General features: G+C 57.7%; 27 protein-coding genes across 27 annotated transcripts; 13 read left to right on the top strand and 14 right to left on the bottom strand.

Annotated features, from left to right (window-relative positions):
* Positions 1-12,011: 12,011 nt before the first annotated feature.
* On the top strand, positions 12,012-15,262 carry B0H18DRAFT_1124455 (uncharacterized protein; the record flags this gene model as incomplete). Its single annotated transcript, XM_048034857.1, has 8 exons — positions 12,012-12,943; positions 12,994-13,072; positions 13,123-13,155; positions 13,206-13,746; positions 13,797-13,992; positions 14,038-14,148; positions 14,197-14,942; positions 14,994-15,262. The coding sequence occupies 8 exons, from the start codon at positions 12,012-12,014 to the stop codon at positions 15,260-15,262; spliced, it is 2,907 nt and encodes a 968-aa protein (XP_047887563.1).
* Positions 15,263-16,525: 1,263 nt separating this feature from the next.
* Positions 16,526-17,535, top strand: B0H18DRAFT_1124454 (uncharacterized protein; the record flags this gene model as incomplete). Its single annotated transcript, XM_048034856.1, has 3 exons — positions 16,526-16,660; positions 16,713-17,177; positions 17,236-17,535. 3 exons carry the CDS (start codon positions 16,526-16,528, stop codon positions 17,533-17,535), a joined length of 900 nt encoding a protein of 299 aa, XP_047887562.1.
* A 2,208-nt stretch (positions 17,536-19,743) lies between these two features.
* B0H18DRAFT_1124452 (uncharacterized protein) lies at positions 19,744-20,379 on the bottom strand (the record flags this gene model as incomplete). Its single annotated transcript, XM_048034855.1, has 1 exon — positions 19,744-20,379. The coding sequence occupies one exon, from the start codon at positions 20,377-20,379 to the stop codon at positions 19,744-19,746; it is 636 nt and encodes a 211-aa protein (XP_047887561.1).
* A 524-nt stretch (positions 20,380-20,903) lies between these two features.
* B0H18DRAFT_1215197 (uncharacterized protein) lies at positions 20,904-21,712 on the bottom strand (the record flags this gene model as incomplete). The annotated part of the gene is made up of 3 exons (XM_048036623.1): positions 20,904-21,082; positions 21,131-21,608; positions 21,658-21,712. 2 exons carry the CDS (start codon positions 21,710-21,712, stop codon positions 21,139-21,141), a joined length of 525 nt encoding a protein of 174 aa, XP_047887560.1. The 3' UTR covers positions 20,904-21,082; positions 21,131-21,138.
* A 1,965-nt stretch (positions 21,713-23,677) lies between these two features.
* B0H18DRAFT_1087388 (uncharacterized protein) lies at positions 23,678-26,974 on the top strand (the record flags this gene model as incomplete). The annotated part of the gene is made up of 5 exons (XM_048032161.1): positions 23,678-23,698; positions 24,990-25,192; positions 25,302-25,631; positions 25,759-26,001; positions 26,353-26,974. The coding sequence occupies 5 exons, from the start codon at positions 23,678-23,680 to the stop codon at positions 26,972-26,974; spliced, it is 1,419 nt and encodes a 472-aa protein (XP_047887559.1).
* Positions 26,975-27,872: 898 nt separating this feature from the next.
* B0H18DRAFT_1139683 (uncharacterized protein) lies at positions 27,873-31,096 on the bottom strand (the record flags this gene model as incomplete). Its single annotated transcript, XM_048035623.1, has 9 exons — positions 27,873-28,095; positions 28,331-28,472; positions 28,614-28,805; positions 29,008-29,365; positions 29,519-29,630; positions 30,177-30,687; positions 30,710-30,782; positions 30,833-30,887; positions 30,994-31,096. The coding sequence occupies 9 exons, from the start codon at positions 31,094-31,096 to the stop codon at positions 27,917-27,919; spliced, it is 1,725 nt and encodes a 574-aa protein (XP_047887558.1). The 3' UTR covers positions 27,873-27,916.
* Positions 31,097-31,902: 806 nt separating this feature from the next.
* B0H18DRAFT_1039108 (uncharacterized protein) lies at positions 31,903-33,821 on the top strand. Its single transcript, XM_048030480.1, is given in 4 exon segments — positions 31,903-32,097; positions 32,108-32,865; positions 32,922-33,286; positions 33,339-33,821. The coding sequence occupies 3 exon segments, from the start codon at positions 32,158-32,160 to the stop codon at positions 33,760-33,762; spliced, it is 1,497 nt and encodes a 498-aa protein (XP_047887557.1). The 5' UTR covers positions 31,903-32,097; positions 32,108-32,157; the 3' UTR covers positions 33,763-33,821.
* Positions 33,822-36,161: 2,340 nt separating this feature from the next.
* On the bottom strand, positions 36,162-38,927 carry B0H18DRAFT_1124446 (uncharacterized protein; the record flags this gene model as incomplete). Its single annotated transcript, XM_048034854.1, has 7 exons — positions 36,162-36,245; positions 36,296-36,415; positions 36,493-37,056; positions 37,901-38,108; positions 38,164-38,261; positions 38,311-38,699; positions 38,753-38,927. The coding sequence occupies 7 exons, from the start codon at positions 38,925-38,927 to the stop codon at positions 36,162-36,164; spliced, it is 1,638 nt and encodes a 545-aa protein (XP_047887556.1).
* Positions 38,928-39,091: 164 nt separating this feature from the next.
* Positions 39,092-39,998, top strand: B0H18DRAFT_1215194 (uncharacterized protein; the record flags this gene model as incomplete). The annotated part of the gene is made up of 2 exons (XM_048036622.1): positions 39,092-39,629; positions 39,809-39,998. The coding sequence occupies exons 1-2, from the start codon at positions 39,115-39,117 to the stop codon at positions 39,996-39,998; spliced, it is 705 nt and encodes a 234-aa protein (XP_047887555.1). The 5' UTR covers positions 39,092-39,114.
* A 255-nt stretch (positions 39,999-40,253) lies between these two features.
* On the bottom strand, positions 40,254-40,515 carry B0H18DRAFT_1124444 (uncharacterized protein; the record flags this gene model as incomplete). Its single annotated transcript, XM_048034853.1, has 2 exons — positions 40,254-40,327; positions 40,377-40,515. The coding sequence occupies 2 exons, from the start codon at positions 40,513-40,515 to the stop codon at positions 40,254-40,256; spliced, it is 213 nt and encodes a 70-aa protein (XP_047887554.1).
* Positions 40,516-45,489: 4,974 nt separating this feature from the next.
* On the top strand, positions 45,490-49,478 carry B0H18DRAFT_958979 (uncharacterized protein; the record flags this gene model as incomplete). The annotated part of the gene is made up of 20 exons (XM_048042764.1): positions 45,490-45,719; positions 45,761-45,864; positions 45,934-46,092; positions 46,274-46,375; positions 46,422-46,502; positions 46,560-46,619; positions 46,674-46,840; positions 46,909-47,130; positions 47,189-47,302; positions 47,365-47,490; positions 47,544-47,684; positions 47,752-47,829; positions 47,892-47,900; positions 47,978-47,992; positions 48,088-48,177; positions 48,232-48,621; positions 48,675-48,848; positions 48,901-49,039; positions 49,134-49,279; positions 49,368-49,478. The coding sequence occupies 20 exons, from the start codon at positions 45,490-45,492 to the stop codon at positions 49,476-49,478; spliced, it is 2,658 nt and encodes an 885-aa protein (XP_047887553.1).
* Positions 49,479-50,613: 1,135 nt separating this feature from the next.
* On the bottom strand, positions 50,614-51,444 carry B0H18DRAFT_1124441 (Fungalysin metallopeptidase-domain-containing protein; the record flags this gene model as incomplete). The annotated part of the gene is made up of 4 exons (XM_048034852.1): positions 50,614-51,017; positions 51,069-51,120; positions 51,210-51,257; positions 51,307-51,444. 4 exons carry the CDS (start codon positions 51,442-51,444, stop codon positions 50,614-50,616), a joined length of 642 nt encoding a protein of 213 aa, XP_047887552.1.
* A 4,249-nt stretch (positions 51,445-55,693) lies between these two features.
* B0H18DRAFT_1039076 (uncharacterized protein) lies at positions 55,694-57,521 on the top strand (the record flags this gene model as incomplete). The annotated part of the gene is made up of 2 exons (XM_048030479.1): positions 55,694-55,714; positions 55,792-57,521. 2 exons carry the CDS (start codon positions 55,694-55,696, stop codon positions 57,238-57,240), a joined length of 1,470 nt encoding a protein of 489 aa, XP_047887551.1. The 3' UTR covers positions 57,241-57,521.
* On the bottom strand, positions 57,505-62,845 carry B0H18DRAFT_1124439 (uncharacterized protein; the record flags this gene model as incomplete). Its single annotated transcript, XM_048034851.1, has 9 exons — positions 57,505-57,555; positions 57,613-57,930; positions 58,008-58,474; positions 60,054-60,279; positions 60,314-60,546; positions 61,582-61,831; positions 61,898-62,257; positions 62,314-62,478; positions 62,531-62,845. The coding sequence occupies 9 exons, from the start codon at positions 62,843-62,845 to the stop codon at positions 57,505-57,507; spliced, it is 2,385 nt and encodes a 794-aa protein (XP_047887550.1).
* An 863-nt stretch (positions 62,846-63,708) lies between these two features.
* Positions 63,709-66,473, bottom strand: B0H18DRAFT_958976 (uncharacterized protein; the record flags this gene model as incomplete). The annotated part of the gene is made up of 11 exons (XM_048042763.1): positions 63,709-64,170; positions 64,428-64,522; positions 64,779-64,916; positions 65,123-65,165; positions 65,216-65,346; positions 65,377-65,662; positions 65,739-65,837; positions 65,883-65,987; positions 66,043-66,189; positions 66,246-66,389; positions 66,441-66,473. 11 exons carry the CDS (start codon positions 66,471-66,473, stop codon positions 63,709-63,711), a joined length of 1,683 nt encoding a protein of 560 aa, XP_047887549.1.
* A 401-nt stretch (positions 66,474-66,874) lies between these two features.
* Positions 66,875-70,562, top strand: B0H18DRAFT_1124437 (uncharacterized protein; the record flags this gene model as incomplete). Its single annotated transcript, XM_048034850.1, has 9 exons — positions 66,875-67,012; positions 67,066-67,089; positions 67,140-67,580; positions 67,655-67,775; positions 67,838-67,956; positions 68,012-68,771; positions 68,820-69,023; positions 69,078-70,102; positions 70,266-70,562. The coding sequence occupies 9 exons, from the start codon at positions 66,875-66,877 to the stop codon at positions 70,560-70,562; spliced, it is 3,129 nt and encodes a 1,042-aa protein (XP_047887548.1).
* Positions 70,563-71,183: 621 nt separating this feature from the next.
* B0H18DRAFT_1124436 (uncharacterized protein) lies at positions 71,184-74,540 on the bottom strand (the record flags this gene model as incomplete). Its single annotated transcript, XM_048034849.1, has 9 exons — positions 71,184-71,753; positions 71,805-72,196; positions 72,250-72,366; positions 72,420-72,554; positions 72,606-73,427; positions 73,479-73,652; positions 73,707-73,840; positions 73,894-74,321; positions 74,370-74,540. The coding sequence occupies 9 exons, from the start codon at positions 74,538-74,540 to the stop codon at positions 71,184-71,186; spliced, it is 2,943 nt and encodes a 980-aa protein (XP_047887547.1).
* Positions 74,541-75,815: 1,275 nt separating this feature from the next.
* B0H18DRAFT_885167 (uncharacterized protein) lies at positions 75,816-79,143 on the top strand (the record flags this gene model as incomplete). The annotated part of the gene is made up of 8 exons (XM_048041060.1): positions 75,816-76,577; positions 76,628-76,809; positions 76,858-77,020; positions 77,073-77,613; positions 77,664-77,855; positions 77,906-78,017; positions 78,069-78,823; positions 78,875-79,143. The coding sequence occupies 8 exons, from the start codon at positions 75,816-75,818 to the stop codon at positions 79,141-79,143; spliced, it is 2,976 nt and encodes a 991-aa protein (XP_047887546.1).
* A 1,499-nt stretch (positions 79,144-80,642) lies between these two features.
* Positions 80,643-81,569, top strand: B0H18DRAFT_1124433 (uncharacterized protein; the record flags this gene model as incomplete). The annotated part of the gene is made up of 3 exons (XM_048034848.1): positions 80,643-80,777; positions 80,832-81,245; positions 81,297-81,569. The coding sequence occupies 3 exons, from the start codon at positions 80,643-80,645 to the stop codon at positions 81,567-81,569; spliced, it is 822 nt and encodes a 273-aa protein (XP_047887545.1).
* Positions 81,570-81,978: 409 nt separating this feature from the next.
* B0H18DRAFT_864660 (uncharacterized protein) lies at positions 81,979-82,826 on the bottom strand (the record flags this gene model as incomplete). The annotated part of the gene is made up of 3 exons (XM_048039751.1): positions 81,979-82,479; positions 82,527-82,700; positions 82,752-82,826. Coding segments are annotated over 3 exons (750 nt in total), but the record flags the coding sequence as incomplete, so codon positions are not given.
* A 2,960-nt stretch (positions 82,827-85,786) lies between these two features.
* Positions 85,787-86,198, bottom strand: B0H18DRAFT_857147 (uncharacterized protein; the record flags this gene model as incomplete). The annotated part of the gene is made up of 2 exons (XM_048039665.1): positions 85,787-86,004; positions 86,051-86,198. Coding segments are annotated over 2 exons (366 nt in total), but the record flags the coding sequence as incomplete, so codon positions are not given.
* An 11,817-nt stretch (positions 86,199-98,015) lies between these two features.
* B0H18DRAFT_860273 (uncharacterized protein) lies at positions 98,016-98,537 on the top strand (the record flags this gene model as incomplete). The annotated part of the gene is made up of 1 exon (XM_048039706.1): positions 98,016-98,537. A coding segment is annotated over one exon (522 nt), but the record flags the coding sequence as incomplete, so codon positions are not given.
* B0H18DRAFT_885162 (uncharacterized protein) lies at positions 98,529-100,346 on the top strand (the record flags this gene model as incomplete). The annotated part of the gene is made up of 2 exons (XM_048041059.1): positions 98,529-99,968; positions 100,056-100,346. Coding segments are annotated over 2 exons (1,731 nt in total), but the record flags the coding sequence as incomplete, so codon positions are not given.
* Positions 100,347-108,071: 7,725 nt separating this feature from the next.
* On the bottom strand, positions 108,072-110,020 carry B0H18DRAFT_958967 (uncharacterized protein; the record flags this gene model as incomplete). Its single annotated transcript, XM_048042762.1, has 6 exons — positions 108,072-108,398; positions 108,459-109,052; positions 109,101-109,416; positions 109,478-109,557; positions 109,615-109,772; positions 109,828-110,020. 6 exons carry the CDS (start codon positions 110,018-110,020, stop codon positions 108,072-108,074), a joined length of 1,668 nt encoding a protein of 555 aa, XP_047887540.1.
* Positions 110,021-118,694: 8,674 nt separating this feature from the next.
* Positions 118,695-120,440, bottom strand: B0H18DRAFT_1124422 (uncharacterized protein; the record flags this gene model as incomplete). The annotated part of the gene is made up of 4 exons (XM_048034847.1): positions 118,695-120,006; positions 120,058-120,156; positions 120,223-120,282; positions 120,337-120,440. The coding sequence occupies 4 exons, from the start codon at positions 120,438-120,440 to the stop codon at positions 118,695-118,697; spliced, it is 1,575 nt and encodes a 524-aa protein (XP_047887539.1).
* An 884-nt stretch (positions 120,441-121,324) lies between these two features.
* Positions 121,325-122,125, bottom strand: B0H18DRAFT_958965 (uncharacterized protein; the record flags this gene model as incomplete). Its single annotated transcript, XM_048042761.1, has 4 exons — positions 121,325-121,651; positions 121,702-121,793; positions 121,845-122,014; positions 122,067-122,125. The coding sequence occupies 4 exons, from the start codon at positions 122,123-122,125 to the stop codon at positions 121,325-121,327; spliced, it is 648 nt and encodes a 215-aa protein (XP_047887538.1).
* Positions 122,126-122,536: 411 nt separating this feature from the next.
* B0H18DRAFT_1124420 (uncharacterized protein) lies at positions 122,537-123,473 on the top strand (the record flags this gene model as incomplete). The annotated part of the gene is made up of 3 exons (XM_048034846.1): positions 122,537-123,059; positions 123,131-123,298; positions 123,364-123,473. 3 exons carry the CDS (start codon positions 122,537-122,539, stop codon positions 123,471-123,473), a joined length of 801 nt encoding a protein of 266 aa, XP_047887537.1.
* Between the last annotated feature and the right edge of the window lie 1,020 nt (positions 123,474-124,493).

Genomic DNA, 124,493 nt, shown 5'->3' with positions numbered 1-124,493 from the left:
GGTGCACGTGACCGTCGGTGTTGGATTTCGCGATCGGTGTGGCTTCGCGTCGCTTGTCTCTTGCTTTCATCACCTTCTGTCTCCCCGCCCCCGTCCTCGCAACTCCGTCTACTCTGCTTTGTGTCTGCTCGCCTGAACCATGTCGACGAAGATGCCACCGCCGCCGCCGCCGCCGCCGAACCCGGCCTACGACCCGAGCCTCCGGTCACGGCAATGAGGCCGGGAGAAATGGCCGCGTACCTACAGGAGACAACCGACCGTCTCCTGAAACTCTTTGGAGGCCGCTTGGTTGAGGTGGACGAAGAGGAGGAGCTGTTGGGAAGGATCGTAAGTATTGACAGCATACTTTGGGCACCGACGGTGGTGTTGACATTCGACTTTGCAGATGGAACCCCTGGTGAACCTCGTGGTAAGTATACATCCATATCACGCATGGTCGAAGCGATGCTGACCATATTCTACAGCGCGAGGTCATGTTCGAGATCGCCTTGGCCTGGTCGCGAACAGGATCCCGAGGACCGTCCGGTGATCCCTTTGGTGCTCCTGTCGGCCATCGTGGAGCTCAACATCGTCGACGCGGAGGGGGTCCCGGTGAGGCTCTCGCTCATTCGTCCGGACGACGACCGCCTGCCGACTGAGTGGTACAACCCACTCGCAGTGACGGGTTTGTATTCCCCGCGTGGCTCGAGGAATGCAACCGCGGGACCATCCCGCCAGGGCCCAGCCGTACGCTTCCAGGAGCTTGCGGGAAACGACTCGGATGGCGAGGAGGAGGTGCCGGTGCGGACGACCGCATGGAGATCGATGACGAGGAACCGACGCAATCCCGGCGGAAGGGGAAGAAGCCCGCAACGAAGAAGCGTCAGCGGTCCACGACCCCGCCGAGATCCGGCAAGGGAAAGCAGCGTGCGCGCCGGCAGGACGACGAATCGCCGGAGGAGGAGGAGCTCGAGCGGGAAGAGGGGGAGGAAGGGGAGGAGGAGGAGGAGGAGGAGGAGGAGGAGGAGGAAGAAGAACAAGTCTCGGCGAAGGCAAAGGGGAAGCGTGAGTGCCCTGCCATCTGTCTGGGTGGCATCGCTGACACGTCGGTATCAGGCAAGCCGGGGCGCAAAGGCATCCTCAAGTTGGACACGCCGGACGCTACGGTAGACGCGAAAAAGGCCAAAGCCATCAAGAAGGACCGGGCGACATTCGTGATGGACTACGAGGCCGAGGGTGAGACCCGGAAGAGGGGGGACAGGGAACTGCGGGTGAGCTGCTGATCATCGTGTGTTCTGACCACTCACCTCGTTGACAGGATCCACCTTGCACTGCGTGCAAGGGATTCCCCTGCTACATCTCGGTCAAAAAGGTGTCAGCATTCGGAAGGACGGCAAGCCGAAGAAGAGAAAGGTCGCCGCGTGCGACTTCTGCCATGTGAAGAAGACCAAGTGCGAAGCCATCGACACCGAAGGCACATTCAAGCCGCAGAAGGCTGGCCGGGGAGGTCGTCGAAGAAGTCGTCGGCGGGAAGTTCCCGCGCAAGCAGCGTCGCCTCCGAGCGCTCCGACAGTGTCGCCGACGGGCCCCCAACCACCAACGGCGATTCGGACACCGAAAGCGAGAACGGCTCGGTCGCGACAACTGGGTCCCGGCGGAGCACCAGACGCAGCAACACCCCGTCGCGCCGCCCGACCCCGGTCACCAAGCAGCCTCCAAACGGAAGGGGAGTGCGCCGCCGTCGAAAGGAAAGGGTAAGAAGGACCGGGGCGAGGGATCGTCAAAGGCGGAGACTGGCCCTGAGCCCCCACGCAAGCGGGCGAAGACTGCAACGGACCCGCCGCCCGATCCGAGTGACATCAGTACGCTGGCTTTCCCTCCGTTGACCATACGCACCACTAATTTTGTAGGGCGTATGTATCCAGTTGGCCCGGGTGGAGTTCGTGGTTCGCTCGGCCGCCCGTGGTGGTCATGCAACGCCCGGCGGAGCTCGCCGGGAACGCGGAGCTGCGTGTCCGCGAGCTCGAGGGTGACGTCCGACAACTCAATGAACGGGTGGCTGCGTTGGAGGCCATGAACAACTCGTTGCTTGAGCATCAGCGATTGCTCGGTGAGTTGTTCTGCTCACATTGACTGTTCGAACTGACATTTCGGTCAGGTCTGGCATTCCTGGGAGAGGGTGACCAAGAGGCCTACATCGAGGCCCTCCGCGATATGATCCAGGGCGCGGCAAGTGGACCGCAGGGACTGACAAACGACATGGGACGGACGTCGATGTCCGGATCACCACCGCCAACGCCGAGACCATGGAGCCGGCGCCGGGAGCGGACATGCATTTGGACGATGGCATGCGTGACCAGCTGGCGGCTACCACGTCAGGTGCTCCGGCAGGGCATCCTGCAGTCTTCGATCAGGCGTCGTCCCGGTGGTGCCCTCAAAGGTGAGTTTACCCATCTGGCTTTCCATTGATCGTCAACTGTCTAACATTCATACCTGACAGTCCCCGGTCGGAGCGACTTCCGAGGCTACCGTGTCCGTGCCGACGGTACAGGCAGCCCCGGCGCCACCGCCACTTCCCCCTCGTCTCGCCTGGGCCAGTCGCGAGTTCGGGACCGGTGCAGGCGGAATTGGGGGCTTCATCCCGAGGCCCCTGTTCAGCCAGGTGCCTCAGCTGCTGGCCGCCGCTGCCATCGCACCGACTATCGCACCCGCCCGATCCCCGCCCTCGAGTATTCAGCCGTTGCCCACCACGTTGGCTGCAGCACCATCGGCGGCTGAGGTTCCCCGTCTCCCGCTCGCTGCACCGGTCAACTCCACAACCGGCATTCCGTCGGTGGCAACCTCCGATACAGTCCGCCTCAACAGGGTACCCCGGTTGTCACATCGGCACCGACAAGCCCGGCCTCTGTCGTCCCACCGGGTTCGGGCAATGGCCCAGCGGCGCCACCTCCTCCGGCTGAAGCACCCCCACCACTTCCGCCGAACTCCCCAAGGAATCCGGGACCGGGCAATCAAACGGGGCCCCAGGTCTGGGGATGTGGAACCGCCGGTAACGGGCTCGGCGAATGAGATGGATGGGGGCAATGCGGTGGAATGAGATAAGCCGGGAATAACCTACCTGTCCTGTAGAATACGTGTAAACCTCAGTGTAACATAGAGTTCGCCAAATGTACAATGTATCTCGTGCGGCCAAGACCGGACTGAAAGCCACAGGAGTGCCGAGTCAAACACACACAAATGCACGGTCCGAGAACGTCACCAGCACTCGGCCGAGACTTCACCAATCATTCGGACCGAGCATACCACCGATTTTGGGCCCAATAGGAACACCGAGTTTCCTGCCACCATGTTTCATCGAATTCTGCACCGGGGAACTGCACTGAATCCTGGCCCGAGCATTGCACCGAAGTCCCGGACCGGGCAACTCACCGAACTCTCGGCCCGAGAATCTCACCGAACTCTCGGCCTGAGAATCTCACCGAACTCTCGGCCCGAGATCTCACCGAACTCTCGGCCCGAGAATCTCACCGAACTCTCGGCCCGAGAATCTCACCGAACTCTCGGCCCGATACTTTCACAGAACTCTCGCCGAGCATTTCACCAAACCCTCGGCCCGAGGAGTTCACACAACACTCGGCCCGAGGACTTCACATACCTCTCGGCCCGAGACTTCGGTGAGAATCTCGGGGAGCGCACTCACACAGGGCTAGCAGGTCAAGACACCGGTGATGCATTATGGGAGGTGGGAATGATAAGGTGGTAGGCACGTTGTTGAAATTGAACGTATACAGTAGCAGGATATCTATGTATATTTTAACGCCGGCGAGTGGACGATCTGGTCGCCTTCGTGCTCTTTGCCGACCGCTTTCCCGGCGCCGGCGATGCAGACACATTGGGCTTGGACCGTTTTGCCCGGGCACCGATGGCGGATGATTTCTGGGGCTCTCCATCCGCCTTCCGCTTCTTCTGCATGCAGTATGCCATGTCCGACCAGAGATCCGCGATCTCGTGCAGTGTTCCCCCAATTCCTCGACAAAGCGGTATGTCAGTTGGGATTTGTGCACGTACTGCGGGATTTCCTCCTCCTCGTCACTCCGGTGCTCGGTTTTCTTCTCGACATCCTTTACAACCATTGCAATGGCCAATGTGACCATGAGGCCGTCTTCCCGGCCCATCTGAGTGTCGGTGAGGCTTGTGCGGATTCTGGTGAGCCAGGAGCGGAACTGCGTGAGGACAGCCTTGTCCGTATGGATATCCGGAGTGCACCTTGCGCGGCGGTACTTCCAACTCGCCCAATCCCACTTCGTCTTCGATTGCCATGCTCCGGTCTCCGGCTGGTCGCTGCTCGTCAACACCACGTAGCCCAGGCCTCAAAGGATGCCCACCAGGTGGTGTAGATTGTCTACGAGCTTCGTAACGCCGTCGTCCACGGTTAGCTGCCTGATCCACTGCCGCCTTTCGTCCCAAGTCTTGCCGGCGATGGCTGGGCTATCTTCGTGTGGCTGTGGTCCAGGACGACCGGTGCGTACTGCCGGCACGTCCTTTGTCTTCTTCGGCTTGACTAAAAAATGAAAGGATGTTAGATGTGGCACATGCGACACTGACCGTTACCTACCCGGCGTCGGCAGAATGACCACCTCGCTGTCGGCGTCGGCTTCGGATTCGGCCGGAGCCTTTCTCTTCCGACTGCATCAGGAAACCACCCCTGCGCGAATGTGGCGCAAATCGGCGTCAAATCACCGCGGCGCGCCGTCGCTCCGAATGGCTTGTAAATCGGTGCAAACGCCTTCCGAACAGGCAGAAACACATTTCATATACACCCACGTCAAAAAATGATGTACATCGGATGCCTCGATTGGCTGTGATTACAATACACAACAGTAAATGTACACACAGCTCATCTCGTCCAGCTTCGCTCCATCATCTCTCCTCCTGCCCTGTCGTGCTTGTTGTATACTGAATTCGCTAGGACGAAGGAGCCAGTGGTCGCGTCGTGCGAAGACCCATGTCGAAATCTCTCCGTCACCGTGGGTGCGCTGCGTGCCTGTCAACTCGGAGACAGCCGTGCATCTGGTCGACGCAGTCGCGGATGTGGGACGTACCACGTGTTGAATGGTACGCATATCCCGACTACTTGTTGCGCTATGTGTGAGCTGTTCGCGGTCAGGCCAAGGGTCCGCGGGTCCACGGGCAGGCAGCGGGTCTGTTGGCAAGTGGGCGCACGGACGAGCGAGCGATCACGTGGGCAATCGCGTGGACGAGTGGGTGGTCAGCCGACCGAGCAGAGGAGAGCGCGGGCGAGGGGGTGCATGCGAGGCTGCATGCGAGAGCGCACGAGCAACAGGGCGCGGGCAAGACGACACGCGGGCGAGGCGACAGACAAGACAGCGCGCGGACGAGGCGACGGGTGAGCGAGACGACGGGTGAGCAAGACGACGGACAGACAAGACGTTGGGCAAGCGAGACAGCGGCTAGACGGCAGGAGACCGAGATGAAGAGCGAGCGAGCCCGTGGGCGAGACGGACAGCGGGCGGGGAAGCGGGCGGGGAAGCGAGATGGCGGGCCTATGTGGCGGGGCCGTGCGACGGGGATAGGGTGATGCGGGGAAGCGAGACGGCGGGCCAGAAGAACAATGGCCGAGCGAGACAGCAGGCAAACTGACGGGCAAGTCAGTGGGCGAGTAGGTGGGCGAGTAGGTGGGCGAGTAGGTGGGCGAGTGGGTGGGCGAGTGGGTGGCGAATGGGCAAGCATCTCGTCGTTGTCTTCGTTCTGACAGAGTAGCCAGCAGGACATGCTGGATGGGGCGTGTCTGCATTCCTGCGCTCTGTTGTGCGAGTGGGTGAACGTAGCGCGCTCGATGGTACACGTCGCACGTTCACTGAGCTCGAAGCCATGGGCTTGTACGTGCGTCCCGTCGCCTGATAGAGCAGTCAGTAGCTCGTGCAAGACGGGTGGTGTCGCATCCATCATGCCTCACCTGTCCATTGACCACACCTCAATACCATCCGATCCCCAGCCTACTTCGGGACTCACTAGAGCACGCGCAGCTCGTTCGCACAGTGGCCGAACTCGGAGTGCACCGTCGTGAAGACCTTTTTGCTCGTGGGCGGGTTGCGTGGCGGTGTGGCAATGCATCGTCGAAGTCGGTACCAGGGGTCGTCCAAAGCTCTATCGGAGCTGCTTGTCGTAACGGAGTTCGACAGGGAGAGGGCGGGAATCGAGTGGGCGAGCCTCTGAGGACGATCAGCGAGTAAAATTTGAAGTGCAAGCGCCCACCTCGGAGTTTACCGATGTGGGCGTGCTGAGCTGGCGGCTGGCAGTCTAACTCTTCCTCCCGTTTCTTCGCCGCGAAGTCCTGTGCCCTATGAAACCAAAGCCCTGCGAAGCGTCGGCTTCCGCGTGGCTCTCCTGAGACGCAACGTATCGGCTGACTTCGAACTTACTCCCTGAAAACAAGGCCGCAGGATCGCGACGAGGGCAAGACGACTCGAGAGGAAGGGGCAGTCGATTCCAAAGAGAACTCCAGACTTGTAGGTGAGTTTGTGTGCCTGCTTACCTGACTACCCTTTTACAGTTTAGTGGGACGTGACCTTTACAAGACCACCGCCCGCGATACGGTGAACGAGCTCGACCAAGTCTATCTCTCAGCGACCGGTCAGAGCCTCATCAACGACGTTGGACTCTTTGCAGACACTTCCATCAACAGCGCACACTCGGTGCTATCTGGCCATCACCATCACTCTTCCTCGCTCACTGTGCTCCAGCTAGCCCTGGTCGACACGTTGCTGCTCTTAGGGTTCGTTCCGACGTCTTGCTCGGCCATTCCACCGGTGAGGTTGTCCTTCTTTATGCCAGTGGTGCGGGACCGAGGGCTCTCGCTCTTGAGCTCGCCATTGCCCGTGGCAAGGCTATATCTCTGCTCGAGAAGGAGGACGACACGATGGCTGCCCTGGCTTGCTCACCGGAGCAGGCGGAGCCAATCATCGCAGAAGTGCTCGCAGAGCTCGGTCGGGTGTGCTCGAGATCGGGTGCTACAACTCTCCCGACGCAGTTACGCTTTCTGGTGCAACTGGTCATAGCGACAGGGCGGTCGAGAAAGCTAAGAAGGCTGGCATGTTTGCCACGAGACTTCGCACGCGCATCCCGTTCACTCGGGAATGATGGACCTCTGCGAGGAGGACTACAAGCGCCGCGTGGGAGAGATCTTCCCGAAGTACGAAGTGACGTTGCCTACCGTCGAGACGTACTCCACGTTGAACGGCCAGTAGTAGACCGACGCTTGCTAGCTATATCTCTGCGATGGCGGATGCCTGCGTTCTCACCCGTGCGTGCGCCCGCCGAGCCGTCTGTCACCTCTGGCACTGCCAGCTCTATGGCACATCCGCTCACTCGCTCTCTCGCGCCGGACTTGCCCCCTCGCATATCTAGGTACTGGCCGTCCGTATGCTCGACCGCTCGTCCACCTGCTCATCCGCCCACTCGTCCACCTGCTCATCCGCCCACTCGTCCGTCACCCGGACTGCTTTTTCGTCCGCTCGACCACCCATCCACTTGCACTGTTGCGACGGCGGGCGCGGACAACGAGCGGGGACAACGAGCGGATGTTGGGTGCGGAAGACGAGCGGGGACGACGAGCAGATGACGATCGGACGACAGGGAAGGTGTGGCGGGCGAGGGCGAGAGTCCAGCGGTGAGTGCAGACGCACGCGAGCGAGCCCACTAACGTAGACACGGAACACAGCAACGTGCAGCGCGACGACCGCGAGCACTCAGGGCCAATGCCCTAGGTGCAGGCATGGCCGATGGACAGACGGCGGGCGGACGAGTGGACGAGGGAGCGGGAGAGTGAGCGGGCGGGCGGGAAGTCAAACGGGTGAGTGGGTGAGTAAGTGGGTGAGCGGGTCAATGGGTTGACGGTGCACTAACGGGCGTGTGGCTGGGTGGACGAGTGCGCACTGGCAGGCGGGTGGACAAATGGCAGATGGCAGCATACGCCCCCCGCGACCGTGATTGCCCAGCACACACGCACGGCCAACGAACGCACACGCACGCGAATGACCAGGCCAACGAATGGGTACCGGGCAAGCAGACAAGCGGGCTGGAAGACGGGCAGACCGGCGGGCGATAGGGTGCGTGAGCGGAATGAGTAGGTGAGCAGGAAGACGGGTGGGTGCGCGAGCGGGCGGGCGAGAGGGCGAGAGGGCGAGAAGGCGAGAGGGCGAGAGGGCGAGAGTGCGAGAGGGCGAGAGGCGAGAGGCGAGGGCGAGCACACGGACACAGGGGCGCGGTCACCACCACGCGCACGGTGACCGAGAGCGCGCTGGGCAAATGCGCAGCTCGCAGACACGGCCGACGAACACGCGCCCGAGTGGGCATGCAGACGGATGGATGACGGGTGGGCGACGGGCAGACGAGCGGACAGATGGGCAAGCAAGCAACCAGACGAGCGGACGAGGGGGCAGGCACGGCAACAGCGAGCGCTCTGGGCGAATGCCAGCTGTAGGTACGAATTGAGTAGGGTGGATGTAGTGGCTATGCGTGTAAATACATGCAAAACAATGTGAATTGAAGTACCCAGATTGTATGGCCGAGCTAGTATTTCCTTGCAATTCACAGCCATTGAACGTGGATTCACGCAAATTCGAGCGAGGGAATCAGGGGGGTCAAGTAAATGGGGTCTCCAGGAGATTTGTGCGAATTTGTGCAGATTTCCACAAATTCGTGTGGGGTAGGTTTCCTGATGTGGTGCCAGCTTCCGGATTTGCGTCAGGCCGCTTAGCAACCTCCTGGGTTGCTGGGTCAGTGGTGGTACGATACCTCGGCCTGGGCCTGATTTGCTTCCGGCTTCCAGAGGGCTCGGGGGCAGGCTCCGGCCGGTCGCTGGTGGGCTTGACACCAGGCTTTGCCGGCCGGGCCTTGCTCGGCGCCGGCTTTGAGGTCGTGTTGCCCGCTTCGTCAACAACTTCGCTTCCCGCTGTAACTGCGGCAGGCCCCTTCAGCTTGCCAGATTTACCTGCTGCGCCCGAGCTGTCATTTCCGGATGCCCGCCGAGTGGGCTCGGGCTTCGAAGGCGCAGTACGTGGTGCGATACCCTTCCCTTTGTCCTTCCGGGGCGGCGGTGCCTCATCGCCATCCGTTGAGTCGGGGACCACTTCCTTCTTCTTCCCCTTCACTCTGGGTGTAGGGGACGGGGCCGGCGGCGCCTCGTCCTCGTCGGTGCTATCGTCGCCCTTAAACAGATAGCTGTAGCTCTCCTGCTCATCACTCTCGACCGCGGACTCCTCATCGGAGGTGACGTCGGCCTTCGATTTGCGGCGACGTGGGCGGGACGGTCCGGGCGTGGCCTGCCGGGCCTGTTGCCTCGGTCGCTTCACGGGAGGTCTACGCTTCTGAACATCCGGCACTACGATCTCCATCTTGGAGTTCTTCCAGGCCTTGAACCGAAACACTGGGCCCTGCGGGTGTTCGTCCTGCCTCTCCCGCCAATGCCTCAAGATCGCGTCCAGGTCCCCGGTGCGCATCTTGCTCGGGTCACTTAGAACGCTGCCGGCGGGGAGGTATTCCGGATCAATGAAGGAGTCCGATGACTCGGAGAGTGATTGCCAGGGCACCTTAGCCGGTAAACGTTCGGTGAATTGAACTGTGGGTGAAGTGTCAGGCACGCTGATTGTCGCAAAGTCGGTGTGACGCACCATACGTCTTGCGGACGAACGTCCCCAACAATACGCGCTTGAACTTCGTCTTCTTGAAGCAATCGTGATCCGCTGGAGGCAACAACGGGTACCCGTCTCGTCCTCGTCCCAGTCCATGTCTTCAATCAGTGCTGCCGGGCCCCGGGCTTCTTCGACCCCGAATCCATTCGCATCTGGTGACGCTTCATTCAGCTGTCGGACACACTGCGGAATCTTCCCACATACCAAAGGCTTCCTCGACGTATGTCTTCCACAGATCATACATGATTCCCGTTTTCCACTCGGGCTGACTCCCGGTGAACTTCGGAACCCTCGGGGCGCCTTCCTCCAGAAACATCTCGTCGTTAAAGTCGAACCTGCCAATGCGTTCAGGACACCGAAGCAATGTATTACCAGTAATGCACATACTCCAACACACCGGTCTTCCCGTCAGCCATCGGTACCCCGCCGAGCAAAAACACCCTCATCCCGCATTTCCTCCACATGATCTTCATGAAATCGCGGATCATGTTGGCGCCGTGTTTTTCCAGCTGCTTGCGTTGAAGGTCGGCTGGCCACACCTGGGTATTCCAATCCTTTGCGACCTGCATGTAGTCGGCCTGGTCCTCCGGCGACAGATTGTCGCAGAGTTCCTTCAGGGCGGTTTGGTAGATGCCCGGAATGTCGTGCCGGGTCACTGGCTTCCCTTCCTTCTCCTCCTTCTCCTCCCCCTCCCCCTCCTCATCGTCTTCCTCCTCATCCGACCCGTCCTTGCCCCTCTCCCGACCAATTCTTGTCATGATCTCCCCGAGCTCATCCTCCCGGTCCCGGGCGGCCACCGTCCTCCACGTTATATCCCTGCCGAGCTTGAACATCTCCTTCTTGACCTGTTCCTTCGACCCTCGGCGGTTCGAGTACCATTTGCCGACACGCTACCGGACATCATTCCTCACTGACCCATCAAACTGTTGGACTACGTACCTTTCGTAACACGGCATCGAACTTGTATTGCTTCCGGGCCTCGAGCCGTTGAATGCTGTTGTCAACAAGCTCTTGGCGGCCCTCGGGATCATCGGAAGCCTCCTGCCAGGCCTTCAGATTGCTTTCGAGAATGACGAGGTCTGGTGCCTCCCAGGGAACCTTTCCCATGGCGAGCGTGGCTGACGGAGTGAGGATGCAGGGTGAGCAGGCTGTAATGTGTCGACGAATGTAGTCGTAACAAGGGGTGGGTATATTCGGCGCTACGGAGACAGTGATCCCGAAGGCCTGTTCGTGACAATCAGTCGACTGTGACCTTGCACGGATGTACCCGACCGCAACAACTGTGTTGGGCTAAGCATTACATGATGCACAATTTGTTCTGTACATTTCACCCTTTAGCCGCATCCGGCCGCCCTGATGGGAAGAATTCCGGCCGGCTCGTCACAAAAGGACGGAAAGACAATTGGTTTTGTCAAAAAAGTGTGACTCCGTTGCCCTCGCTCTCGAGGATCCCGTGCAATCCAGATTCTACATCACTCGGGCACCGGTCGAGGACTCCGGTTACCCCGTTTCAACGAGGTCCATCACCGGCCGCACCGACTAGGCGATCGCTGAATCTCAATCTCAGGGGTCAATCTGATGTTTCGGCCCAAATGCAACCCATAATTTTCTTCTAGCACCTCGTCTGCCCGGATGAAACCCATTGCACCCGACACGTGACCCGGCAGGCCGGCCGGACCGGTGTGATCGATACCTTGCCGGCCGCATCATTGTATATGCAAATGGGGAGCAACCGCCGGGCCCATTACGCGGCCGCTTCTCATGAGAACCATGAATTTCATCGGAAATAGCTGTCTGATTTGGGCGGCAACGATCGGTTTGCGACTCAGATCGGTTTCTCTGGGCCCGGCCCCACTGTCTTCGGTGCACGTGCGGCCGGCCCGCTCCAAAGTGGGGGTAGGTGACTATGGCAGGGAAGACGCAAACTGTGTGTTGACCGACGGCGAGACCACGCTGCACGTATTCCTTGTTCAACTGGCGGTGGGGTGATTGCGCCCCTCAAACGATGGGTCGACTGCGGCCAATAGCAACCTCGCCCGGAGTGGTTGAGCTCACACTCAAGAAACGAACTACAGCAAGGGGTGTGCGGTCACGACTTGTCGAGATACAGAACAGCGGGTTACAGACTCCACCGGCTACACCCCGTCGAACAGCTCGGTCAGCGACGAGACAGTTAAGCTGGACACCACCAACCGATGATGTTGCCAACACAACATTCTGTGATTTCAGTTCAGTTCGTCAGACTGCCCCACAGGTGCACAGAATTCCCAAGTGTTGTTGTGGACCGAGCCTTACCCACACCATCAGACCCAACCTGCGATGCTGAGAGAATGGATCCCCCTCCAGCACAACTACCTCCGATCCCTGTACGCCCACTACACACCCCCGCCGCTCAACGCGGAGGGCAGCTACATGTGCGCCGGGTGCAACAACGGTGGCGGTGTGTGGAAGTGCATGTCCTGCATCGGATATCCGATCTTCTGCCCGACGTGCTGTCTCGCCGAGCACCGGCGAACACCATTCCACCGGGTTGAGCAGTGGAATGTTGGGGGATACTGGGAACCTGCATGGCTCCGTCAGGTTGGAGTATCAATCAACCTCGGGCACCGAGGAGGGGAGTGCTCCCAGCCGGCGGCTGTCTTGGACGATGACGAGGACGGAGAAGCCAATAGGCCGGCCAATGCTGCCGGCGACGACGAAGCCGAGATACCTGCAGACCCTCTGCATCACGCCGACTCGCCACCACGGCCTCCACCAGCCATGATGACTATTGTTGACACGTCCGGGGTGCACTTCCTCCCGGTGACGCCGTGCGGATGTCCCTGGGCCGGTGACCACACGTCGCAGTTGCTTGATGCCGGGCTGTATCCGGCGAGTCAGCGGAAGGCTCGCACGTGCTTCACCTTTGCGGTCTTAGACGCGTTTCTTCTGGACAATTTGGAGTGCAAGACTACGGCTATGAACTTCTACCAGCGGATACGCCGGGCGACAAACCCGGCTTTTCCTCATGAGGTACCCGTGAGTCAGTTGCCGGAACGCCTGCTTGCCCAGATGATCACCATTGCACAGGATCGATATCTCGAGTTGCTCCGGGTAAGCCGGGAATGGGCGTTGCTGCAGGCGAAGAAACAGTTCGGGTACGGGCCACAGTGGCGGGGGGCTCCGGGAAACGGTGACCTCGCTCACTTTTGCCCGGCGTGTCCGCAGCCCGGAGTGAACATACCCGCGGACTGGGAGGTGGATGATAGGAAGTAAGTAGTTACCCTGTTCACCGGTATACGCCAGCTGAACTGTTTTGGAGGTACCTATATGCCCGAGGATATGTCATGGATGGGAACTTCCACGCCGAGCAAATGAAAATGCGCAAGCCCGAGAACGACGTACCGTTGATGCCGGGGAAAATGTTCATGGTTCATCCGGCCCATACGAGGAGCACCTGAAAGTAGCGAAGGACGTGAAGATGGTGAGGGTGGTTACATCGGCCATGAGAACGTCTGGCTAACACGCCCACAGCACTCAAGCTGCAACGACCACAAGGCGGTCTCCCAGGCCAACGCCGACCGGCATAAGCTGGCTGTCACCGGGATCGGCGCAACATCTTGTTTGAGGCACGGGTGCTTCCTTCCGCACTCGGTAGTGAACTATCAGAAGGGTGAACGTCAGATGAACATGGACTACTCCCTTTCCAACGCCCTGGGCTATCGGTCAAGGGGGATTGGGCACGTTTACCTCTCGTACGACATAATGTGCCAGTACCATGTCCATCTCGACGACCGGTTTGACCAGAATCCCCACCTGGAGATGCCCGGTGGCCTTGTGTTATACAAGTGCATCGGGCTCTTTCACATTCATGGTCATAAGGCCGAATGCGAACTCCGGCACTCTCTCACATTCACCGAGGGTGCCGGGCAAGCTGACGGCGAGATCATCGAAACCCAATGGTCGGGGATCAATCCCGTGTCGGGTAGTACACGCACAATGTCAACATCCCATCGGCAAGAAACACTCGACCGGCACATGAACAACTGGAATTGGAAGAAAATGATCACTATGGGTAGGCCTCTCACTGATCTTCGGAGAGAACACCGGGCTGACAATTGATAGTGGCATCGCTGAGAAGGAAAATCAAAGCGAACCGCCCACTGCTGGCGGAGATGAAGGCCGACCTGACCGCGAAGGAGGCCAGTGTCGATGCCGAAGTTCTGGGAGCGTGGAGGAGGGAACTGAGGATAGTACAACGGAAAAGGCTTCGGGATGTCAAGGTAATGGATAGATACCAAGCCAAGAAACAAATCAGTGGGTCCACTGGCCACCCAGGCTGATTTAGGTTCTGATATGATCACAGTGCCATCCCGGCTCGAGCTTCAAATAAAGCTGGCGGAAGAGGAGGGAGAGGGCGAGGATCCGTCGGGACAGCGGACTGGATCGCAGATGGCCTCAAGCTTGAGGAGCAACAGTAAGTGTTCCACACCCATTGTCCGGTGTGTTTCTGACGTAAGTCCAGACTCGGAATCCAGAAGGACGTGAAGAAAATGGGGGCCATCGTTACTCGGCCGCAGGAGCTGAAACTGGCGAAACGGAGGAAGACTCTTGAGATCCAAATCCGGCGTTTCCACAGGCGAGCGGCTGCCATTCACCGAAGGCATAACTGGGGCATCGCAGAGCAGGATGCAGTGGAAGACGATTCGGGGGATGAATGGGAGGAGGACCGCAACGACGACAGCCCATGGCGCCTCTTTTCAAGTCTACCACCAGCTCCGTACCCGTCAAAGGCGTCCGAGCATACCAAACTCGGCCTACCGTCCAATTTATCCCGGAATGCACTTGCTGCAAATGGGTTGCAACGATTGGCGGCACATGAGCTGACCCTGCGCCGTGGACAGGCAAATGATGCGTTGCAGCAGCTGAGGATTCTCATTGGCAAGAAATCATTCGAGTTCCAGACCACCATTCGGCACGGGAGGAGGGAAGGCCACACAAAGCGCACCCGATCCTTCACGAAGTTGGGGAAACTCGACCGAGCTGTGCAGCTTCAAGCTGCCATTTATCGCCGGGCCCGAGCCGCCATGCAAGTACTTGGCGTCTCGGGAGAAGAGCAGGCAAAGTACAAGCCACTTACAACGGATGATCTCAACACAGTGACTGCAATCGCCGAGCCTAATAAGCCGGGACAAAGGCATAAATCGTCCTCGTGGATATGGAATGTCGACGTCGGTGGCGACATGCGGAGCGATGACGAACTGGGAATCAGTAGGAAACATGCGCGTACAACATTGGAGTCTTTGCTGACATTGAGTACAGTTCACCGGGTACAGTGGTTCCACGCCCGGTCAAAGGTTGACAGATTGGAGGAGGAAGCTGCGATCTTGCGCCGGGAGCTTGACTCCGTGTGTCGATACTTTGCCAACGAAGCATCCCGGTGGCGGCAGCTGGCAACGAGAAACACGGAGGCCGAGTACCCCGGGTTCTCACAACACTGCCGGGCACAGGCTGCACTGTTTGATCGGCTGCATCAAGATGCGATGGTGGCATGGCGGGATTTGTACATTGAACCGAATGTTATGACATAGCTGTACCGACTGTCCATTGATACAGAAAATGTCTCTCCGGGAGAATACCATCATTCCGACGACATAGCTCCCAGGGTCCGAGCAATAGGCCCAAGCCATACATCGCGCACAGCTCCTCCGTGAACCCAACTCCGAGCCCGAGTGCATCCCCGAACTCTCGGCCCGAGCACTGTCCCGAACTCTCGGCCCGAGCACTGTCCCGAACTCTCGGCCCGAGCACTGTCCCAACCGCGCGGCCCGAGCACTGTCCCAACCGCGCGGCCCGAGTGCTGTCCCAACCTCTCGGCCCGAGCACTTTGGAAAACCTCGGCCCGTGCACTTTCTGAACCTCTTGGCCCGGCCTCGGTGCAGGGAGTGTCCGTTAGAATGCAGCACACCTCTATACATAACATTGGCATCCCAATAACCTGTCGGTCGTTGGATCTTAGAGGGACTGGCAGTGCGTTTAGAGGGACACACCGAATGCGTGATAAATGTGACCGGGCAAGGATTGTTATATTCCATGCCAGGTCTCGGGTAATTAGTGAAGGGCCTTTGGCATTCAAAACTCTAATGCAAAGCACGATAGCAGGAGAAAAGCGCCACTACAGTTATGACGAGGTGGTCAACCCTCTAACATTCCATCCCGTGCCTCAACAACATCAAAAAGCAACATGATTCTTTCCAGGCGATCATCGGTGTCGGGCACACACATGGATACTTGGCTTCTTTCGTATGTGACCGACAAAATAACCTGCCCGAACAGATATCGGGTGATTGAATATGTATTCGGCCGCCCGGCGACAATCTCGGCATGCCTAAGTAATAATGTTACCAGGGCGCTCTCCAATGAACCGTGGGAAGCACTCACGGGGTGGACAATGCAAATGCAAGGAGCTCCCATCTGAAAAACGGAAATGTTTCCGGAATGTATGACTGCCCATCTCGGTTAATGCACGAGATGGGATTGGTGGGAGCGACGGGAACACACCATATCCATATTGGAAGAGAAAACAAGTGTGAGCTGAATGTAGAAGGACGGTGTGATGGGGGTGATTAAGCACAAATACTGTCACACCACCTGAATTGCGAGAAGTCATGTCTCGGCAATGTGACACACGTGCCGAGCATCCCATACCAAAGAAGGCAACCCTCCCAGAGTCGAATCACGTGCTCTAGATTGGAGATCAGTTACCGATAAGACCTCCATCGCACTGTGTCCACATCAACTACCATTGCGATTACACAGCCCCCGCACTCTTCACCGAGAACCTCATAGTCAACATGAATGCAATCCTCACCAAAGTGTTGGAAGACATCAAAACCAATCTCATGATTCCCAAGACTCTCCAAACACTTGCCGAAGCGAAAGGGAATCCCGCCGCGCCCGGGGCACTTGACAACTTCGTTGTCGGCCTGGTGAGTGTGCCAGGTACTGCTTACGTAGACTCACAGCAAACGAACAACTTAGTCGGTTTCTGCCCTCATGATTGGCCTTCAGGAGCTCCTGAAGGCCGACGTCGCCGAAGCCTACGGTCTCACCGACGCCATGTCCGCCTACTGTGAGATTGTGGCCCCCCCGGGTGCCGAAGAGGTGGACATTGTTACGAATGTAATCAAGGGAACCACAATGGTTGGCGATGGTCAAAATTCAACGCCGGAATATCTCCCGAGAATGCCAGTCTCGGGCGGAGAGCACATAGGTAATGTTCGGGCCGATGCGCGCATCCCCGGTGATACTAAATCCGTGGCATGGGAAGGCGCGGTAAATCAAACCGTGAACGACCTACCCGCTGGAATTACTACCCCGGAAGCAATGCTGGAGGAATTGAGAGCAAACCAGGCTTGTATGGACGACATCATCAAAGACCAGCTCCAAGCATCCAAGGATCAGCTTCGGCGTGTCTCGCAGCATCTCGAGTTGGAGAAATTGCGGGTACGTCGAACGGATGACCTATCACCCTGCTAAACGGTCATGCTAATGCATGTCTTAGGACAAAGTCACTGTTCGCGCCGAGCAAATTAATCGCGTACACCTGCCCAGATTTCCGCTCCCGGCGAAACTCTGCCCGGATGAAATGCCGGCCAGTATGCCAAACAACATGATGAAATGGTTGCAGCAATTGGGGAAGGCGATGAAAACCATGGACATTTACATACAGGCAGAGCTGAACTTTTGGCATGCTGCCGCCCGGGCCAATGCGGCCGAGCTGGAAGCCTGGCAGCGCGGGGAGACTCCAACGGCCCCGGCAGCAGTGTCGTACTTCCGGGTGATTGATTCCGCATTCAAGTAATGTTCACCGTGGTATTGTATCAGACTCCAAAGTAGTGCACAATGAGATGTCGATGTTACTGAGATGTGCCTGTGTTTCCCCGGTCAAACCTACATAATGTCCCGGTGTGCGTTATGCGCATCAGAGCATATTGTGATCAACAAAGAACATGGATTGTTATGGACCCCGAAACGTACAGCTACGGAGTGCCAAATGTATAGCCATTTCCCTTCGCTAACCACTCTCCCCGCCTCCCGGTCCTCCTCATTCTCCAGTGCTGCGCCAACCGGCAGAAGGCACATTTGCCCAGCGATGTACATTCCGTCGCATAAAATACGCTACACACAACCGCTCCGCAGATGAAAGCGGAACCTCATGGGGGAGGCGAGTGCCCGAAAACGCTGTCACTGTACCACTGTGATAGGGAAGCCTGAGATGCAATGTCGGGAACCGGATGACCTGCTCGTGATCGCCCCCGATGGTCATCAAAATGTCATAGACATTCAGAGGAGTCATCTTGTCGCGATGAACCGGGCTTGCGCGGTTTGTCACCACCGAGAGCGCATTGAATGGGTTTTGCCACGTATCCACAACGCTGGCCCGGTCTGGATCGCTTCGCAAGGCTTCAACCGAGGCAATACCGGCGTCATATAAATCCGGGTGCATAATGTGCAGCACACCGGAGATGATGATATGCGGATAGATCATCTCGGCCAACCACGCCCGGCCGGCGACGGCAGTGTTCGGATCGGCGAGCAGTCGAGAGACACTTGGCACATCGTCCGCGCCCTGCTCGTTGTGAGAGAAATAATGTCGAAAACGTATTGGAATACGTACGTCGTGTCCGAGCTGGAACCATCCCGGTGAAAACGACACACATGCCGGGACGAGCTCGTCCCCCTCCTGCGGCTGCCGGAAGTTCGCGATATTTTCCCTCCAGCCCGCGCTAGCCTTCGGGCGGTTCCGGGCCAAGAGTGGGTTGAGGTCCATCGTCGCATCCCATATTACACCCTTGTATTTATGTATTGTTTTAGAGACAGTCGGCAAAAGCCCTCTGGATTCCGGCGTACCTCAAAGGGCTCTATGATCACGCCGGGAAGATGCCACAACAGCATCCGGCCCTTACTGTCTTCGATGGTGAGCGGGTCTGAGCAATCATCGTATTGCACCGTGGCCAATTCATCGTCGTCCGGGACGGCACATGGATGAGTTGTTGCATCCCACGGCAAAGTAACTGCTCATGAATGAGTAAATGACCATGGAAGCTGACAACTTATGGGCACGTACGTCGATTATTGAACGCCTTTGCAAGCATCTCAGCTGCACGCCGGGCCTGGCGGACGAGATACACATCGAGGAGTAGTCCGGGGAGTGGAGCACGCGGGGCGCGCGATTCCGGTGCCGAGAGGAAGCGAAGATACATTGCGTCCAAATACGACAAGTACTGGACGCGCACCTGCTCCGGTGTGATCATCGTATGAACAAGGCAGAGGCAGGGGAATGAGCAGTGTCGCAAGGGTTCAAGGCAACGCAGAGATATATCAGACAGACATCCCCGCACCAAACCGGCCTCGTGGGTACCTTCCGTTCGCCATGAGGCTACCTCATGCCCTGGATAAGATCACGAGTCGATGCCTCCACCCGAAGCATAGATCCATAGTGATCCATATTGATGTGAAATCACAATATGATGTCCCATCACCGAAATTAGCGTAGCCCCTTGGACAATGTATCACCCGAGTGGCCGATGTAATCTCGGGGCGCCGGTTTTGCTGACAGGCAAGGCCGGGCGCAGCATTGAGCAGTGAGGGGTGGGCTGGGACGCGCTCCGGCCGGAGCGTTGACACGCTCGGTAAAGGTGGCCGGGTGGAGCGTTGAGGAGTGAGGGGTGGGCTGGGACACGCTCCGGCCGGAGCGTTGACACGCTCGGTAAAGGTGGCCGGGTGGAGCGTTGAGGAGTGAGGGGTGGGCTGGGACACGCTCCGGCCGGAGCGTTGGAACGCTCAGGGAATAGAGGCCAGGTGAAGCGTTCAGGATGGGATTTGAGGAGGGGAGGGCCGGCCGCAACGTTGGCGACGAGGCCGAACCGGCCGGCATGCTCTCCGGCCGGTCCACTGGCAACGATCACGTCTGCAACGTGGACCCGGACCCCTCCGGCCGGCGCCGGCCGCCACGTTCGAGACGGGCGAATCTCACTCCGGCTTTAACGTTCCGAACGTTAAATCTTACTCAGTAGGCTCGTAGCTGAGGCGGCCAGTGTGTCGGATCCACATCCAGACGCGGATGATACAGGTATAGGAAATTCAACGAAGAGATTTGCGGAAAAGCAGAGATCAGAAGCATTGTGTCAAAGGGTGATCCGAACGAGATTGACTTGAGGGCCAGCAAACGCAGCTTCGGTAAGGTGAACAACGATCGAAGCGGCCTATCTGGGTATCCCTCCTCTAGCCTGGCATCGCCGTCGGTCTGACTCTCCGGCCCGCATTTGACATCCACGTCGTACAATTGTAGACTGTCCACGTTGGGCAGCCTCGAGAGTGTCTCCTCCAGGAGTGGTATATCGGACGCCTCCGCGTCCTCGGGGACGTCGAGACGCAGGCGGACCACGCTGAGTGTGACGTCGGATACCCACTGCGCCACACCCGTACCGACCGACGAAGATGAAATGAGGATGTCTCGAAAGCGTTCACAGCGCTCGGTGCCCCTCAGCTCGATCGCCTTGAAAAGGCGCCGCCGGGTCGAAGCGACCCATGCACGCTGTGTTAGGCTGAATGCCCGGAGGGCTGAGCGGTCAGACGACAGTTCGTCGACGATGGGGTCCCATAGTTCGGGTGGCAGCGCGATATGCAGTGTTTGTGGTTCCATCAGGCAGGATGTGTCGCCTCCTATGGGGTCAACTTGTCATCACATCGCAGAGACAATACTTCAAGGTGTTCTCACAAAGGGATCTGAGACTTGCAGGTACACTTCGTTCACAAGTACGACACGCTAACTGTTGCGTTCAACGACTGAGGTTGCCGTACGCAATGAGGCGGGCTTGCAGCCTGTACAGACTACAACACAAGTATAGAAGCTCAGTGGGCCGCTACCATCAACATAAGTCACTGCACTGACCTTAGAACACGCTGAGACAATACAGCACGAAGGTCGCAGTATGAATGATAGACCGATGAGTGTCTGATAAGACGCCGTACTGGATCGGCAGTGTATATGCCACATGACTGAGACAACGCCGCGACAAACTTGACGGGCAATACCCACGAGGAAGCTTGGCTTCAACATGAAGCGCACATATCCGTCTTACGAGCGTCGGTCGCTATATTGCGCTGCCATGAGCAGCATTGACTGACCTCGGAGCGTGCGGATTGCTATAAATCCAAGAATGAGAGGCACGAGAATGTGGGCATGAATAAGCGACACGAGTCAATGTTCCGCGCACACTACGATTCGAGCGATGATCTGAGAGAGCACACTGAGCCGTACGAGCCGAACTACTATGCTTTTGAAGTTGATCGTCGCTCTGGTGTACGAATTGCATTAGAACCCCAGCTACTCTGTAATGCGCGTACTGCCGTCACGTCAGACTCCACCGCTAATCGCCAAGACTATAGCTCACCGTGCAAATTATACCAATGAGCGAGGCGTAACGGAGAGCCAGCATGTCTTCACGGTGTCATCAGAATGACGACGCTTGGAGGGACCATGCCTCGCCACCACTTTGATTTTCAAGCCCATAAGCAGGCTTTTACGCAGTTGGCTCGCCAAAGGTCCGAAGGTATCGGGAGAAGCGGCTCCGCCGAGGAGAGTTAAGGAAAGGTCAAACGTAACCCGGAGAGCGGGTCGATTCTTCGCGAGGACAGCTAGAGAGCTATCGAGGGCCGACCAGTCGAAGAACTCCCAGCACATGGAGCCCGCAGGGCGGACGGGGAGCTCGACGCAGACGACGAGCTCGCGCATACACCCAACGTTGAGACGAGACAGGAACGTTTGAAGGGCAATGCACGGCTTGTCACCCGGAATGAAATAGCTGAAGAGGAATCCAAGAACAAGGGTGTTCAACCTCGTGTGCTTCGTCAAATCGCCCTCTCGCAGGACTAGACAAAGTGAATACAACGCTTTGAGCCGCGCCACAGTTACACTCACATGAGTCATTCCAAAACGTTAGGTGTAGATATTCGAGAGACTGCTCTGATGACATGATGACATCGAACATGCGAGGGTCGCCTCCAGCGCAGATACAGTCTACCTGTCGTAGACGAAGCTCGAATAGATACCGTGATAAACCACATAGGATGATCGCCGTGTTTTGAGCACCGGAAACTACAACGAGAGATTTGATGGTCGTAAGAGCAGGCATGCTTGCTGTGTCATTTGGCTTGACCTCTAGTACTGGGTGCTCCGGCTGTAGTGGTTGGTCAAATTCCATGTCCCCAAGTTCTAGTCTCGTAAGGCACGGGAAACATGTACAGAGCGTCCAGAAGTCTTCCCAAGATTTGAAAGACACCCAGGAAATGCTGAGGCTCGAAATCTTGGATGAAGAGAACAGAGAACCTATAGACCGCGAGGCAGCATTGATGTCCACCTGTTCGTCGCAGGAAGCCCAGGCGACGAGTTCGTTGTAGTTGCAAAAGGTCAAATGCAATGATACGATGTTCGGCAGGTGACGAAACGCCCATCGAGCAGCGTCGCGCCATTTAGGCCGGGCGTATCCATAAGAGCTGAAACTGACAGTCCGGACATAGTCTCGTATGTTGGTGCCTGCCGATACCGACGACTTCAGGATGGCAACGAAGGAGAGACAGTGATCGACCTTTGTAAGCTTGACGGCCTCGAAGAGACGACGGCGAGCCCATTTCTCCCACGCACGGCAAGTCAAGCTGCACGCCGAGAGAGAACGACGGTCGTAGCAGAGGTCCAGTATGTTCTGGCAAAGTTCCGGTGGGAAGACTGGCACCAACATGACGCTCTGCGGACGAAGAACCGCATATATGCGTGACATGCCTTGAGTTCTGGGAGAGGACAGCACATACAACGACTCACCGGTGCCAGAGTCCGACGTAAATCTCCTATACTTAACGATCCTCCGACGACTCGACCGTTTAGAGAGCACAAACTCCCAACACTCCGCGACACAAATCTAAGGCCACGAAGTCTGGTGGTGGGACTAGTATAGGATAGACAACTTGAACTACAGTTCCGTGCACGCGTGCACTACGATGCGGTAGTCGTTGAGAGACAAGGCGGCTTTGCGGAGTGGCGAGCAGTGCAGGTGGCAAGCAGACTGCAGTCGCAAGCGTGCGCGGCTTTAGACACCGGAGGCATGGGCCAGGATGAGGTCATCTCAAATTTGGCCCAAACGCATGCCTATATCGAGCCAATGGGACGTGATTTTGTATGGCCGGAAACCCGAACATAAATTCAAGATTTGTGTTTCAATATGGGCTTGTCTTATTATCAATGGCCCAAATGAAGCTTATGCGCCGGTCTGAAATTGGTCAACTGAATTGACTTTCCGCTTTAGGGCTATCAAAGATCCTGAATTTGGGGCAAAAACTTTCGGCCGTCCCGAGAGCGCATCGTATATGTATGCCGGCGACCTCAAACTACATCCCATTGGCTCGATGTAGGAATGAGTTTGAGGCGAATTTAGGGCGACCTCGATCTGGCCCGTGTCTCCGGTGAGATTCAGATCGGGGCGGAGGAGGTACTATGATATTATGCCAGTGTCTCCGCTACTTATGATATTTATGATACTACTTAGCAACGTCGAGGGCGAGGCTCAGGTAGACCGAGGTTCGTGGTCGAGGTAAACCGACAGAGGGTACTACAAGGGTACTACTAGTACGGATCGCTTGACGAGACATTGCAGCGAGTTCCATAACGCAAGGCCCCAGGGTCAAAAATCGCGCACAGGCAGGCTGCGAATTCCCTGACTTACCTGCACGAAATTGAAGGAAAATGAAACCGAGGCAAAATATGAATGTATTCCCCACATGCAGACTAAAGCTAGCACCGTCATTGTACCGTACACTACTGCAGTCTCCCTATCATATGGAATACAATGCACCCTGAGCACCAGCTTTATTCGAGGCTACACGAATATTGGCTGAGCTTATGTATGAAAACAGTGACTAGGCTGTGACGAAGAGCTCACAGCGAAGACATGCACCGGCCAAAGTTGCGTGTGGGCTGCGCATGGACGAGACGTGGACGAGATAGTTACATACTGAACAGCTCACACACCCTTCTTTTCATTCGCAATGCATAAATACATGACGTGACGGGCACGCAGGCGACCGGCCGAGTGGCCAGGAAAAGCAACGAGCGAACAAGTGAGCGTGCATGCGCGACGGCGAGTGAGAAAACTGGTAAATGAGGGGACGGTTGAGCAAGCGATCGAACGGGCGGGTGTTCGGGAGGCCGGTGGATGAGTCAGTGAGCGGACAAGTAGGCGGAAGGTTGATAGCGCTACGTCTGTGTGCTCTGAGGTGAGCGGATGTGTTCGTTCGTCGTGTTAGCTCGCGTGAGCAAGTACTGGCAACGAAGGCGAGCATCAGTCGGACAACTATGAGTGGCGTTTTCGTGAAAAATTACTTACTAGGTAGGTCGTACTCTTGTGTACTTAGTTATAGTGATGCGACTTACATTCGCGCGCGATGTGCGTCGCTGCTGGTCGCACTTTGCGTGTTCCACTGTACTCGTACACTGTGACGACTTACTCGTGCACATACCGACTTACTCGTGCACTGCGCCAACTTACTCGTGCGCTACACCGACTTACTCGTGCACTACACCAACTTACTCGTACGCTACGCCGACTTACTCGTGCACTACACCAACTTACTCGTACGCTACGCCGACTTACTCGTGCATTACACCGACTTACTTGTGCATTACACCGACTTACTCATGCAGTATACCGACTTACTCGTGCATTACACCGACTTACTCATGCACTATGTTGACTTACTTGTACACTACGCCGCCTTACTCGTACAGTATATACCCAGTTAACTCACTTTACCCGGCGTAGTCTGTACTCGGTAGCTGACTTACTCGTAGTGAGACTTACTCGTAGCAATCATACACTTACTGTAGCTGGCTTACTCGAGCCGCGGCGATCATACACTTAGCACTACTGACTTACTCCGAGTTGATACACTTACACCTTGCTGAATTACGCATTCATCGTACCTGATCGTACACTTACAGTCAGTTGACTTACTCGTTCAAGCTATCCGTGCAATCAGCTGGCTTGCTCGCAGTACATTCGTGGCCGGCGACTTGCCAGCGGCTGCATCATAGGGTGCGTCCGACAGGTGCTTGCCCACTGTTAATCCGATCTCTGATGGTGCCGCAGCTTTCACTGGCAGACAACGAACCCCAGCATCCTCCGAGTCCTTCAGGCTTGCCCTTCCGTTTTGCCGACCAGTATGGATCGCAACACCCGCGGAATCGATTCTTCTCGGGACCAGCAGCTCTTGAACGAGTTTCGTCTGCGGTATCATCAGTATGTGCGGAATGTTGAAGATATCACGGTGACCTCGTCCGACCCTACTGTCATTGCTCGTCTCGGAGATGACATTATGCAATTCAGCCAGCTTGTTGAACAGGTAAGCCTTCTTATACCTAACATACTGCAAGCTGACGATTACCTTGATCTTTCTCCAGAATGCCAGTGTATTCGATGCTTCGGAGCTTACGATCATGCGGGATAGTCTTGGACTCCTTCGTCATGATGTCCACCTCCTCCACAGTGACAGCCTCGATCAATCTCATCATGGCAGGCCTGTCATCCTCACCCAGGTCCATGGTGGTGGGCGTGGCCGACCAAGGCTTGTCATCGACCCGACGTGGCTCCGCTGGGCATATGGCCACAAGTCTATCGCGGATATAGCGCGTTTTTTAAACATACACCGATCTACTGTACGAGCTGCTCTCATTGAGTATGGCATCAGCGAGTGTCGGTCTGATCCATTTGCTGGACGCGAAGGTGAACCGAGCTACGACGATGGCAGGAGCAGTATGGAAGAGGTGGAGAACAACCCAGGCGATGGCACACATGATGGATATGCTTCCGAATCTTCGGATGAGCATAACCAGGACTCCGAGACCAGGTATGCAAGTCTTTGCCGAGAGATACAGAGGAATCATGACTTCTTTCAGGGTTTCCGAGGCAGACAATCTGGCTGCAGATACTAGCTCCCGGGTCACCTCCTATACCCGACCTCTCACCGACATCAGTGACGACGACCTTGACACCGCTGTCCGGGAGCTCCGGGTACATTACCGCCGCGCCGGGGCTACCATGATGGTTGGCTTTTTGCGGGGGACTCTGGGCATCCATGTCTCGAAAGCGCGGGTGAGGCAATCCCTGCTTCGAATCGACCCTGTGCGGCGCGTGTTCGATCGCATCCGCATTGAACGCCGCAAGTACCAGGTAGCTGGTCCGAACGCTCTCTGGCACCATGACGGCCAACATGGTATGTCTGTTTCGGTGTAGGTCGCAGTGATTGCCTTCTGACGTCCGCGGTGCAGGTCTTATTCGCTGGCGCATCGTCATACATGGATTCATTGATGGCTACTCAAGGCTTATTGTGGGTCTGCGCGCGAGCAACAACAACCGAGGCTCGACCGTTCTTGATGTCTTTCTCAACGCCTGCCGAGTTTTTGGAGTACCATCTCGTCTTCGTGGAGACCATGGCACGGAAAACATCGAGACAGCATGCTGGATGGACGATCATGTAGGGGCTGGAAGAGGCTCGTATATTTGGGGGCGGTGGGCCTATTCATGTGCCTCTACTATACACTGTACTGATTCTCGTCACTTGCATACAGGAGCATCCACAATGTTCGAATCGAGCGCCTATGGGTCGATGCCACAGCGCAAGTAACATCAAAATGGGCTGACTTCTTCACAGACCTCGAGCTCCGCCATGGGCTGAACATCAACAACATCGACCACATTCACCTCCTGCACTATCTCTTCCTACCCCTGATCAACACAGAACTGCTGTATTTTGTCTCAGGCTGGAACCACCACACTATTTCTGGTGTAAATCGTACACCTTCCGATATGTTCGGTTGGGACATGTATGTCCACGGTATCCGTGGTGGCCAACTTCCTCCACATCAGCAGCTGTTGACAGACGAAGAACTCGAGTATTATGGGGTCGACTTCGAGGGTCTCGGAGAGGATGCCCTATTGGGCTCTCGCGAGGCGAACAACCCAGAAGACGAAGGTGTCTCATCATTTCTAGGCCGCATACCACCTGCCGAGCGCCTTAACACCATCGCAGTTGAGACTGGCGACACGAATTGGCCAGAGGAGCTGATTCAGGGTTTGCAGGGCCTGAAGTATGCAGTGCAAGGCCGTGCAGACGACGAGTCCCTGACTGGATTATGGACAGCTTCTCTCGTACTCATGTGTACTTACTTTGGTGATGTTATGACGAATTGAAAACAACTACCATACAGAATGCAGGCTAAGAGGCCAATGGAAAGGCAAAACCATGCCACTACGAAGACGAGACAAGTACGATGCTAACATAGACTGGTGCACGCAAACACGCACCCTGTCCCTGTATCTCCCTCCTTCACACTCTCGCCCTCATCCGCGTCATGGCACACCCGACTTGCATCTCCTCTGTGATCTATCATGCCGTGTTCAAGTTCGCGGCACTCTACCTGCTGCCTAACTTCACCTTTGCTGGTCCTCCGACACGCGCCTTCGCTCTCACCGAAACATGCCGTGCACCCGGCAGCGCCCATTCTGTCTACCACTGCCCATTCTCCCTTTCCTCTGCGCACAGCCGAAATTCTGCATCTGCACGCCCGCCCGGTCTCGTCTTCTCCACGCGTGCCCTCTCGCACACCGCACCCGCTCTACTTCACTCGCTCTGAGCATGCGCACTTGGCCTTGTGCGGGACCCGCCGCGCCGGCGCCCGCCTGCCTCTCGTTCACCTCGCTAACGCATCCTGCACCGCCAAACCCGCCGACTGCCGCCTCTCCGACCTCACGCAGCGTCGCATGTTTCGCACTCTTGTCCAGCGCCCCGGCCCCCGAACCGCCCTCCTGTGTGCGTATAGCCACCCTGGCCCCGCGCTCGTCCGCCCCGCACTCACCTGCCCTGCGCGAGCCTACGCGCCGCCATGGATTCTACCATCTGCCTCCCGCGGGCCGGCCACGCATCTGGCATCGTTAATATCTCGTCCTTCGACGCCCGCGCAGTCTCCCTCGCCCTGTTCACCCTCGCCCTCACCTTCTCCTGCACCAACTCGAACGACCATCCACCCATCTGCCTCAGTTCCATCGCCCGCGCACGAGCACGTCTTGCGCGACCGCACGCGCCACGACGGTGTATCCGAGGCCGAGAATCTCCGCGAGCGAGCCCGCGCCGCATCAGGCGCTCAGCGCAAACATCGTGCCGCCTCCGCACGCAGCAGCCTTGCCCTTCCCGCCGCCCGCAGCGTAACGCGCATGCGAGGAGACCATCGCCAGACTAGACTTGCCGTTGTCGTGTGCAGCTGACGTCGCGGGCGCCGAACGGAGCATCAAGTCTGCGGTACCCTTGGACTTGCCTGGCCAGGTGATCAATTCGCAGCCGCAGGCGCATTCGGACGGCGCATCTACGGAGGTGACGGGGTCCGCCTGGTGGGAAGATGGCGTGGCCGCCGGCTGACTGCTCGAGGTGGAAGCAACAAGTGGCGCAGGGAGCACGGCCACGGCGAAATCCTTCAGAGACGACCGAACGAGTCCCGATGCCGCCGGGTTCAGACTCAGTTGTGGGGTTGAATGGTTGATGGACACGCTGACCGGCGGAAAGCCGAATGTGGGCGTCGCGTGTTGAGGCTGCGAGGATGCGACTGTTGGAAGGGGTGAAGGAGCCCTTGATCGCGTAGCCGAGGACGGCGGACAGAATCGCGAGACTGTCAATGAGTGTGAGCACCGGCGTCAGCTGGAAGAGTATTTTCCATGACGTGCATCGTGAAAGCATGCTTCGAAGCGATCCGTTGCGTGAAGCGGGGAGATTGCTGCACCTCTCCTGCAAACAGCGGGCGCAAGGCGCGAGCAAGCTGCTCGGGTGCGACGCGTTTACATTGACGACAGAGGACGAGCAACGAGACACTGGCACAACCTTGCACTGTGGGATGTTGAATGTATCCCATTGCTGCTCGGCGTCGAGGAGTACCGGGGTGAACGACGATGGCTGGTTGTCCCGAGCGAAGCTGATGGATGGAGACCGCACGCCGCTTGTTGGTAGTCGGGTACGGGTCGTATCGATCATCCGCTGAACGTAACACCAGTTATGAATGATAGAGCAAACTCTTAGGCGCAGCGCACTCTTCCGCTTGCTCGTCCTAATGGCACTTGGCGTTGGAGGTGGAGTATACCGCCGTGAGGATGCAGCGGGAGAGCCGACCGCAGACGATGGCTGTCTCACTCCAGTGTCAGTCCAAGGATCAGGGAGGCAACAAAGTGATGGAACATACGGCATCGACATCCATCGCTGGACTATCCAGCATGCTCATGTCCCCCCCCTCCCCATTCACACTCGCAGCGGGTGTAACGGACTTCGGGATAGCAATCGGATCCACGAACAAGGACGGCGCTGCTTCCTCTAGCTCACTGTCGCCGCTCGGCGTATCCGGCCTGCGAGGTTCCTCGGTGCCTGCCTCCTCGGGATACCTGCCCTGATCTGGCGGCGGACGCTGCACTCGGTGTGGCGAAGGTAGCTCGCAGAATGATGCAACGAGCCGCTGGAACTGCGCTTCCGATCGCATTTCGTCTTCTGGACGCGACTCAGAGGGGAGTGAACGTGGGCGCGGTGGCTTCAACTGGGAGACGGAGCTAGGGTCGGCGTATAGTCAACAGACGAGCAACGATGCTTCTGCTCACTCTTTGCGAGAACCACCGACTATGGGCACGCGCGAAGGTAGGCGACCCGGACTGGCTGCCAGCAACGGTGCCCGGTAGCTTCCTGCTCGGCGGCGGGGTACGTACTTTTGCTCCTGCCGCGCCGCCCACCCCGCCGCCCAGCTCTCCAACCCGAATCGCCATTCGACGATGGACTGTGCTGCGGGGTGTGCGGTGGCACCGGTCAGTAGCGCGAGGTCTGGATGGTGCGCGGCGCAGCTTGTGCTTGCGATCGAAGCTCAGCAAGGTGGGCAGTACACGAGGCGGACCATGCGGAGGACGACCTCCTCATAGGCCATGTCAGCGATGCCCGCGACGACGCTGCCGCCCTTCTTCCACCTGAACCGCGGCTTCGCGAAGTCCTTGTTCAGCTTCGCAATGATCTCTGCGCGCCTCTCGCTGATCCGCGCATCGCTCTTCTCCTTTGGCATCTTGAAGGCAGTCTCGTCGAACTCCATCCACAGCTTGGCAGCGTGTGCAGCAGCGACCTTGCGGATGGGCGTGCCGAGCTCGGGTTTGACGGCCACGATGCCGCCGGTCTCCTTGGCGTAGGTGCTTTCCCGTTGCACGCCATCAATACCCTTCGCCGCTACGATGAGATCCTTGAGTGAAGAACTCGTGTGCGCCTCCTTGGTGACCGTGACGCGAGGCGCGAAGAGGAACCCGTCGAGTGGCATGGGCTGCATCCCGAACTTCTTGGCGGACCAGTCACCAGGAAGATGCGGCCAGGCGCCGTTCGCGCTACCGAACCCAGAGCCAGCGAAGAGCGAGATATTGCTGTGCCGGCGGATCGAATGATACGTCGAGAGAATCGGCTGGTGGAAGTCCTCGCACGAGTGGTGGCCACCCGCACGGCCACCCGTCCACTGCAGGATGATAGGGAAGTCTGGGTTAGCCGCGGCGATGTTGACGACCTGGCGGATGCCGCCGACGGATCCAGGCTTGAACGAAATGCGCCGGGTGCCCACCGCCTCGAGGCCACCGTTGATCTTGGCTGCATTCTCCGTGCTGGGGATACCTGCGGCGGCGCAGAAGCCCTCGAGGGGCAGGCCCTCGCGGCACATTTCCTGCCACAGGGGGAACCGGAAGCCGAACTGGCGCGGGTTGATGTAGAGCGAGTTGAGAGTAATACCGACACCAGCGGGGATCTTGCCCTGGATCTCGGCGACCTTCGTGCGGAGGGCAGCAGCGTTGTAGTGACCACCCGCCAGCAAGCTCGACGTGATGCCCAGACGCCAGGGCGGCGCTGACGAAACCTGCCTTGGCGGTGGCATGCACCATACGAGCCACCAAGTTTGGCGGCTTGCCCAGGAGGCGGGAGAACGGCGTGTCGAAGTGAGTTTTGCCATCGCTGCAGAAAGGTCAGCAACGCACAATGAGCGAATGCTGTAGGGAACGTACCGCCCCTTCACGAGACTGGGCATGAACTTCTTGCTCCACCATTCCTCCCTCTTCACTACCTGCGCGTCGTGCAACTCAGCGGCGCTCCTCGACTTGTCTCCCGCGACGCTGACGCGGGCGCCGCGGCCATTGAGGTTACGCGCCGCTGAGGCCACGCGGACCGAAGTCAATAGCGTGTGCCGCGGTCTCGGGGAAGTTCGTAGCCTTCGCCCAGTACAGTGGAGAGGTGAAAATTTGGTCACCCAGGGAGTGCGGCAGGGACATCGTAAGCTCGCGGAGATCGTTACCTGGCACCGCACGATCAGTCCGAGGAGCCTTTACATCAAAGCATGCGATGCTCACCGGTCTTGGCATGATAGACCGCCGCACCCAGGTCCTCCTTCGCCCAATGTTCCTCGCCACCCAAATCCTCCTCGAGCAGCTTCTCTGCCATCCCTTGAGGTACTTGCTGTGGTAGGGCACACCGGCCACCAAGAAGCGCACAGAAAACGCAGGCTTCCGCTGCGAGAAGAACGGAATCTTGCTCTGGTCGAGGCCGTTCGGGTCGTGGACCTTCGGTTGCGCAGGTAGGTGGTGAGGCCGCGCAGGGCCCGCGACGATGAACACCTTCAGCGCGTTGCGGAGCGGCGCGCGCAGCTGCGAGTGCGCCGGGAGATGCCTGATTGTGCTCTGGACGCACTTCTCGAGATCCTTGAACGCGAGCCCTGCGACGAGCAACATGGCGCTCGGCACGCCCTCGCCGCCCTCGATTGCGCCCTCCACGATGCTCGGCTCGAGCGCGAGCACGAGGAACGCCTGCTGGCCTGGGCCAGCAAGTGGCCGAATAGCGAACTTAACACTACTTGGGAGCGGGGTCGCCGAGGCGGCTGCGAGGCAGGCGGGCGCTGCACGCGGAGGACCCAACCATTGCTGAAAGTGGAAGCAGGCTGTGAGATAGCTCATTCGTTAGCATCGCGCAGCACAATTTCCCCGAGCAAGAACATACCTCGGCCTTTGACCGTTTGAACCTGCAGCTCCCGCGGCTTTGCTGCGAGTTGGGCAAGAGCAACCAAAATCTTGTGAAGCCGAGCCTTCCTTTGACGATCATGCGGATGCGACCACCCGGGCCTTACCCCAACGCGAACATCAACGCATGACCGCCGCCAAAAGATCTGCAGCTCGGGATGCGTGGTCGTTTGCGACAATGCGGGAGGAAAACGAGGAGCCGCCCAGCGGCGAGTGTGGCACCGCCAATTCGGTCATGTGACCATGTAGGCCGCGCGGCGTGTCCAGACTCCACTGACTCCGCCCACGCAGAGCTCATTCATCTGCATTCAGGGCTCACAATGCCTTCGCGGAAAGAAAAGAAAGAGGCCCGGAAAGCAGCATACTCCGCTCTCATCGAAGACATCAGTGGCGATGCGGCTGCTCTCGAGTTACTTGCTCGCTCGAGCGATCCCTATCCCCGCCTACAACTCACAGCTTTGCTGCACCTTCGACTCGCCTCCCTTGGCATTCCTTCCCCCGCAGGCGACCTCTTTGCTGGTTTCTTGGGATGGTGTGCTCACACCCGGGCCCGGCAACTTCCGGACCAACTCGAGAACGCCCTTGTCCTGCGTAAGCAGAACACCCAAGTGCGGGAGGAGATGTGCAGGGAACTCGCTGCGCGCCTGCGCCTGCGGAGGCTAGATGAGGCCGGCAAGGCAGCCTGGCTCAACGAGAACACGACGGAGGTTTTTGTTGACCCACTCACCAAGCCATACCCCGACTACCATTGGTGGGTTGCTGAGTCGCCCGAGACAGCCGAGCAGTGGAGACCTCGAATCGAGGAGGGCAAGCAGGCGGACAGGCGCCACACGCGGCACCCTATTGCCGTGGAGGACCCCTCGAAGCTCGCACACATTGTGCACGAGGAGGAGAGTGTAGTTTTTCGGGACAGGAAAACAGGCAAGGTCGTCATGATCATAATCCGGGACTTCTGTAAGGACAAGAAGGTTCTGGCATACGCAAATGGCGAGACAGAGCAGTCGGCTGATATGAGAAGATCAGTCAGGGTGAGCAGGCAATATTTGAGTCTCATTTGTGCTCGTTATTGACACTTGTGCACCAGCTCGAGGACCCGGGGAAGCTTGTGCTTCTCGGCTACACTGCTGGTTCTCGCAGCCACCCTCTGTACGACTGGGCTCGGAACCTCCGCTCCTCCAAACACACCGCAGAATTCATACGGGAGCACGACTTCCGTGTATCATCAGTATTTGCTCTCTTCTGGAATCTGATCCAGTCGCACCTTCCTGAGGAGGTCCTCGCTCCGTTCGAGTCGTACCTTTCCGAGAATTCGATGGGTCGCATGGACGCCAATTCGAAGTCGCGGGAGTCGAAAGGCATCTATATGGTGGAGTGCGGAGACGAGTACGTCGAGTTCAATGATGCCGAACTCGCACCACCTGCAGGTGTGGCTGGTTGTAACTATGCGCGGTAAGTGCTCTTACAGCATTTCCTTAAATCGGTCCTGATGCATATCTTGTAGTGCCATTCATCGAGAGAAACAGCCCCAGAAATGGGCGTTCTCTTGGACGACTTCTCGCCGCAAGGGTATGACAGGAGGGAGTTTCTACGAGGCAGTCTATGGCATCAAGGTATGCCAGGCTCCCAACACGATGATCGCGTGGATGCCTGAGCACGACCATGGCACGAGTCTGCTCGATTACAGCTCGGATCGGAAGTGCGATGTTCCGCCTTTCGCGCAGGCTGGCATCGCCTTCGTTACGAGTACCCGCCTTGCCTCCACCTGGCAGAAGTATGTTGAGGGCGAGGATTTTGCGACTGTGGAGAAGGAATGGGTGGAGAGTATGGAGGATGACGTCGAGAGCAGCTGTGGCGATGAACTATGCACCCTCTGCCTCGATGACGATTACATTTGCAGTGTCAATCCCTGCCCAATTTGCATTTAGTTGTAACTCATCACTCGTCTTCATAGCTAGCAATGTTCTCAATTTACACAGAGTAGACATTACTGCAGCTTCAGCAAAACCCAAGATGCTCGTGCCGACAACAAGGATAGGGTAAGTAGCTAGGGACTACCTGCCTCGCACTCTCGATCTTCGCAGCAATCATGCCCTCCACATGCCACTGACCCCTGTGCTCCTCAAGTGGTTCGGCTTCAAGGACGCAGGCATCATTGCCTCCCTGAACACCTCACTGAGGTCGGGTACGCGTGGCGCGTCCTCGCGACGTCCTCCGCGCTCGCGCCGCACTCGAGCACGAGCCCCAGGATGCAGTCAGTCCTCCTTCTCCGCGAGGAACTCGCCCGCCCGCCCGCGCCCGCGCCCGCGCCCGCCTTCGCGCGCGAGTTCGCCTGGAACGGCAACCTACCGACGGTGTACTGCACCGCCGCCTTCTTCAACTCCTGCTCTGTCTTCCCTACCCACGCCGCCTCCGGGTGCACGTACACGACACCCGGGATCACGCGGTAGTTCATGTGCCCGTGCCCCGCCTTGATGCACTCTGCCGCCGCGATGCTCTCCTTGGCCTTGTGCGCGAGCATGGGCCCGAAGGTCACGTCGCCCATGCACCTCACGGCAGAGATGGAAGTGGTGTACTCGTCGTCGATCACGATGCGGCCGCGGGGGTCCACCTCCACGCCAGTCTTGGTTCCGACTTGGGCTGCCCCGAACAGCCTGCGCGCGCAACACTCGCGCGCCCGTCAGGGCGCGTGGCCTGGACGCGCAGATCGGACCGCTTACCGGATGGTTTACTGGTCATTCACCCTCAACGATCGCTGCACTACCGACGCTCGCGTCATATCCGCCTACCCCCGGTCGACTCAGCGCTCATGCGCGGATACACATTCGTCGCAGTATCCGGTCTGGTCACCGACGTCAGCGGTATATCCACGCCGGTCAGTCAACGACGAGACGCACTCGGGTGTCCAGCCATCTCTCATAGGGTATGTTTGTCCGTTTCCGATCCGGTTCCGAGCAGAAAAGCTAGCAGTCTTGGTTAGCAGATGTCGAGCGCGGGTGTCCCGGCCAACCAGTGCCAAGTACTCGCGCCGCCGACTCGCAGCGTGCCGTGCTACGTACGAACCATAAACCTGTACGATGCCTCCTGGAAGATATGTCAAGTTACGATCTGCCCCGGTCAAGCTGCACGCGCGACCGCAACGCGTCGGGCGCACTTGCTGCCGTTCACCATTTCCTTCCTCGACGATCGCTGCGCGGCACGAGCTCGCGGCGCGTCTGCCTTCGCCCGGTCGAATCTCCAGCCCATTTGCCCCGGTCAGAGGGCACCAAACGGGATGCTCACGGGCTGGTATTCGCCCGCCGCGATCCCGGTCTGCCCACCGACGTTAGCGGCGCCTCCACATGCACTGGTCAGCGTCGACACTCACTCCCGTTCTCTCCTCGATCTGTTCACGGCCTTCGCCTCGCACATTGTATGCGTTCCCTACCGAGCAGTCTTGCGTGGCCGCTCATCGTGCCCCTTGCCGACTTCCTGGCTCTCTTCGTGCCCACCCTCAACTCTGCGCGTCTTCTGCGTGTGAGTCGGTGTCTCCGCGCAAGGTTGATGAGCTCCGACTCAGTCGGACATTTGTATTTGGCCCCGGTCGAGCGCAGCGAACATCCTCCCGGTTGGGCGAGGTGACACGTACTGCACATAGGTCAGTGACCAAACCAAGCGCGGCACAGAGGTCGCGTACCGCTGAACCGTCCCCGCACGTCATTGTTCCGACACTGGCATGCCGAAAAGCACCCGGTCCGGCACTCGGCCGTTTGGAGACTGCACGCGCCCGGCAGGCGCGTTGGCCCGGAAATGCAGACTTCACTGCTCATCTGGCCACTCACCGGTCAGCCACCATGTACGGCACGTCCGCACACCCACGTTCGCGCCATCTGTGCCCTCGCCTAGTCAGCCCGTATGGGACGGTCAGAGCGAGTATCACAGCGCCAAACGGAGAGGCTTACGCGGAGTTTCGCTCGCCGCGGCGTGTCTCTGCCTCGGCACCCCCTGTCTCGTCCGCTTCCCTTCGCTTTAGTCACGGCATCGCGCTCGATGTGCCAGTTCCTGCCCGCCGGTACCTGCTCACTGGGCTGCTGCTTGTCGGACGAGTCGTCATAGGCGGCGAGTCTGCACCGGCCGGGACCGTGCCGCTTGCGAGGCATTTGCTGAGTGAGCTCATGAGCATGTCAGCGGATTGTCGACGAAGATGAATGGCTAGCAGCGACCACCGCAGACGACGTCGGCAGGCGATGGAGATGACGAAATGACGGAGATGACCTCGCAGGCGCACCGAGAGTCGGGAGCCAGTGGTTATCGCGGAAGTTGAAGTCCGATGTGAAACTCATTTGGTTTAAGGCGAGGGCCGGGGAAGTCGCGACCAGGCGAAGCGCAGGAGCAGTGTGGACGCATCGAGTGCGGCGAGCCTGGGGTCCGCCTTGTCAACAGTATCAAGAACGAGCGAGCCGCAGAGAAGAGGAAACTGACGAACCGAGTTACAATGGATGCTTGCGGGCTGAATTTTGCTGCCGAGCTCTGCAGGGATGCGGCTGGAGTGGCAGGCGAGCGGTACAACCTGTGCGGTTGTTGCTCACTCAGCTTGGGGTCCTGCGTGAACCTCAGTAGCTGATCGTGGCCGCCCCCGTCCACATCGAACGCAATCGCATGCGCCCAACACGGCGCACTCGGGGAGACAGGGACGGACTACTGGGCGCGCCGGCGCGATCATGTTGGTGGGTCGCCGACTGGGTGAGACACTGCGAGGTCACAGGCGCGCCGAGCGGAGAGTCCTGCGTCCGGCGCGTGCTGAACGGGCAGATGCGAGTCGGACGAGGACGGGGGCGCGTAGCTCGAGGTTGGCGTGCAGAGTACGGACGTGAACAGATGGCGGACGTGGAGGCGGGTCGAGTGAGGAAGGATATGCGGAACGCCGGCGCAGAGGAGAGGGAGGTTGAGGGCGAGTGACTTCGGTACTCATGGGAGTCGTTCCAGTTCTCCTCCGTCTGCGCCAGTCGTCCCTTCGCGGCCATCCACCCAAGCGTCGGTTCGTCCTCTGGGTGCTTGGCTAAGTGCGCAGGCGTGCTCTGCGCGATGGGTTTGACGTCGCGCGGTCGCTCGACCTCGAACTCGTAGGCAGTGGGGGCGGTACTAGTAAGGTTACCGAGCGCGCGGCGATTCCGCGTGACCAGGGCGTGAGGAGGGCGGCGGGAGCGTAGGTGGTTGGAGTGGCGACTGGACAGAGAGGCCGCCTACTGCGAGCAAAGACGATCGGGGTGCGGACGGAGACTTGGCGAGTGGGCATGACTTGAAATTAGAGGGGCGCAGGCGCGTTGAACGCGGCTCCTGCGCCCGGTGCGCATGCTGAGCGGGCTGATGGCCAAGCGAGCGGATGGGTGGCGAGGCGGTGGGCGCGCTGAACGAGAACAGGGCGCGTCAAGTTCGGGGCGCGCGTAACTCGGAGGCCAGGGTGAGGGGGGTGGTGGGTGATGGTCCGTAATGCTCACCGGAGTCGTGTAGACTCTCCTCTCCTCTCTGCAGATCTCCCTACTCCTCGCCCTACTCCTCGCTATGTACCGTCCTTGTGCTAGTCGGGGTCCCTTGAAGCACGCGTCGGCGTGTCCCGCGACTCGGCGAACCCGTCCCATCAGGAAACCCCCCTGCGCGAATGTGGCGCGAATCGGCGCCAAATCGGTCCGGCGCGACCTCCCGTGTAAACGGCTTCCAAATCGGTGCAAACAGCTCGTAAACGCCTTCTGAAAAGGCTGGCGGCGCAAATTTACTAAAATCACTGAGCGACTTACTAGTACCTGGCTTTACACACTTAATGCTGCAAGCCATAGCTGACACTGACTCGCACCAGGCCATGTAACTAGCACTACATCAGTTTCCTGTCTCAGGAGGATCATGTAATGTAATCAAACTACTACTTTCATCGAAACAGATGTGAACATGAGCCAGTGAGGATCGCCTCCTCGCGCGTCCGACATGATGCTCTTTGCCTTGTGCACCGCGAACTTGGGAGAGTGTCTCTGCTCCATCGCACGGGATCAGCAAACCCAGCATACTCCTACAAACCAAGCTCGAAACACACACCGACTTGCGCTCTTTGTGTCCTGGAGACGCCCGGTCCTTGTCGCGCACCCGGTGCTCCTTCTCCTTCGGCTCGTCCACCCGCTGCACTTGGGTGATGTGCGCCCGCGCTCCTCGGCCTCGGGCGCCCTCGACTTCAGTTGCAGCTTCAACCACTTTCGCAGCCGCGAGAGCCTCCTTGACCTCCATCGGCTGCTCCTCCTCCTCCTTCCTGAGGTCGCTATCTTGTTCCGGCAGGCTTGGCGCCACACCCCGTCTCCGCGAACCCAGCGCAGGTATGGAAAATATCGATGTTCGTCATCGTCCACGCGAACCCAGGCTCGTACAGCTCCGCGAAGCTCAGCGCGTGCGTATCCTCCGCCGCCTGCGCGTGGTGCTGCACGACGCGCGCGTCCGGCCGGGCGTGTGCGGACATGTTGTTCCTGCGTGCGTTCCCTGATGAGGCCCGCGATCCGGTCGTCCTTGTGCTTCTCGCGGTCCTTGTGCTTCTCGCGGTCCTTGTGCTTCTCGCGGTCCTTGTCCTCCGTGGGGATCTTGGGCTTCGTCAATCGCGCGTTCCGTGCAGCGTTGCTCGACAGCTCGGGCGAGTCATGCCTGCTCGAGTGCGCACTGGCGACCCTCGACGAGTCTGGCGTCCGGCTGCTCAGCGAGGACGGTGTCCGCGGAAACCGATATTCGGCGAGCATCTCGGACGCGTCGGGCTCGCGGGCCTTGCCCTTCTCCATTGCACGCCGTGCCTCGGGGGAGGAGGTGGCGCTCGTGGTCGATAGCGACATCGACCTGGACGGCACGATGGATGGGGCTGTGGATATCGCTGTCGAAGCGGACGAGCCAAGACTTGGTGGGGAGAGCGACGATCAGCTTGTGGAGGGAACGCCGAGTCCCGCTGCCGTGCTGATGCTTGTTGGGACGTTCGGGTGGGTGGCGAGGGTATCTCGCCGTGCAGCCACTTCTGGTACCCCCGTATGCTGAGTTTCTGGACAGCACTGGGGTGCAGGAAGACGATCGGCGGGAAGGGCGGCGGGGCCATGGGCGTGAGCAGAGCGATGCGCAACAGAGCGGCAGCATACATACACCTGCACGGAATCAGCACTCATGTAGTTGCTCGGGCCGATAATATCCTGCCATTCCGGAGAGCAGTGGCAGGGCTCGGCGCCGTGCTTCTGCCGTTGAGAGGGCTGAAGCACGCCACGAGGTGGACGAAGCTGGCCTCATCGATGCCCGGACGGTCGAACGTGCTGGCGATCGCGTCCGCGAGCACGCAGTACCTCGCGCGGCTGGCAACGCTCTCGGAGGAGCACCACTTGGCGGTCGTCCTGCTGCACCACGGGGGGCTCCACCACGTGCGCACGGAGATGCGGCACGGCGACTACGGCAGGTGGGCGACTGCCAACGTCGATCTGCTCATGCGGCTGATCGAGGGGCACGAGCCCGAGCGCGAAGCGGCACAGTGGCGATGCGAGCTGGGGCGTGACGCGAGGCAAGGAGGACGCGATGTGGGATGTACGGAGCTGCGCAGTGGGTTGGGCAGTGGATTGAAGGTCTTGTCGGCGTGCAAAAAGGTCGAACCGCGGATGACTACCGTGTGCAGTACGCTGGCCGCCGGCAGCATCGCGGGTGTTGACCCGGAGGTGTGGGAGAGGCGGTCGAGGCGGCCCAGAGGGAGCCTAGCCGCGTTTTGGGCGCTCGTGCTGAGGCGGCTCGTCCTGCGCTCGCGGCGGCTACGGAATCGGTACGTGGAGGGGCAAGACGGGAGGCGGGCGACAGGTCGGCGAGGGCGACAGGATGAGCGGGATAGATGACCCCGCGTCTGCGCATCTCACGAGGCGAGGATATGGAGATATGAACTATAAAGTTCAACGAAATGAGTGTTATATATTTAACGAGGATGAAAAAGAACATCGGGGATAGACTGAACTGGGGCCGCCCGCTCACGACGTGCGAAGAGACTGGCCTGCAGACCGCGGATGCGTCACCCGGGCCGATCCCCAACGCGTACATCAACGCGAGTCTGCAGGGGCCAATTATCCGTGGGCACTTGCGAGCGGGCGACGTAGGCGAGGTCAGAGAATGGGGGTATATGGCGTGGCCAGCATACTAGGTGATGGGCGCGAGCTTTCAGAACTCGAGTGTTACCTACTTACCGTGCCTGGTTTCGCCTCCCACATCGTCTTCTCGGCCGCAAACGACTGTCCTGTGTGGGTGGCGGAGATAGCAGTGCCAGTGTCCTCGTGGCAGGACACAGCCTCCCTTGGCGAGCTGCAAACGCGGTCACCCGGCATAGCCGAAGCATGCGTCTCGCACCAGGCCAGAGGAGGTTGGGTCGCCGGGACGAGGACACCGGCATGGCTATCGACTAAGTAATCGTCGTCGAGGACACACGGGGCAGTGGAGATGGCTGAGGAGGGGCTCGTCCATGCGAACCGAAGTCTGAGTGGATGCTCAGTATGGATTAGCAGGATACAACCAAACCACGCACCAAAATCCTTCTCTCGAGGTTCTGCGAGCGAGCTGAGCTCGATGCCCTCTCGCCCTTCTGATGGCGACTTCCAGTCTCGCCCTTGGCTATCTGCGATTTCCACTCGCATGATGTCGCGCGGCTTGAAGTGCATCGCCATTCGTGCGGCACAAGTCCTCGGGCAGTGCACGTCTTGGCTAGGGACACCGAGGGCTGATCCGTGTCGTTGGTGAGGTGGCGACGTGAGGGCAGTATATGAGCATGAATTTGGGCAGATCAAAGCCGAGCGAAGAGGGAATATGTTGGTGTAGCAGCGAGATGAGATAGTGGGATGGTGGTGGTGCCGCACCAAGGCGCGTTCTGCCCACAAGTCGAAGTAAGCGCCGACGCGTGCGCCCGGGCCAGGGAGCCTCTGGAGCTTCAAGAATGAGTCCGAAGTACGATTTTTTGTTGTGTCTAATGGATTTTGGGTGGAAGCATTCAAGCAGTTTGTGTCTGACCCTTTTATTCCAAATGGGACGAGCGCAACGACTTGTTATTCAGGCCCGCGAGGCCGGCACTTATGGACATCGCAAGGGACGGAGTGTATTCGACTACACTACAGTGATGTACGTATTCCTATCAGTGAATGAGTTCACGTAGAAGTTGTCACACAGATCGAGGACGTTGTCACTCGTCCACTCGGGTGGCTTGACAGGGCCGAACTTCGGTACCAGATGAATGCTCCGTTGGAGGTCCTCCAAGGGGACGATGGCTGCGACGCGGTCCCCTTCTTGCGTTCTGTGGCGTTTGATGCTGTAGAACAGGTGGTTGGCCTCTGGACGGGGCTTGAATCGGGTGAACCATTCAAGGTATACAAAATGCGACGGCACGGTGGGATCGCCATGGAAGACATTCTCGTGGGCCTTTTTGGTCAGTGAGAATATGGCGCGAACTTGGCCCACACGATAGCCTATTCGCTCGTAAGTTTCTGAGAATGTTTACTGAGGAGAGGTTTGCGTACCATCCACCCCTACGTGCCCACCATCTCTCTCGTTGACGAGCGCGGTGTCGAATCTTCCTGGGACGAGTCGGGCTTGGGTGTCTCGATAGTTTGGTCGGGCATGGATCACATCGAGGGTCTCAGGTGCATTCCTGCGCCTGAAAAAATCCTGGTTCCAGAACTTGACCTTGTGCCAGATGGACACGGCGCGGAAAGGAAGGTCGTACACGGAGAGATGTTCGGCGAGCTCGCGGCCGGTCAACTCGGGGTGCTTGTGACGCACAATGAAATCCTTGAGGGCGTGCTCGAAGTTGAAGGCACCGTAACGTGATTCGACCGCCGAAAAGGGCACAGACTTGCAAGTCGGGTGGCGCGTGAGATGGTGGTGGAGCTTATGGGGGATTTGAGAGGGGGCGGATGCGATGCGTGGGCGGCCGTCGAGGCGCCATTGGATGTAAAGCATGTGAGCGTGAATTTGTTCAAGGCGAATTACGGTGGAGGTCATCTGCGGGTACTCATCCTTGCGGTTGGACTTGCGCCACGGATCCTTCGCCAGTGAGATGTGGAGATGTTCGGATGCCGACGTGTTTGTACCGTCGGCAGTCCCAAAGAGCTTAATCCCAGCGGCGTAGTGTTGGAGCGAATGGAGCTTCGGGAAGTTGAAGTGGCTGCGAATGCCGAGGTCTTCAAAGACCGCTTTGTTCGCATGAAATCGAGCAAGAGCGTCGTCCAGCTGTCCAAGGGTCGTCGAGGTGTGCGCGGGCAGCTGTGCGAGATAAACAAAGTCCAGGAGAGCACGCACAGCGCGGATGAGGCGAGTGGGGTTGTGGCCGCCAGGTAAGCGGAGGTCGACAATGGTCCCGAGTAGAACACGGCAGATGTCTTCGTGTTCGGTGCCAGAGACGCGCGACAAGTGGGAGATGCCCTTGGAAAAATGGCGGAGGTTATGATTGGGAGGGAGGGCTTGGAAACGTTCGTCGATGACACGAGCACCATATGCGGCCTTGGTCCATGCGACAACATGTTTGACCATCCCTTGGTAGAGCTGATGCAGGATATCGGGGGGCAAAGACGCGTAGATGTTGACGTAGGGGAGATCTTGCCAAAATGGGTCCGTGAGGGGTTTGATGCCTGCTGCCTGGCAAGCGTTGACATGGGCGACTGCTGAACCCGTCCGCTCGAGAGTGACAAGGGCGTCCAAGATTGCATTAAGGTCTCGCTGGGTACAAGGCACAGGCTCGCCCAAGGAGTCAGGGTCCACGACGCCTGCGGGGCATTCACCGTTCTTCACACCCGTGACGAGGACGATCTCCGGATAGTCGCCGACATAGGCGGCGAAGATGGGGTGGCAGCGTTTGGCGATACCACGGCCAGTGGTCATCACAGTGCCGTGTCGACCGGCCTTCCGAGTCGGCGCGAGGGCCATGCGAAGGCATGCATGGAAAAGGTTGCTGGACGCCCGACGGCGGGTTTCGTCACTCTTGATGTGTGAGAGTCGAGTAACTGGAAGATACCCTATGAGCAGTTGGGCCTGTCTGCTCGATTTCCGACGAATCTCCTTGGGGATATTGCCTATGGTGAGATAGAGTGGGTAACATGATCGGTTGCGAAACTGCGTCAACTGGGTCTTATCTGACGAAATGATGAGGGGTATGATCGTCGCACCGGCTTGCTTCTTTTCGAGTTTGCGCTGCGATAATTGAGTTAAGACTTGTGTTTTGCGAGCAACCAGGGAACGCAAGCATACCTGCAGGCGCCACCACCAATCGCCAGTGTGCATGTCGCCATAAACTCGCGTCGTCTTCGTGGGATCAACGTAATGTTTCTCGGGCGCCAGGATGATGCTGGTGGCCCAATCGGAGGATCCGAAGAGCACGCGTATGCACTCCATAGCATCGCGGAGCCAAAAGTCATACTTCTCCCCATCCACCTCGAGGACGTGACGAACAAAACTCGGGCGAGGAGGGAGCAACGAATCAATGATCTTGTTGAGTTCCTTGGTGTTCTTGAATGAGATATCCAGGCCATCAAGAACCTGGGTAATCGGCCGAGTTCAGGGTTGTGTGAGCCACGGAGGTACATGGAAGAGCGAGCTGTCGTACCCCGTCAATTGCCAGCAATTCATTGAACGCACTTGCCGACGGACCTCGCGTCTTGGCCCATTGTGCGATGCGCCATTCCATCCGCGAGGCGAAGGGGGCGAAGACATTCGTGTCCGGTGTGTCTTCTAAGGCCGCTTCGTAGAGAGCAAAGGGATTCTCGGACGCAGCCGCATTGGCCTCGCCGACTGCTGCCCTGGCGAATGGGACTACAAACGGATCGTGAAATAAGTACTCCTCATCGCTTGGCTGAATGCCTGGCACGTCGCGATCAACGTCCATATCGTCCTGGGTTCCGTCAGGGCGGCCTTGATTATTCTCGTGGTCGTGATCATCAGGACCGAGTGGTCGATCGGATCCTGCAGAGGGTGATCTCAATGCCCTTGCCTGAGGGGATGGGCTGCGGTTCAAGGGCCTTGGCGGTGCGTCCTCGTAGTCCCGCTCATCTTCGTCATCGGATGACGAGTCTGACGTGAAAGGTAACTTGTCGACTGCATCGTCTAGTAGGGGCTCGCTCAGCGCATCTTGCCCATCGAGGTCAACTTGAATGTTGTCGTCTGGGTCTAGGTACTCAAGGGGACCGTCGAGCTCTGGTGCAGAAACCCGGTTGGTTACTGCGCGACATGCCCGCTATTAAGTACAATGCTCACCTTCGTCCACTGGCTGGTTCGCATGTGCCGCCGTAAGCCCTGGTTCTAATCGATCTGGTGCACTCCCAGGCTGGTCAAGTCGTCCAATGAGATGATTAGAAGGTCCTGCGGCAGGTTCGGGCGACCCACGAGCGAGCGCGAGTCGAGCGCGCGCATGCAGGCGTGCTGCTTCCATTGCTTGTGTGACGCTGGCCTGGCATCGAGGATCACCTGAGCGTACGACATGACGTGATAGTGCGTCAATATCGAATCCCGAGGCGCCGCAGCCAATGCACCGATGCGAGGCGCTTTCGAGCGGGCTGGCACGGTGCGTACCACCTGTGAAATCACATTCCGAATTCGCAGGGTCAGACATTGGTCTAGTAAGTACGAGGGAGTGAAAGCACACCTGGGAGGCCCACATTCATGCAGAGATGGGCGAGAGGGCCAGCTCCAATGTCACTGATGCGTTGGGTGTCCTTCAAGACGTGAAACGGCTTATTCGACACTGCCAGACCAATTGACCGGGCAAGCGATGAAGGGACGCCTTTGGCGACAAGCAGTCGCCTGATATCTGCGATTGTGGTACTGTCAGATACGACTGGGCGGACATAAGCAGATGTTGAGTGAAATTCAATGAGCAATCATTAATCGAAAACTGACCGATTGGTATACTTCGCCCAGCGCACGGGCGCACAAATATTGTGTATGTCGACTCCGCAGTTATTCGCCTTCGATGGTCCAGCCGAACATGGGTGAAGTGACCTCGACGATGGCGTGTCCTGACCATGCAAGTTATGAGAAGCCTCGTGATAGGGAGCCAATCAGCTTGACAGAGACTGGCTGTTGAGGGTCGGATGTCAGTGGAACTCGTAACTGGTTATCACACAAGTGGACACTGCACTTGAACTCACCAGATGCTACCGCCCAGAGAACAAGGTAGGCATACACCGAGACCCATTGTAATGCCACCCATTCGACTTCTGATTGCCCTGCAAAAAATCCAGTCGATCCATCTTCGGGTCGTCCTCCGTGTCGCTGGAAAGCACTGCTGTACTGTTCTCGGGTTCGCGGCCCTGCAGGGGAGTCGGGGCGGCTCGCGACGCCTGGCAATGTTGAAAGGTGCAAGAGCAAAAGGCTGGTAATCGCCGGCAGAAGGAGGAGGAGGACCATATTGAACATGTAGCGGGATGTGTGCATGATGATTGAGGCCTGGTTCGGTGAACACAAGCTCGCCAGAGCTCGATTTCGCCATCCTTGTTTGGCAGAACGCCCGCCTGCGTGCTGCGTCGGCATGGCGGGCGTGTACTGTAAGGTAACAAACACCTTAAGTGTGTGAGCGATGTCGACTCAGTGACCGTACTAATACCCTTGCACCAGGGTCCGAGTTAAGCAACACACGCAGCCGCCGCCCACATGCCGCAATGCCCAACGGTCCATCGCAGGCCGCTAACTCTTGCCCAGAGGCAGGGCTCGGGCCGCAGAGCACAGGCAGAAATGCAGACCCGGGGCAGGGCTTGATAACCCGCAGTGGCATGGCCCGCCACGGCACCCTAAATCAACGGCCAAATTTGTGCCTGGAGATTCCCCCGGGCCCGCTGGCACCTCCAAGCCCTTGCCTCTCTCCTCGCGCCCACGACCTCCCTCCGAGCCCGTGTGGTGGAACCCTGTTGTCCTGCCCCTCAGTTGCCGCAGCTCACCAGTCATGCCACCAGCGCCCACCAGCAAGAAACGACGCGGCAGGAAGACAAAGGCGGACCAGATTGAAGACCCTGCAGAAACCGAAGGTGGCAACGCAGGTAAGTGTGAACACGGTACAACACGCGAGCTGAATGTGAGTGCTTACCGAATATTGCGTGAACTTGAAGGACTAGACACTGGTGTCAAGTCCAAGTCCCGTGTGTCTCGGTCATCCCAAGAAGTCGATCCTGACCTGCAAGAGCTCGCAAAGGAGATCAAGAACCAAAAGCGAGCTGAACAGACCGCATTTGAAGCCGCCCGCGAGAATGAGATAGCCAATCCTACGAGTGAGTCTGAGCATCTTTCATAGCTTGTTGTAAGTACATATATTGACCGTCGCAACGCGCACTGGCACCCCAGTCACCCAACCGCGCTCAGCCAAAGCGCAGGCGTACAAAGACAGAGGTATCAAAGACATGCCTTGTCCACTTTCTCCACATGTCATGCTGATATTCGACGTTCGTACAGTTTGGCTGCCCAGCGGTAAGAAGCGTGAGCGCAAAGCCTCTGAAGTCGGTCCCTCCCCTACAGCGAGTACCGTCAAGCGAGGGCGTGTGATGAGCACGGAATGTAGGGACTTACCTCCCATATCCCTTTGGCCTCCTTTTATGCCTAGCTTTTGCAGCGTCGCCGCCCCACAAGCCCGCCACCGACTCGGATAGTATCAGCAAGGCACTGGATACAATCCAAGCTGAAGGTACGTAACTGAATCTGTTCACGGCAAGTGGTCGTTCAATGCAGTCCTGCTCTGCAGGCCAAGAAGTCGGTGACACAGACCAGGATGTCGAGATGGCACATACCAATGCAGCTGAGAGTACGCCCTGTCCATCCCGATGTGATGGTCATACGATGACTTTGACTCGTCCAGAGAAACCTGCAGGAAGTGTCAGCGCATCCGAGCAGGAGCAAGACTCCGAAGATGATCTGATCCAGTCAGATGCTGGCCGTGAGCAAGATGAAGACTTCGGCGTTGAGTACGAACCTGCCATTTCTCAACGGAAGGCAGAGAAGATCGCCCAGCAACTCAAACAAGGCGTGAGTACAATAGTGGCGTTCCTCGAGCGCCATGTTTCCCACGCGCACTCACTGCACAATCTTCCCAGACCGCAACTCTTGTCTCGAAAGCTGAGACCCGCCGCGACCACAAGTCGCGCAATGATCTGACGGACCACGATGCCTCCACTGGCACCGACTCCGAGTACAAGGCCGACTTCCTCGACGACGACGACAGCTCTGCATGCTCTCAAGACCATGAAAGCGGTGACTCGGACCCAGTTGAAAGCGCCGAGGCCAGTGATGAGCGCGTCCCCGATCCTGCATGGCAAGTACGTCTTGACCGTTGTTTCCACCACTTAACCAGCCTCACTAACTCATCCGATGCAGGCAATGATTGTCAATCGTGCCAAGCGTCGTGCCACTGGCAAAGCAGTCACTGTCACGGTGGGCCAGGCGGAGACCCACGACAAGGGACCTCAAAACAGCCATGATAACTCCAAGGTGACGTACATGGTGCTCACCTCAGCTAGTGCCTTGTGCTGATACCGAGGTTGAATGCACAGAATGATACCAGCGGCCGATCCACTACGACGCCTAGCCCGGCTGGCGACCTCGTGGAAGCCAACAGAACCAAGCCGAAGCCGAAGCCCAATGAGCAAGAAGGCATCCGAGATGATGTTCCGGACCATGTAAGTCCTCGCATTTCATAGAAAATGTGCATCCACTCACATGCTTCGATGAGGACACCCCGGCTCCTGCGCTCACTGCGGAGGACATGGAGTACTTCGTTGATGAGCGCTTTGTTGTCACAGGTCGCAAGTCGCGCCGCGGTGCTAAGGGCAAGGTCAAGGCTGCACCCATTGCCAATGATACGGCCACGACGGTATTGTTTCATGAGCCTTATACCTTTCAAACGTCACTCACGACTCAACCCCTGTGCAATCATGCAGCTTAAGTCGCAGCCAGGCAAGGAATTGGGTGCAGCGCTCAAGGCGCCAAGATCTGTGTCGACGCCTGCCAGGAAAGTGGTGTGTAGTCCACGCCGGCGCTGTTGCGATTGCCGCTGACATGTACATCTTCATCGTCACAGCACAAACGGGTAAGTGTGAGGCTTACCAATGATGTACCTCACATGTTCATGGATATCACGGCCTGCGTCGCTCTCACATGGTGCAGCGAGCATCCCCAGAGGTGCGCATAATCTCGTCAATGAAATGCATGGGGAGCATGCACTCGCGGTTTCCCAGTGCTTGCCTGTTAAGTCTAATCTCGTTTCCACTGTACAGTACTTTGGGACGGCGAGTGAAGACGACGAGTCAATCGAGCTTGTGGCAACACTTCAGCCGAAGGCACCGCGTGGAAAGCCTTCCAAAACGGTATGACGACAATACCGACGTGCCTTGATCACCGCTAACTGCCAAATATTATAGGCAGGTGTGCCGGATCGGGTGGAGGCGCCGTTGGCTCAGGACTCGGACGACGACAGTGCATCTTCCGGTGATGATGCCAGTGTTCGCAAGGCTCCCACGAAGCCACCTGTCAAGTGGGCGGTGGTCACGGCCCTCTCATACAACGAGGATGGTAAGACGGCCGCGGGTATCATGTCCCAGCGATCTGGAAAGGTTAAGTCACTCCTTTCGGAGACGATTGCGCACGAGTTACCACGTGCGCTCCTTCGAGTGAACGCCTTCCCAAACAAATACGCGCGTCCACCTATGTTTCTCGACATGCTTGTCGATGCATCTGTGCGACTAAACTACACAGACATAACCGAGCGGCTTCTCAGTGACACGAAGTACAGCACTGATATGACGAAGATCGTGAGGTTAACTACCCTTCTGCAATCTCGTTGCCTGCTCATGGATTGGTTCAGCCGATTGACAGGATGTCGAGTGTGCGGGGTCCACTGTACAAGGCTGCTCGTGACATCGCGTGGGAAGCATATGGTCTCAAGGACCTCGAGGATGACCCATCGGCGATCAAGAAGGCCACCCGCCTCCTTACTGTCGACAACCGCTATATAAGCCCAGGGACCCTCAACATGAAGGTGAGTATGCTGTCTATCTACATGCTCTCGGAACTGCTCACATCTCTCCTAGAAGGGCAAATACGGCGACTTCCAGCCGAACTTACCCTTCTGTGCCCAGCCTATCATCAAGATGATCAACACTCTTTTCTTCGGGACGAATGCCTTCTTCCCACTCGACGACGGCTTCTTCGTGTCGTCGATCAAGACTGGTGTCGAGGCACTCAACTCGAAATACCTATAGTCATGGCTTCCTTCATGGCCACAATGGTCTACATCCCTACGTCTTCTGATCAACTATCAAAGTACTGACTATCGTCTTGAAGGCTGGTGCTGCTATTCGAGAGGGGCTCGATGGAGTTCGCCGCCCTCTGAGGACTGGGCAGGGATTCAATGCGACGATGCACGAAGCCCATTACACTGGTCATGTGGCCACTCTCACGGGGATCAATGTGAGTGGGCGACACAAGCTATTGGCATATATGTACAAGGCAGCAAAGTGAGTCGTGTTCTGAGATTGGTACATTGCACGAACTAAAGGATGTGCAGGACATATCATCTCAAAGGGAAATCGGAGTCAATCAACCTGGCACAAGCAAGTTCGTCAACAACGAGACTGCGGGCAACGACATCGACGACGCGATGTTATAGTTTTTTTTGTTCTTGGGTTCTCTACATGACTGAAACCTTTGTGTCATTGGACAGCCACGACGAGTAGTTACTACGAGTTGGTGATCCATGATGCTTCTATACCTGGTCCATGTAGTGCAATGGCTCATCTAGGGGTATTTGTGTTCCGAAAAAATGGGAATTCATGTTCCAAAAAAGCAAATTCATGTTCAAAAAGATGCGAATTCATGTGAATCAAGAGGGTACAGAGGTCTCATTTGGGTGGGGTAAATTCGTGCGAGATTTGCCAGAATTCGAGCAAATTTCGTAGAGGTCAGCTAAATGGGTCCTAACCAAATTTCGGGGAAATTCACGTGAATTAGCCCAAATTGAATGGGGGGGATTTCCTGATGCCCTGGAGTCCATGCATTCGAGCCCATCGACGCTCTTCGCGATGGGGTTGTGTCTGGTTGCCGAGACCGCCGATGGCATGATTGACACCCGGTAGCTTGTGCTCGCCATTGCTGAACTCGAAGGACTCGCCTGAGAGGTTTCGAGGGACTCGCGCGAGAGGTTCTGTGACTGAACCAAGCTTCCACACCCTGCTCAAGCCACGCCTGCCCGCTGCGGACGCAACTAAGCCGTGGCAGGCCTGAGCGACGCCTTTTTAACAGCGTTTTGGTGTGTCTACGCGGGGCTTGTGGGGGGCAGCGGCGACGGGTGGCCACAGACTCGGAGGGGACTCATGGACAGCGGGGACACTCATCCTCTGGCCCGCAGCGCCCTCCAAGCGGCGCTGCGGAACGGTAGCACCGTGGACAACAGCGGATGCCGGCGGCTTGGGTGACGGGCGACCTGTACGACCGCCGGCGGACTGGACAGCGGGGAATGCGGTGGTGGCGGTGTGGGTCGCGTGCGCGACGGGTCGGAGGCGCTGAATATGGCCGGATATGGTCACGTCCAGATATGGACGTGGCGGGCGGGCACGCTCGTCCCTCGCGTGCAGGGATATATGGTCGGGGAGGGTGGTGCGGCACGCTCATCCCTCGTGGGCGCCGCGCCGCGCCGCGGCGACTCGGTGGACGTGGTTGCACGCGGAAGTGAACGGCGCACTGTATGCTCGCATGCACACTATTGGCGACCACCGTTCACGCCGACGACCCGAGTACTTAGCTAATTATGGCGGAAGACATCGAACGCGACCGCGTACGCCCAACGCGGCGCACTCGTCCATTTCTTTCGTGATCGCCTCTGCTGGCAGGCTCTGCAGACTCGGCGAACCCGTCCTCGAGTCCGTGCATTCGCACCTCCCACTCCTCGCACGCGCGCGGTGCAAAATGCACTCAAGCGCATTGGTGGTGGCGAGGAAGTCTCCCCAGCCCTCACCCATGCCGCCGGATTCACCCCAGCCAAGGCAGCCGGAGGTGGCAGGACCACCCGCCAGACGCGTGCTGAGACCGCGCGAGAGCTCGTGGATCGCAATGCCAGCCTCAAGATCACCGCCGTGGTGCGGGTTCGCAGTGTTCCAGAGGTACATCCTGCAACGACCGTTCTGACCACCAGGATGGGCCATGAAGTTGGCTGCAACAAGGATGAGTTCTAAGTTCTCCACTAAGCTACCTATTGACTCACCGTTCTTGTACCCGCTGCCGTCCTGAGCTTTGGCAATGACGCCATCGTTCTCCTAGCAACCGCGACCGAGTCACCGAAGTTGCGCTGCTGGAAGTTACCCGAGACCTCGTCGAAGCCATACCGTTAGTACAGATCATGCACGAGGTTGCTGGTGTAGAACAACTGGGTGCCTGCTGCGTTGGCGTACTTCTGCGCCTCATCAAGCGCATCCTCCCTCTCCGTCTTCTTCGGGACGTACGTGAAGTTGAATACCAGCAACTCGCCTGCGCGGGATGGGAGCAACCGACATCGGCGAGTCTGATGCCCAGCCGACGGCGGAAATAAGGCGATGCGGCTGGCAGGCGCTCGCGGCGGCCTCGTAACAGTTGCCCTGCATCTCGACCTCGAACGGTGGCCGGTCGCCAGGAATTGGACCGTGCCACGCCACGGAAACCCAGCTTCCAAACGAGCTCGAGGGACATCGAGTCGCCGTTGGGCACTTGGATGAACGCAGCCTTCGCCTTGGCGGGGTTGGCGGCGTCCGGGACTGTAACGGATATTCCCGTTACGGTATATTTTACATTACATATTTGTCCTTGTTTGCTCCAGGACTCGTATGGCGCGCCGGCGCACCTACGAGCCCTCAGCTTTACCTCGTCACCGCCTTTGTATGCAATCTGTAGACAGTACCTCTTGAATAGAGACTGGGTGCAGCGCATACGAGGCACGACGAGTAAGGCGCCTTACACTTTTTTGCGCTCCAGAAAAGCTTCTATCTCTCTGGGACTATCTACTCTAGGCAACAAACTCTCGAACCTCGAAATTCGACATCAACAAACTCTATGCTACTTTGATCATCCTCTGGCCAACTCGACAACTCGACAAGATGTCCGAGTCGACCAACACCCCGTCCGCACCTTCGCGAGGCACCCGCGGGTCCCACAGTGGAACCCGCAGCAAGCTGAAGGCGTTGCGTGCGGAAGTCCGAGCAAAGCTCGCCGCAAGTCAAGAGCGGATCAACAAAGCCCTCGAGGAATCCAAGCAACTCGAGGCCGAACTGCTGGCAACGGTCGACGCCGCTCTGTCCGAGGCCAGCAGCCGCAGTCGGTCTTCTCGCACGAAGACCACCCGGACTGAGTCTTCTCACCGCGAGGACTCAGCCGGAGCCCTCACAGAGCAGGCGCCGTCCGACCGTGAGGTCGAACAGGCACCGCGCACTGAGCGGCTCGAGCCCAATGTCGAGCCCGCTCAAAACCGCCCGGAGACCGACTCTCCACCTGCTTCGACCCAGCCGATGAAGCTCGGCACCACTCTGAGGAGTGGTGAGCGCGCCGAGCTCGACAACGTAGCCGTAGTCGAGCTCGTGCCTGGATTGAACGAGCAGCGCCAGGAGCTGACTCGTATCAGCACCCGGGAGGGCATAGGCACACAGTACTACAGTAGTACTGTGTGCAGTGGGAACGAGCCCACGCGTGTAGATACGCTCGTCGCGTGTTCAGAGATGAGCCGCGACACAAAATATATATATTCGTTGTCGAACGCCGTGCGCGCCACGACGAGCAGCCTGCTCGACGCGACGCGCGACGCGCTCAACGCTACAGGCGTCGAGCGCCACGAGTCTGTGGTGAGCGCCCCGAGTTCTAGCGCCCACCGCACTACGCTCGACCGCCACCACCGACCCCTCGTCCTCGCCTCCTCCCACTCTCTGGGCAGCCACCTCGAGCGCCCGTCTGGCGAACCAGACGCGCGCGCCGCCCCGACGCGAGTGCGAACTCGCGTTCGCGAATGGCTGGCTGACTTACCGCCAGTCCAGTCAGGGGCGACCGACGACCTGGTACCTCCCGGTACCAGATCACCAATTCCTCACTCACCGGCTCCTCAACTCTCCCTTCTGGTCCCGCGCCTCGACTTGGGAGGTCCCCTCTTCGAGTCCGATGACTCTGGCGACCGTCACAGCGGCTCTGGCGACACGCAACCCAGCCGCATGACCCAGGACTTGAACGACGCGCGTTCAAGTCCAACGCCGAGCCGCAAGACTGAGCGGACCATGGACAACGCGGAGCAAGGAGAGTGGAAGGAGGACAGGGGGCAGAGGAGTAGCGAGGTTGAGGAAGGAACACAGGGACAGAGGGAGGAAGGGTGCGGGGCGAGCAGGATGCACGAGCACGAAGGCTCGACAACCACAGGCACGTACTCACCGTACGTCCCTGCATCGCCGCCTCCGCTTCCAGTGCCCGCGCCAGCACGCGTAACGACGGACGAGAGGTTCGTCGTGCGTCCTATTGACCACGAAGACGGCACTTCCGCCTCCAGGTACGACTGCGAAGTCGTACCGGATGTTTCGCGGGATAGCACGTCTGTGCTACGGGACGACCTCGCGGTCGTACCCTCCAATCTCCGAGGCAGTACGCCCAGGATACGGGACGACCTCGTGGTCGTACCGTCCATCTCGCAAAGCGACACGGCGGACGCGCAGCAGTGCACGTCCGACGTGTCCCATTCATCCATCACCGACCGATGGATAGCGAGTACGCCGAGATTGATGCTCGACGTACACGCTACCGACCAGCATAAAGGGTCGAGAACTGAAGGTACGCCCCTGATGGACGTACCCACCTCGACACCTCCTACCTTGCCCGCATCCGCACCAACAAGCGTAGCGACCAACGTTCAGTTCTTCGTACGCGTTGTTGGTCATGAAGACGGTGCGTCTGCGCTACGGGACGACCCAACGGTCGTGCCTCCCATTCTGCAAGGCAGAGCGCATGCGGTAGGAGACGACCTTGCGGTTGTACCTCCTAATTCGCGAGGCAGCACGACGGACCTGCAGCGATGCATGTCCGAAGTGCTCTACTCAGCTTCGACCGTCCATTGTGCAGCGCGTACGCCTAGCCTACTGCTAGACGTACCCGGTGGCTATGACCACTGCGCGTCGACCGTCCCTGACCCGTCGTCTGGCAGGCCCATCGCTCGACCAACTGCGACGCCACACGGCCTGCACGTCCTCACGGAAGTGCAGGCCCCCAGCTGCTCCGATGTAGCTGAACCTCCTGAGGTTCAGCTGGCCAGGTCGTGGGACGACCTCGACGACATCTCCAGCAGCCCTCAATCGCGCGCAGCCGACCTCCGAGAAGACTTGCACTCCCAACCGGAAGTACAAGCCCCCGGTAGTTCCAAGACAGCTGAACATCTCGCGGTTCAGCTGACAGGTCCACGATACAACCCCGACCGACTCGACGAAGCGGCGGACCTCGGCCTCGACTTCGACCTCGACCTCTCCAGCAACAGCATCCACCGCTCTCTCCGCGATCTTGGTGCCCCGATGAGCGCGCTGCCCGACGATCGCGTATTCCCGAGCAACGCGCGAGCTCGAGATCGCGACCCGACTACTGCACTACCAACAGTGCAGCGGCCAGCGCTTACGGATCCCGATCGACCAGAACGGTTGCTCGACCGTCAACCCGGCGAGAACTTTACAGTTCTCGCCGATGGTTCGCTCCTAGGGACCCCTCGCCAACATCCTGTCGACATCTCCGCGCCTCCCAACACTGCTGGAGACTACGACGAGTGCGACGAGCCCCAGGACGATCGCGCACCCGGAAGCTCGCACGAAGGGTGGAAGGATGGGCAGGACAGGGACGGAGAAGAAGTGGACGAGGGAGTGGAAGCAGGAGATTCCGATGGGGACGGTCAGGCAGAAGGAGGAGAGGGGGAAGGGTGCAGTGTACGCGAAGAAGACGAGCAGACGTGCTCGAAAGATGAAGGTACGCCCCTGTTGGACGTATCTCCCTCGCCTCTACAACCATCTCCTATACCGCCACCACCACTCGTAACGACCACGACAACCAATGCGGTTGTCGTGGCAGTCACCACGTGCGTCGGCGGTACAGACGACCCACGGGGCGACCTACAGGTCGCGACTGGCACGGTCACGCAACGCGGTACGATCGACGAGCGAGCGAGCTCATCCAAGGAGCTCGGCGGCGACCAGGACAGCGAGTACCTTGCGGTAATCGCCCCGCCATCACCACCTACGGTACCACTATCCGCGTCGATCGCGACCACCCGGAAGGTCGTCGCAATCGACAGTGGCCCGTCTACATCACAGAGCGACAGTGTAGTCGCATCAGCAGCCACGCACGGCGGCGCGTCCGGAGCGCATACACGCACTACCGACTCGCCCCACCTCGCCACGACGGGTGCGGCACCGCCATCGAGCTCTATGCTCAGTGTAGGTGCTGCCGAACATCCTTCTAAGGAGGAGTGCGAGTACCCCAGGGTACTCGCACACCCACTGGATCCGCACGCAGAGGGTACGGCATACGGACATGATCGTCCGACTGCCAAGGGCGAGTACCGTGAGGTACTCGCCAACTCATCTTCTTGGTTCGCAGTGCCACCGCCGTGTCGCACTGGGATGAACCATTCCACCGTCGTAAACGAATGTCAGGATGGAATAGTGGCCGGGCCCCATTCGGTAGATTGCGAGCAGTCGACCAAGACGCCTACCACGGTAGACGTGCGATGGGCTGCACCCGAGAAGCAATGGCAACTGTCGGGACGCTACGTGCTACCGGCACGTCGCGTTCAGCAAGACCGACGCGAGTTGGTTGTGTCTTTCGACGGCGAGCACCAGCCCAAGTACCATGGGGTATTTGGCACGCCCAGCGAACGAGACCGGGAGCTACCGCCGCCAAGCACATCCACGATGGATCTGTCGCTGCTTCCTCCGGACCTGGCCCAGTCGAACGATTCGACGCGGATTGATAATCCTACGTCAGGAGCAAGAACATCTGGCGAGAACGAATCTTCGTTCTCGCGGGTGCGCAGCACGGCAGGCACTTCGAGTGAAGTGTCCGCGTCGACTTGCACGACGAGGAGGTCGTCGCGCGCCCAAACAAGGTCGCGTTCCCGGGAGCTAGTTGGAAGTTTTCCGATGCAGCTGGATGAACTGGACGCCCCATCGGCACGAAGGCAAGAACCTTCGGACACAGGTGAACAGCAATGTTCACCTACTATTGGAGGTACCGAGACCGAACCAGTGCGGGTGCATGAGGGGGCTACCGTCCTCATGAGAGGGGGCACTCTCCAAAAAGGGGAAGGGAGCGGGGCGTCGAGCGGCCACCGCTTGCGTCACACCACCACCAGTACATCTCGTGAAGATGTACTGGTCTCGAATCCTGCAGCTACATGGACGCCAAGCCGTGAGCTTGACGTACAGGTTATCCATGGGGACTCGACGCGAAGGTCAGCTACTCGCACATTGAGCCAGGGACTCAATGTGCAGTACACCTCACGAGTGGCCAGTACATCACATAGTGGTGTACTGGGATCGGACGCAGTCACGGGCTGTACATCCAGCGTTGAGCTCGACGTACGAGCTTCACGTCGAACATCGAGACAGGTACCACCGGTACCACGCGTGTCGAGCGATCGACTCGACGTACAGAATACAGGTGACCGTCTCGGCCACGACCTTACTCGGGAAGATGGTACTTCGCGCCGTGAAGTACCAGTCTTGAACCAAGCATGCACACCGGATCGTCCAGTAACCGTCGATGTGAGTCAATGGCCCACGGACGAGGTGTTGCGCGAGTTGTGTTTCAGCCTCCTCGCGGACCAGCTCGACCACGATTTCGACGAGGCTGAATGCGCGGCGAGTGATGGCGAGTGGGCCATTTGGGCTCACTGCAAGAGATCTGCACTCAGCTGCGGACAGGCCATCGAGGAGATGTCCCCACGACTGGGGACATATTCTCGTGCTGCTCGACGAGCATGGGACCACTTCCAGAGGGAATTGGAAGTGGTTCCTCTCGAGTTTGATCCTCTGCTGGTTGCACCATTACCTATGGAGATGGTGCGATATTGGGCCTACAACAAGCTGGGATGGCTTGTTGTACCACCTCGCAGTCAACCTCAGGATGACTCCGACTGGTACAACTCCTCTGATGAGGAGCCTCATACCACAACTCGTGAGGATTACTCTGACCATGTTGAGTCAGAGTCTCTCTCCGAGTCTGAGCATCATAGCTCGTGGGATTCTTCGAATCCAGGTTCTGAGGGGGCAAACGCAGTAGTAGTCTCTGACTACTACGAGCAGTCCGAGATGGAGGATACCTACAGTTCTTCTGCACTACCTGCTGAAGACGAGGGTAACTCCGAAGATGCAGACTATTACTCGGAGTCCGAGTAGTAGTCTACATGCTGGTTGCACAACTCTGTCGAGTTGTGTATGACAATGGTGAACGGTCGTGTCGGCTCACTGACGTGAAGTAGTTTGTCACTGTCTACAGTTCAACATCATCTTTGTCTTGCCAATTGCTACCACCGTTGGGTGGTTGCATGTACTATTCCTTTCTTTCCTTTTTCTCTCTGTTTCTCTGGTTATCGCTGGGACCCGTGGTCGTGTCCAGTGGGGGAGAGTGTAACGGATATTCCCGTTACGGTATATTTTACATTACATATTTGTCCTTGTTTGCTCCAGGACTCGTATGGCGCGCCGGCGCACCTACGAGCCCTCAGCTTTACCTCGTCACCGCCTTTGTATGCAATCTGTAGACAGTACCTCTTGAATAGAGACTGGGTGCAGCGCATACGAGGCACGACGAGTAAGGCGCCTTACAGGGACGTTGCTCACAAGCCCGGAGATCGTGCCACGACCACTGACGAAGCGCGGCTCCCAGGTTGACTGCATCTTCTCAAGGTGCGCAGCACGGTTCTCCGTGAGGTCCTCCGCGAGCGTCTGGTTCGGCAGCGTCTGGTTCGGCGTCGCCGCGATCATGAATTGGAGCAGCGCACGCGCCGGGTCGCCCAGCGCATCCTCCTGGTTCGCGAACGCATGGTGGTTCACCATGAAGAACGGCGCGCTGGCGTGCTCGCAGATCTACTGAGCAACGGGAGATCCCCGAGAGCCTGCTCAATGAGCGCGTCTGGCTTGCTGTTGCCGGGCGTCACGGTGACCTGCTCGCTCTGCATTCCCAGAGCCCCATGCGCCTCCATGAGCTGCTCGAGATGTTCCGCGCGCGACTCAAGCTCCCCGAAGAAGTCGGCACAGTGCTCCGAATGCGCATCCGGAAGGCCGCGCACGAGACCACGCATCGTAAAGAAGGAAGCTGGGTTAGAGGAGCGGGCAGTCGTGTGCTGTGGACCCCCCACTAGAAGAGCTGGAGGGAGTGGTGGTGGTTGGGGAGAGCCGGGCTGAGCTGCGTACACGGCATCCTTACGATGATCGAAGAGTTGTCTATGTGAATCGGGTGCCACTCTGGACTGGTAAGCAGCCTGGCGCGGCCCATCTGGCGCGGGGCCCCGCGGAGCATACGGGCTCGGCGCGGCGTCCGACATGGCTTCTGGCTCGGCGGTGAGAATGACTCGTCGGGGGTTGGCGGCATTGGGGTTGTAGAGCTTGCTTGGACTGCCGGCAGATGGGCCTGCCTGATGACGGGATGAAGGACGGGGAGAGCGGCAGCGGTAATCTTGAGGCGGCGTGAAAAGCCATCAGCTTCGGCTGCCATCGCGGATGGCGAGGTCTAATTGGCGGCAGTGTTGGGTGATAGTGGAGGAGCGTGCATCCGACGAGGAGCAGGCGCGCGCGGTGGTCAGGGAGTGGAAGAAGAGCCTGAGGGAGAGGGCGTTCGGTCGGCTCGTTTTGCTACACTGCGAGTGCAGTCGCGGCGGGTCAGTCTCCATGCGAAAACCCGACTACGGAGCTACGTACGCGGCATGCCTGCATTAGAACGCGACAAATTTGTCTGCAGGATTTGTGTGTTACACCAGCCTGTGGGGCGCGGCCGCGGGGGATGGCTGCGGCGACTCGGACCCGGTGGTGAGGGCAATGGCGAGTGGCCTCCCGGCGACGAAGACAGGCGGAGGAGAGGAGAATGAGGCGCCTGTCTGTAGCTTGCGAGTGTTCGTCAGGAGCACGTACGTCGAGCGGTAGGCTCGGCGTACCCAATGCGCGATGCTCGGCGGCGAAGAGAGGGGCGGCAGTGACTGGGTGGGCACGTCCAGTGAAGGCGTACCGTCGATTTTGGAGCAAGCTTCCTGCCCGCTTTCCCTGCTCCCCGCACCCGTGCCCCTACTATCCTACCCTCCTCACATCATCCCCGCTCTGCACTCGTCGCGTTCTGGACAGTCTTGTCGCTCGAGGTTGGACTTGCGCGCGCGTTGCGCGAGACCTGGTTCGCGTGGCTAGGTTGCCTGTCACGCAGAACCACGCGATGTCGAGTGGAGGTTCCCAGATTCGAACCGCTGGGTCAGGAGCGCGAGCGGGAGAGCGGGAGAGGGAGACCGGAGAGGGTAGAGGGCGATCTTAAAGCTTGAAAGCTTGATGGTTCACGTTCGGCTAGTCAGGTGTCAGTTCGAGCTCGCCTGACCGCCGGCGCGTTCCGACCCTCCTCCAGCGGTCGTCTCCTCCAGCGGTCGTGGTGGCTGCCCGAGTCAGCGCGCCGGGCGCTAAACAACCCGCTCACCGTTCAAACGTCGTTCACGCGGACTCGCCGCGCGCGTCGCGCACGACCTCATCAGTGCGTCTAGCAGACTCTAGCTTAGCGACGGTGCCATCATGACCCTCGCTGTGTCCTGCCCTCGAACAGCCCGGACAAATGGGACTTGGCCGAGACTTTCTCGTATGCCGTCGCCTTTGGTATCCACCTCACTGTCCACGATCGCCCTCGTCGCTCTTTATCTGCATCAAGACGAATTTTTTACAACAGATTCTGCGTAACGTTGGAGAAAGGGCTCACGCAGGCGACGACCCGCAACGACCGTGCCCTTCACTCGATTGTCTACTTCCACGTCACCATCATCTCGCAGGCTCTCAACTTCGCGGCGCGCTGGCATGGGTTCGTTCGCGCGCTGTTCGCGGCGTGCCGCGTCGTACAGCTCGTGTCGACGATCGTCGCTGTGTACGCGGTTCGCTCCCATCCGCGGCATCCCACTTGGGGTGGGCGTTGCCTGGGTCTGGGTACGCCTTCGATTATCTTGTTGTGACCCTCGGCATTCTCTTACCTGCGCACCTGCCGGGCGTCATCTCGTTCGTCCCTCTCGACTGGATCAGGTTTGCGATGAAGGCCGCCATCATCCAGAGGCTTTCTGGCTGCTGCAACGCCGCAATGGCGCAGGCTTCCGCCGCCCAGTACCCGCGCTTGGTCCCGCGCGGCACGCCGGCAGAGCCGGGCTGCGCCCCCACTCGCGAGGTTGCCGGGGGCCGCAACGCGCGCACCGAGGACGCCTCCTGAAGGCCGCGGTCAGGCAGCAACGGCGCGCACCCCGGGCTCAACCATCGCGGCGCGTTTGCGGTTCTTGAGGTACTGGCTAAAGCTCAGCCGCAGCTCTTCCGGCGGCGATCCTGCATCGATGTTCGCGTTGGGGTAGGGCCCGGGTGGTTGCATCTGCAGGGTCGCCAAAGGAGGACTCGGCGGCAGTCTCCAGTCTCCTCGCCGCGCCGGGCAGTGGAGGGAGGTCGCGGCTGCGCCTTGGCGCTTTTGCAGTTCTGGAGGTACTGGCTAAAGCTCAGCTGCAGCTCTTCCGGCGGTGATCCTGCATCGATGTTCGCGTTGGGGTAGGGCCCGGGTGGTCGCATCTGCAGGGTCGCCAAAGGGGGACTCGGCGGCAGTCTCCAGTCTCCTCGCCGCGCCGGGCAGCAGAGGGAGGTCGCGGCTGCGCCTCTAGTTCCTGCAGGCTCCAGCCTGGCCGCGCCCGCGCGAGCAGCAACCGGCTAGCCTGCGCCTACTGGCTAGCCACCACTGCGCGGCACCCAGGTTGGCGGCCGCTGCCTCCCGCGCGCCGCGGCGCTGAAGCCGCCCAGCTTGCAAGTTGCGGGAGGCTGGGGCGCTGCCTTTTCTGCTGGTCCCAGCGTGCTCCCCGGCCGCTCCGCGCCGCCCCCACTCGCCTGCAGAAGAATCCCGCAGGTTGCGGCTTTCTGCCCGGCCGCTACCCGGCCAAGGTCAAGGCGCTCCCGGTGGGCAGCTCGATGCGGCGAAGGAGTTGGATCGCCGCCTCGGGGAGGAGCTTGGTCCCTCCGCTCCGCCCTTGTCCGTGCCGTTCGCGGCCCCGCGCAACATTTTCCGGCGCGCACGCAACTGCCGCCTGCGCCCTCGTGCGCTTCGCGATCCTGGGCGCCGCGCTCAATTGTGACTTCGTGCCCCCTCCGCCGCCACCTCCAGGCAGGCTGACGAGGACTGGCGAGGACTGGTGGAGTGCTGGTGTATGCGAACTGCAGAGCGAGAATCAGCACGATAGTTCAGAGCCAACATTGTTTTCATAGATGTTCTGTTCCTAAGCCATAACGGTCCAGTGCAGCCCGAAAACTGCCAGGGGTGAATCTGTACGACTACGAGTGCATACTGCGAGCGAGCGGCGAGGAGATAGAACATACGACGAGTATTATATGAGTGAATGAAGTGCGAATGGTAAGCAAGGTAGAATAGCGCGAAGACCATGCGGAAAAGGCAGGGAGGACTCAGGCGTCGCTACGATCGTAAAGCAGGCCCGAGTCGCCTCAACCTGTGAACTGAATGAGAACATCAAAGGATACCACCGTGGGGACTGGCGATTGCAGAAAGCAATTCCTCAAGAAGCCAGCTGTCGATTGCATTGAGGAGGGACGTCGGCTTGTCCACCGAATCCGGATCGTATACCTCGTGGACGAGCTGTGCGAGGTAGGCAGTCGGAACGACACCTTCCTTGAAGCAGGTCTGCCAGCTGACGATGCCTTCCTTTTCGCAGAATGCGCGGCTCGCGACAGGGCAGGCATAGGCCTCGTCACTATTGCCAACAAAAGTGATCTGGAAATTGAACCGACTCAGGATCCAGATACATACTAACGATGCAGACCTGCTGCGAGTACGAACCTTGATTTTCTCGCTACCCACAATCGAGTCGGAGCCAGTGGCAGCGATGGCGAGCATGCGAGGGCGGAAGCTCGGAGAGTCGATCTCTTCAAGTGAGACGAGGTCAGAGGTGAACGTCCCGGCAGCTCGCTTCCTCTCGAACGACGCAGCGCAGGGAATGCCTGTGCGCTGGAGGAAGCCCCTGACCACATCCCCTAGACTGGCACGCCCATCGTCGAAGGCGATCGTCTTCAGGGGAAGAGGGACTGTGTGCTTGACGATAATATCGAGGTAAGGCTTGAGGCTTTCGTAGCTGCCAATTCGCGTCGAACAGGCCGCCATCACGAGTGCAGCTGGTCCACCGGCGAATGCTTGAGCAGCCTGAAGAAGACTGTAAGAAAGGTAGTCCCTCGGCTGATAGTGCTGCATTAACGAACCTTCGACAACGTGAACCCGTTGTGACACGGCAACTCGAAGCCTGCGCGGAAAGCACGAGTATCGGTATGCTCTGCAACAGTGTCGTCGCCTAGCAGAGCCTTGTACAGGAGCATTGGGGCAAAAGCAGCATGGGTTTCTTCGTCACGAATCGTGTATAATGCAGTCTGCAAAATCTCGTCTCGTCATCTACAAAGCAGATCATGTGTGGCGACTTACATGCTTCCCAAGGTAAATGACAAAGTCTTCTTCAAATGGTGTGAGATCGCCAGTCGGCCCAATGCTGTCGAGCTGGATGATCTCCGCTGCGAGACGAGGATGGAAGGCCTGTGTGACCTCGCGCGTGATCGCCTCAAAGTTGCAGCCATTGAGAAGATAGATCAACCATTCTCCTGTGATCTTCGGGATTGCCATACCATTCACCAAGCAGAGGCCGACGATGGCACCGAGGGCCCCAAGCTCTTCCTTCTGTGCAGGACTCAAGGCTCGTGGAGGGCAAGCAAGGACGTTGGAGTTCTCGCCAAGCCTCGTCATGAAGTACGATGGTAAGCAGCGAGAGAATTCTGCGAGCAGTACCATCATTGTCTGCCGTTCAAGCACATTATTCAGTGATACCTATCCGATACTAACGGTACACCCGGGGTGCATTTCGCCCGTTGCAAACGGTGGGCCGGAGGCCGCCCGGAGGAACACGCCGCACGCTGCAGGCGTAATGGCCGCAGACCAGACCAGATGTTAATAGCATTGGGGCCGGTGGGTAGGCACGAAGGTCTGCAACGACACAGCCGGAGTAGTGTTTTACTCAATGATATGCAATACGGGACGGCCGAGATACCTTGCGTGCCGTATACAACGGCACGGCCCGTAGCATGCATAACACTGCTATGGCGGTGCGGCCGAATGACTGTCAAATAATTGTGACGTCACGGTCGGGTTTCAAGTTCATCGCCCACAACGTGCCGGCCACCGCCTCCGGCATATCGCCTAGGGCGTTTCTAGCGACATGGCCGGTTGCCTTTGTATACCACACCTAGCGTGCCGGCCGGTCTACAAACCGAACAAAGTCGGCAGCGGACTAGGTTCTGTCCCCCTCCTATAAAGAACGTTGTAAGCGGTCCGGGCGGAAGCGTTCCCGTGTGACTTCAACCAAGGGCTGTACAGTGGGCCGCATATCACACAGAGCAATAACCGCTGGTAACGGTCCGGCCGGTCACATGAAGTCAGTGTAACGCCCTCGCGTCAAGGGCAGGGATAGCGACGACATATTTAATGTGAACGTTTCGATCGGTCCGGCCGGACATTATGAGATGAATATAATGGCGGGGGAAGAGTTTGGGCATGCAGATATTGGGGGTGCTGGTAGAGCACACCAACGGTCCCACCGGAGAACAGGAGGCTCAGATTGTCCACTGCAGGAACAATGCAGCAGTGTAGAGACCATGGGGATGCAGTCGGACAATGTGAATGGTCGTGGTGGCATACACATGGATTGCCCTACTGCCTGCAAGCGATGGAGGCTCCGCGTGTCTGAGTCGCTGGCCGACGCTCCATACAGTCCGGCCGGCGAACGCATATCTGCTGTCATAGCTGCCGGGGATGTGATCAAACCCAGCAAAGTCGAAATGTTCCGTCAGCTGGTATACCTGTGCAGTTGCGTTCACAATTAACAATAGCCTGGTCACTCTCCGCACTCCGGACACATGGATTTCCCTACTGCCTGCAAGCGATGGAGGCTCCGCGTTTCTGAGTCGCTGGCCGACGCTCCATACAGTCCGGCCGGCGAACGCATATCTGCTGTCATAGCTGCCGGGGATGTGATCAAACCCAGCAAAGTCGAAATGTTCCGTCAGCTGGTATATCTGTGCAGTTGCGTTCACAATTAACAATAGCCTGGTCACTCTCCGCACTCCGCAGGTCAAACTCACCGGCCGAAGATACAGAGCGTCTGGCCGGCGGGCGCAAGTTTCCTTTCATACCCTGTCGGGGATGTGATCAAACCCAGCACGGTCAACATGTTTCGTCAGTCCGTATAATAGTGCAGTTGGTGCTGTAACAAATGATGGCCGGCTCAGTACCGTGGCTGCGCACGTCCTAGTCGCCGGCCGAAGATACGCACCAGTCGGCCGGCGCACGCGGATCTGCCTTCAAACCCTGCGGGCGATGTTAGAATCTGCACATCCGTGTACCCCGCAAAGACTCCAGGTCTCCTGGCTAATTAACACTTTTTCACTCTCATCGCCTGCAGGCAAAGGTAGACCGTGCACCCTGACTGGCCGGCCGAAGGAGCTCACTGTCCGGCCGGTGTACACCTGTATGCTGTCATCGTCTTCCGGCAATCTCAGGTCACTTTCCCTGCCACCTCACGCGGTATTTCGCTGGAACATTATGCGGCACTAAAGATACATTGAGAAAATCTAACTCTCTCATTCCACACGCTCCGTCTGGGAACGCAAGCGGTACCACCCACGAATCCAATCGACAGCCTCCATGTTGTTGACGTTCGCATTTTGAAGCGCTCCGAGGGCTTCCAGACGGGCGAGTATAATTCCACGCTCAGCTGTCAACTCCAAAACCCTCGTCGCAGTTGCCGCTGTGAGCGCCGGTCCTGCAACCAGTGTGTCAGCATCTGATTGTCACGGTACCCCGAGCACGCAGTACAGTTGTCCGCCCAGTCCAGTGACTCGGCCGACGGTGTACTGTCCGGCTCCCATATGTGGTGCGCGGGATCGTACGTGTCAGTGACAGAGACAGAATACATGAATATTCGGTTGTCTTCCTGCCACGGACTCTTTGAACATCAGGAATACTGACCGTTCTCCCTAGTGTCCGGAGGAGCGTAAGTAATCTTCTCCGGCTGTAAGGCACTAATTAGTCCGTAACCGGTCGCATCGTAGACGAACATACCTGTTCCATTAGGGTTCGATCGTGCCCATCGTCAGGGACCCTCGGCAAGTCGGATATCGTTGAAGAAGACGATTGCGCTTGTTTCATACTCAGTTCGGGCATGCCTACATCACCCGCCGGCTGTCCTCCGCCTGATGTGCGCGAGAATCGAGGAGACGCACCAGGCAACTGTGAAGCCCCCGTAGTGGTCATTCCTTTTGGTCGTGCAGACCTTTGAGTTGTGGGAGGTTCCACAGGGAGGCGTGGACTTGGCCGGGGCGGCATTTGAACCCGCGGTGTGGCTGCCGGTGGTGACCTTTTCCGGGGAATCGACTCCCGGGCGTTCGCCATCCCATCCTGGGCCCCGGACTCCGAATTTCCACTTACAGGCAAGGCGGCAGGTGGTTTGTGCACGTTGTCGGGCACCGCGGTGCTGCCACTGTGGGCCGCCAGCAATCCAGACGTTTCCTGGTCAACGTCACATTCATTCTATGAAGACCGTCAGCAACCCACGCGTTTTCGAAGTACTGTCAGGAACACTTACGGCCTCTGCCTCGTCCATCGGGATCGCAATTCTACCGCGCGCCATGGTCCCTGCCCGCCTCTGAGGTTCGGAGTTCTCTTGCCTTGTGTGCCCCTGCCGCTGTGTGAGGTTTGATCGCAGCCACACTTCACACTGCTGGCTTACCTCGTCGTTGTCATCCATTGGGATCTTGAATCGGAAGGGATGATGCGCCCCTGATCCTAACTCGGACGTGGCACGGGCAGACCTTTTATTCTTGGCTGTGCGGGTCTTGGAACTTCAATCAGCGGCATATATGGCACGAGTACGGTGGAGCGATACGTACTGGTGCTGGCAATGGCAAGGGCGTCTCGTCCTCCATCGGGATGTGGAAGCGTCCGGAGGGTGTCTCGTCCTCCATCGGGATCTTGAAGCGTCCGGAGGGTGTCTCGTCGTCCATCGGGATCTTGAAGCGTCCACCAGAGCGCACATTCTGCGTAATGTATTAGTTTCGATCCTCAGCTAATACGAGAAGTAAACAATACACACCGATGACGTTTCTGGCACCGGTTCGTCTTCCTCCATGGGAATGGCAAAACGTCCGCGAACAACGCTTTTGGGCTGCCGCCCGGTACGCTCGCCAGCTGACGTGGCAAGGTCAACGCCATCGCGACTCGGCAATTGACGACCGGCCTGTAACAGTTAACCAGCCGAAAGTAATGCATGCATTGCGACGCTGCATACCTGAGCATCGGCGGAATCTTCGGCAAAATCCATGGTCTTACCGGGGGGGACACCGGTATTTGGCGTGCTGCGCCTCACCAGGCGCGCCGACTGGGCTCGCCCACGCGTGGATTTTCGTGCACCTGCCAGGCGCGGCGTCAGTGACTTACAAAAGATGTCTCATGGCCACGTACCTCTTCCGGACATTGTGATGTGGAAGTGAGCAGAGTGGCGGTCGATCTGTGGCTGCACAAACCAAATGTGGCTTCCGATCGGCGAAGTTCGCTTTCGGCTAACGCGCCCGCGGCCGCGCCGGGACCACGTGACACGTGTGGCTTTGAACTTTGTGATCGCCGGGCTTCGCTCTCGCGTCCATCATCGCGTCGCTCACCACTCGCCTGTCCCCTCTACTCCAACACTGTGCTTTGCATCTCGTCTCGCCGCTTGTTTTAACAATGCCCCGCAACACGGCCCCAATCATCACGCAGCCGGACCTCGACATGTACCTGGCGCGCGTCAATGGCCACCTGCTGACACTTATGGGCGGCGGTCTTGTGGAGAAGAAGGAAAAGGAGCTGTTGTCCGCGAAGCAGGTAGGCGTGGAATACCATTCCCGCTATGTAGGTTACCTAACACACCATCCCAGCGCGAGAAGTTTGAAAAGCTCATTGTAAGTCGCTTGCTCCCAATGTCGCGGGCGCCGTTAACATCGCATCACAGGACCCCGCTGTCTACCAAGTCTTCGGCGCGTGGTCTCAGGACATGAGCCCAGAGGCACGCCCGAAGGCACCCAGGCTCCTGCTCTCCGCCATGCTCGAGCTAAGCTACTCGACGAAGGAGGCTCCCGTGCTCTTTTCCAACATCCGGCCCGACGACCCCCGAGTAGCAAAGTGCCGTTGGCTCAATCCGCTCGCTCCCAGCGGTCTGCCGCCGCCCGTCCCCACGAAAGCCCCGGAGCCCGGCCCATCTCGAGAGCCGCAGACTGTTCGTTTCCAGCACCTGGCGGCCGACGAGGAGGACGATGAGGGAATGGATGGAGTGGTAGATAGTGGGCAGATGGATGTTGGAGAAGACGGTGAGGAGGAGATGCCGGTCGAGGAGGACATGGAAGAGGTGGTCGTGGACAAGAAAGGGAAAGGCAAGGCCGTTCCGGCCGCGTCGGTAAGTAAACGGAAGGTGTCAGCCGGCCAAAAGCGCAAGCGAGCGGCCACCCCCCTCCGCCTACGAAAGAAAAGCGGCGATTGGGCTCGAAGGCTGCCGTGGTTGACGAGGAAGTGGACGAAGAGGACGCCGAACAGAGCGAGCTGGAGGATGAGGAGGTTGGGCAGCAGGAAGCCCGCCGCCCGGCGAAGAAAGGTGAGCATTAGCGCGACAGAATGTTGACTTCGCCCTGAGCTAACATTCACTCCCCGGTTTAGCAAAGCCATCCAAAGGCATTTTGAAGGCGACGGCCGAGGAGATGAACGAAGAGCGTGCCAAGTTCAAAATCGACTACAGCAAAGAGAAGACGCGAAGGCTCGAGTACGTGCGGCCCATGGTAAGTGAACCGACACGTTCTGCAAAGTTCCATGTTAACAGGATATTTCCTACAGCCGTACACATGCATCTGGTGCAGGGGCTTCCCTTGCCAGATCTCGGCACCCAGGGGATCCGAATTCAAAGTCGACGGCACTCTCCGAAAGTTGCCCCCCGCCTGCGACTTCTGCCACGTCAAGAAGATAAAGTGTGAGCCCATCGACACCGACGGCACGTTCCAGCCAGCGCGTGGGCCCCGACGGCGGTCTTCATCACGGGCCAGCAGCGTGGCCAGCGACGCGGAAGTAAGCGATGCCGAGGCCCCTCCAACGACGGCCGACGGGTCCGACGACGACAGCGACGCCGGCTCGGTCGCGACAACGGCCAGCCGCAGGACTACGCGCAGAAGCGCTACGCCTTCCCGCCTTCCCACCACCGTGACTGCAAAGCCACCCAGCAAGGTCAGTACGGGTCCCAAGGCCGCCCCGGCGCGAAAGGCCCTGGCGAAGAAGGCTCCGGCGAAGAAGGCCCAGGCGGAGGAGGTCCAGGCGGAGAAAGCACCGGCGAAGGAGGTCCCGGTAAAGAAGGCCCCGGCGAAGACCGCCCCGGCGAAGACGGCCCCAGCGAAGGCGGCCCCAGCGAAGACGGCCCCGTCAAAGACGGCCCCATCAAAGACGGCCCCGTCAAAGACGGCCCCGGCAGAGACGGCCCCGGCAGAGACGGCCCCGGCAGAGACGGCCCCACAGAACGCAGAGGCTGGCCCGAGCACTGTCGCTGCGCCGAAGCGCAGAAGGGCGAACAAAGCTCAGGGGCCCGAGCTCGACCCCGCTGATATAAGTAGGTTTTCGGTCGCTGTCCTGTCGGTCACTGATGTAAACTACGCAGAACGCGTATACCCAGTGATGCCAAACAGCAAGGTCCGCCCGGCGCTTGGCCTACCAATCTCGGTCGTCCATGCAGAAGACATGCGGCCCGATATCATGGCCCTCCGAATCCAGGAGCTGCAAGACCAGGTCGGGAGTATGAGCGAGCGCATCGTGGCGCTTGAGGTTGCCAACAGGGCATTGCGGGAGGACCAACGCCTTATCAGTAAGCATTAAATTCAGCCTGTCGTTGTCCACTTCACGGCTCATCAGTCGCAAGGTCGCGCGTGGCTCGCCGGTGACGGAAATCCAACCTACGTCACCGTCATCCGGGAGATGGTCAACAGGATGCAGATGAACATGGGGTGGGAGGATACGGGTTCTTACAGTGAAGGGGGATCGCCCCCCGTTCGATGGAGTCCCTTGGCCGACGAGGAGGGCGTCGAGGAGGAGATGATGGACCGCATGTCCGTCACGCCCAGCCCCGATCGTCCCTGGCCACGCCGCAGCCCCTCCCCGAGGCCTCAACCGGAGAAGTCCCGGCCCCTTGAAGACGACGCGTCACAACCTGCGCCCAACGTCGAGCGTCCGTCTGAAGTGACGACGAGGGTCTCTCCGCCGAGTACGTCAGTGGATCATCCGCCGCCCGTGCCACAGCCAACTGGATTGCCGCCGTCTGCAATCACCACAGCAAGCGCACGCCCGGCCAATCTCACCCCGATTGGCCGGACGATAAGTCAGGTTCCCGTTCCAACGTCGTCCACACTCAGAACGCGTGGACGTACGCCGCCGGCTGAGGCCTCCATGTCCGACCTGCGACTGGCCTTTCAGAGGGCTTGGATTCCGCCCGACCTGTTCAAGAATCTTCCTCTCCGTCAAGCACAGTCATCAAGCACTCTGCCAATTGCCGCCGTCAATCCCGGGGCATCTTCGACAGCTGCCCAACTCGAGCAAGCCAAGGCCGTGGAGGGTGGTGCACTAACCGACGCCGAACCCACCGTGAAGGCCGCCGGCACCGTACACGGTGAAGAGACGGTACGGGCAGCAGCACCGGAGGGCAGTGGTACCGCCGTCAGTGCCGTGTCGGACACCGGTCCCGAGGCTAAGCTCGGGGTGGACGCCAGCACGGAACATGCGAGCGCCGTCGTCTGTCCACCCGCCACTCAGGCAACGTTCACCGCCGAGCCTGAAGCCACTGCCGAGCCTTCTCCAACCACCACCGCTGCGCTGACCGGCGAGGTTCCCACCACCACCGCTGCGCTGACCGGCGAGGTTCCCACCACCACCGCTGCGCTGACCGGCGGGGTTCCCACCACCACCGCTGCGCTGACCGCGGCCCCCCCCCCCCCCCCCCCCCCCCCCCCCCCCCCCCCCCCCCCCCCACCGCTGCGCTGACCGGCGGGTTCCCACCACCACCGCTGCGCTGACCGGCGGGGTTCCCACCACCACCGCTGCGCTGACCGCCGAGGGTGCGTTGACCACCGCTGCGCTGACCGCCGAGGTTGCGTTGACCACCGCCGTGCCTGCTTCAGCCCCAGGGGACGCCCCGATTACCGAGGCGCACTCCACCACCTCCGAAGGTGTGTCTTCAGTCGGGGCGGCACCTAGGTCAGAAGCGGTGCCCACTGCCAACGGACCGCCGATGCCAGCACCGGCGGGCAATGCTCCGCAGATGGATGGGGAACAGATAGGAGGCACTGCAGATGACGAAGAACGACCGGAGACAGGTGAGCCCACCACTGCTGCAATGGACACCACGGAATGAAGGGAGAAATGTATGTCTCATTCAAATGTACAATGTAATAATACCTCGCAACTTGGAGCTGTCGTAATGAATGTGTGACTCGCTCGGCTTGATCAAAGTGTCAGTGGGCTGAAGCGGCGCGCGTATACCGTGATTGCCAATTGCAGGTCCCATATATAAGCATTTCCGCCGAGCCAAAGACATTCGCCGAAGGCTCACTGTCACTCGCCGGCCGCTTACTGTGTGGTCGCGGGCCGAAGCCAATGGTGCATCACCCGGCCGGCGAATGTATCCTCAGGCGGCCGCCGTGATTCCAAATGGCTATGGTCAGCCCAGGTATATTGCTTTCAGAGTGAGATAAGCAACACTTCATGGTGTTTGGGTTGTTGCTTTTGTTTCCCGACAGAGGTTTCTCGGTCGACGGGTGATGGCTATATGAGTGCCGGCCAATACAAAGGATACATCAGCCGGCCGGCCCCAGCGAGCAAATTCTCGGCCGGTAGACCTGTGCAATCCGCCGGCCGTGACATCAAGTCAAACCCCCTCGGGAATCTGCGACATTGTCTCTACCATTGACGTACACGTACGCAGTGCATACAAATGACAGAACGGCGCATCGTGCGAGAACATGTGGAACGCAGGCTACTTACGTCGGGCCTTGGCTGGTGGTTTTGATGGACCGGCCTTGCTACTGCCCTTGGCTGGCGGTTTGGATGGACCGGCCTTGCTACTCGCCGTAGCCTTTGCAGGCTTTGTAGGCTTCGCCGGCGAGGCTGAGTCGTCTCCGCGATGACGCTTGACGCGCGCTCCAATCGCGGAGATGTCGTCTGGGCCGGCTTTTCTCTTCCTCTGTGCGTACGCCGCAATATTGACAAAGAGCTGAGCGAGGGCTTCGCAATGCTTCACGAGCTCCGCGACAACTTTCTCGCCCATCTGGGATTCAAGGACGTATTGCGGTATCTCGTCTTCGCTTCGGTGATCAACCTTGGTCTCGATGTCACGGATAACCGACAGGATCGCGAGGGCGACGAGCAAGGCATCGTCCTGCCCGATGGTATTCTCGGCCAAGGAACCTTCCATCAGCGTTAGCCACCGGCGGAATTGCGAGAGAACGTTCGGCTTGGTATGAATGACGTGGGAGCACGTCTCCCGGGGATAGTCCCATCGTGCCCATTCCCACCGAGTGCTCGAGCTCCATCCACCCTTCTCCGGCTGGCGAGGGCTTGTCAGCTCAACGCCAAACTCTGCATGATCTGATCTTACCAGATGTTCGGTTGCCTCAACCATCCCCCTTGTGCCATCCTCTGATGTCATAGACAGCAGGTATGTTCGACGGGCCAGCCGGGTGTTCTCGACGGTCACCGGGCTGTCGTAGTCGGGGTCTGACGGCGACCGGACGGGTACCACCTTCTTTGTGTGGCCCACGATCTGCACTTCGTCGTCGTCGGCGTCGGACTCAGCTGGTACCAACGCACGGCGACTGCTGCCCGCCTGTTTGGATGACGCGGCCGCTGGCTTGGCGCTTTTCGGCGCAGTCTCCTTCGTCGCCGGTTGCTTCGGCTTGCCCTTGGGTGGGACGGCCTTCGATTCATTCGCCGGCGCACTGTCAGCTCCATCTGCGTCGGCCGAGGGTTCAGCAACCTTCAGTCGGGGAACTGTACTTATGGTGAGTGGATTGTCTAGTCCGCCGAGGACACTTTCCGCTTACCTGGCTTGGGCCTTGCAGGCTTCCCCCCACGTGCCGGAGCGGCCTTCGATTCATTTACCGGCGCCCCTTCTGCTCCATCTGCGTCGGCCGCGGGCTTAGGGACCTTGTGTCGGGGAACTGTGCTTATGGTAAGTGTATTGTCCGGTACGCTGAGGACATTGTCCGCTCACCAGGCTTGGGCTTTGCTGGCCTTGCTCCAGCGGTTTGATCCTCGTCGCTTCGCCGTGCCTTCCGCCGTTCATCTGGAGGCGCCTCTGCAGCATCCTCCGTGGGATCGGGCTCGGCGGCCGGCTGCCGTCGCGGACCTGTGTTCAATGTGAGCACGTCAATGGGTCGAAGACCGATGAATATCGCACGTGGTTTGGGCCTAGCAGTCGCCTTCTGCACGGCGGCGGGCTCAGCACTCGGACCCGTGGTGTTGGGATTGCTGGCCGATCTGTCCTTCGTGCCCTTGTTCTCCCCTTTCGTCTTTGAGCCGCGGCCGGGACCAGTGCCCGGGGGAAACGCCGGCCTGAACGTCGTCTTCTTAGCGGTAGCAGATGTCGGCTTCTGGCTGACATCTTTGGCAGGCTTCGCCGGACGGTCCGCTTGGTTGGTGGTGGCGTTGGACGGACCGCGCAGAAAAGATGCCGGGCGAGATGGGCTCGCCGCATTGGCCCGGGCCTTGCCCTTGTCCGCTTTCGTGAGCCGCGGCGGAGACGGTTCTTGGTCATCATCATCGCTGCCGGCGGGGTCTTCAAACAACGAGTTGTAGCTCTTGTCGATGTCCCCGCCCTGGAAAAACTCTGCCTCAGCGTCGCTACTGTCTGGCGTTGGCGATCGCTTTTGTCGCCGGGCCGGGGCAGGCGGCCGGCCGGCCGGCGCCCGTTTTGGCGGAGGCTCTTCGTCGCTCGACGAGCTCTCGTCGTCTGAGTAGCGCTCCTCGTTGCTCTCGTCGATCACCACCACCTCGCGATTCGAGTTCCTCCAGGCCTTGAATCTGAAGACCAGCAGATTACCTTGGTCATCCTGCCGCTCGCGCCAATGCTTCAGGATGGCATCCAGGTCACCAACCCGCATCTTGTTTGGATCACTGAGAACATGCCCGGCGGGAAGAAAGGCCTCGTCAATGAACGTGTCCGACTCCTCCGACAAGGATTGCCAGGGTACCTTGGCCTTTGGCCGGCCGGTGTACCGTCCTGGCCGGCGGGTCGTAAGCACGTAGTAATGCTGTAGGAGGTGGCACGCACTGTATGTCATACGAACGAACGTTCCGAGGACGGCTCGCTTCGTGTCAGTCTTGGCAAAACACTCGTGATCGGCGTCAGGTAGCAGAGGATACCTGTCTTCGTCGAGCTCCCAGTCGAGATTCGCGATGAGCTGCGCCGCGCCGAGTTGCCCGTCGGCGGGAAAGCCATCGCCATCTTGTACCATTGGTATTAGTGCCTTTCCCATGACGCTGCATCCCGGCCACTCACCCATCACGTCTTCCGCATACTTCTTCCACATCTCGTACGTATGGCCCCGCTTGAAGTCCGGGTAGGCGTCGACGAACTTCGGCGGTTCCCTGCCTTCTTCTCCGTTGATGGGTAATTGATCATTGAAGTCGAATCTGGGGTGCCGTTAGTTTGGGGAGTTAATAGGCACACCGAGGCACATACGTACTGCACAATTCCCGGCCGGCCATTGTCAGCCTTCACGAAGCCCAGGATGAACGTCCTCAGCCCGGTCTTCCTGTACATAATCCTCTGGAAGTCCAGGACCATGTCGGTCCCGTGTCTCAGGAGCGTCTTTTGCTGCAGGTCGGGCGGCCACTCTGTCCGGTTCCATAGGTCCGCCGTGGCACGGTAGTCCTCCTCTTCCTTCTTTGAGATGCCCTTGCACAGCTTGGAGCGGGCAGTCTGGTAAAGGGATAAGTATACTTTTGGATCCTTCTCCCTGCCCTGACCCAGATCAGCGATGATATCCGCAAGGTCGCCCTCCCTCTCCCTCGCTGCGACCGTCTGCCAGCTGACATCCTTCCCTAGCTTGAACATCTCCTTCCTCAGCTTCTCGCGTTCCTCCCTTTGGTCCGTATACCACTTTGCCACGAGCTGTGAACAGTGAGCAAGGTGTGTCTCGTGTCATGTCCCCCTGCGTACCTCTCGAGTCTCTCTGTCGAACTGATAATCTCGGAGATCCTGGAGCCTTTCTATGGTATTTTTGACCAGCTCCTCCTGACGTTCATCATCTCCCTCAGCATCCTTCCAGTCCTGAAGGTTGTCGGCGAGGATTACGATGTCGCGTTTTTGCCAGAAGCTGGTCGGGGCCATCACGGATGTGGAGTGGGCTGCACGAAGCGATTGAATGCAGTAAAGGTTGAGGACTTGCGTGCTGGGTTGCTCAGGAAGCCTCGGCGTCTATTAAAGTCTGGGAGATACGCGCAGGGTGATTGAGCCAGTAATGGTCAACAGGCCTTCATCCCGTCTTGCCCAGGATTTCAGTACGACGCAGCGCACGTAGAGCTTTCAAATGATACCCATAGCTCGTATAATTTGTCAGTATCCTCGTCTACAGTGAACATGGTTCTCGCAGGTCACTCCCCGGCCGGCTCGTTGCAAACATGGCCGGCCGCCACGTCGGCCGATTAAGACGGGTGCGTGGACTTGAGAATCACATCGCTGTGACTCCCCCAATATTTTCATCTGATTGGTGCCCCGAGAATTGGCACTCTACTTGCCCCGGTCAACCGTGCCCAACATAATGGCCGGTCCGGCCCGGTCGCCAACGAGCGGCCGGGGGGGCGGGTGTCAGATTGTCTTACCGCGCTAACTTGCGCTTCTCGACTGCACTGATCGAGGCCGAGGAGCTACTCATGCAAATCGCTTTGCAGATCTGCCTTAGTCCGAGGCATCCGGCGACAGCGTCGGTTGGGCCGGACACGTGACCTGGCTGAATGGTCGGGCCGACACTAAAGCCGGCCGCATGACTGTATACGCCCGGAACTGAGCTGCGGCCGGTAGGATATGATCTCCGATAGTCGCTAGAGTCTGATTGCGATCCCAATCTCAGGCCCAAGATCCACGGGGATACTGTGGATCGCTGTTCAGATCGTCCCCCAGATATGATTGTCGATACCCGGTCCCGTTGAACTCGGGAAGTGACCGGCCGCACCATTGCGTGACCTGCTGCATTTCGTTGAGTGTCGTGACAGGGAAAAATATCGGACTCTGTGAGCATTTGTTGACTGTTGCCCCTCATTTGTCTGCTGCCGCCCCGCGACTCAGAGTCCTCCGGCCGGACCGTGAATCACATTGCCTCAGCTCAGTGACCTTCCTGACATATTCTCTCTATGGTGAGGCTCAAGCCCAGAGCGAGCTCACCTAGCGTGGTAGAGCTTGCATTTAGTAGGACCCGTACCACTCGAGGTGTGAAAACGCGGCTGGTGCAAGTGCGGAATGAAGGTTTGCAAACCCCTCCGCCAACGCCGCATCGGAGCACTCGAACATCAACCCAAGACACAAGCTCTCTTCGTCATGATAGCCCACCCGTTGGACACAACATATTCGATTTTTTGGACGTTCGAAAGGCAGCCCCACAGGTACTTGATGTCATATTTGGGGGGCAGCGCGGACTCTGATTCAATTCGCCAGACCCAACCCGACATGCTCCGGGAGTGGATTCCCCTCCAACACGACTATTTGAAAGCCGTCTATGCCCAGTGCGAACACCCAACCACTGGTGCTGACGGGGGCTTCATCTGCTCTGGTTGTAACACCGGCGGAGGAGTCTGGAAGTGCCTATCTTGTATCGGATGGCCCATCTACTGCGCGTCTTGCTGCTTGGCCTCACATCGCCGGACACCTTTTCATCGTGTCGAGCGGTGGAAACTGGATGGGTACTGGGCCCCGGCATGGCTGCGCGACGTCGGCGTAGTCATCAATCTAGGCCATCGGGGTGGCGAGTGCCCCCTCGCCCAGGAGGCCGTGGGCCAGCAGGATGGGGGTGGAACAGATGCTGAGGATGAGACGGAGGAAGATGAGGAGAACCTAGAAGACACCGAGGACGACCCGCTTCGCGATGCCGATCCACCTCCTCGTCCCCCGGCCGCCATGATGACGATCGTTGACACCTCCGGGGTCCACTATTTACCTGTGCGATGGTGCGGCTGTCTGGGCGCGAAGAGTCATACGTTACAGATGCTCGATTGTGGCCTCTATCCCGCCAGTCAGCGTGAGGCGAGGACCTGCTTCACGTTCCAGGTATTGGATGACTTCCTGCTGGATAATCTGGAGTGTAAAACCACCGCCATGAATTATTATCGCCGAATACGCCGGCTGACAGACCCACTATTCCCGCATGAGGTCCCTGTGAGCCTATTACAATAGAAAACACGCGATGATGCTAAATTAAACACTAGGATCGCTACCGAGAGCTTGCGAGGGTCAGCCGGCAGTGGACACTGCTGCAGGCGAAGAAGGAGTTTGGATATGGCCCGGCCTGGCGTGGACCGCCGGGCGACGGGGACTTGGCGCATTTCTGTGCGGCCTGTCCGCAGCCTGGTATTAACATACCTGATGACTGGCAGGTCGACGACAGAGAGTAGGTGGCTTGCAACCACCGGCCGGCGAACGCTAACTCAATGTCAAGGTACTTGTACGCGCGTGGATATGCGATGGACGGCAATTTCCACGCTGAGCAAATGAAGATGCGTGTGCCGGGGAATGATGTGCCACTCATGCCAGGCAAGATGTTCATGGTCAATCCTACCCCGTACGCCGAGCATCTCAAAGTGGCCAAAGAGGTCGTCGTGGTGAGTAAAGGTCAATATGGCGGAGGAAATACGCTAAGTGCGCGTGTCATAGAAATCTACATGTAACGATCATAAGGCTGTATCCCAAGCCAATGCCGACAGGCACAAGCTCGCCGTGACGGGGATAGGTGCGACGGCCTGTTCCAGGCATGGGTGCTTTGTACCACATTCAGTGGTGAACTTCCAGAAGGGAGAGCGCCAGATGAACATGGACTATTCTCTGTCAAACGCGCTGAAATACCGATCGCGAGGGTGTACCCGGGTCATCGTACTTTACGACATCATGTGTCAGTGGGGTGTGCACATGAACGCCCGATTTGAGCACAGCCCGTACCTTTCAATACCACCCCGTCTTGTCCTCTACAAGTGTATAGGCCTCTTTCATGTCCACGGCCACAAACCAGAGTGCGAGTATCGCTTCTCGCCGACGTACATGATCGGGGCCGGCGAGGTTGATGGCGAGATCGTTGAGACGCAGTGGTCATGCATGAATCGCATATCAGGTAGTACAAGAACCATGTCCACTTCTCACAGGCAAGAAACACTCGATCGGCACATGAACGACTGGAACTGGAAGAAGATGATCACGATGGGTTCGTCTCTGTCCCATTCACCGGCCGGCGCATGCTAACATCCGGGGCAGTTACATCCCTTCGCCGGAAAATCAAAGCTAATCGGCCGGTGCTTGCCGACATGAAGCGCGACCTCTCGGCGAAGGAAGCAGGTGTCAGCCCACTGCGGCTGCAGGCTTGGAAGGCAGAGCTTGATACGGCGCAGAGGCAACGCCTCCGAAACGTAAAGGTTATGGACCGATACCAACCTCCAAAACAGATCGGTGAGTAGTGTATGAACAGCCGGCCGACGGCCTTCTCATGTGGACCATAGCCCCATCCCAGGCTGCACTTCAACTGGAATTGACAGAGCAGGAAGGCGATGACGATGCCACGATTGGCACTGCGGCCTGGATTGCAGAAGGCCTAAAGCTGGAGGAAATACAGTTGCGTGTGTCCTCCTCATAAATGACGATTTAAATCTCAACTCCAGGCAGGATTAAAGTGAAGAAACACGCAAATCAAATTGGGGACAAGGCCACCGGGGCGCAGCTCCTAAAGCTGGGGAAGGAGAGGAAGAACCTGGAGACTAGAATTCGCCGCTTCCACAGTCGAGCGCATGAAATTGCCCGGCGCAACCACTTCGTAGTAGGAGAGGGCTCGGATAACGAGGATGATGAAGATAACGAGTGGGAGGATGAAGGCCCTGTTGTTCCTCGACAGCCAAACAGCCCGTGGGCAGTGTTCAGCAGCCGGCCACCCCCTCCTTACAGCCGGGCTATATCTGAAGAGACGGCCCTCGGCCTACCATCCAACCTCCCAATGGACGTGCGCGAGGAGCATGGCATCGCGCTTCTTGCCAGTCGGGAAATCGTGCTTCGGCGGGGCCAGGCTAATGATTCCCTTCAACAACTGCGGGTGCTACTTGGGCAGAAGTCCTTCCAGTTTCGTACCAGTGTCCGCCATGGCAAAGGGAACACCAAGCGTACCCGAGCATGGACTTCAATGACAAAGCTCGATCGTGCTGTCCAGATCCAGGCCGCAGTGTATCGTAGGGCTCGGGCGGCCATGCTGGTTCTGGGCATGACCGAGGCCGATCGCCGAAAATATCAGCCACTACAGCCGGATGACCTAAAGGTAAGTACCGCCATAGCAGAGCCCAATAAACGCGGCCAGCGTCATAAATCACCGTCTTGGGTCTGGAACGTTGATGTCGAAGGCGACATCATAGGAGATAATGGCCTAGCAGTCAGTCAGTACTCCGACCTTCTCCGGCCCGCAGCCCCACTGACCAATTGGGCAGTCCATCGCGTACATTGGTTTCAGGCACGCTCAAAGGTGGACCGGCTGCAAGAGGAAGCAGGTCTCCTCAAACGTGAACTGGATTCGGTCCGACGATACTTCACTCATGAAAGTAAGAGATGGCGGGACATGGCCGGCGTGGAGGATAACGAGACCTATCCCGGGTTCCGACCCTACTGCCGAAGGCGAGCTGCAATGTTTGAACGCCTGCACAGGGATGCACAGCAGACGTTTATGGATATGTACATAGATTCCAATGCTGCGGTGTGAATAAGGAGCATTCGGCCGGCCGAACGCGGCGCTATACCCGCATGCGCCGGCCGGCCGGTACATGTGATCCATCGGCCAGCTGTTTGTAGGGGCCGAAGATACCACTATATAAACGGCAGACCAAAAGTCCACTTATCATAACTTCTACCAGCATTCCACGCCGGGAGTTGCTGCGGTCCCTTGGCAGACTGATGTAGACTGTGCATCCGCCGGCCGAGACTTTGTGCAACACGCCCGGCCGGCTGTGATCAGTTTCCAGACCAGCATGAGGATGATCGGCGGACCACAGATATATAGCATTAGTAGGCCAACAAGTTTTAGCACGGAATTGGTTTGTGGTGGGAAGTGGGACACCTGTAAACAGGGCATCTGCAGGCCGGGCGTTTCGGAGGAACACTCGGCCGGCAATGCGGTGCGTGCGAGGAAGCAAGGGTTTGGTCTACAAGTAAGAGGCTAACTCATGCAAATAGATCTTCGAAGGAGGAAGCCATTATGGGCACTTACTCACAGCATGAGCACTTACCCATAACGTGAGGTGGGCCCGGCCTATGTACACATGGCATTGAGAACACCGGCCGAGTCTGCACGCCCACCGACTGTGATCACACGTTCTTCGCCTGTTTCCTAGCTACCGGTACCGTCCCCGCGGGGGATTCTCAGCTCTGGTCGCCATTCCATGCCGCTGTACCAACCAATGATACATTTCAGAGTGGCTCGGCGGTCAAAGACTGCCCAGTGTCTCATGCATCCATGCAATGTCACCGGCCGTCACAGGAGGATGCACACAGCTTCTCCATATGCCCATAAACCATTAATGTAAAAGCAGGGCAGCATTTGACAGGTGGCTGGCGTAAACGATTCAGTTACAGAGCCTCGATGATGCCGTCCCGCCTCTCAACCCAGTCGAATAGCAGCATGATGCCGGCCAGCCGGCTATCCGGCTGGTAAATTACATCGCTGGTCCACCTTTCCTCGTATGTAACAGACAACACGATCCGCCCTGCGATGTGCCTGATTACGACATATCTATTTGGCCGGGACGTCACAACCGCCACATGTCTGCCCCGGGAAGATCAGTTGAAAGTTGAACATCATATCGTGGGAAACACTCACGCCACCGAATTGGCGTAAATCTGCAAAGTCTCCGGGAGCGGAGGGGCTACACGGGATGCGTTGATCTGCGATTAGATCGTCGTCAGGTGAAAGTCAATGGGTCCCCGTAGCAAATCGTACCACGGCCATTGACCAGGCCCACGCTATGTGACGTGGAGGGATAGAAACGATGGGGGCTTGTGTGGGCATTGTGCGGAATGTTGGCTGTCTCGGCAATCTATTCCACGTGTCTCGGTAAGTGCTTCTGACACCAGGCCCATGGAGCAATGACGGCATCATCATGTGACGTCCGTGAGATTGTGGCAGGATCACGATTCGATCAGTTGGCAGCCACATCTCCAACATACTTCCGGCCACTACAGTCACCAACCCGTTCGCCATTCATAATGGAAGCTGCTATCACCGAACTCCTCGACACCGCGCAGAGGTACATCTTTGCGCCAAAGGCCGGCGAAGCTATGCATGGTCTCGCGCGGGACGCAAACTCCGCCGAAGATCTGACAAAGCTGGTACACGCAATTGTACGTTCTCATTGCAAGTATATCACGATTCCAAGCCCATGATTCCCCGCACAGTCTCTCACTGCCTTGATGGCCGGCCTGAAGGAGCTCGCGAGGCCTGCAGTGGCTTCGGAGTACGGTGTTGCGCATGCCTTAACTAAATACTGGGAGGTCATGGCGCCCCCCGGCCGGGAGCATGAGGAGGTCTTGGTGGCAGTGGTTGCGGGTGCTGAAATGCAACCGCCGATCCCTGCAGCCACCAGGCCGGCGAATGAACCACCGATCCCTGCAGCCACCAGGCCGGCGAATGAACCACCGGCGGTCGCACAAAACCATCTCAGTTCCCAAGACGCTCTCAGCCCGGAAACCGTCCTTGACGGAATCTACACACGCCAGATAGAGATGGGTCCGATCATCGCTGACCAGATGAGGGTGTCGGCTCAGCAACTACGGCAAGTGGAAGAGAGGCTGCAAGTGGCAACACTGCGGGTGAGTTCGGCTACATCATGACACACTCGCCTGTCCTAAGAGAGTCAATAGGACAAGGCGACTTACCATGCTCAGCAAATCAATCTTGCTGTCTTACCGGAGCTCCTCGAACCGGGCCTTCTTGGTAGGAAGCACATGCCGAACGACATGATGGCGGAGGGGCTCGCGTGGCTTGAGCGGCTTAGCGACTGCATGTACACGATGAACACGTACATCATGGCGGAGATAGAGTTCTGGAATGCAGCCTTAGATGCAAACGAGGCCGAGTTGTCTCTATGCCGCCGCGCTCTCGCCACCCAGCAACCCGCCGCGGTCGGCACATAGCTGAAGGAATTCGGTGGCTCGCCGGTGGATTGCACATCCACCAATCATTGATACACGAGCAGACAGGGGACGAGGCAATTTATAATATGTTGTATGCAATGTAGATTTATGGTGTACACACTGGCGTGCAAATGAAAAGGCAGTTCACTGGCCCTCTCCCCCGCCTGAGGCCAGGGCAACTATGGAAAGTGCGGATTCACAGTGCGGATACACGAAGTTTGCCGGCCGGCGGAGCTTTCTGACCGGCCGGCGAATTAAGTGGCCGGCATATACGGTTGTCTCGCCGGCAAGACTCCTAGCATCAGAATCACAGATGAATGTGATGTGGTCATAGAAAGCCACCGTTCATTGATGCAGCTGAACGCGCTCAAGAGTGGCACCATCATCTACACTAATCCCATAGATAACGCCAACCAGCCATGGCCACACGTGCCCATGCGTGAATATTCGGCCGCATGTAGTATGCTACACAGACCCGCTCGGCCTGCGACTCCGGGACCTCATGAGGAAGGCGTGCCCCCGAGAACGTCGCAATTGTACCGCTTTTGTATGGTAGTACAAGGGGAATTGTGGGAAATCGAATAACCAGGTGGGGATCCCCGCCAACGGAGAGCAACATGTCGTACCACTCTTTTGACGACATCTGGTCCTGATGTAAGCGGCTGCGCCGGTTCAGCATGATCGACAAGGCATTGAACGGATTGCTCCAAATGTCAAGCACAACCCTTCGGGATGGGTCGCCTCGCAATGCCTGCAGGGATGCAATGCCGCAGGAATACAGCTGTGGATGCATGACGTGGAGCATGCCGGAGATAATGATGTGCGGCTCGACCATTGCCTCAAGCCACTCACGGCCGACGGAGTCAGCCTTCCGGAGAAGCACAGACACTGCGGGCCGCGAATTACTCTCCTGAGAGTCATAAGTTATGAGCGGATACGGTTTTATTAAAGACATACATTATGAGCTTGGGGGAACCACCCGGGGGAGAATGCCACAGAGCCCGGTGTGAACTCATCGCCGGGCCGTGGTGTTCTAAAATATTGGGCTTGCTGCCGCCACGAGCCATCGTCGGTCGGGGGATTGGCTTCTACCATTGGGCTTAGGATCGCTGCGGCTTGCAATATGACCGTCTGTGGGATTGTCAGCTGAAGGCATCGCAGAGGCCGATCACCTCAACGTACCCGGTAGTGCTCGGTCAAAACGCCGGGCAAATACCATAGAAGTATTCGGTTCTCGGGGTCGATCACCGTGGCGGGTTCATTGGGATGAGTGAAAATGAGGTCTGGCTGCAGGGGAGGGGTGGCCACTGATGCATCCCATTTTACTGCAACTGAATGAAGAGGTTGGTCGCTGCCGAGAGGTTTCTGTGTAGACTGAATTAAGTACTCACTGCGGTTACAGTAGGCCTTAGCAAGCTGCTCTCCCGCACACCTGGCCTGGCGCACAAGTGCAACATCCAAGAGTAGTCCAGGAAGGGGACAAGCGAGAGAGCTCGCAAGGGAATTGCCCGCTGGATTCCCAGCCAGATGGTGCTCGTACATAGCAGTGAGAAAGGTACAATACTCCTGCGTGATTTCCGCCGTGGTCATGGCACACCGCAGTTTCGGGAGACTTGTGGAGGGTTGACATTATGAGCGAGTTTATCATCCGGTTGAAGTTACCACCTCATGGTCTCCTCACCGCATACACGTGTTAGCCTCATGTGTACAGCGCTATCCGTGAGGCAGACCGCCCTATTAGATAAAGCCATCAATGCTATGACTACACATGTTTCCATTGAACAACGTGGCACAGCGAGATTTGCCATGCCGTGGGCCCGAAGTTACTGTTGGGGACACACATGGCGAGGCTACAAACGTGTTTTGCCAGCGCCTGGATGTGGCTCAGTGGTCGGCGGACGTGGCTCAGAGCCCGACGCATGTCGTTCACCGGCCAGGATACATCGTTCACCGGCCGGCACATGTCGCTCACCTCCCGGCGCATGTCTCTGACTGGCAGGCGCACGCTTTTCACCGTCCGGCCTGAGTCACTGCGCGGCCGACACATGACATTTACGGGCCGGCTGTGTCGCCCAACGGCCGGTGCATGTCGCCCACCGGCCGGTGCACGTCGCCCACCGGCCGGTGCATGTCGCCCACCGGCCGGCGCATGTCGCCCACCGGCCGGCGCACCTTGTAACCCGGGCGTCGAAGTTGAAAGGCTAGCATAAAACATAGAACCAATGGTAGTGATCGCCGGCGTGAGGTACCCACATACTTATAGAACAGACAGTTCTCACAGGTACCCTAGCTGACGAATTGCACACCGCGGAACTCATGCATTTGGAGTGTCAAACACTGCATGAGCAATGTAGTCTGGTATGGTGTTCGCCTAATGACGTAGATAATTGGATTAGCACTTCAAGTAGGCGATCAGGAGTGACCAAACATTACTGAACTAGCCGAGCTCTGGCCCGTTCGTGGGCAACGAGTGGCAACCTGCGGTCATGCCGTGCCATTGTTGGTTCGTTGACTCCGGCCGCACTGTGTGTGGCAGGAGTGTGTTCCGGCCGGCACGTCCAATGTTATGAGACACAGCTCCGGCCGCACCGTCAACTGATGAAAATCATGACCTCCGGCCGGGCCGAAAATAACGTCTCGAGTGCGGCCTATGCGTTGCTTATCCTGGATACAGCAGCCGGCCGCAACGCTTAAAAGGTAGCGTGCAGGGGCCGGCCGGACCGTTACAAGCAAGTGACGCTCGGCCGGAGAGCTGGCTGATAACAGGTGACATGCGGCCGCATCGTTCGTGGCAATAGGCATGTCACTCCGGCCGGAACGCTGAGAACATAGGGACCCCGGCCGACCGGTGGGCATAATATGCTGGATGTTTGCGGCCGCTGTGTTGGGAGCGTGAGGGGGAGGCGCTCTCCCGAGCCGATGCAACCGGGTGCCGGGGGGCCGCGCCGCTACCCACGGCAAATAATTATAACCGCCCGCCCCGATGAAAACATGCTGAGTGGATGGCCGGCCGCCATGCTAGGCTCGGGTGGGCACCAACCGCCCCGTTAGGCTAGCGTCGACGAGATTTCCAGCAGCCCCCCCCCAATTCCGACACCCGGGCCGTTACAAGCAGACTCATGCCGCACTAACCGCTCCGTTTGCTTGCGAGGCGGATAATGTGCGGCCGCCCCGTTGTCGACGTATCGGCCCCGGCCCACCAGTTTCAATGATGATTTTCCGTCGTCCGGCCGCTCCGTTGCAACTGCGAGGTTTCTGACACCGGCCGCCGTGTCGACAACTGGAGGTCGTCCGGCCGCCAGGCTTGCAGCGTTGTACATAAGGACCGGCCGTAATGCTTCCAGCAAGGCGCAAGGTGGGCGGCCCTTTGGTTTGTGTCCTCCGACGCGTCACCACACTCCGGCCGCCCCGCTACTGACGGAGGGACAGGGTGTGCTGTCTGGCCGGCCCGTCCGTTGGCCCCGGCAGTGGTTGCGAACGGTAAAGCCGGAGGGCTCCGGCCGGAGGCGGGTCTACCGTTGGCAACGGCCGGAATGCACTCCGGCTGTACCGTTAACAGCGAGTTTTTCCACTGAATGGCTCTTCGGCTACAATCAACGGCAAGCACGCGAAGTCCGGCACAAGCTTCTTACTGGAGATGCAGGAAACCAACGCGCTCATCGGTGGGATTCTCAACATCATGCACAACGACCAGTGTATGCGCGGTCTCAGACTCAAACGTGCGCTGTCCAGAAAGGCCCATCTCACCGACTCCTTGCGCCTCTGGCCCTCCCCCTTCACGGGAGTCACAATCATCAATAACCGACAGAGTCCTTGCCACAGGGACCCTGGCTCTGCCTATTCGGTATTGGACATAATCGCGACAGTGGGCGACTTTACGGGAGGATGCATTCAAATACCTGACCTGAAGTTGGAGCTGGAGCAGCGACCTGGCACGGTCGTTAGCATTCTAGGCCACGTCTTGGAGCATCAGACGGCGCAATGGGATGGAGATCGTGTGTCGTACATATGGTTCACACATGATAAGGTCGCGAAGTCGGTTAGTCAGCCGCATCCCCAGTGGTGCTATTTCAAACATTACAGATCTCACCTCCACCTTGGGCACACTGTTCCGTTCGAGTAACTCCGTCTACCAGGCTGTACAATGTATCCCAGTTCAACTCGCAGTAACTATGTTCATGAGACGTCTACGTATCCCCGAGTTCGGTCAACGCGGTGAACGCGGTTCTGGCCCTATTGGCTAAGCCAGACCACACTGCCTCTTGTTTTCTCGCATAGCACTGGGCTCCAAAGCTGCTCCCTGACCTTAGGGACCATTCGTCCGCCTTGAACTCGAACGATCGAATGGTCTGCTTCATCTCCTCCACAACGAGCGTTAATTGCTCCCGCCAGCGGTCATGTCTGGCCTTCGCACGCAACCAGTTCACGCGGTGTACTATCTCTTGTCAGAACGCAGATCAATGAGGGGTGCAGGGACTCACTCTCTTTTAGCCACTCTGAGTTTGCTAAATCACCGCTCACATCGACTTGCCAGATCCAGGAAAGCTGTTTATTCCTTGTGTTTCGCTCTTCGTTATCCATCAGATGTGTCACGGCCTTCAGGTCCTCCTGCTCTAGAGGGCGGTAACGTCGGATTAATGGGGGAACCGTGAGGACAAATTTAGCAAATTCCGCCTCGAGCTTGTCCATCGCGTTCAATGGGAGGATGGAACTGCTTGGTACATTCGCTCCAGCCCGACCCCCGACCTTCGCTGCCGTCTTGGCTGCCGTCTTGGCTGCCACCTTGACCGCCTTGGCTGCCGCCTTGTCCGTCTTAGCCTGAGCCATCTTCCTCTGGTGAAAATGACGGTACTTCAGTCGTTGCGAGGCGGCTTCGCTAGGGGTGAGCAGCAGCCGCTCGATTGCCAGTCGTGCTTGAGTGTAAATCCTAGCCTGCTCCGCGATCGACTTTTCCAAGGTGTGCACCTCGTTCCACACTCGCTTGGACAGACGGACTCCCTTCGCCTGGCGCAGCTTGGACTGAAGCGTCACCGACTTCATCCCAACTGACATTCGCAGCCTATGTAGCGCGTCGTTCGCCTGTCCTTCTCTCAAGCGAAGCTCCTCGCCCAAAAGGTCCGCTTTGCCCAAGCGGGTAACCTTCGCCAGCCCAAGAACTGAGGGCAATTGAAGGGTCACTGCCTCGGGCATTGTCTCGTCTTCCGGCTCCTCGTCTACGTCAAAGGTAGCCTCCGTCACATCCTGGTCCTCGACGGGATCAGGCCAATCCTCCCCAGTGTAGGTTGGCGGTAAGTCCTCCTCACTGTCTTCATCGTCGCTGGAGTCATCATCCTCGCTGCCATCCCCCAGAAATGTTGCCGCTTTGTTCTCAAAGCGGGAAATGGCATGCTGCAATCGATTTCGTTTTCCCGCAAGCTGGAGTTGATCCTTCACCAACCCATGCGTGTCAGCGCGCCTTGCCAACGCAGACACCTGGAGCCTATACTTTACGAGTCAGCGCCCAATGTTCGAGTGGATTTGCTGGATACGCACTGTTGCTCCTGTATGTATATACCATCTGCTAGCCAAGACGCGAGTCCCAGATGCCCCCGACGGTGCCCGCTTTCTTGCTCCAACATCAGCTGCATCTCTCGCTTTCCAGGAGCTTTCCAAACATGTGAGAAATGCGCGCGGCAGCCCCAGATGACGCTTGCCTTTCTGTTCTGAGACTTCATAGGGAGCCATGACGGTGACGTCAAGACGCCGCCCTGCCATCGCCGCCCGTTCAATATTCTTCCACACTGCTAGATCTTCCGCTTTGCTGCTTGATTCGATGTCGTCCAGAAACTCACGAGTAGACAAGTTGCTCGTCCGTGCTTGCTCATACCTTCGGCAGAGCATCTTCACTACGACACGGAAATATGAGACTGCGATCGTCATGAAACTTTGCAAAGGTCTCACCCATACCAGTCGTCTTGCGCCAATTGGAGTCGTTCATATGGTCGTCAATGACTTCCTTCCTGTGGGACGTGGACCATCAGGAAAAAGTGAGCTGTCTTGTACGACTTGAAAAGCCAGAGAAGTGATTCAAGGCAGAAAGACAAGTGACTTTCTTACTGTTCTATTTTAAGAGAGCCAAGTAATAGCCGCTACTTCATTGTCTTGGTACAAGAACTTCAGTTTAGTCTTGATGACTATGCACTGTCGCTTGGCAAGTGCTCGCAAGAAATACTTATCAACAGCTTATGTGCTCATTTACAAGGGTTCCAGTCAGCTTCCTGTTTTGACAGCACACCCATTACAATCACCAGCAGGGCATTGAATATATTTCTCGACGCATTTGTGATACATGTACAGACCGATTCATGGAAGCTACTACAAGTACAATTGACGATAGGATTGTGAGCGACCAACTCAGGCTTAACCTACAGTTGCAACACATGCGATGTCGCAACGCGAGAGAATCTCCCAAGGTAGGGATATTGAGTTGAAGACCATGGTATAGTATTGGACCTACAAAAAATAGTTCAGAAACGGACCTCCATGACTGAGTGATTATTCAAAAAATAGCTCACCCTTGGAAGACTCTGTCAAACCGCGGAGGCGTTCAGTCGGTGGCCGGTGCACCGTCGTCCTGCGCTTTGGACTGGTCTTCTGCATGCAATACACCAGTCGGTCATGAGTGAGAGCCATTGAGTGACGTGCTTACCGGCACTGTTTACGCGCTCCTCTCTGTCACCAATGTCCTGACCCAGCTCGTCGATCTCAGACGGTTGCTCGCGGGATTCAGAGTCGCCGCCCTCGTCTGCAAGACTATTAGGACCTCATTGCTCCCAGAATGACTCCAGCCTTACCTGGTGGAGCTCTTGACGTAGAAGCCTTCGCGTGCACAGACGTCTTTGCCGGTTGTGGTTTCGCGGACGGCTTCGCGGACGGCTTTGCGGACAGCTTTGCGGACGGTTTTGCAGACGACTTCGCAGATGATGAAGGCTTCGCAGAGGACAAGGCTTCGCAGAGGACAAAGGCTTCGCAGAGGACGACGCCTTCGCAGAGGGAGGCTTGGTGGACGTAGACGTTGATGTAGAGGCAGGCTTGACGAGGTTCTGGAGCTCAGCCGCGAAGTCCATGAAATCACCGTCCTTGCTCTCTTCGCCTTCGGACGTGTCCGCATCTTGGCCTTCGACCCGGGAACTGGGATGTTGCAAATGTAGTGAGTATCAATCACCTGTGAATGCTCAGAATGACACACCTGATGCGACTCCACAAGTATTTCCTCATGTCCAGGCAGTAATCTGGGGCGCTGGTGGATATCGCCTCGAGAATGGACATCAGGTTTTCCCACCTGTCAACGCAACACGTCAGCCAGTAGATGAGGACCGTCGTGTTCTCTTACTTTGGAGCATACAGCTTGTTGGTGAACAAGATCTTGGTGCCAACTGCTGTCTCCCGCAGCGCGATCTCGATCTTAATCATGCAGTCTGCATTAGAATATCCTCACTCGCAACTAGAGCAACACTGACCGAGTTGCAGACGAGCGAGATTAAGTTGTCCGGCATCTCACTGAAACGTTCCACCGGCGGATTAGCTCCCGAATGGCCCTGGAACCACTGCTGCACAATAATCTCCGCGATCGCGGGGTGCCTGAACGGGAGCTGCGTCTTGACACTGCTCTCCTGGTTCACCGTACGATGTGTTAATTATGACGTTCTTCTCGCTATAATCCCGGAGTACTTACCTTGTTGTCAACTCGGTCTTTGCGCCAGGCAATGTGCATGTCGCCGAACACGAAGTTGGGTAACTCACGCCTGATTCCCTGCATCTTCATAGGGTAGGACTTGAGGAGCCAGCGGGCGAGAGACATGCGTTGCTGTGTCGATAGGGTGTTCATGCCGTACGTGTGCTCGACAACGGCCTTGGCTTTCCTCTTCAATTCATTCCTCAACTGCGATGCTGTTGTCCATACCTGCAGCCAATGTCGCAAGTCGAGTCGATTAGTAGATACATATGAATCACTCAGGCTCACCACCGTATGTACCCTGTCCCTCAGCGCATCTGCCTCTGGGCCCTTCTTCTCCAACATCTTGTATCCGTTCTTCAGCGTCTTCACCCTCCGCCCTTCCTTGTCGCGGGTAAATCGGGCTTCCTGCAACACATCAGTGACGATGTCATGCTTGCTCTGCAGGCGAGAGCTGGCAACGCTGCCGTCGGCGATCCACGCGGTGTTGAGTGAGAGGTAGAGACGGAGGCAGTTCTGCGCGACGTGCACAAGAGGGCGGATATCGGGTGGCAGATCGCCCGCCCGGATTCGCGGACGAGCCTTGACTCGACCTACGTTCCCTGTGGCTCGTTTCTTGCCCTTCGCATGCGTCACGTCCTGCTCTAATGTCGCAAACATTCCCCGTAGATTCAAACTCGGAACAGGACTCACCACGATATCATCCGACTCATCCGATTCCTCTTCACTACCCTCCGTTCCACTGCCGTCGTCTCTCATGTCAGACGAAGAGTGTTCCTCCTCCTCATCGTCGTCTGAAACCACCGTCCTGCGTAGCTTTGAACTGGCCTTGTTCTTACCCTTCGCCTTGGAAGACAAGTGTGAGTCAAAGCTTCGGAGATTTGCAACAAAATGCAAGTACCTGAGCATCGATCATCAAAAAGGCCTGCTTCTTCGCTGAGCGAGCTTTACGGGGCGTTTCCACAGGGCTGTTCGCGCGGTCTTCCGACTGATCGTCTGCAATCTCTTCATCGTTCTTATTTGCAAGTCTGCCCTTCCCACGAGAGCTACCTCCTGCGCACAAGTATGATCATACGTACGCCAATGCAGTACTGAGAAGGAACTGACCGAGGGCCAGAGCAATTCTTTGCTCGCCTTCATCAACTATCACCGTGGTATCTTTGCACTTGTTCTGGGTGGTATCTTCAGTAGCCCTGGGACGTGCTAGTGTGCGACGTAAGTAGCAATTGTGAAGAGAATATTTGAAGGGACACTTACTGGGCACAGGACTCGGAGACGGGCTATCACCGACAGCCTCTACCTCAAGGTCGTCAGGCTCCTGTGGTGCATCGTTCTCCGACTCCTCGATGGGCTTGGCTTTCTTACGAGCCGGCTGAGTATCTTCGTCTTCGGTAGCTGCTTGCTCCTCGTCAACCAACGCCTTTGCCCTCTTGCGCACGGCTGATTGTCACAGAAGATGAGTATGGTGGATAGCGAACACAATGTACTCACCAGTCTTCTTCTGTGTGATATCATTCTGTTTGATTATCGTTCTTCGTTTCAGGAGTTCTCCAAGCATCTTCTCCTCGCTTGCAGACAAGGGCTTCACCCCGCGGTCCACGTCAGGAGACGCCGCCTTGGACAGACTTGTTGCGCTAGATGCCTCAGTCGGTTTGCGTCTCGTTGCTTTGGGCTTCTTGCTTTGCACGACCCCAACTCGTCTTGCCTCGCATGGGAGCGTGTTCTGCGCGTAGCCATTATCGAGCAAGCCAGAGAGAATCCAGAGGGTAAGAGTCAACCAGAGACGCCGATTTGTAAGTTCGAACTTCGCGTACTGACCTCGCACTGGCAGTTCCCACAGTACATTAAGGTCCGGGTACGCACCTTGCCGGGACATGGACATGCTGACAAGTGTCTAAGTTGCTGCACGACTTGGTAGTGGGTACCGTTGATTGGGACTGCAACCACTATAGGGTATTGTATACATACATCGTGCTACAACTATCGGAAGTGTGTATTAGATGACCAACCGTTACGATCAGCTAACCTCCACGTCGACATTTCCTTGTCCGTATGTAGTACAAGAGAAGCTCTCCTGCCCTTGTAGTGCTGATTGAAATGAGTAACCCTGCAGGAGGGAAAGACCGCAAAATCTCCGTGCTGGAGAGGTATGACGAGGCCGGGTTCCTCCAGACACAGCTCGGCGCCCTCATAATCGCCGATGGGCAGTACAAGGCAGACCCTGTCGTCTTGGCCATCCCTGTGAGCGTAAGTGGAAACATTGATGTTCACCACCAAGCTGACGAACGGATTGGCGAGCGAATGATGTTGATCCGGGAGTATGTCAGCTGTCGCTTCCAGGTAGTCATACTCCTCGGGGAGAATTCTGTGAAGCTATAGTCATTGATTCAGTCCGGCATTGTATAATCGTGTATGCACAAACATGCGTACCTTGTCATCAATCCAGTCAAACATGTTGCCGAGAATTGACTTGAGTGACTGGTATACAGGTCGATGATCTTCCATGTCCTTGGAAGTGTACGGTATCATTTGACTGTAATTCGTTCTTGAGCGACCGGATCTGCTCATCATCTGCGGTGGTACGTCCGTCGGAGCATCATGTCCCTAGGATAGATTCACAGTCAGTTGAAACGACTTCAAGAACGTTCTTCCACCTACTCTCGTGCAGTGTCTATTATACCAGGAAAATACATCGTCTCGAATTGATATCGTCCAGAGACATTCGATGCCGCGCTCTCGATTGTCTTCAGCGGGTCCTCGTCGAAACAGGCAATGAAGTTATTGGTGAGGTTGGCTCTGATGCTGGTGGGCATGGACGTGCAAACGCAAGCGATCAAGCCGCCTTCTGCACCACGTACGGTCAACACGTCCCTGCCCAATATCTTAGCTTGACCTGACTGTGAAAACACAAGATAACTCACGGTATAAGCTCTAACGGTATGCGGACATATGCATCAACACTGGTGCGCTTTCCGTGACTGTACAGTGCTCCTAACTGTGTGACACAAGGATTGATGGCGAATATCATGAAAATGAGCTGATCCACGTACTTTATGCTCCAGGTCTTGAAGGCTGGTGGGTGAGATTGCATCTTGTGCACGTCGCCTAGCTTTCTCTGTCCAAACGACATTGCCGTCCTTGTCCCCGCGAGGGGCGGGATAACGTTGGTTGTCCTCGTGCTGAGCATCGTAAGACGTGTGGACAACGTGCACTTCAGTATCAAGATCGTCGAGCAGTGCATGATCGCCTGGCAGAACGTAGCTGTCGTGTTGATCGTCATGGTTGGCCACGGACATATTGTCCGAGGTTAGCGGCGTCAGAGGTGATGAGCCTCTACTATCAACTGGTTGTTCTAGTGTGCTAGGGGACGCGTCACCTGTCAAGGGACTGCCAGGATAGCATGATGTCCACAGGGCCTTGCACCGCAGTACCAGGCAGAATGAGCTATGGATACACAATAAGACGAATGGATGGTGAATTGAAGTAATGCTTCTCCACTCACTTCAGTTTCAACGAGTCGAAGAAATTGTCCGACACGTCTAGATCACCGCAGAGCAGTGAATAGCCCTGAGATTCAGACGTGCTGTCCGGAAGGGTAGCATGGATATGAGGGAATAGCACAGTCATTGGGTACTCCTGTCGAAGACGCGCTATGGCGGGGATTATGTCACGTTTGACGGTGCGTCCATCTCGGGAATCTACATCTGCTTGTGAGTAGGGAGACAATGTGTCAGAGATCCGTCACTTACCATCCGGCCACCTCAGCAAGTTGCCTATCTGCTGTGCGACCTGTCCATCAGCGGTGCCGAGGCGAACTCTGAGATTTTGTGAAGCGACTAGTACTAGGGCGTAGATTGAGCCTGCACCGACGTCATTTCCCAGCACGCTCTTCATGATGTGAGAGAACGCGACTCACCTCCACCCGCAATTCGCGCGAATTTAATACCCATGGTGTTCCAGTCTTGGAACCACCTTTTGCTTGGCGCGCCTTTAGTTCGACCGAACTCATTCCGCCAAATACCGGTCACAGTCAAATCCTTGTCCGCGTGAAGGAGCCTAGGTGATTGTGAAGTACATGAGCACCTGAGACGGAATACAATACAAGACTTACTTTGCCACCCTACAGGCCAGTCGAATAAGGCTAACCATCACCCAGAAACTCGCGGATGCGTCGACCTTCAAGCTAGTTGAGCACCTGGCTGCCAAATCTGTGATTGACTCGTCTTCCTTGTACGGGGCACCCTGTAACAGTGCCGTCGTCTGCTGCACCGCTCTGCCGGTGTCTAGAAGTCTCTCAGACGTGAGATCCGCGGTGAGCATGTGAAGTGACTTGGATACGGCAGCTGATAATGCTTGCACGGGTGCCTCTAGTGTATCCCACTGCTTAACAGCTAGTTGGATACCCCCACGGATACAATCAGGCTCCGGATGTGGCGGCTTGAGCAAGCGGAGCGCATTCCTCGGGAATTTGGAATTTGCAGAACGGCCGTCCTCCGCTGCGTAAGGTGAATTTTGCACCCGAGAGGCACGCACGGACCTCGCCGGTCGCACAGGGCCTATCCCGGAGTCTGGGGTAACGGTGACTGCAGGGCTGTGCATCCCTATCCATATAGACTCAGAACGATGATCAGTATTCAGGCAACAGTTGCAAAGACATACCAATGTTCCGTACTTCATTGCTTCCAGATCCCACCGCACTACCACTGGTACCGCCATTACTCGTCCTAGACATTGAAGCCACCGATATGTCTTGTTCACTTGATGTAGATTGATTCACTTGGCTCGCTGGTCAATCTCATTATTGGTTACTTCCCAAAGAGCGCAGACTACTCACTTCGGGGGCATTTGAAATGTCCTGCAAGTTCATCCGGTGTGTCTTGATTGCCTCGTGGTTGCTGAAGTCGCTCAAACAAGGACAATAAGGCGGGGGTGAGCGACTCCGAGTTGGTCCGGGCTAGCAACTTGACGAGGTCCACTTGCTCGTCCGGTGACAGTGCTAGGGACATGCTTGAGCTGATAGGTCGGCAATGGTTAACGGAGTGAGGCACGCCTCGCAGCTTGTGGCGACGTGTTTGAGGGTTGGTCACAGTGGTACATTGACTGGGTTCAATACCTTACGTAACAAGAACGGATAACCACGCTTTTCTCTCAGGGATAGCAATGTCATTGAATACGGTGCGATGACGGGTAGCAGTACACATCTACGATAGCACGAAAGCAGGACATAGTAGGTACAAGTACAACGGACGACAGCGAACAACTTACACCACACGAGGGGAGACGGACCTTGGAGATAACGTACACGCAATTTGGAACGACTATCGGACACAAGACGACGATTGAGTAAAGTACGCGCGACGAAAGCGGATCAGCGACGCTGGATGCCTTTGTTCTTTGCGTTGCCCTGCGGCCCGGGGATGTAATCCAGGTCGTGGGTGTCACTAGGACCCGAGGACACGGTAGAAAACGACACATCCGCTTGCAACGCTGGATCCGGATCAGGCTCAATCCTCGGGACCGGAGACCCCCGCCGCAACTTCTTCACCACTTTGTCTGCATCGCTGTAGTTCCGCTTCAGGAGGTGCTTGTGGACACCCATGGCGTGCGCGAGAGACTCTCTGACCGAGAAATCGGCATAAGTGGTATGCGACGTCTGCGCAGTGTTACGGACGCTACGGATAGAATCAAGACTGCGTACGTTAATCTATTCCGTGCTACATATAACAACCGCGACCCGCAGGCATTCGTTGCCCGGGCCTAACTATTAATGTACGCCTACCGTATTTAGTTACGTTGTTACTATATTTGTATTCGTAGGCGCGCGTCTCCGTAGAGCGCGCGCCATACCGAAATGGAAGTTAGCCTTTTACTCCCAACCACTTCGTCCGCGCTCGATCTATTCGCGCCGTACGAACTAGGGATTCGGTCTCAAGCGAGAGTGCTCGTCGCACTCTCGTACAAAAGGCGTTAGCTCGTCGCTTCGCCTTGGGGTAAGCTCGTCGCCGATCCCCGCAACAGCCTGGCTCGTCGCCGACTGCCAGCGCGTGCCCTATAGCCGCGTGAACGACCTTAACGAAGACTCGTCGTCTTCGTACGACTCTTACGGGCTATACGCCTTTCACGACCTCACGACTCGCCACGTTCGTCTGCCCGGTCGCGGAGCGACCACCAAGTTAGGTTCGCCGAGTAGCCCGTCCCCTGTGTCCAGGACTCGATTCGTCGAGCCCTAACATTGGTGGACATTCAGGGGACCGGTCCACTACCCAGCGAACCTCCGGATCTTTTTCCCTCATGTCGAATCCCTCTCACACGGCCGGTACGTCGTTCCTGGGCTACCCCGTACGCCCTGTACGTCCGAACTCTGCCGTCCCGTCCGGATCGACCACACCCTTCACCCTTGTCTCAGTCCCCAGTCCTGCAGTCTCGTCCGAGGTCCAGGAACCGAGACCTACGGACAAAGCGACTGCCGACAAACGCCCCGTTCGCAATCCCGGACCTTCAACCTTCGACCGGACGAGCGAAGTTCTTCGCTCTCCGGTAAACACGTCCGAGGCCACACGACCTTCGGTCCCTCCTGGACCGTTCAGTCGTTTCTTCACGGGTCCCGGGAACCACGACAACGTGAGGAACTCCTCGCTTGACGTGCCCGCTACCCCGTCCCGTGAAGACAGCAGTTCTAGCACGGCTCAACCGGAGCCGCGCACGCCTCGACGAACGGGTCCTTCAGCACCTACCGATTCTACGACGCCCGGAGCGTCTCAACTGCATATGCCAGTACCCGGGAAGCCCTCGCCGTCCATACTTAGCGGAGTTGAGCCCCAAGCTACCTCTACACCCTGGCGAACGTCTTCATCGAACCCGCCCAGTTCTCCGAGCCCTCCTTCCTCGTCAGACATCCGTCAAGCGGCTAAGGAAGCCGTCGACAAGATACACTTGCGAGATCTGCTCGACGACACTGGCTTGTTCCTCCCTTACCTATGTCGTCCTGAAGAAGCCCATAGGATATACCTCGACCTTAGCGTTCCCGACCCCTTCGACCGCTACGGCTCTCTATTCACTGAAGCCACCAAGCTAGCCAACGAAGAGCTCGAAACGGATGACATACACGATACGAAGATCCTCGAAGACAAAGAGACCCGCTACGGTCTGAAAGCGAAACACTTAGGCCGCATCGTGTATGTAGTGGAGGGTATCGAAACGTTGGTGACTGCCATGCTTCGTTTGGAAAACGCGAACCGCCAGTGGAGGTCGGACCACGCCGACGTCTTAATGGGCGCATTACGAGGATCTTCGTCCAGAGGAATGGTTTCCGACGCTCATCGAACCATTCAGTATCGCGTAACCAAAGCGCTCACTCTGATTCACCAACGACGAGCCCTTCACCGAGGACATACCTATCCCCTTTCAGTCAAATCAACTGCGTCGGACTTCAGTCAGGACTTAACCGCTTCGAAGACTAAGCGTGAGATGCTCGACAAGTGGCTTAAGAAACCGGAGATCTTTCCCAACCTTACCCCTGAGTATCAAGAGGTCATACTCCGCCGCGTTCAAGCAGCTCAGAACGACGAAGAGATGCCCTCTTTGCCACACATTTCCTTCGAACAACGCTTTCAAGTCCTACCGAACTCTCTGTTGGTACACCCCGTAACGCACAACTTCTCAATTTCTCAAGACGACCTCACTCATTCCGCTCGAACGCTGTCGTCCCCTGAAGCGGTCGAGCAAGAGCTCACTCAAGGAGTCTCTTACGCTACCAACGATACCACTGCCCCGGCGGGAACTCCCGACGCTGTCCCCTTCCCGGCTACCAACGTCGACTCCCGTCCTCGTTACACGAACCGCTCGAGCTTCGGCAACCCAAGATTCGGATTGCCTCCCAACCGGGATGAACCTGCTCGAAGAGTACAATTCCAAGACGTACCCCCTACGGCCCATCAGTCGTACTCGCAACCGAATCAGACAGCGCCTCCAGCTAACGAGCGACGATCTTCAGGTCCCTGGAATCGAGTCGACTCCAACGCTCTTCCGGACTTCGGAGCTGCCCAAGTCATCAGGGACGCGGTTTACCCGCTAGGTCAACCCTTATCCGCTATGCATCCACAACAGGCCTGGCGTACGGATCCTCCGTACCCAGTCCCTCCTGGAACGCATCGTGACTTACCGCCTCACATGCCTCAACCCACTCCGTCGGTCTCGCAAGCCCCGCCCAACGTAGTCAAAGGAGCTAATGGTACTTACACCTACTTCTACAACGCTCCTCCTATCGGTCATGCGGCGAGTGGAGGGAACATCCCTCCCTCGACGCACCTTCCGAATCAACCCGATCCACCGCCCAAGGACTATGAACCTCCACCGGGCCCTCCGAGATACCCTCCGGACCCACCAAGCAACAACGGTAGAGGTCCTCCGTACGCCCCTCCACGAGGAAATGGAGACGGTTCAGGTGACAACGGTGGAGGAGGCGGCGGAGGCGGAGGTGGAGGCGGCGGAGGTGGAGGTGGAGGAGGCGGAGGTGGAAACGACGGGGGCGGAAACAGGGGCCCTCCTCGTCCTCCTTGGAACTGGAACCCCTACCAGTATCAGCCCCCGGATGGAGGACCGCCAGGCGGAGATCCCCCCCGCCAGGAAGTATCGCCTACGGATTTCTTCCCAATGGGCAACCCGCGATCATCATCCATCACTCCCCCGCTCCCCGCGAACAGGGAGTCCGCCTCGACCAGAAAATTTCACGCGATTCGGTACCTCAGTGGGATGGTGACCTCAAAACCATCCTAGCCTATCTGCACAAAATGAACAACTTAGCCATGAAAAACGAGCACGTCGCGCGGGACTTAGGATCGGTCGCCCCCGACCGTTTCACTGGCCAAGCCGAAAGCTGGTGGTTAGTGCTGGGATATGAAACGCAAAAGCTATACTCCGCTGGATGGTGGAACCTCTACGAAGGCATCAAGTTGCAGTCTTTTACCTTCAAGTTCCTGGTAGCGTTACGCACTCAATACGATGGACAACGCTTTAGGCAAGCTGGGTACGAGAAGGAACAACCCCTCGACTTCATCAATCGAAGGATCCTATACCATCGACATCTCACTAGCGCTCGAGAGACGCAACTCGATGAAATCGCCGCGGTTATGCAGAACGTCCCTCCGACTTGGTCCACCGTCTTGTCCCTCGACTCGATTAGCACCATAGCAGCCCTCTTGGCCAAAGTTTCTGACAAGAAGGACGAACTCGTCGCGTTCGCTTCTATGGCACCCGCCAACTCGTCGCAATACGAACAAGTACTGAAACTCCCAGCAGCCAAGAAGGAGACTCGGCCGTTCATACGAGCGCGTCGCGCTTTCGCGGTCGACGGTCTCGGAGGAGGATTCAACTTTGAAGTCGATGACGACGGCGACACACCTTCTCAACCAGCTGGAGCCGTAGCGAGCGAGGACTTCGCTCCTACGAGTCAAGCTGAGGACCCCGCGTTGGAAGCTCAAGTGGCCACGGTGCATAACCAGAAGACCGCGTCAGGACGCCCGCGCGGCGCTGGAAGGAAGCCTCCTAGGGCTGGTCCTCGATTTCCAAGGAATGACTCTGTCAAAAGCAAGCGCCCGCCGCCCGGCGACTGCAGGGTCTGCGGCAGCCCTTTCCACTGGGATCGAGACTGTCCGCACTGGAACGAATACGACATAGGACGACAAGCTCTGTTCATCGGCGCGGAGCACGATTGCGACGCAGAAGAAAATGAAGAGTACAACCAGGCTTTCGTCGCGTATATTTGTAGTAACCTTAACAATGCAAGACTTTCTAGCGCTTTGTGGGCGGACATTCGCCGTTCTGAAGGCGAGTACTTGAAGGCCACCGTCAGCCAGCGCCGCCGTACGTATGCCGTGGTTGTCGAGGACGAACCCGAGCCGTCCACCCTCCCTTCTGACTCTCTTCCGCCTAACCACCCTTTCATCATGGAGGATGCTCGTCCTGAACGGGCTGCGGAAGAAAGATTAGAAGGCATGTTAGCGGAAGCACTGGCCGTGGACGGTTCTACCCACCATCTACCCGAGCGCAGAGCCTTCGCTAGTACTAAGTCTACAGCGAGCGAATCATTCGCTCCTGTAGACCCTACAGCGAGCGAACCATTCGCTCCTGTAGACGCTACAGCGCGCGAACCATTCGCTCCTGTAAATGCGTCGGGTCTACCTCCTCCCGAGTCCAAAGTAGTAATGATACCGCGCATACGTGATCCTCCGGCTGGTCATTCTACTGTGGGGGTAGCGGCTCTATCCTTCCAGTTGCGGTTCGGGAGCCTGTCTCATCCCTTAGTGACCTGCCGAGCCGATTCGGGAGCGGACATCTCGCTGATCTCGCAGGAGTACCTCGAGACGCTCCCTTCTGCTTCTCGACCTAAAATCCGGCAGGGTCTACGCATGAATCTCTTCCAACTCACGGGGGGATTCCGGATCACAGGTTACGTCCAAACCCAAGTGTACGTGGAAACCGAACAGGGCCACGTTCTCAAGATGGTCGCCGAGTGCTACGTCGTTCCCGGCATGTCCGCGCCCCTTCTTCTCGGCGAGGATTTTCATGTCAACTACGAGCTGAGCGTCACCCGAAGCCTCGCTGAAGGGTCCGCCATCAAGGTCAGCGATACGGGGTATTCCATCCCGGCGTCCTCGGCTGTGCGACACGAGCGACCACGACTCAAGGTCATGACTAAGAACGCGTCCGCTAGTTTCGTAAGAGCGAAAACGCATCGTAGACGACAAGCTAATCGGCATCGAGAGCGATTGAAGAGGGACAGACCCACCGCGGTTGCACAACAGGACGTGCGGATTTCTCCGCACTCCTGTTGTTCCGTCCCGATCCAAGTGGATTTCAGTAGCCATAAATCTTGGTTCATCGAGAAGACTGTTCTCGGCCAACCCGACGGCTCGTTCCTACTGACCACTCCGACTATCATCGACGCGGAACATGCCTGCATCCCGGTCACGAACCCTACGGACAGGCCATACATAGTCCGACGGGGTGAATCGCTTGGGCTCCTCCACGACCCCGATTCGTACTTCTCGCCCAGTAGTACCGAACTCGAGGCCCACGCCTTAGCAGTACAAACTCTCATCCGTAGCGCAATGGAAACGCCCCGCGACGACGATACACCCACCGATGACTCTCCTTCTCCACAGGAGCAGTGGGGTCCTAAGACCGCGGAGTTACCGGACACAGAGACCTATCCTTCGAGCCAGCTAACGGAAATTCTTGACATCGGACCCGAATGGCCGGCCGAGGAACGGGACAAGCTGATACGGATGCTCGAAACAAACCAAGCGGCCTTCGCGTTTGACGGACGATTGGGACACAATCCCACCGAAGTTGAAATCAAGACCGTCCCGGAGGCTAAACCAATCTCGCTGCCCATGTATACCGCGTCCCCGGCCAAACGCGATGTGATCGACAAGCAACACGACGCTTGGCTCGCCCTGGATGTTATCGAACCTTCTAATAGTCCATGGGGTGCTCCCGTTCTCATAGCCTACCGCAATGGCAAACCGCGCTTATGCGTCGATTACCGACGACTGAACTCAGTGACGGTGGCGGACGAATTCCCTATCCCGAGACAGAATGAGATTTTACAAGCCCTCACGGGTGCCCAAGTTCTCACTTCCTTGGACGCTCTATCCGGATTCACGCAGTTAAACATCGCCGAAAACGACCGGGAAAAAACAGCTTTCCGCTCTCATCGAGGCTTGTTTCAATTCAAACGACTCCCTTTCGGGCTACGTAACGGACCGTCCGCTTTCCAGCGCGTAATGCAAGGCGTGCTCGCACCGTACCTGTGGCTCTTCGCACTAGTCTACATCGACGACATTGTCGTCTATTCTCGCTCCTGGCACGAGCACATCGGGCATCTCGACAAGGTTCTACAAGCAATCATCCGCTCTGGTATAACGCTATCTCCACCTAAGTGCCACTTCGGCTACACCTCGATCCTACTACTCGGACAGAAGGTATCCCGGCTCGGATTCTCAACTCATCAAGAAAAGGTCCGCGCGGTGATGGAGCTCGCACGTCCCAAACGCATCTCGGATCTACAAACCTTCCTGGGTATGACCGTATACTTCGCCGCTTACATTCCCTACTACTCCTTCGTCGTATCTCCGCTCTTCGAGTTATTAAAGAAGGATCACAAATGGGCATGGACGGCGGAATGCGAATCCGCTTGGCAACGCGCGAAAGACGCTCTTCAATCCGCTCCCGTACTCGCACACGCTATCCCGGGCCAACCGTACCGGCTGTATACCGACGCCTCCGACGTAGCTCTAGGAGCCTGCCTGCAACAAGTTCAACCCATCCGAATCAGTGATCTGAAAGGTACTCGCACCTACGACCGGTTGGCTAAAGCCTATAAGGATCGCACTTCAGTACCCGTCCTCGTTAACAAGACCTCGAGCAAATTCAACGACTGCCCCGCTCCGTCCGCTTGGGCTTCTACATTGGATGAAACATTCGTCCATGTAGAACGCGTGATAGCTTATTGGAGTCGGACGTGCAAACCCGCCGAACGCAACTATTCCGCCACGGAACGCGAGGCCTTGGCAGCTAAAGAAGGGCTAATCCGCTTCCAGCCGTTCATCGAAGGAGAAGAGGTAACTCTAGTCACCGATCACGCCGCTCTACAATGGGCTCGAACTTACGAGAACACCAATCGACGTCTAGCGGCCTGGGGGGCGGTCTTCGCCGCATTCATGCCGCACCTAGACATTGTGCACCGTGCCGGTCGGGTCCACTCCAACGTAGATCCACTATCGCGACTACCGCGACTTCCTCCGGACCATCAATCCCCTATGGAAGACCTTTCGATCCCCATTGTTCCGGACCCAACGACTCCCGAAGCAGCGGAAACCGCCGCCGACCGCGCGCCAGCTTCCAGACTCACGGCGACAGCGTCGACCCTCGCTTCTTGGGAAACGGTGCTCGAATCAACCCCGCCGACGACCGGGTTCTCCCTCACACATCCCGGTACTTCGTCCTTCGGCGTGGGGGCGAGGAGCTGGAAGTAGTACATACCAGCTACCAAGACCAAGATCAATTCTACGCCGAACGCCAAACCAATGTGGAAGCGGGAGGAACACCTCCCCTTCCAGTCGACGACGATGAACATGACCAGGACCATCCCTACGCCGAGAGCCAAACCAGCATGGAAGCGGGAGGAACTCCTCCCCTCCCAGGCGACGATAGCGAAGCTGCGGGAGGAACTCCTCCCCATCTAAGCCTAGATCGTCTGGTTTACCCCGCGACAGCGCAAGGACAACCAGCGACAAGTACAACAAGCCCGGAAGAGTCAGAAGATCCCAGTCAACTGTATTCGCCCGACAGAGACGTATCCCTGCCGACTCTACTCATCGAAATGAGTTCCGAGTACAGGAACAACTTCGTCGAAGGCTATGCGAAGGACCCCTTCTTCCGAGACAAGTGGAGGAAAGCTAGTGAGCCGGGTCTGCAAAGATTCTCCGGGCAATGCTTCTTCACCGACGACGCAGGCCTATTATACATTCGCACGGGCTCCGACCCAGCCAGGCTATGTGTGCCCAGGTCCGAAGTGTTTCCCTTGATCGCACGGTTGCACGACTCCCCTTACGAAGCAGCCCACGAAGGCCCTCGGAAGTTGGCTTGGAGAATAAACGAAAGATTCTTTTGGCCCTCTCTTCGAAGAGATGTCCGGGACTACGCCATGTCTTGCGACGTATGCCAGAAGACCAAGACGGATCGAAGAGCGAAGGCCGGACTGCTACGACCCAATCCTATACCCAATCGTCCTTTTGAATGGATTTCCTTCGACCTCATCACCGGTCTGCCACGGTCAAATGGCTACGACGCCATATTAGTGATAGTAGACCGCTGTACGAAATTCGGACTGTTCATTCCCTGCGAAGGAACGCTGAACACCGTAGAGTTCGCTCGACTATTCGTACAACACATCGTATACCGGTTCGGAATCCCTGAACACATCATTTGCGACCGCGACGGTCGGTGGACGTCAGAGTTCTGGAGAGCGGTCGCCGCCGAGCTGGGAATTCACCTATGCTTGTCTTCTTCGCACCACCCGCAACACGATGGACAGACGGAGATTGTGAACCAACGCATCGAGACGATGCTGAGAGCTTATATCCAAGGCGACCGCAGCGGATGGTCGAAATGGCTGCCGGCTCTCTCGCATGCTTACAACTCTTCCGTTCACTCCGCCACTGGTCAATCCCCGTACTTTCTGTTGTACGGTTTCCACCCTAAAGGCTCGCTGGACTTCCTCAGCAAAAACGGTCGATACGTGGAACGCCCGCAACTTGCCAGCGAACGGGCGACCGACTTCGCCATGGAAATGGAGCTCTACCGCCAACGCGCTCGGGATGCTATAGCCATAGCTCAAGAACAGGCGGCAAGGAACTACAACAAAGGACGGAGACCCGAAACATTTCCCGTCGGCTCGAGAGTGCTAGTAAACCCGCACACTCTGGAGTTAGTGGACGTGAAAGGAACGGGTAAGAAACTGGTGCAACGGATGCTCGGCCCCTTCCCCGTGCAAGAACAAGTCAATCCTCTCGTCTACCGCCTGGCTATCCCCGATACCTATCCAATGAATCCCGTCATTAGTATCGAACACTTGCGAAGATACCGTGAGTCCGACGCCTCCTACGAAGGCTTGGACCGGCCCACGCTACCTGACCCTCGACAATCTGATCTCCTCGCCTCCGAGGAATACGAGGTCGATCGCATCGTAGCCTGGAGAAGGAATAAGTCGAAGAAGAACCGTTTGGAGTTCCTAGTGCGGTGGAAACACTACGGCCCCATACACGACACTTGGGAACCCTCCGCTCACCTTAGGAACGCGCACGAGATTCTACGAGAATACAAAGCATCGCAAGGCCTTACGCGTTAGACGTTTCACTCAAAGTAACAGCTACTACAGTACATAAGACCAATTGTAGGAAGTAACCGTAGATAGTAGTAGATAGTTCCTTTCTCTCATACTTCTAGTCCCTTCCCGCTCTAATTCCGCCCACCGACACGTCGGCGCTTTCGACCCCGCGTCTGTCATGTGACCGCGACGCGGCTAAGTGCAGCCACAGTTCACTTCGCGCGCTACTCACTTCCTCTCTCTCTCCCCCTCATCTTCTTCACGCAAGCGAGCGAACTCTTCGCTCCTTGCTATCTTCGTTGAACTTGTGAACGTGCGGATCGTCCGCTCTTCACGCGCTCTTCGATTGAACGCCGTCACTCCTGCTCCTTCCTCGTCCGACTACAACTCAAATCGTCATGTCCGGCCCTTCCTCGTCCTCCTTGCTTCGCTTCCGGGAGACTCTCTTCCTCCCTCACGACTATCGCATTGCTCCCGCCATGCCCCAGGCTCGGAATTCGGCCTGGACCCACTTCCAAGCGCACCGCAGGACTCGCTCGGCTGTAGCCCTCAGCCCGGGAGTATGGGCTGTATCACCAAACGCCCCCTACGTGCCCTCGCTTCCTCCTCAACAAGACGCGCTAGAGGAGGTATTCGCGGACGGAAGAACAGGCCTCTTCGAACCGGGTTTCCACCCTCAATACTGGGCTAGTGCGCAAGGGCATCGCGCCTTCATCTACGAGGTTCCTCCCTCCGAAGAAGGAGTCGACCCTGCCTACGTGACTCTCGACTTCACGAAAGGAAGGAAGAGGGGCACCTTCCACGTCATGAGCTATCAGAACGGACAGGGGGTGCCCACTCCCGAGTTCTCTCGAGCCCTCCAAACGCTCTACCAGGCCGAACTCACGCGAGCCAACGACTATTTCCTCGCCGACCCGTCTCCCCCCCGCAGTCTTCGCCTCCGCCCCGCCGAGGTCCAAGATGCCCTCTATCGATTCAGCAGCGCCTCGTTGAAGCTGTTCCCCTTCCGGAAGGACGTCGCTCTCATTCAACGACACCTCCTCGAACTGCGAGGCTATTCGCACAAGAGGTATCTACAGATGGTGTTCGACGAAGGATTCATGAGTGCTCCTGAGACGAGGCTCCTCGGGATGGGAAGTTGGGTCGACGAGGACGACACGGAAGTCCTGAAGCGGCTCGTATGGTTCGGAGTCCCCGTATGGTGTGTGACTCGCAAGCCTCCCTCCCCTTCCGTCGTGCAAGACTCCTTCGCTCGTCTCGACCTCCGCTTGCTGCTGGAATACTGGGACGATACGGATCACGCGCCTAAAGCGCCATCCAACCGAAAGTCTCGGAAGAGGCAGCGAGAAGAGGAAGAAGAATTGGACAGCGCGGATGAGGACCCGGACTTCAACTACGTGAAGTTTCCCGTGCCCGTGTGCTCTCCCCCCGTCGCTTCCACTTCCTCGGGAGCTGAACCAGTCTTCCCGCCAGCCCTCGCTGCGACATCCTTCCCGGGAGATGAGGACGCTTGGAACAACCACCCCTCTCCCGATGTAGTCATGGAGGATAGCCCCGCGTCCCCTCCTCGAAGCGGAGCGAACCTTTCGCCCCTTCAAGGAGACACGCCGATGTTGACCTCCTCGGAGGATCGCTCAAAAACCGCTCCTCGAAGTGGAGCGAACTCTTCGCCCCTTCAAGAAGGCCGGGCGACGGCGAACTCCGTTGAGGACTGCTCGGCCACTCCTCTTCGGAGCGGTGCGAACTCTTCGCCCCTCCGAAAGGACTCACCAATGGCGTTCTCCTTGCCCCCTTCGCCGGAACCGGGGGCCGATCAAGAGCTCGCGCAGGGGAGGATCTCTCCGCTGCCCCGACTAACGGGCGCCGACAAAGGCAAACTGAAGGAATCTCGTCCTCTGTCGCCCGCACTGCCGACCAACCTCCCTCCGACGCACCGAGGCCGCTCAACCTCTCCCCGGGATGCGCGCCGCAATTTCTCGCGGTCGAGGTCTCCCCGCCATCGTCACTCTCCTCCTCGGTCCCCACGGAATTACGGTCGTTCACGCCCCTACGAACGAGCTTCTCTCCGTTCCCCTCCTCGTCGAGGCTACCGGAGTCGTTCGCCACGACGCGACCGGAGAGCCCGCGACTCCTACCGACCTGATACCGGTCCTCGACGTCCCCGCTCGCCTCCCCGGGACTCGTTCAGGCGACCCTCGGATCGTAGGGAATTGGGACGAGAAGATCGAGGTCGAAGCCCCGTCAGGTCCGAGCACGGTCGCCGCCGCTCTCTCTCCAGGGCTCCTCCTATCCCTGTATCGACTCTCTCCCTGGAAGAGCGCATGGCACACCCTGCGCCGGTCTCGTCCTCTCGCTCACTAGCGGATCGACTGTCGATGACGGAAGCGGAGACTCCTCAACCGGGAACCAGCTCCTACGAGCGCGACCTCAACCGACCCCTCCTTGATAGGCTCGAAGAGCCTCGCTCGCTATTCGCTCGCGTAGGTGTCCCATTGGGGGATCGGTTGACCAACCATCCCGTTGCATCGAGTTCGACAGAAGAACGACCATCCGGAGACCTTCCCCTCGCCGACGAGTTCCATGTGGTCACTCTCTCCTCGGGAGCGCCAGTTCGGACTAAGCTGCCGCTCTTCTCGGCTGCCGAAGTGGACGCTTTTCTTCGCCACCCCTTCGAGCGAGATGGAGACATCCCCGTAGGCCGCTTAGCCTGGGAGCACGACCGAGGCCCGGAACCACAACTCCCCCCGAGAACGCGCACATCATGCCCTTCCCTGCTATCCTACGAATGGAGGGCGACGACGGCTACATCGCGATCCTTCGGTGGTTGAAGACGCGTCAGACGCATGTCGATGCTCTGCACAAGCTTCCGGGAACGTGGAAGCCTACCAAGCACAAGGGTTGGAAGTCCCGCCTCAAAGCTCCTCAGCATCTTAACGTCGCACTGAGCAAGTCCATGGCTCGCCCCTTGACGGATCAGGAAGTTGCCCCTCTCCGCAATCCCCTCCCGGGAGAAGTCGATCGAGAGGTGTGGGAGTTGGGAACCTACCACTTCCGACTCAACGTCGAACGTTTGGTGGTGGGACGGCATCCGGCGCTGAGGAACGCTACGTCAAATGAAGTTCGAGGAGCGATCTGGGCCGATATCCGCGATCGTCTGCGACGCGCCTGGGGGGCGAACTCATCGTATTACCCCGCCTTCTCCGAACCGCGCTGCCTCGACAGCGAGGATGACATAGTTCGCCTCAAGCATTGGTACGCGTTAGGGAGAATCCTCTTAGAGTTGGAGCCTCGGCCGGACATTGCTCAAGACCTACGAGCCGCGGTGGGGGGCTCTGTTACGGACGCTACGGATAGAATCAAGACTGCGTACGTTAATCTATTCCGTGCTACATATAACAACCGCGACCCGCAGGCATTCGTTGCCCGGGCCTAACTATTAATGTACGCCTACCGTATTTAGTTACGTTGTTACTATATTTGTATTCGTAGGCGCGCGTCTCCGTAGAGCGCGCGCCATACCGAAATGGAAGTTAGCCTTTTACTCCCAACCACTTCGTCCGCGCTCGATCTATTCGCGCCGTACGAACTAGGGATTCGGTCTCAAGCGAGAGTGCTCGTCGCACTCTCGTACAAAAGGCGTTAGCTCGTCGCTTCGCCTTGGGGTAAGCTCGTCGCCGATCCCCGCAACAGCCTGGCTCGTCGCCGACTGCCAGCGCGTGCCCTATAGCCGCGTGAACGACCTTAACGAAGACTCGTCGTCTTCGTACGACTCTTACGGGCTATACGCCTTTCACGACCTCACGACTCGCCACGTTCGTCTGCCCGGTCGCGGAGCGACCACCAAGTTAGGTTCGCCGAGTAGCCCGTCCCCTGTGTCCAGGACTCGATTCGTCGAGCCCTAACACGCAGCGGCAGGCTGGTTCTTGGCCCGACGCTCCAGCGCATTAGTATACGCCGCGTGCCGGAGTTCCATCTGCATGTTGACGGAGGGATCTGTCATTGGTGGATCCTGATAGTTGAGGTCGTCTTCCTCATCACCCAGTGTCTTGATATAAACTTCAGGATCCACGTCGATCGATGGGTTCAACCAGTACCGGCCCATGGTGGTGTGGCAGAAAATCTGGTGTCGTATCTCACCCATGCAGCGATACCACGTTTCCCCCAAGAAAGCGTCACGCTGCCACAGTTCCTCGTCGGTCGCTGTGGCCCAGTTCGAGCGCAAACGCTATGGTAAAACCAACTGCAATCAGCATTGATCGATGTAATGATGCTGTAGCGCACTCACCAACGCCTTGTGGTGGTAAATCCAGTCGGCCAGTGTGAAGGACCCCGCCCGCAGCATCAAGAGTTTGGCATCGTCCGACCCCTGGAACGCCAACACGACCGCACGGGTCCGCCCGACATACACTTTACCCCCGTACGCCCACCCGCCGCAGATGCAATCGTCGTCGAGCGGAAGCTCCTGCCAACGGTGAGGTTTGATATCGACCGTATCAGGTAGCTCCGCCTGGGTAGTATCTACGTGGGTCTCCTCGAGGATGACGACGATGTATGTCGTGGATTTGTAAGTCCTGGTCTGCGACCCCTCGTCCTCGTGCGAGATCGTGAGAGAGCTTAGATCGGACAGTTCGCCGTGCGCGTCCATAATGACGTGGCGTTCGCGTACGTTCTGGTCAGACAGTGACGGGAGAGCTGGAGGGTTACTCGAGTGGCCCGAACTCTCGCTAGTCCGCGAGGTGAGCGCGGAAAGCTTGCTCGAGTCGTCCGAACTCGTGCTAGTCTGTGAGGCCGACAATGCATCCGTGGACTCCATGCGCTCCTCCGCAGGCACTCGCAAGCTGGCGTCCTGATTGCGTCCACGGATCATCATCCGGGCCGTCTGTCAAACCGGTGAGCGAGCTGTTTGAAAGCCAGACATCCGACGTACCTTCTGCAAGACATGGGTGGTCTTCTCGAAGTGAGCGTTCTCCACAACCACCAGCTCGAAGTCGTTCTGGTCTGAGGTAGTCTTAGGTGGTCTAAAGAGGAGATTGATGGTGACGTCCGGCACTGCCAACCGGTCTGATGATACGTCCATCTGGCCCGGAATCTGCTGGAGGTACGCGTAGTCGAGGGGGTAGCGCTCCATCCACGGTTTGATAATTGGCTTCACGACCACTTTATCGATCATAGGAGCGACGACTTGATGAAGGGTGCCCGGGGAACCGGAAGTGATAGTTTGTTTGACCATATCGTAGTCGAACCTGTATATCAGATGAGAGCATTACTACGGATCAGCATTACCGATACGTTGAGCAAACCTACCAGAAATGCCGGACAATGAAGGGGTGTTGGATTAGGAACGATCGCAGCTGCCTCCACTCCTCGCGAGAAAGCTCGGTCTCCTAACGTTGAGAAGATCAAATCGTATGCACGGCCTTTTCATGGCTATGGATGCTTACCTGTACGGCGCGGTAGACCTTTGGAAAGTCCGCGTGCTCCAGCGAACTACCAAACACACGTTGAGCGGCGGGCCACTTGCGCAACACCTCTAGATAATCTTCCTCGTCTTCACTCGACGTATCTACGCCCTCTGAAGTGATGTCAGAGAGTGGCGGTGCTGTACAAGGATTTGTTGTTATTGATGCGAAATGGCGAGAGCATTGTGAACTCACTTTCACTCAAATTGCTGACCCTCGATGCACGAGGCGATCCCGTGTAGTAGTACGACTTTCCCCCGCCTTCGAAATGATCTGCGAAGATTTGTGAGTCGAGGGAGCCGAAAAGCACGACGGGACTGTCGTCCCGAGGGCTGAGCCCGTTGTACGCCTCAGCGTACGAGTAGGCACTCGGAGGGGGGACCTGCATGACTCAGTGGGGGCAACGCCGTAACACGACGGGAACCCAGAACCCTGGCATAGTTATGTAACGGTCCGCCGTTATGTAACGGGCCGCTCGGTAGTCAAGTGACCCGGTTACAGCCGGTGGGGCTGACTATCGGACCTTAACACCATGACCGTGCAGCACTTGGCTCATTGCCCGAAGAAATTGAACGGAACCAACATACCGGTAACTTCGGGAGCCAAGTATCCCCCACACCCAGAGAGCCACCAGCAGACCGCCGAAATGCAGCGTGCGGAAGACGGTGCGAGAGGGTATGAGACTTGAAGGTTAATGGAGTGCAAGGCGGAGGCGGGGGCCGCGGCTCCGCGATCGCCGATCAATGGATGTGTAGACGCCCACAGCACTAGTCCATATTAGGATCGCGCGGTATCACCGCGCAATCCCAATGTGGCACATGGCTAATAATAGAATGTGCAGAAGGGAGCCAGGACATGCGCACGAATCGGACCCATACATACACTGCCAATGGACCAGTGCAGGGCAGGAAAGCGTTGTAACGTGGAGGTATGTTTCACATGATCCAGAGAATGGTTATTGAACTCACCACAAGTCAAATGATGCTAGTATGAACGGATGCCACTGTCACGGTGAGGGCAGCTCGCCGCTTGCAACGCCTTTGGAATAGGACTATGTACCCGGACAACGTAACACGAATGGTGAATGAAAGGCTCAGTATAGTGGATATGCGTCCCTGTGATACTGAACGTGAACGTACTGAGTTTGATAGAGTTGAACAATTCTCAGTTTCTGCGTCGGTGGGACGAGCGAACTTTGCAGCAAGGAGCAGAAGTGTGAGACGCTGGAGGGCGGCCCTGACGAGCGCCGCCTGTCAAGTTCGGGTGGGACTCTTGGCCAAGTGAGGAAGGAGCCCAAGGTACCGAATATTAATATCAACACTGTAGCATCCGTCGCGCCCAGCCTTCATTCTCCCCGAATTTTTGCATCGGATTCTACGGCGCATCACTCTTGAAAGTCCGGCAGTGAGTAACCCGGTTTATATTCACTCTTGACAGACCACCAGTGAGTGATTCAATTTCTCTGACAATGAAAAGCCTTCAACTACGGGCCAGGCATGCCTAAAAAGCGATTATTTTCTTTCGCCGATTTGTTGGGCCCGACGTGCGATGCGTGCAACAGACCTTTTGATACTATGCAAGGCCTCGCATCGCATCAATCTACCAGCCGCCAATGTGCATGGTACAAAAAGGGCAAACTAAGGGAAACTTACGTCGACGAAGACCATGATGGAGAGTCCGAGTCTGAGGCTGAGGAAGTCAAACGCGACTCAAGGTGAGTAATTCCGTAGTGACTATACACCTTAGAAATGACGTTATTGAAGGTCTTCTAGTCCAGAACAACGACATGGATCCAGCTCACACAGTCAGGAAGACACGCAAAATTTACAAGGTGGGCTATTCAACAAGTCGATATGCGACTCAGCGTATATGACGCATCTCTAGATTTCCATCACGACGAGCTGTCAGGTGAAGAAAGTGATGAACACGATGAACACGAGCAATACGATGGTCATACCATTTCATACCCATAGCTCAGGCTGGTCCCAGCCGGGTGTCCGCATCAACCCCGTCCACCCCGTCCACATCTGCCCCGTCCACATCCTCGCCGTCAAAGCCGAAACGGCGTACAGCCGTTTCACTGGATGATGATGAAGACGAACGCGTTGAGGATGTGGATAGGAATGCTGGGGAGGTTAAGGGCGACGGAGAGACTGTTAGGGAGACGTGGAGAAAGCATCTCTCCAGCCAGAGCGGCGACAGAACCGGTGAGTATGCATCTGTGTAGAACATGAAGTACATCAAATGACAAAATCTCAGATGCGCAAGACAGCTCACCCGCCAGTGAAGTATGGGATCCGTTCAGCGGAGAGACGGACTGGGAGATAGCGAAGTGGTTTATCAAAGAGGGGATAGGGCAAGGGGCAGTGGACAGATTTCTGCGCATACCGCAAGTGAGTAACAGACTTCTAGGACCGTGAAATAACATCTGATGTCCCAATCAGGTGAGAGAAAAACTAGGGTTGTCTTACCACAACAATCGAGCCTTACTGCAGAAAGTCGACGCCATTCCAGAGAGGGCAGGCTGGCAGGAGCGATGGATCTCGTTCAAGGATAGGCCTGGTGAGACGCACCTAGTTCAATTCCGCGATATCATAGAGGCCATCAAGGCGTTGCTCGGCAACCCAGCTCACGCGGACCGTATCGTTTACCGGCCCAGTCGAATATTCTCCAACTCTACGCGTAAGAACAGAATCTATACAGAAATGTGGACAGGAAAATGGTGGAACGCAGTTCAAGTGAGTACGTCTCGCTATTGTCATCTCACTTTACTAAGTAAACTACGACCGCTTAGAGCCTCCTCCCCATCGGATCCGCCGTAGCACCGGTGATTTTAGCAACTGACAAGACCCAACTCACCCAATTCTCCGGCAACAAGGCGGCGTACCCCGTGTATATGACTCTTGGCAACATACCTAAAGAATTACGCCGTAAGCCGTCTGAACACGCATGCATTCTCATTGGCTACCTGTCTGTTGACAAGGTTGACTCGACCGGCATTACGGAGAAGAAGCAGAGGGCGCTGGTTCAGCAGTTATTTCACGCCTCAATGCGGATCATCGTAGAGCCTCTCATCCAAGCTGGCAAAGAGGGCGTGGACGTGACAGGGGGCGACGGAAAAATACGCCGAGTTCATCCCATCCTAGCGTCCTACGTCGCGGACTATCCCGAGCAGTGCTTGGTCGGGTGTGCCAAGTACGGTACGTGTCCCGTGTGCCAGTGTCCCGAAACCGGGCTCGAGGATGCTGCGGCACGAATACCACGTACGCAGATTTGGACCCTCGATGTACTCCGTAAAGCCAGGGAGAAGGGCCACAGAGACTCGGCAGCCTTCTCCACTGCCTGCAAGGAGTTTAACGTATCGGGTTACGCCATCAATCCATTCTGGAAAGACTTACCGTATACCGACATTCACTCATGCATAACTCCAGACGTGCTGCACCAGCTCTATCAGGGTGTATTCAAGCACATCCTGGAGTGGTGCGGTCAGATCATGGACCCCAAAGAGCTCGACCACCGCATACGCACCCTTCCACCTGCATACGGCACGCGTCATTTCAAGAACGGAATATCGGCTCTGTCTCAGGTCTCAGGCGGCGAACGGAAGGACATCGCTCGAGTCCTTCTCGGATGCCTTGTCGGACGGGTCCCCAAGGCGGCAATGCTCGCCTTCCGATCTCTCCTAGACTTCATCTATCTGTCTCAGTATCCGACTCACGACGATACAACGCTCGGTTACTTAGAAGACTCCCTGAAAACATTCCACAGGAACAAGCACGTATTAAACGACCTCGGAGTACGTGAACACTTGAACATACCAAAAATTCACTCCCTCTTGCACTACGTCGAATCGATTCGGAACCTCGGGACCACCGACAACTTCAATACGGAGATGTTCGAAAGGCTCCATATCGACCTCGCAAAGAAAGCATGGCGTGCATCGAACCACCGCGATGCCCGGCCCCAGATGATCAAGTGGCTCGAGCGTCGCGAGAAGGTTTCGATGTACGATACGCTTCAGTGCAGACTTGGCACCGACTCGGACGCGAACGACTCCGACTCTGATGCTGAGAGCCTCAGCGAGTTCGGTGCCCGCAACGCGCGTGGAGGCGAAGGTCATACGCCCGGAATCAAGCTACCTAAACACCCTTCTGTATCACGACAATCCTTGCTGACCATCGAGGAGAAACACAGCGCACCTGGATTCTCCTCGGCAGTTTCTCAGTACGTATACTCCCTGAAATTAGGACGACCACTCAGCCCCAGAGAATTGGAGAAGGCGATGTCCCACCTCCCGTTTGCCCGTCTGGATGTATTCCACGGGTTCAAATTCAACACTGCGTCCCTCTCCGACAACAAGGAGGAGAAGGACTGTGTCAAGGCAAGGCCGGCTTGTGGAAGCCAGCCAGCCAGATTCGACACGGTAGTGGTTCTGCGTGGAGAGGACGGAGAAGCCACCGGAATGCAAGGTAAGTTTCCATTGTTGTGAGCGAGCACGCTAATATATACTCACCGACTCCGAAGGCACGCGGATAGGGAGGCTGCGAGTTATATTTCGACTGCCGAAGAAGATACATGACATACAACACTTCAAGAAATTCACGCACCTGCAGCATGGGAGCAAGGGGGACCTCTAGCCTACGTCGAATGGTACGGTAAATTGGCTTTGAGTGCAGACCCGGTACACATGATGTACGAGGTCAACAAGATGCCCATTCGTGCGAATGGACACCCAACCGGAGAAATAGTGCCGTTGAGTACTATTCGTCAGTCATGTCAGTTGATTCCACGCTTTCCCGCTACCGTCTCTCGCACTACCGCAAATGCTCCTCAGGCTACGATAGACCACGATGATACCTCCGTACAGAATTGGACCTCGGACTCAGTGCTTGACCGAGCCTCCAGATTTTTACTGAACAATTGGGCTAGTAAGTACGCTTACCAGACTTTGTGGTAGAGTACCTCTACTATACTCAGAATACAATCCTTCGTCTTGAATATATCTCGCACTTCGGATACGGTACAGCACTACAACGCATGAACGTATTTCGGTCGAGCGACGCGCTCGACACGGTCACCGTCGCGCTGGATGCAGCTGGCGACGCGCTCGACACCGAGGGTGCTGAGAGTCACGAGTCCGTGTCGACGGTGAGCGCTCCGAGTGCTAGCACCAAGTGCCCAGCTCTCGACCGCCACCAGCATCTCCTCGTCTCTCACCTTGACTCGGGCAACCACCACGGCCGCCCGACCCCTCGTCAAGATGCTCGCGCTGTCCCAACGGACAGGCAAGCTCAAGTCTGCGACCACGTACAGCTCAGCTACCGGCCCCCAACAACCCTACCAGTGGTACAAGACCGCTGTCTCCTTCCTCGCCTGGGCCTCAAACACTAACCGGGAACCCTCCATCCCACCCTCATCACCCTACTCCCGTGTCTGGCGACCTCACTCGGGTTTGCGCGGCTCTGGCCAGCTAGGGGACCCGACATCCCTACGAGTGGTACAAGACTGCCGTCTCCAACGTCTTCTTCCTTGCCCCTCCTTCCTCGCCCGGACCTCCAACCCTACCCGGGACCCCTCCATTTCACCCTCACGACTCTTCTCTTGTGTCTGGCGACTTCTACCCGGATTTCCGCGGCTCCGGCGACATGCAACAAAGCCGCACGGCCCAGGACTCGCATGACGCGCGTGCAAGTCCAGTGTCGAACAACAAGGCTGCGCAAACCACTGAGAGCGCAGCGCGAGGGAGGCAGAACGAGGAAGAAGAGAAGAAGAGGAAGAGAGAGGAGGGGGAAGGGCGCGGGGTGAGCAGGAAGAACGAGCACGAAGGCTCGAAAATCGCAGGTACGCCCTTGTTGGCCGTCCCTGCATTGCCCCCTCCGCTCCCAGTGCCCGCACCAGCAGGCGTATCGATGAACGCGAAGCTCGTTGCGCGTCTTGCCTAGCCAGGAACGCGGCACTTACGCCTTCCGGGACGACCTCCATGTTGTACCCTCTAGTTCGGATGGCAACACGGCGGACGCACAGGGCTGCGCGTCCAACGTGCAATTGTCCGCACGAGCAGGTCTACCAACGAGCACAAAGCCCGTTGTGCGCTCTGCTGGCCATGAAGATGGTGTTTCCATCTTCCGGGACGACCTCCTGGTCGTACCCGACGTTCCGCAGGGCAACACGTCGGACGCGCATTGCTGCACGTCTGACGTGCCCCGTTCTTCTGTGAACAACCGCATGGAGAGTACATCGAGCATCCTGCTCGATGTACACACTGTCGACGAGAGCAGCGCTGTGCCCGGTGTACTCGCAAATGTACGCGGCACGCTCGTCGACCTCTCATGCGCGAGAGACGGTTAACCACGAGGTGCTGGGCTTGTGCAGCAGGGCGGCCGTGTCTGCTGCTCGCAGTTGGCGAGACGGCGCATCTGGGGAGCCGCCAAGCTCCACTAGACCAACTCGTTCTGCTTTCCTAACACCGCTCGTCGCCAACCACGACGCCTGTACGTGGCGTAGCCTGAGTGACGTGCCCGGAGGACGTAGTAGTTCCACCGGGTCGTCCTATTCCTTCCCTATACCGCCTCGCGTTACGTGTACGTCGAGCCCTCCGCCCGACGTACGTGCAGCCGATCCCTGCGACGTGTGCAACGCACCCGCCAGTGTGCTCGCCGTGACCCCTCTGACTTCCGTCTCCACGCACTCGCGCCTGCCGCCCACACCGTTGCATGATACAATGAGCATCGAGCTCGCTGCATCCGGTGTTGGCAACCTTACGGAGCCATCAAATCCGTCGGATGGCTTGGCTAACGAGGCTTGCAGCGTCACGACGCACGATGTGTTCGGCCGTGCAAATGCGTCTCATCTTACAGCATCTGCTCTTCGTACACAGCGCACACCAAGCTCGAGGCTTGATGTGTGCACTGTCGACGAGCTCAGCAACGCACGATCCTAACGTGCTTACCGCGTATTCCAATTCGGACATTTCAGGTACGTTGGGCAACAGTTTTTTTTACTATTTCGTCAATGACCAATCGCCGTCAACTTACTCAGAAGGACGTCGGCGATGTCTTCTTCAATCGTCAAGACTCAAGCCCAGCTCGGTCAACGCTCCACCAAGCAATGCAGTCGGTGTGTGATCCAGCACAACCGACACGTCTTCTTACAGTACTCTATCAAGGTGCCATCGTCGAGTGCGCCAAGCGCCTCGCTCAACATACACGACGAGGTCAACACACGCGACGACGCCGTGTCAATCAGCTCGTCAACATCACTGGCCGCATCGGTCTCGAGGACATGCCAGGCTCGCGACAGGTCCGACAAAACTGACCTCCGCGAACACGTGAGCAGGTGAGCTGACAAGTTGGCGAGTAGGCAGAGGCAGGCACGCGATGGAGCAGGCGGGCTGACAGCACACTGGCAGCAGGCGACAGCATACACCGACCGCAAGCGCGCCGGGGGAATGCCCACTACCCGGGCCACACATGGTCGGCGAACGTACACGCGGGCAGGCGTGCAGGCAAGAAAACGGGAGGGTGAGCGGGCGGGCGGGTCAGTGGGAGAGCGAGCTGGTGAATTGGTGAGAGGGTGAAGGGTTGCAGGCGAGAGGGCGGGGAGGCGAGCGGGCGGGGGCGAGCGGGCGGGAGGCGAGCGGGGGGAGGCGAGCGGGCGGGAGGCGAGCGGGCGGGGAGGCGAGCGCCGGGCGGGATGGTCAGTAGAGGGTGCGGCGTTATGCAGCACAACGCGCACTGGCACAAGTGAGTGGGTGAGAGGGCGGCAAGGGTGGAGGACGCAGCCGGACCAGCACAACATGCAGGGCAACGCGAATGTGCAGGGCAAATGCCCCGCACTGAAACACGGCTGACGGATCGAAGGTGCGCGCACCAGCAGTAGTACTGTAGTTTTACAGCCAAAGGATAACAATCATGAGTGTCTTTGAACAAGTAAAAAAGAGACAGTGTCTTCGTAAACAAGGCACTCTGGTGGAGTTTCCAAGTGTACAAGGCCAGTAAGCATTTCTTTCTATCTTGTTGTGCTTGTAAGGGAACATGTTGCCTATATTTGCTCGTCAAGTTAGCCATATGACTTATAAGTACACCCAAGAGAAATGGGTTTTTCCTGATGATCCTGGCCTAACTAGACATCTTTGGTCACTAGGGAATTGATACTATAGTCTATCAATGAAGTACTACCAGTCAATACCAAATTTCCGTATATGGCAATCCGACAGCCCGGCTGTTTTCACCGAGCTTCGGCCAAATCTTCGGCCCGAGAAAATGCCCAACTCTTCGGCCCGAGGCAGTACTCAAATCTTCGGCCCGAGAAAATGGTCAACTTTTCGGCCCGAGACAATGCTTGCCCGGTGGGTGAAGCAAAAGCTCGGCCGGCAAAATGGCTGGCTGCTTTGGCCGAGTTTTGGCTGTACCCTCGGCCCGAGACATTGTGTTTTCGGCCGGCAAAAAGTCCGGCCGGACCATTTGTAGTGGTAGGGCCTGAGGCCGGCCGGCTCGTTTGCAATGCTATATCTATTGACCGGCCGGACTGTTTGCAGCGTGGACTGCCTGGCCACTTTGAATTCTGCCTGCTCCGGCCGCAACGTTGGGAATGAGGGATGACCGGCCGGCATACCCTCCGGCCGGAGCATTGCAACGTTGGGTGAAAGAGGCCGGGCGGATCGTTCAGAAGTAGGGGGGGCGGCCGGGGTGTAGTCCGGCCGGAGCGTTGCAACGTCCGGTGAAAACAGGCCGGCCGGAGCATTGAGGAGGGGGGGCAGGGCTGGCATGCACTCTGGCCGGAGCGTTGAGCAGTGGGGGGTGGGCTGGCACGCGCTCCGGCCGGAGCGTTGCAACGTCTGGTGAAAACAGCCCGGCCGCAACATTGGAGGTGGTATTTGAGGAGGGCAGGGCCGGCCGCAACGTTGGGGACGAGGCTGAACCGGCCGGCATGATCTCCGGCCGGATCACTGGCAACGTCCACGTCTGCAACGTGGACCCGGACCCCTCCGGCCGGCGCCGGCCGCCACGTTCGAAACGGGCAAATCTCACTCCGGTTTTAACGTTCGGAACGTGTAAGACACACTAAATAATGTGGTGCGGCGGCATCTCAGCCGAATCACTGAGCGAAGTCGAACTCGCACCTTCTGTCGCGGAGGAAAAGCAGGTCTTGACAGCCTCAAGGAAATCCTCGTCGCGCGCATAGTAGTCATAGTTGCAGGAAGCGAGAAATTCCACGAGCGACTCATCGGTGGTCGCCAAGTGCAAAATATGCAGCAGGGCACGAGATGGAGGTGCCGAACAGGGCGTTGCCTTAGTGGAAGATTGACCATCGCGAACGTCACGTCCGAGCATTTGTGCTCGCATAGCCCACAAAAAATCTTCGTCGTCTGCGAAGCTGGTGAAGTCAATCTTTCGAAGCGTATCCACCAAATCGCGGTGTTGAGAGAGACTCGCGAGTGCCTTCAACAACACCCGAGGTTCATCCGACGCATCCGACATATTACTGTCGTCATCTGTGCGCTGGTTCAACGCCGGCGGACGGGAAAAGACGTCGTTCTGGCTCCCGGGCAACGCCGGTCCTCCTTCGGATGCTTGAGGCTCTGTGTGTTGCTGCGCGTAGGTCGATGGTTCGGGTCGCTCATCCGCTGCGGCTGCGGCTGAGTGTCCAAGGCTAGACTCATCGTCCTCAGTGATTACGTCCAGTTGAGGAGGCATTGTGACGGTGCGTAGCGGCGCACCGGCCTGCACCATGGAACCTCCCACCCGCCGGGTACGAGATGGCTTCCTGGCAGATAGGCGGTCCGCATCTGAAGCCTGCCGTTTCCAAACAGCGACGTCAGTTGGGCTAACGACCAGGGCGTGCTGGGGGGGTAGGGAGGATGAACGCGTGATGCGGCGCCCGTTAGGCTCTAGGAGTGTCTGCTGGGGCTTGTCATTCCGATTTTTTGCGCCGTCTGAGCCCCGATGGACTCGATACGTCGCATCCGGATGGAATTCGAAATGTGAAACCTCCGACTTAGCACGACAAATGGATCGACTGAGGGATCGCGAGTCTTGCGATGGTAGGTCGCGACTGTCCTGGACGCCTGTGACCGAAGCGGAAACAGAGTCAGGGATGTAGGATTGTATGGTCGGCAACGCGGGGAGCCTTTGTGAACCATTTGGGTCGACGTAAGGGTTGGAACGCATAACCAGTTGTGAGAGACCACTCGCGCGGTCCCCAGGAGCCTCTGAAACAACGCCAGACGCCTGAACTTGGCCCGGTCCAGGGACCACACCAGAGCTCGGAACACTCGATTGCACAAGCCCGTCACCTAGCGCCAACGCAGGGCGTAGCCCTGCCTGAGATGACGATGGAGCCGCAGCTGCATGCCCGTCGCTCCCAGCAGGTAGACTAAGAAGCAACTGTCAGTACATAGTCGAATAACAGACGCACACCACATACCTAGCAGCACGCTGACCGCCCTGTCTCGCTCTCGCCGGGATTCTGATGGTGAGTTTCGCGCCCGAATCTGCGGCGGGTGCGTTGAGCACCCCGTCGCCTCTGTGTCCAGGAATTTATCTTTCAGCCTTTCGAAGCCAGGCTAGAAATACGAAGCTGCGAGCTTACACTTGTGACTGGATGACTTCTGTTTGGGATTTACGGAGAGACCTACGGAGGCGGGCCTCACTAAGTTCCGTCAATGAGGGTTATGATGTCCCAGCCTTCGGACCGACAACTGACCTTACGTTGATCGCCTTGCGCGATCTGGCGAGCTTGTCAGCATTGTCGGGGCTATGCTGACGTCGCTTCCTCTCAGCGGTGGCATCAGGAGGGGGCGAGGCCATCTTGCAACCAAAGATCAGCAACTTACAAAGTAGCGAGGGCTGAACATACCTAAGCCTGTGTTCCGCAATACGTGTGAGTGGCAAGGCGAGCTGCTTCGCCCATGCGCATTATATACTTCGTGAAGTTGTCGCATTGGGATGGATCGCCGCGCCGAACGTTGTCCTAGCGACATGTTTCAGAGAGCGCATACAAGGAGTCGAAGGAAGTGCACATATCGAGGGAACAATTATTGTGCGACCCTCGCGTGGTCAACTGTGATGGTTTCCCGTTTTTGCCCATAATGCAGTCTTGACTAGGCAACACTTTGCACGACATGACCTGTGCTCTATGTTCGTTGCTCGTGCGTACATCATTATGTAGAGAGCCTCCATGTTGTCTCTGGCCTGCTGGATCCTGATCTATGGCTGGGTTCACGGTCCACATTTAAAAAGCGCTAATACACACCGGATATACCCACTTACATCGACAGCACCTTATGCAAAACGCAGAGAACCACAGGCGTGAGCTTTTCGAGCATGTAGTACATCTAGGTTATCAGCGAGAATCACACTCGAGAAACTGGGGTCGCGAGCCAGGGAGGAGAAGAGAGGTCCGTTTAGTCATCGGCCGTAGACGTGGTAGCCAATATTAGCCACCGCGCCCGCCAAACGCCGGCCGCTGCAGAGGCATATCCTTCCGCATTAATCCTCCCATAGATCTAACCCAAGCCACAAAACTCAGATCACCGACAACAACGATCGCCATGGAACGTAGGCATCAATACCAGCGGGGAGCCGTGTTGTAGCAATTTTCGGAATACATTACAGGGCGACCACTATCTAGCGAAACGTTGCAAGAGACGCGTCCGCGCGACAATGACAATAGCATTTATAAAGCACGGGAACTACTGTTGTACGCCGTATACGACCACGAGACCGACAATGCCCATCAACAGGCCGAGGAAAAAAGCAAACCATGCGAGAATAGACACCGGCTTTGGTGTGACTCCCTCCGTTGAATGCCTCTCGAATTGTTCGAACAGCGCGCGGTCGGCTAGGTTGCAGAGGTACTCCTCGAGCGTGAAGATCTCCGTCTTGATAAGGTCGTTTGACTGCGCGGCTTCCATCTTCACGCGCGCGAAGCCCGTCATAACATCCCAGAACTGCACTTTGTCGTGTAGCCTCACCCTATACCAGCCTAGGGGCGTTGTCCAGCGAATCAACAGGCGTCTCTAAAATATGATTAGTCTAGAAGGCCCGACGTCCTCTCTAAGGAGCGCACCTCAATTGACTCAACATTCACTTCTCCATCCAGCAAGGTCACGCGATGCCTGCTGTCTCCTGTGCTGGAAAAGAACCCAACGGCGACTGCATCTTGAACAGAATGAACACAAAGAACCTTGGTCTAATGGCATCGGTACTCACAGTGGCCCGAAGGCAAGCGAATGAGAAGCAGCGTAGCTGGCTGCTCCACCCCGTCCCACTCCTCGTCAAGGCAGGTTGAAGGACGACCGCCTACGCAGACGCGCTGGCTGAGGGAAACAACGGACTCCCTAAAATCTGGTATTTTGGCGTAGAACGCGACATGAAAGGGCCTAAGCGGCAGCCAATCAGCACACAGGATGCATATCCAAGCAAAGCCCTCACATTGATACACCAGGTAGGCCGTCTCGGGGAGGCAAAGTCGCGAGCAAATTGTGGGTCATGACAGCGTCGACGGAGAGACATACGACTGGGAAAGCAGCGCAACGGGGCGTCCCAAAGGCGAATTTTATACGCGTGTGTGTGTGCTGACGACGACCAATTGAGAACAAAGATAGAAGCACAGAACTTACTCTCCATTGTGCAAGCTGGCGGGCAATGTAAGCCCCGCCATCTGTGGACGACCTCAGCAGAGGAATATGGCAGACACCGGGGGCAACTTACGACGTCGCTATAGAGCTATGCTGCGGGCATACGACGGGGGGACGGTACGAGCCGAGCTTGTGTCGTTCTTGGTGTTTTGCGGGCTCATATTGAGGACTTGCGCAGCTTGAAGCTTGAGCTTGAGTACTGAGTGCGTCGGCGCGGGCAGGGCGCGCGTCAGCAATAATGCAAGGCAGCATACTTACACACACATGTACAAACATGTACACACGCGGCTTGTCGAGCGTGGGCTCAGGGCTGTCCAAGGGCTGCCCGACAACTTCAACGCCTGTACGCTTCCTGCTCTCCTCCGCCGGCAGGGCATATCCACCCCAAGCACAAGCCCGCTATCAGCCCGGGTGAGCACCCTCCTCGTCTCCGCTGCCTTGTCCAAGGGCGCGGGAGTGCGGTCGAGTGGAGCCCAACATCCCGCGCCCCGCGCCCTCGTCGGCGGTTTGAACACGATAGCGCAGCCTGCTGACGACACGACGCCGACAGGCGCCCCCTTCGACAGGACAGGCCTACCGCTTCGCCACCGCCGCGAGTCTCCCCCCGCTGAAGCAAGCCCCGGCCTTGTGCTCACGAGGGCGGGGGCATCGTTCCAAGCGCAGGTCGGGGCTCGCTTAGAACGAGGAAGCTGCGAGCCATTGAACCTAGGCCCCACGACCCCCGCACAACAAACTCTTCCCCTGGAGAGCGTGCTCAAAAAGGCCTGGCTGGCGTGGGCGAGGATGCGTGGGCATTCGCGCTGCTCTCTTGAGTCGATCGCACTGACAAGCTTACCCGGCCCTCATCAATGAAAGCAGGCCCTCACAAACTCCCGAGACCGGGGCTGATGCTGCGCTTCCTGTACAACGGCGTAGCTTGGACGGGAGGAAGCGCAGCCTTAGTGCACGGCCGCGTCGCGGTGTTCACATGCGGACACGTCTCCCCCGACAGCTTCAAGCCCTATCGGCTGCCGGAAGGCCCGCCGCGTAGCGGCACGAGACGCTGTCGCTGCGTGCGTCAAGTCTAAAGGACACCGGTTGGTGGATAACAGCCGCGAGTGCGCTCTCTTTCGCGCGGCGTCATACCTCTGGGCTCAACAGGAAGGCCGCCGAAAGCGAGGCCGCCGAAGCCATAGGCCGCACCGTCTGCCCGGTCGCATAGGGCGCGTCAATGTTGTCGTTCGACCAGCGCTCCGTGGCGACGCGAACCCTAGCTCCTCAATAACTTGCTATCCCTGCGCGTTTCGCGATGCCTCTTCTCTGAGGGCTCCAGGTTCGTGAGGGCGTCGTCATGGGTCTCCTTGAGGCGTAGATCGGGCGGGGGCTGCCCGCAGATGGGCCCGCAGCAATACCATCGGATCCTCTTCCGCTCCCCCGCACTCATTGGAACGGACTCATCTTGGTGGAGGTGGACGCGGCGAAGAACTTTGCGTGCGCACGCTCGAAATAGCCGTTGCGCGTTGCCGCAATCCAGGCCATGTCGAAGCTCGGTAAGCCCACCCCCAGGCGTACAAGGGCGCGCCAATCTTCGGGGCATACTCCACGGGCACCGCGAGCCGCACCCAGGGCGTCGTGTTCTGCCCCTTGGGCCCGGCGATGGACGCGTCCAAGATGGAAGGGTGCGACGCCTCCCTCTGAGCCCGGGACCACCGCCGGAGCTCGCCCGCCATAGCATTGACTCAGGCCAACCCAGGGCCACCTTCGCTTCACCACAACATCCACCGTGACCTACGGCTGAGGTCTCCGAACCCCACGCGCGTCTTTGTTCGGGTCTCGTCGCCAGGGGGACCACATGGTTACATGGCCATGACGGTCGTTCTAGATCCGGTGCTTCGTGGCGCTAATCTGCCCCAGGCGCTCGATTTGGACCCGCGAGTCGCGAAGTACATACATCAAGGATGAAGCTTGTCGATCCTGAGATTTATCTCGAGGCGAGGGCGGGGGCGGGGCGGAGGTGAGTAGGAAAGTAGACTAGAGGCCTAGGAAGCTAGAGGAGGCCATACGGCACGAGGCCGCGCCTGTGCTCCGAATCATGTCGGCCGGTAGGAACACATCGCTTCCTCAGCGCTCGCGTCGATCCACGTAGCATTGTACTAGCGCAGCATTGGCCGATAAACGATAACAGCCTGGCTACGACGCTGCTCGGACTTATCCAGCGCTGCTGATAGGCTACCACTGTTAC

This window comes from Fomitopsis serialis, assembly GCF_022376445.1.
Source record: "Fomitopsis serialis strain Sig1Antser10 chromosome Unknown B0H18scaffold_123, whole genome shotgun sequence".
NCBI lineage: Eukaryota > Fungi > Basidiomycota > Agaricomycetes > Polyporales > Fomitopsidaceae > Fomitopsis > Fomitopsis serialis.
The sequence above is the reverse complement of the archived record's forward strand: the minus strand, read 5'-3'. Positions and strand labels throughout refer to the sequence as shown.

Excerpts from the sequence above, each read along its gene's own strand:
- B0H18DRAFT_1039108 (XM_048030480.1), top strand. The coding sequence starts at position 32,158 with ATGCCTTCGCGGAAAGAAAAGAAAGAGGCCCGGAAAGCAGCATACTCC. Across the intron at positions 32,866-32,921 it reads ATATGAGAAGATCAGTCAGG|CTCGAGGACCCGGGGAAGCT; the intron begins GTGAGCAGGCAA and ends CTTGTGCACCAG. Across the intron at positions 33,287-33,338 it reads GCTGGTTGTAACTATGCGCG|TGCCATTCATCGAGAGAAAC; the intron begins GTAAGTGCTCTT and ends CATATCTTGTAG.